The sequence below is a fragment of the Neopsephotus bourkii genome, unplaced genomic scaffold, assembly GCF_033783945.1.
Source record: "Neopsephotus bourkii isolate Nb327-2 ecotype Australia unplaced genomic scaffold, CSIRO-AGI_Nbou_v1 NB_821, whole genome shotgun sequence".
Classification (NCBI taxonomy): domain Eukaryota; kingdom Metazoa; phylum Chordata; class Aves; order Psittaciformes; family Psittacidae; genus Neopsephotus; species Neopsephotus bourkii.
In genome coordinates, this window is record NW_026901317.1 from 2295900 (window position 1) to 2440078 (window position 144179).

The 144179-nt window shown below is 37.5% G+C and overlaps 1 protein-coding gene and 1 long non-coding RNA gene across 2 annotated transcripts; one reads left to right on the forward strand and one right to left on the reverse strand.

The window, feature by feature from the left end:
* Positions 1–29221: 29221 nt before the first annotated feature.
* On the reverse strand, positions 29222–89910 carry LOC133213450 (uncharacterized). Its single transcript, XR_009725820.1, has 3 exons — positions 89805–89910; positions 64359–64424; positions 29222–29713 (listed from the first exon to the last, which is right to left on the reverse strand). It is a non-coding gene; the product is annotated as an uncharacterized LOC133213450 (long non-coding RNA).
* Positions 89911–90529: 619 nt separating this feature from the next.
* SLITRK1 (SLIT and NTRK like family member 1) lies at positions 90530–94158 on the forward strand. The gene has a single exon (XM_061355659.1). It carries the CDS (start codon positions 91615–91617, stop codon positions 94000–94002), a length of 2388 nt encoding a protein of 795 aa, XP_061211643.1. The 5' UTR covers positions 90530–91614; the 3' UTR covers positions 94003–94158.
* The last annotated feature ends 50021 nt before the right edge of the window (positions 94159–144179 follow it).

A 144179-nucleotide genomic window follows, 5' to 3' on the forward strand; every position in this document is an offset into this window, starting at 1 on the left:
AAAAGAAAAAAATTACTTTCTTACTGCTTCTTCAGTTTAAAAATCCATGAGAAAAAATGAATTAATTATTCAGAAGACTATGTTTAACAGTTCCCTCCTTCTCCCTCATTAGGTCTTAAAACCACAATAGCTAACACATGTCACATTGCCATTGCATTCTGTCTTACAGTTCCTATTTCTGTAAATCCTTGTTGTGACATATTATTGTGCTGGTCAGTAAATCTAGCCCATTGTTCTGCTTTTTACTTTAAGGTTAAAGGGCACAGAAATGAATTCTGAACCAGCAAATTTATCAAAACTGTTGAAGCATATTCCTAACTTTCTAGTCAATGTCTATCAGGTTTTGCTTTGGTTCCTTACTCTGTCTCCTTTTCTACATCATCTTGAGCTCACTTCTAATAGTTTTAAATTATAATTTTATCATTATAGGGAAACCTGCAGTATACTAACACACACATTTTCACTTATAATTCATTCAGAAGACTTAGACATCTCAAAATTATAAACCCAGTTAAACTTAGGTAGTATCTCTGGAGAGTATAATAGGCAAACATCTGCCCAAACCTGGGCCAACTTTAAAACTGCAATTAGCTTAAGAATGAGTTAGATCTGTTCAGTAAAGGCTTCTCCCATCAAGTTCTGGATAACTCCAAGGATGCAGGTTACACAACCTCTCCAAGCAGCTTGCTCTAATGCTTGGTTACACTCACTGTGATGAGTGTTTTCCTTATATCTAATTAGATATTTTTCATAATGCAAAGTGTCTACATTACCTCTTGAGCTTCAACTGTGCATTTGCAGAGAAAAGATCTCAGCAAAACTGCTTATTGTACATCGTGCTTCTGTTGTCAAAACATTTTAGCAATTCTTTTCCAGACAAACTTGTACCAGTTTGCCAGCAACTTCCTTGTAAAAGTAATTCCAAAACTGGATACAGTACTTCAGCTGCAATTTCGCAATACCCAGCAGAAAGGAACATCATTTTTTTGACTGTCTGCCTACATGCTTGCTAATGCAGAATAGTATATTGTTGGCCTTCTTTGCCATGGGGATTACTTTGTAGCTTGTATTTAACTTCTTGCCCACCAGGATCTGGGGTCATATTCTGGAAACCTGCTCTCTACCCAATTGTCAATGCAGAGACTATACTGAATCATGGGATTATTCCATCCCAAGTACAAAACTTTTCAAGTTTTCTTAAATTTCAGGAGGTTTTGGCTGCAAATGTATTACAGCTGACTGTAAGAATATTGCTAAAATCAAAGTAATTTACATACATGGCTCTCCCCTCACCCACACAGCCAGACATCTCACCAGTGAAGGCCATCAGACTGATAAAACAGCTTTGGTAAATATTTGGCTGTTCCAAATCTTATTCTTTATGTAGGCGTAAATGACTTACAGCAGGATTGGCCTCAAAATCTTCTAGGGTAATGAGGTGAAGATGATTATCATTTCACTTCCCAGATCTTCCTCCCTTTTCTGTTCTTGAAAATAGATACAAAATTTCCATTTTCCCATGTTGAGAGCAGACTCAAAAGGTTGTTATCTGTTGTGGTTAGTCTCAGTAGGCAACTAAGCCCCACACAGCTGTTCATTCGTTCCCACGCAGTGGGATGAGGGAAAGAAGAGCGAAAGTGCAAAAACACACGGATTGAAATAAAGACAATTTAATATGTAAACCAAAGGTTGCACACTTAAGCAAAACAAAATAAGGAATTCTTTCACTACTTCCCATTGGCAGGCAGGTGTTCAGCGATTTCCAGAACAGCACGGTTTCATCACACATAACTTAGAGTTACTTGGGAAGATAAGCCCCATAACTCCTAAGGTCTAAATTCTCTCCGTCGTTTCTGGGAGATTGGTACTATCAAACACAGGTTACACAGGTGCTCTGAACACATAGTATCCTTATAGCAAAGAGGGGTAGGTATTAAAAACTTTATGTGGAACGATTTTGACTTTGCTGTTGATGAGGGTTTTTCTCCTGAAATAACTATATAATTTGGACTAATGCTAGTATCATTTTAACTGGACTGATAATAACTTCTGTTGTATTTTTATTAGATGGTTAAAACATTAAGCAGTTCAATCATAAATTACTAGGTACAGTGTGTTCACTTTTTGCCAGTAAGATCTTTAATTCATTGGCCCAAAAGAGCATATGCCTCATTGACTACCCAGCTACTCAATCAAAAAATTGTGCCCAGTGCAATTCAGAGAACTCTTGAACTGATCATGTTATGCCATGTTGCCATTCTAGTAGGTAACAGGGTGGTTATTCTCAAACTAAAGCCAAAACATGGCACTTTACTAGCTACTAGGAAGAAAAATGACTCTGCCCCAGCACAAACCAGGACAGTAACCCATCAGAATAAGATCTTATAAGATCCAGATATTATAAGAGCCAAAGTTTATGACTGTATATCTTCTTGTTATTATTTAAAAAAAGGTTTTGCCTCTTATCCTCAATCTGGCTGCTTGTAGCAGATGTGCACCATATTATCTTTGCTGCCCTCCCTTCTGATCCTGGCCCATAAATTCTCAGTCATCACCAGTTCAATAGAAAAGTTATGCATTTGTGCTGTTCCTTTGCATACAGCACCATCTTCCTACTTTTGGTTTCCTTGCCAGTTCTTCCCAAAAGCCTACATTCATCTAGAACTCCCACTGTGTTTCTCAGGTTACATGCACTCATTTACTGGCACTTGAGATGGACCCCACCTGTGTCACATGCTGAGAGGAAGTGTGAGAATCTCCCATACAAAGAAATTCGGAGAGGGACTTTTTACAAGGTCATGTAGTGATAGGACAAGGGGGAATGGCTTTAAACTGAAAAAGGGCAGAATTAGATTAGGTATCAGGAAAAAATTCTTCACTGTGAGGGCAGTGAGACACTGAAACAGGTTGCCCAAAGAAGTTGTGTATGCCTCATCCCTGGAAGTGTTCAAGGCCAGGGGTTGGGATTTTGAGCAACCTGGTGTAGTGGAAGGTGCCCCTTTGCATGGCAGGGGGTTTGGAACTAGATGATCTTAAGTTTCCTTCCAACCCAAACCATTCTATGGTTCTATGGTTCTCCCTAGGTTTTTCCACCCTGCCCTCTATTCCTCCACTTTTCTGAAGTTTGATCTTCATCCATCAATCAGCCTACTACAAATTCTTCCTTTAAATGCTTTTCTTAGTGAAACTGAATGTATTTGATATTTACTGTTCCCTTATAAAAGATTTTTAATTTTATATCTCTATAAACTGGCATTGATGTCTACAGAGCCATGACAATTTGCACCATCCACATGTTGGTACCCAGGTATATTTAAGCTTTTAAATATAATTTCAATTTAGCCAAGAAAATACAGATCTTCTTGGTTGTAACAGGAGCTGGAGGTTCAAGACTCTTAAAAATATGTTTTTAAATGGTTTTAGAAGCCTTATTTTGTGTAAAATTTAAAAGACTTGGCTATAAATAACTTCTTATCCTTGTCTTTTTGCATTTACATATATATGTATTAACAGATCTTCCCTGAAAATCTGTCCTCTTTAGGTTAAACCCTTCAAACTATGTTGCAAATTATTAACTATACAGAGAAAAATCTTATCCTATGTATGCAAAATATCTAACTACACAGACTATTTCTTCTTTGATTTTGTGAATATCACTTTTGCTGTCATCATTGGCTGCAGATGAAACTTACAAATGTCTTTCACCAGTCCTAAGCATTTAGTAATCCTTTTTTAAAAAGAATTTTTCGAAAACATAAGAAAAAGCTTCAGTTTTTAAATTCTACTGAGTAGATCAAACAGTACTTGTTTTTCAGAATCTTAAGGTCCTTTTATATAACCTTCTTCACCATAAAAACCTGTCTATGCAGTGATACCAAAATGGTAAGGTCAAAATTTGAAACGACACATTTCTTGTACTATGACAAATTGATTATAATGGGATAAATGGGTTAAAACTTAAACAGGGGAAGTTTAGATTGGATATAAGGAGGAAATTCTTTCCTGTTATGATGGTGAGGCACTGGAATACGTTGCCCAAGGAGGTTGTGAATGCTCCATCCCTGGCAGTGTTCAAGGCCAGGTTGGACGAGGCCTTGGGTGATATGGTTTAGAGCAAGGTGTCCCTGCCCATGACAGGGGGGTTGGAGCTTGATGATCTTAAGGTCCTTTCCAACCCTAACTATTCTATGATTCTATGAAATATAAGATCAAGAAGGGTGTTCATCTCAACCAGCTTTACAATTCTATGTTATAGAAATAATCTTCATTTGAGCTATTTTTCTGGATGGTCTTTATCATTAACAGAGACATAAAGAATTCCCTTGAACAATTCATGTGCCCTATATTAGGTATCTATTTTAGGAAGAAACAAACAATTCCTTGAAAGTACTATAGACTATAAAGGGAATTGAAAGATGAAAAAATGTTGACTAGATGCGGATATTTATACTGCAGATGACTAGTCTGACCAAGTCACTTTGCTCTTTCTTTCTGGTTAATGAAGATAAAGAGGAAGTGGTACACAAAAAGAACTTTAAAGACAGTAAAGCCAGCCCTCTGGGTCAAGTAGATATATCATCACTATTATCAATTCCGGAGCCAGGGCAGACAATGTCTGAAACAATCAGCTTGGTTCCTAGCCTCCAGGGCACTTCTATATCAGGTACTTGCTATGTGTAGGCTTTTATATGTTAGTATTAGAACTGACTGTCTACTAGAATAATTTCAGAAAAATAAAGATCTTTGCCTATGTGTGCCTGTGTTTAAATGTCTCATGCCTTACTTGCCTTAGTTCTGAGACATCACCTTGAGGCATCTCATATAGTTCTTTATGTTCAAGCAACTTAATTACATTGTGGGGGTGAGATTCAATTCAAGAGAAAATATCAGAAGTTAGGTGACTACATGCAGTCTATGTGATTAAGCAGTTATTTTATTTTTTTTAAAAGAAGAGTGATTTAAAGAGTATAGTCAATGGAGCTTCTAGAGGTGCAATTCAGTAGCCTCAGCATAGGCATCAGGAACCATTTAAGATGCACAAAGCCAACTACCTTGACTTCCAGCTGCTTCTCAGAGGTGATAGAAGTCTACCATGCATCTTCATCATAACTTTTAGCTTCATGCGTATTTATCATACAACAGAATGCATCTCAAAGGACCTTAGAAGCCCAGATTTGATGAACCAAGTTCCCTACTATCACATTCTAAACTACTGTGAAATCTGAATACTTCTAAACTATGCCAGTGTCCACTTCCATACTGACACAGTCTTCATGTTCCTTGCTTCATAGATTTGAAAACTATTCTGAAAAATGTGGCAGAAGTCAATAACATGTTCAATCTCCATTCTACATAGTACCTCTGAATGGACTACAGCCATAAGTTACAGCAGAGTGAAGCAAAAGAATGCAAGAAGCATTCCAAAAGGCATGATCACATATCAGAGACAAAAAAAACCAAAACAACAAATATTTCCCACTTAGTGAGAAATACATAATAACTAGTACATTAACTAGTCTTTTTCCACAACACATGCCTAAGTGCTTTTCATGACTCTTCTTACTAAATCCTGTGACAACTTAAAGCGATCTTTTTGGCCTGCTTAAACATGCTAGGGGAGATGTCACAGAAATGGAAGTGTATGTTTTTCCAATTTCCTCTATTGCATCAAAGAAGAAATTGAACCTTTGTCTATGTCAGACCTGAAAATAGGCAAGAACATTATTTCTATATCTGTTTCAGTTTATGAGGACCAAATCCCAAATGCAGTGAAATAACATAAGGTAGTGAAAACCTAGACTGTAAGTTTCATGTCACAGCAGAAGCACTTCCATTTTGTTTCTAGGAAGACCACATAATATATTACATACTTACAGTATGTCTAGTCATGACTGGGATATACTATTAGACTCTGTATGGCACAGAAATTATTCACCAAGGTCATCAACCTTTTGCATTTCAGAAAACAAGTATTTCTTTTTATTCACAGGTAATTTATAACCAGAAGCAGAATGTAGACAAAAAAGTCATGCGCCTGTTCTCACAAGGCTCTTGACAACATATTTTAAAAGTGTATCTTTATATGATCTGCAGCTTCACCTGGAAGTCTTTAAGCAAAGAGCAGAGATTCTTTTGCTGTTGTTTTTCTAACATTTATCCAGTAAGACAAGTGTAATAAGCTTTGTCTAGTAAGGCAAGTAAGCTTAGTAAGGCAAATATGGATAGGCTTTTTGTTAACATACCCAACATATTAGTAAGTATATTTAACATAACAGTATATGCAGTAAAGGAAAATATTTTTGATGAAAAGATATTAGTTTATTTTGAAGAAACTCAAAATCTAGGAACAGTGCTCCAATATGTAGAATTCTAAATGTTTTCCCAACTTCTTGTGAGGTCAACAGGTTTCTGTGCAGAAACACAGAGGCATGTGCCTTCAGGACCTCCAAAGTAATTCTGTAAGCAGTAGTCCATATGCTTATTACAACTAAATTTGTTTCCACCCTCACTTTCCCCCCCAAAAAAAATCCCATGCCAGAAATCCCCAAACTGAAAAAAAACCCTACCAAACACATTATTATAATTATAATTTTTACTTACATTTCAAGGAAAGGCCAAGGAAACAAAAAGAACATCCTAGTCCTGATGCCAGTAGCCAGTAGTGCCTAATACAATATTGCAAATGAGGCAGCTACTTGAATTATGTAATAATTATTCTGGATGTTCACGAAGAAACTTGTTTCACAATAATGAAATATTAGATTCTTTCTAGTCAAAGACTGATAAGAACTTCCAGAGGGGAGTACTTAAACTGAGAATGCAAACTTCTTTGTAAAGCTAGAAATCTTGGAAATCTTTTTTTTATTCAGGAAAGGGAAAGATTAGAAAATTTGAGATCTTTTGTTTTCTATTAGAGGCCTATTTAAGTCAGAGGAAAAATTGCATTTGGAAGGATCTCTCCTACCATTCAGAGAGCCTAAATACTAAGGCCTTAGGACTTGATGCCTTGTTTTTTAACGGACAGCTAATAGACAACTACTGTACTGTCTGGAAAGGTAACACTTATCCTAGAGATTAACATAGTAGTTATAATAGAGAGAAAAAAAAAAAAAAAGGAAAATTCACTTGTTACTTCAGAATTGAGACATATGTAAAGTAATAATTGCCCACTATGTTTTAAAAAAAATGTTAATGGAGAAAATGTGTTTGTAAGCAAATTCTTCACATGCAGAAACCTCAATTACTCTGTTTCTAATCATTTGCTCTGAAACACCTGGCTCTGGAGAGTTTTTAACATACCCTGTTAAGAGGGAAAAAAACAAAATGGAAGCTGACATGCATGCTTATTATCACAAATCATTAGTAAAACTTTCAAATATGCTTCATGACACTCAGTTTGGACTGTTTTCTCTCTAGCATGGCTATGAAATAAATTCATTAACAAGAGCTCTGTTGTACTTTGTTAATTTTATTTGCCTCCTCTCAAGGGTACTTAAAACTAAACCACAGAAAAGTAGATCATTCATAATAGTGGTTATATATGCCAGGACTTGGATTGTCTTCAATATTGAAGAATATTTGATAACATATTATTATGTATCATATGAACAGGTAAAATTATTGAATCATGTTGGGGTAAAAACTGTGTGCTATCACTTTTCTGTTAATAGTGGCACATATGAATTAGTGCTGGCTGTCTTGTTCAGGATTTTGTTCGACTATCAGGGTCAGCAAATTTTTATTTGAACAAAAAAATGAGCCAGATCTTACTTTCTGTTCTAGCCCTACAATTCTGAAATGAATAAATTCCTCTACAATAGCCTAAGGCAAAATTTATTCCTGTCATTTAAGCTAGACTAATGGGGGGAAAAAATACGAACATGTCTGAAAAACCAGATAGTGCAAAATACTAACAGTGTAGAGCAACTGTATCATTGAATGAATACATTCATATATTACAAATTATATATATATATATATTGTTATATCCTATTTATGAAAAAATTCAACTGGGATTTTTTTCAGTTGGAAGAATGATCATTTGAGATTTTCCCCAAGGGATCAATTACCCACCAAGTTTCATAACTAAGAAATAGTTACAGGTGAGTTGTTTGTACATGCATATGCATCAAGACTCATCTTCTTATGCAGAATTTCCTTGTGGCAGACAAAATGCATTTTTACAGACAAATGTAAATTAACAGCTCTTTAAATTGAAAATTATCAATTTAAAATTTATGAAAACCTTTGGAAAGTAAACCAAAATATAACTTGCTGGGCTAGAATTACATCATTTCTGTGGAAAAAAAATAAAAAAAGTTTTGTTGTCTCATTTACAATTCAGTCTTACTTGTCTTATTCCTCATTAATATTTTAACACTGATTCATGGATTGTCATCATATTTATATAGGTACTTATATGATCTAGTTGTCCTGTATTTTGACGCCGGGACCACTGTAAGGCCTATTGGATTTCATGTAAGTGGCTAGCTCTTTCCACTAGCTATAGATGAGACCCTGGATATTATTTAACACCTGTTAGGTGCCTTTAATTTGGTATTTAGACCAAAAAGAATCTTAAATTGTTTAACAATCTTAAAACAGGACTTGAAATTCTGTCCCTGATTTTCACTTATGTGGTGCTTAGACCAATGAAGATATATATACCTGTGGCTCATCTAACAATAAATGTATTCAATTTAATATGAAAAAAAAATGAAACAAATTAGTGGAAAAGTTTTTATAAATACTGTTATTTATAGATGCCTATATTTTGTTTATTTTTTTACCACAAAATGAAGTACTGAAAAGAGATAAGAGCTCAAATTTGCTGGTAGTTTTGCATGAGTTAGTACAGAACTATTTAAAGATACTAACTCATGGCATGTAAACAGTAAAGTCAGGTCAACAGGGCAGTGTTTAGCCCAGAGCTGATACAGTTCCAATTTCATAACCAGCTCCTTCATAACTAGTTGGGACATTTCTGCACAAGACACCACACTGTGGACTGGACATAATTGTAGGCTGTTAAACTCGTGGTAGATCACATTTATCACCTGGCCTGATATTCAGAGTGACAGAACCTCTTCAAATAACTATAAATTTCAAAGAAAAGTATAGAATTTTCAGGCATAAACATAGTTAATTATGAATGTAGAATTCCCTTTATTATTCCTCAGATAATTCTGAAGTAAATTTGGGGATGGAGGAGAAGTAATGTTTGTTGGTTTAATTCCAAATGGTGGGGTTTTTTTGCATAGTTTTTACAGCATAAACCAGTGAGTTCTATTCAATAAGCCACATAAAAATGTTAAAATACAGGTGACATTATTTAGGCAATTAAATTGTTCCTAAACTTCCAATGTTTAAATGGATATTTAGGTCATGGTTTTTTTTGTGTTGTTTTGGTTTGGTTTATTGTCGGGTTTGGTCTGGGGGGTTTTGTTGGTTTTTTGTTTGTTTGTTTTAAATCAAAAATAATATATAGGTGCAAAAATTTTTTTTCAAGAGACTTCAATTCAAGATGCAAGACTGACTTTGATGGAATTGGCCCTTATTTAGTTATTCATCAGACAATGGTTTGACTCTCCCAACAAGATGTAATATATCAGAGTATTACCCTGAAAAGGGAAATGAAAAATAAAAACAATTAATTGAAGTTACTTTCTTTCATTACTAAAAACAGTCCTACCAAAACCTGTTAACCACAAAAGCCTCCTAAAGTATCATCTGCTCTTCCAGAGTTTACTGAGATCTTGCTCCACTGCAGATCAATTTGTATAGGCAACAATGTTTATTGGTGCTTTTAATTTTCTTTTGCATACTAGAGCTTCTTAATTCTTAATTTATACTGTAATTTCAAGCACATTTTGTATTTTCACCATGCTTTCTTTGAAAGAGAGCACACATGTATCTACAACTGATTTCCAATGATCTTTCAGTTCTATATGCTTCATTGAGAACATTTGTTCGCATTATTTAAGACCATGACTTTGTCAAACAACTCAGAAGAACAGAACATAACAGAAGTTAGGTATAGAAGATGAGGCTGTAGGCAAATAGATGTCTATTGAGTGGATGCATAAATAAGCACATGCACACACAAAAAAATTAATAGAAATGCTTTTCATACTAATGATTTCTGGAAAGACTAGAGTTAGGTTGATTGTCCTTATTTTTATGACAAATCTATTTTTATGGCAGAAATCCTTCTCCTACTTATACCTCCAGGTATGAGTTGTTAAGGATGCAAGAAGCTACTTAAATGTATTTAGTTACAAAGAAGAAATGGTTCCTTCTATCTATTGCTTCCTCCGAAATGGCTGTCCTGAGGAAAATACGAGAAAGTAGGGAGTGCATTATGTATTTTTTATCACTTTATTTCATTAATGTGTCACTTGTTCTCATAAATTGCTAGTTTCTGGATTAGATCAAATATGCCTATGTGCATTCAGAGGGCAGGTGGTAATGCTCTACTGAAAACAGGAAAACTGCTTATTATTTACAGTTCTGTCACAGTTGTCAGGGTGTCTCATCTAAATACAATTCCTAACACGTTAACATAATAAGATAGCAGTATTTCTTATTCTGTACTGTAGATATTTCTATTAATACCTGTAAATAGTTGTAATAATCAAAATATGCAATAAGATATTTTTACAAAATTATTAAATAAAATGTTGCACGGTTTTGGTGCTACTGGCAGAGAAAGAAATCTAACTGTTCTGAAGGCATGCAGAAAATATAAATTTATTAAAAAATAGAAATGAGCATTTCAGTTTGAGACTACTTGTAACATTATTTTCTAGTTTTGCTTTGCATGTAAATCCAAATGTTCTTATTTTTAATATAGAAGCATCTGTTTTTTCCATGAGACAGTTATGTACTCTTGTTTCCTACTCAAACATGAAAAATACTGCCTTACTAAGGAATATTTAGTTCATGTGATTGTGCTCCTGCTCTTTAATCTCAATTTTCACTACAGTGTCCACATGTACAAATACTTTGTCAAGAATGAAAAGAACATTCAGCTGAATTCCACATAGTTTCAATTGCAGATTTGAAAGATGTCAAGGGAAACAGTAAGACACTGATATGATCTTCTTTCACTGCACCTGAATACTTCTTGCTGTTCCCAGGACAGCTGCTTCAATACTACACAGTTGTTCTCCCACTCAGCAGATGTCACTCCGCATACTGTCATCTCACAGATTTCTCTTTATCCCAGCAACCCACCACTGAGGAATAAACATCATCCGGCACTGGTTGAAACCCATACACCTGGAAAAGCTTTATTAGTTTAGACTTAGTATGCAATTATCTTCCTATTTTGGAGAGCAGGGCAGCAGACATACAAACATGCACACACATACACACATACCCTTGCATGTGGACCATTGCTTTGACTGAAACAGGTTATTCTGAAATCCAAGATAATCTTCTAAAAAAAAAAAAAAATCTAAATAAAACCTTAGAACAAATTACAAGAAAGCCCAACTGTAAAAAGCATAGACAGTCCAGTCCTACTAATAATTATTAAAGTCAGGTACCATTTACAGTTGTTAGATGGCATAAATAACTTTTGCAAATTATTTCTGAAGTGAGTCTCAAATACATTTTTTTCAGACTCAGAGAAATCTAACTGAATGAACTTGTGAGCATAAACCTAGTCATTACTTTGGGGTGCTATGGAGCTAGGCAAGCAATTAATTTTCTCATTTCCTGTTCAGTTTCAGCACATCAAAATATATTACTCCACATTAAATAATGGTTCTAACTCAATATAAGAACCAGACACAGCAAATGTGTTTCTTAAAATCTTGTTTTCTCTCCAAGTTGGTTATTCATGATAGAGTCAAGAAACATTTTTTGTATGTGACATACAAATACACTGTTACATGCTTTTTATGCAGCCACTATATCAGTCTTTCTCTTAATTTATAGGTTTTTTCTTACATATTTTGAAACAATAAATCAGAAAAAACTTTCTCAGCATAAAGCAAGCACAGTTTACTTACTCCTTCTCTTACAAGAAAAAAAAATTAACAAAGCAGCATAAATTATAATCTTTTTGATATATATGCAAGAACTTGTAGATGGAAAGACTCAAAGTGTCATTATTTCTGGAGTAGCTTCACAAAATGCAGAATCTTCTCATCCCAGTTGGTGATGAGATCAGGTCAAATAAGATTTGATTCCTTTCATGCTGAGAAAAATAGAAGTTACCTGCAAATCAGCTGAGTGCCTTAATCACGAAATAATTATTTGGAAAAAGTATGAAGGAGAGAGAGCTGCAATCACTATCACCTTCTCTTGTGTGTATTTCTTACAAGAAAGCAGGGTCAACAGCAGCTTTTCATACAAACCTCAATCATGAATTATGCTCAAACAATAACAATGGGAATGAAGCCCTCAATCAGAGTGTATCTAGTTTCTGTATATACCGCCTGCTTACATGTGATATAGAAGTACAGATTCATAGAATAAAATCATGGAATATCTCAAAGTTGGAAGGGACCATAAGGATCATCAAATACAGTCCCTGCTTCTTGCAGAACAACTTAAAACTAAATCATATGACTAAGAGTTCCATCCAGACACTCCTTGAACTCTGACAAGCTCGGTGCTCTAACCACTTCCCCAGGGAGCCTGTTCTAGTGACCAACCATCCTCCCCGGTGAAGAACCTTTTCTTACTGTCCAACCCAAACTTCCCCTGACCCAGCTTAATACCATTCCCCTGTGTCTTATCTCTGCTCACCAGAGACAGGATAACATCTCCTCTCTGCTGGCCCCATTGAGGAATTTGTAGACTGCAATCAGGTCTCCCCTTAGCCTTATGTCCTCCAAGCTGCACAAACGGAGTGATCTCAGCTGCTTCTCATAAATCTTACCCTTAAGACCTTTCACCATCTTAGTCACCCTCCTCACAGTCTAATAATTTTACACCCTTCTGATACTGAGGTACCCAAAATTCCACAGAGTACTTGAGGTAGGGCTGCACCAGTGCAGTGTGGAGTGAGAACAATTGTCTCCCTTGACCAGTTAGTTACACTGAGCTTGATGCACCGCAGGCCACAGTTGGCCCTTTTGGCTGCACATTGTTGACTCATATTCAACCTGCCATCAACCCAGCCCCCAGATCTCTTTCTGTGAGGCTGCTCTTCAACATCTTATCCCCCAATTTGTACTTATAACCAGGACTGCCGAAACCCCAGGTGGAGAATCCAGTACTCTCTCTTGTTAACTTTCATATGGTTAGTGAATGCCCAGCTCTCTAGTCTATCCGTATCTCTCTCTAAGACCTCTCTACCCTTCAGAGTGTCCAAAACTCCTCATAATTTAGGATTGCTATCAAAGGTACACTTAACCTCTATGTTCAGACCATTTATATAAACATTGCAGAGCACCGGCCCTAAAATTGATCCCTGGGGAACCCCACAGTGTGAGGGAACAGTGTGATGCTGTGGCAAAGAAAACCAACAGGATGTTGGGTTTCATCAACAAGAACATCATCAGCAGAGATAAGGAAGACATCATCCCACTCTATTCAGCACTTGTGAGGCCATTACTGGAATACTATGTTCAGTTTGGGTCCCTGCTCTACAAAACGGATGTGGACAGGCTGGAAAGTGTCCAGAGAAGGGCTACAGAGACGATCAAAAGGTCTGGGAAGGCTGCCATATGAGTGAAAGGCTGAGAGAGCTGGGTTTCTTCAGCCTAGAGAAAAGGAGGCTCAGGGGAGACCTTATCACCATGTTCCAGTACTTAAAGGGTGGCTACAAAGAAGATGGAGACTCCCTTTTAACAAGGAGTCACATGGAAAGGATAAGGGGTAATAAGTACAAGTCATTCCTCGGAACATTCTGGTTGGAGACAAAAGGAAAAGTTTTCACAGTGACAACAGTCACCCATTGGAATATCCTCCCCAGAGAAGTGGTAAATCCCCCAATATGGACACTTCTAAGATTCAGCTGGACAGGGTGCTGAGCCATCTTGTCTAGAGTGTTTTTGCTAAGAAAATTTGGTCCAAGTGATCCTAGAGGTTCCTTCCAATCTGTTATTCTGTAACTCTATGATGATTATATGATTATTTTTTTTTTAAGTTTACTGAGCATGGATAATTTTTGATGGTTCATAAGTAAATTTAGATACTCCACAGAATGTTCTGAACTGGGGTTGCCAAACATGAGAAAAAAAAGACTTGATCCAGAATTGCTTCATTCTAGTCATATCTGTAGTCTACACCTTGCACTATTTCTTTCTGAAGTTCTTTTTATGGACTCTATCCATTTGCTGTAGAAAGCTTTTCCCCCCACTGTTCACAAAACAGTTGTTCAAACTATGCTTAAGATTTGTAAAAATGACAACTGGGAAACAAAAGAAAAAAAAAAAAAGCATTACTCAAACTCTTGTCTTGACAGAACTTTCTCAAAGATATCAATCTTCCACGCTTTCTGAATGAAATGAACTTTAGCTGCAAAAGTTCTGGTACAACTTGTTTAGTTTTTGACATTTGCTGGGCAGGAAGTAAATATTTTTAAGATTACATGTCCACAAGGTAAGTGTGAATGGGGGAGTGACATTCTGTGGATTTCTTGAGGTAGATTTCAAGTCTCCAAAACTAGGCTTTCTAATTTGAGAGTTCTTATAGCCTATACTGATATTTAATTTAATATGAATAACTGAATCTAAGAATCAGTGAGTCTTTCAGTTTAAAGATGGCTATTTTCTATGAGGCTTTTCTTTACTTGCATCTTTCAAATCAAGAAAATTTGTGGCATAGATTAAAAAAAAATAATAATCAAATATCCTGGCATCTAATCAATATTTTTGATAGATTCATTTGGTTATCATATATTTGTAGCATGTATTGTAAGGTACACAATTTTGCAAACAATTAAGATAGTCTTTTGAGACCAAGTAAGAATATATCATAAAATTAACTTTGTTTCTTTCATTTATTCATACCATCATCAGTTCTTTAATATATGATATATTTATCCCTGTCCAAAGATTTTTCCTAGCAGTAAATGGTGGTCATCCTTGAGCAAAGATATAAATGAAGTTTCTGTTATCTGTATAGCAAGGTTACACACCTACGTAGGTGTTCTCTTTGTTATGATCACCATAGAAAACTCCGTGGTCCTTGGGCCAGATTGCATGTTCTGTCTCATGTCAATATAGTATGCAGCACCCAGACATCCACACAGATTACTCTTGATTTTTAGTGTGATTTCAGTTTTTTACCCAAAAAACTATTGATTCTCTCCTGAATAGAACAAGCATTTAAATTAAGCTATATGAAGGTATCATCAGAGGTATATAAACTAAATAGAAAATAGGAACTAATATAAAGTAGTTGAAAATAACATAATTGATCACTTTACATCATAGTTTGGTTTTCTCTTATACCACTTTAATTGTATTTGTAAAAACAAGATATGTGAGTAGTACTGCTTACCTCCAAAATAAAATTCTTTGAAGTCTGATTAAAAACTCAAGCAAGCCCAAGAAGATAGATTTTACTTACACACAGTAACAATAAAAGGATAGAATTATATTTTTTTTAAATGGAGTCTTACCATTTCTTCTCCTTTCTGGTACATCTGTGAATAGTAGGGAGGGAAATGGACTGCAAGCCTGAATGATCCAGAGTTAGTCATAGGATGGAGCAAGACTGTGTTGAGGACATCAGATTAAGCTATGAACAACCCTGGTGTTTACGAAATTTAATGCCACACAAGAATACCTACTTGGCAGAGTACTAGACTACTCACCCTTCTAACCCTTCAGGTAGTTCAGTCAACTACATGAAGCATATTTCAGTATGGACGTACTAGTGCTTCTCTGGTAAGATCAAATTCCTCTAGTGAGTTCAGAAAATCCCAGGGTCTGTACAGTGACCTCCTAGTGGTCCTTCAACTCCTAGGAATTAAGATGTGTGCGAACGAAGGGTGTTCAGACAAACTTAATTGTCCTGATATCCAAAAAAAAAGAAGTTAATTAGATTACAAGTGTATATTCTAGATACTTTTCAGGCCTGGTTCTGAGGGAACAGTAGTGGATAATGAACTAAGTCCTGTCTGCAGTGGCCAAGAGACCCTTTTTGTGTTTGTCTCAAAGCAACTCAAAAGACAGAAGGCACTGACAGAATGATACTGCTTGTGCAAAAGGCTGGAACAGAGAAGAGATCGCGCTCCAGGAAAGGCGGGGGATGGTTTCCTGTGTGTCTGCCGTGAAGCCGCGAAGATCAGCTGCTCGGAGACAGCGGCGCAGACGCTGCAGCGCCCTTCAGTGCACAGCGTTAACTGGGTCTAGAGCTCACCGGATCCCCTGCAAATGAGTCTCACCTGTGGGAGGAGCCAAGAGACCCTGACCTTATAAAAAAGCAGCTGTCGTTCAATTGTGTTGAGTATCTTTCCATTTTGGGTTCTAGTAGGTGTGCTGATGGCAAGGACTGCAGCTAGAAAAATTTACTCTAGATGGCTGAGAAGATGTTGCTGGATCCAAGGGGCGGTGAGCCTATTTCTCTATTTACTTTCTCTCTTTCATTCTTTTCTTCTACTTTTTGTCTTTTATAAGAACCTGCCAAGACTTTTGTTCCTCCTGATACAGTTTTAGGGAATTTTGCAATAAAATTAATGGTTTCAGTTTTTAACTTCTGGAGAGCCTGTGGTTTCTGCCAAGAACTGTGTAGAGTATTGTAGATCACCTTCCTCCATACCCACTGAGTGGAATAAGGCACTGTCCTATGGCTTATACATTTTGTTTGATAGTTTTCTCATCATTTTGAGCAGTTTGACAAGGCTAATAGAGGCAAATTTTACAGGAGTTTCTGGGCTGATGACAAAAACAATGAAGAATGAATACCTTTTCTACAAAATAGGTGGGCATTGTAGAAAAGCAGGGAGAGTGTAGGCAGTAAAGGTAACATTATGGAACACCAGAAGAGTATTTTAGATTGGACAGGAATGTGCAGCTGTGCCTTGTTTGATTTCAGAAGGAAGTGACGTTGTTGACATAATGTGTGATGCATGCTTGATATTTAAATATAACACAAATTTTAACAAAACCTAAAAAAATTTGCTTTTGCCATATCCTTTCATAATGATTTGAAAACCCAGTATCTGTGAGGAAAAAGAATAATTGATACAGTTCATACATAATTGTTCAGTATCGTTTATACAAAAGCTTATTTTTTTTTGAACATTCGGGCCTTCTTTAGGCATGATTTAGCTCTTTCATAAACTTAAAAAAAATTACTTACACTATTGTAATGAACTCATATTATTAAAGATTCTTTGGTTTCCTTTGGGGTTTTATTTAATGAAAAAAAAAAAAAGAAGTCCAGAGAGGATTTCTGTAAAAGCTCACTCACACCTCCTATCTCTCCATTGGATTACTGTTTTGGCTTCATAGTAACTATTCTAAACAGATGGAGGGAAGATTTCAGTGGATAGGTAGTCAAAACATAAGATAAATGGCTAGTCTGGAGTATGGGGGCCTAGAATTTTTATGTTTGAATAAGCAGCCTTGAAAAGTTATTGTCCTCCTCACTGTGGAATGTGCCTGCTGAGTCATCATATATATATATATGTGTCAGCATTATGTGTCAGAAGCTGGTTTTATCTGTCACAGTACCACAGTACTATGGAATAATGCTGAAGTATCTGTTTTTTCAGAAGAATCCTGTCTAAAGACTTAGGTAAGAATTTTTAGATGACGACATTAAGAAATGTAGACTTCAGTGTAAGGTACTGGGGAAAATTCATTCTGATTTATCCGTATCTTTCCTGTTCTTGTCTGTCTTATTCCCACAGTTTTGGGTAATTCCTTGTTTAAATAGCTTCCTGTTAGGCTTCCTAACCGCTCCTAAATGTTTCCATGTTCCATGGCTAACAACTCAAAATGTGGTGGAATAAAACAAGATTTAATGTTAGGTGAAGCAAGATTTGCAAAGTGGTAGCTAGTAAGTTTATGGGAAGAGTGGTATGTGAAGGTTTGAACGCTACTGATCAAAGTGGAATGCAGTTCCTTACAAATTATGGGTTTGAGATCTTTTTTTCCTTTTTTTATTAATGCAGTTTGTTTTCTGCCATTTAAGATAGAACCAAAATCCTTTAAATATGGTTATATAAAACCAAATTCTTTGATTACTTTAACATGATGGATCTTATAGAAGATAACAGATGGTAAGGTGCAGGACTGGAGACAAAGGAAATTTCCAATTACTTACCAAGAAGTGAAAAATGAAAGAATCTCCATGATTTTTTAATATCATAAAAAAAAATAGAAAGCAATTTCTAGACTGGATAGAATAGGATGCAATTAAAATTGCTTCTTAGGGGAATATATTAACTACTTATTTTTCAGAATGAAATGCCAATAATTTATGGGCACAGATAATAGCTGTATTGGTCTCTGCATGTCAGTGCAGTTATATTTCCATACTTCCATGTGTTACATGGTTTATGTAAGACTTTATGGTTACTGAGAAGCATCAGAAATGCAATTTAATATGTTACTACTTATAAGACTTGCCAAAGCATTAACAACAGATTTATTTTTGCTAATTTTGTTGTCATTATATATTGTACCTCTTCGATATCATGTCCCTGGTCTACAATAATTTCATTGTAAAGTGAGAGGGTAAAATCTGTCTGTAGAAACAATTGTAAAATTAGCTAAAATGTATATTCTTGTATAAACTTTTCTGTATTTGGAATTTTATTCACAGGGAAAAATTAGAGCCCTAACTGTCAAAAAAACAGAAAGGGTTTTCCCCCACTTTAACCTGAATCTTTCAGGTTGGGTCTTTCACAGATCTTGCCACAATGTAAAGCATTCTGGCACCACACTTCAAATCATGTTGTTAATCTGGATACCCACTGTATATTACACAGTACTGCAAATTTAACTAATTAGTAGAAAAGATTTTTTTCCTTTCTCATAAAATGAAGTTTAGACAAACCTTTTTGAGTATCCCTTATTGCTCAGTTCATTGAAATTGAAACTAATCTAATATGTCCTTGAAATATTTCAGTCAAATTTAATATGCACATGGTTTTATGAATGATTGCCATAAATAATCAAAGTGGTAAGGCAAAGCTGTCTTTGCAAATGCAGTCTTCTCAAACTCTGCAATTTTTAATAGGCTATTGCTCTAGCATGCTATATTTAGTTTTAGCATCTTCTATGTTGAAAGCATCAGGCTTTTCAGAGTAAACATTCTTTAACAGTCTTCTCTGTCGACCTTATAGAACAGTTTACTGCTAGCACTGAAGAAGTGTAAAGAAGTGTTGAGTGCAAAATATTAAGTAATCTAATACGTTTCTAACATTTATAACTATATAGAAAAGCTTACTTATAAAAATACTGTATGACATTCCTACTAAAAAAGCAGTCAGTGAAAGATAAGTCCAAAAAAAAAAACACAAAAATTAAAAAATCCTTAAGCAATTCTTTTCTTATTTTTGGAAAAAAATAATTGGCTAAATAACAAGCTAAAAAAAAAAAAAAAGGAAACCAGACAAAAAACACAAGCCTTCCCTTATCTTTCACCTTGGCTTTTCTACTCAAAACCTATATAAACTTGTAAACAAATAGATTAATGTCATTCAGACTCAACCATCCATGATAGGAGTTATTTACAAAATACAATATGTAGAAATTATTTTGAAATGTGGTGTTTTCTCCTAATGTTGAAGTTAAATATCTTTGTTATTAGTTTGTGTTAAGTTCATGAAAACTGAAACTAGAGTTCCCTGGGACATCTTGTAAGAAAAGAAATAGGATATTCTTTGCCTTTGCTTAGTGACTCAGTCTTTACGTGACTAATTTCTGCCAAGAAATGAAGAGAAATATAATGTCTGATTTTCAAAAGATGCTGCCTTAGTAACAGTAGGAATAAGTTCTTTGTATTTTGAACAGACATAAACATAAAAGATAGTTTGGTATTTGAAAACAGATGTAAGAGCTGTGCATCAAGTATGTCACCTGTTCATCAACTCCCATAGATTTCATCAGAATCTTTCAACCTTTTCCTGTCAAGCTACTTCTTCCAGAACCAGACTGGTCTTTTCACTCAAAACTTGTAAATGTTTTTCAAAGCATCTATTCTAATATCAGTCTTAGAATCACAGAATGGAATGTTTTGGGTTGGAAAGGATCTTGAAGATCACATGGTTCCAACCTCCCTTCGATGGAAAGGGGCACATTCCACAAGGCCAGGTTGCTCAGAACCCCATCCAGCCTGACCTTGATCACCTATGGACTAAGGGAACACTTCTAGAACAAAGGGACATACTTTTAGAAACATTGCATTTTCCCTTATTTTCCATCAACTGCTTAATTTAAGCTACTTTGCTCTGATAAGGGCCTATGAAATAGTTATCACAGTACCCATTGAAAGAATCATCTTAAAACACCAAAAGCATTTTAGGCTTAAAGGGAATATGTAGGGTTTGTTTTTTTTTTTTTGCACATCCTTAATTTAATGTGCCTTATTGGGAGCTTTATGAACAATACCTTAAAGGAAAGTGATAAGGGCAGCTCTCAGGCATTTCAAATTCTGAAACGGAAGTAACTGTGTATAGAGTCTGCCTGTTCTGTGATAACTCTGTTGTACTTAGAACAAACTCAGAAATTGTAAGCAGAAACCATTGCTTATTTTTCTGAGCACCATAAGTTACTTGGGAATGCTGATACTTTAGCTGTTTATGTCTGCCTATAACCATTCTAATAAATAATGAACAATGAATTCTAATAAGGAACAAAATAATGAAGTTCAGGGTCTATTAGAAATTAATTTCAGGATAACAACTTAATTAATGCCAGTCAGCCTTATTTTCTTAACAGTGAGTCTTATAAAAAGTCTTGTCATTGGACAAGAAATGTAAAGGGAACATTTAATTCATGTATTTGGATAGTTTTCAAAGGGGTGATTATATGCTGTCCAGCTAAAATCAACAAACTATTAGTTTCTGTTATAGGGGTGACAAACATTTCATGTATTATATATACCGAAGAAAAAGTAGCTGTCCTACTGCAGGCATATGGATCTGAACATCCCAGTACATGAAGTCTAGGACTTGAATTTCAATGCAAGAGAAACTGAAAAATCCGAAAATCTTTTCAAAGAATATTAAGGGAGTTTCTGATTACTAGATCACACATATATATGTATATCACATAGATGATACGTGCTTGATCTATTGGAGGAATGAAAAACAAAACATCTGTCTGTCTGGACTTGATATGGGACTGTATGGAAAAACACAGGTCAGATTAGAAAAGATAAAACCTAAGATAAAACTACAAAATGATCAAGGTTCTGATTAAAGGGGACAGAGAAGGCAGCAGAAATTATTGATACCAAATGTGATGAAAAAAAGTGAATTATTATAGGTGAATTATTATATGAATTATTTTAGGTGAATGTAAAGTGAGTTAAAAGTGAAATAATAGTCTTTCTCAAGGGTTGGATTGGTAATAGTCTTATCTGAAATTAACTATCTTGCATACAAATCAGGAATATCTTTGAATGTTGATATGTTTTTGATTAATTTTGCCAATGTAAAAGCAGAAATCATTGCAATCCTAGAGATAACGAAGATTGTTTCCAGTCATGGCCTGTTCAAATAATTAAAATCATATTAGTTGCTAGGAAAAAAAAAAAAAATGCAAGCAAAGCAGGAAGCAACTTCCACTGACCATGTTTGCCCTTATGTTCTACAAATAAAATTGGTTACTTTAAATGTCGGTGCCAATTTCAGCTAACATATTCTTCTTTGTGCTTCAGAAATGTACTTGTACAGATGCATACACTGCCCTAACCGATAAATCGGTTGTAGCTGACAGACTGGTAACTTCAGCAACTTTAATCTGATTTTTTAAAAAATGTCCATACTCGCAGGAGAGAAACGGGGTGAATTATGGGACCAAAGAGACATAATAATACACCATTTGACAGTACAAAATCCTGTGTTGTGAATCTAGTAAGAAAAATTACTGACAAAACCTGAGGGCAGAAATTCAGACTCATCAAAGGAGCTGTGTTGTATTCAGTCTTATGAGGTACCAATATGTTATAGCTATGAAAAATGTAATTCTTTTTCCTGGGATTTGTCAGTTGAGTTGGGACAATATGAGTTCCATTGTACAAAATTCTGGTGAGGTTGCCTCTGAAATGTGATATGGTCATTCCTATTGAGAGAATATGAATTCATACTGACAGATGGAGAGAAGAACTGTGATAATGAGGGAAATTGAAAGTTGATTATATGAGAAGAGGCTAGAAGCACTAGGCTTGGTTAGCCTAGTGACAAAAAGGCATAAAAGGGATAAGGTTGCTATCCATAAATTCAGCAAAAGGTACAGACAATATAATATAAAGATTAATATTGATACAGAAAAAAATGAATTAGTACATTTTGCCTGAAACTGAAGAATAGCTAGTAAGTCTCTCCAGTGAATATGGGTATTTGGTTTTATAGTAATGGAGGAAAAAACAAAGCATTACCAAAACAAAGATGATGTTAAAATAGGTCTTGATCATTTTTGCTAAGGATTAACGGGTGTGATTCCTGCAATAAAAAAACTATTATATCTATGTATTGCATTGACAATAAATAGGTTGTATATATGCTAGACATAAGTAGGTTGGAAATATATATTGATAATTCTGCATAATTTTAATTATCTGGTCAAATAGCTGCAATTATGAATCTGAATAAAATCTACCAAGTGATTTGCTATGGAGTCAGCTGAAGGCCTGGGTATAACAGGTCCTACTATCTCTACTGGATGGAAAGAACTTGCTTTTTTTAGGACTTCTTTAAGAAGTGATCTTCAGCTTGCCTCTAGGTCAGCATGAACTTGCACACTAATGCTGTGGCTAAAAGAATTCATCTAGTGTTCAGATGTCTTCATTTGATAAGATGAATGTCACCCATAAACTATAATAGGTCTTAGTGAATGTTGTGGTTTAAGCCCAGCAGGTAACTCAGAACCAAGCAACCGCTCTCTCACTCCTCCCCTTCTTCCTGCCCCCCACTCTTGGAGGGATGGGGAGGAGAATTAAAAAACTGTAACTCCCATGGGTTGAGATAAGAACAGTTCAGTAACTAAGGTATAACACAAACCACTACTGCTACCACCAATAATAATGATAAGGGAAATAACAAGGGAAGAGAACACAACCGTTCACCATCCACCTACCAATACGCAGCCTGACCAAGTAGTGATCTAGCCCTTCCAGGTAACTGACCCCAGTTTATACAGTGGGCATGACGTGCTGTGGTATGGAACACCCCTTTGGCTAGTTTGGGTCAGGTGTCCTGTGTCTGCTTCCTCCTCCCTGGCAGAGCATGAGACTCAGAAAGTCCTTGATTGGAGTAGACATTGCTTAGCACCAACTAAAAACATCGGTGTTATCAGCATTGCTCCCAGGCTGAAAGTAAAAAATGCAGCACTGTTCCAGCTACTAAGAAGGAGGAAAATGACTGCTGCAGCTGAACCCAGGGCAGATAATTGTTGCTATCAGAGTCTTTCAGGTTACCTAGAGAAGACTGAGCTAATACAAGGAAATAGAATGAGAGACTACAGCTGCCTAGAAGTGACTTTATGTGGAGAGAAATGCAAATTTGTTAGGGAGAAAATCAAGGATTGTGCTAAGAAGATAATAAAAGTTGTTTGATCTATCATGGTGTGAACATAAAATGCTGCAAATATTAGGAAAGTTAAGGTAAGATAACTCGATGACACGTCTTGGTTGGGTGCAGGGGGGAGAGACCCTAAACCCACAACCCACATCACGTAAAGGGACTAGCTGCACAGCATGCAATGTGTTAGACTGTTAAGTTATGGCGAGAGTATATCAATGTCCAGAATCTGATTTTTCCTAAACTGTATAATATTCTACTTGTCCCTAGCTGTTTTCTGTGACCACTCTTCTGAATTCACATGAAATTAGTACTGCCTCGTCTTTATTTCAGCTCTTACCATTGCTGCTGAAGACACTATTTAGAGATTCTTCGGGTTATGCTGGGTGCTCATCAAATGCACTTATGGTTCTGAAATAAATAGAAGCTAGTGAAAACAAAGATGGTAAAATAAAATATGAATATTTACAAGAGGAGAGGCCTCAGACAGTAAAGTGTAAATGCTGCTTGTGTAAGTCAGACATCTCAAGAAATGTGATTCAGATGCTTTAACACAGGCATTTAGTTTTGTTTGAATAACATACTTTGACATTGTTGTGGTTTAAACCCAGCCAGTAACTTGGCACCATGCAGTCATTTGTTTACCTGCTTCTTTTCCCCCTTTGGTTGGGATGGGGAGAAGAACTGAAAGAAAGTAAGCCCTGCAGGTTGAAATAAAAACAGTCCAATAGCTAAAGTATAATGTAAAACTACCAATAATAATAATAATGGAAATAACAAAGGGAGAAAATATAAAACTAAAAAGGAAAAGGAGGAGGGGGAAACAACCCAGCTGTGATGCACAATACAATTGCTCACCACCCGCTGACAGATACCCAGCCTGGCCCAAGCAGCAGTTTGGGCATTCCAGGTAACTCCCCCCAGTTTCTGTACTGGGCATGATGTGCTGTGGTATGGAATACCCCTTTGGCTAGCTTGGGTCAGGTGTCCTGTCTCTGTTTCCTCCTGGCTTTCCATGCCCCTTCTCACTAGTAGAGCATGAGAGACTGGGAAGTCCTGATCAGGTAATTTCTGAGAAAGTGCAATAATATCTGGGGAAAAAAAAATAGTTAAACCAAGAAATTTAGTCATTAAATTTCCAGGGTTTTTTAAGTATTTTTGAACAGCAATAGGATTTTATAGAATAAAAGTCTCTTCTCATATTTCTCTAAAGAAATCATCATCGCTGTATAAATTTGATTTGCTTACAATATAGCTTCAAAATCTTGCTGTCAGCTTGCTATAAAACCAGACCTGATTCTTTAAGCTGAATGATCTGATACAAAAGTCTAAATGCAGACAACAGCATTAAACCATGCTCATCTAACGCTAGTTAGGTCTCTGAGACCTGGAAAGTGGTGTGAGGTCGCAGAGGACCTACAGAAGACCTGCACTGGTTGCTGGCAGGCAAAATATGTTTTGCAGTATCTCGGAAAGTATTAGATGCCTATGTCTAGGCAACAGAATCAAGCCCCTGGTATCTAACTTAGGATGAGCTAAATTGTTCTCAAGGCAACACTGATGATGCTGATTAGATTTCCATTGACTATAGTCTAAACTCGGACACCTGGCTGACATGAAGACACATAGATATGGACAGATAAATGTAGTTACTGCTGAGCTGAATCCCACCCCTTAGGCTCATTTCATTTATGTTCGGGCAGTTGAAAGAAGACCCCTGTTTCCTTTGCTATAATTTTCCTCTATTATCTTATACTGTGTTTAGAAATACTTTAGAGAATTTAATCTGTGAAATACCTGGCATAGAATAGCAAGGAACTTTTAGAGCCATAAACACTCCTTTATTATCTAAATAAATCACTGAGAAAGAGGTTTTTAAGGATACAAATGAAGAGTAGATGGATTTAAATCAGCAGCTTTAATCATGATTTGAACAATCAGTTGGAATCTTCGGTTCTGGTTATTTTCCTACAGAGAAAATTAGCTCATTAATTAGTAATTGTTAAAGCATTCAAATAAGCAAAGCTTTTTGCAGCAAATTTGCTGCTACTTTTTTGCTAGATTTTGTAGGTATTCCTTGTACTTGTTGAGTACTAAAGATTTAATAAAAATACCATTATATTTGCCTTTTTACAAACTTTTTATTAAAAAGAAGTAACTATAATAGGCTGTTTATTTACTTTTGGAAGGCTTGCTGAGAGTTTAAATTGGAATTCAAATAGAAAAGGATAAAAAGAGCTTTTTAAATGGTTAAATGCTTTGGTTTTTTTTAATTCAAGTTTTAAATCCCCATTGCAGGCATGTTTTATTTTTATGCTCTTTTATTTGAATACAACAACTTCAGAATTATGGACAGTATCATTTTAATTGTCATGGTTTAAACCCAGCCAGACAGTTCGTGCACTCACTCCCAGTGAGTGGTGCCGGGCTGGAAGCAGTCAAGGCCCACGTCCCCCCCTGGGGACTCCCCCCCCTTCCCCGTTCCCGGAGGGACGGGGAGGAAAATCAAAAGAATGCAGCTCCCACGGGTTGAGATAAGAACAGTTCAGCAACCAATGTACAACACAAATCGCCACCGCTACTACCACCAACAATGATAAGAGATAATAACAAGGGAAAAGAATACAATACCACCCGCCAAACAATGAGTCCAACCCCACAGACCACCTAGCCCTTCCAGGTAATTCCCAGTTACCTCCTGGGCATGACGTGCTGTGATATGGAATATCAGTTGGTCAGTTTGGGTGAGGTGTCCTGTCTCTGCCTCCTTCTGGCTTCCCCTGCTCCCTGGCAGAGCATGAGGCTTGCAAAGTCCTTTGCCAAACCAAAACATCATTATTATCAGCTCTGTTCCTGGCCCGAAAGTCAAAACAGAGCACTGCACTCTGACTCCAGGCTGAGCTCTTTGACTCTTTGACTCCAGGCTGAGCTTACACCACAACAGTTAGCTGTCAGCATTGAAGACATGGACATGTTAATAACTGTGAACCCCACAGTAGGACATAATGAATAGCAATGTTCACCACTTCTGTAGCTTGTTCAAATTGTATGGGTTAATATGCCAGAAACTTTTAAATTTAATCACAAATGAGGGCTTATTCATAAGTAGTGTATTTGTCGTATAATTTGCCTTTTGCCCCAGTATGGCAGCTTCTTTTACTCAAGAAAGAGCTAACATGGAATTTAATGCAGTTAATCTAGTTTGATGCTATAGAAATGGGAGAATTTATATGTATAAAATGTTTCTGAACTATGACTGCTTTCATTGTTCAGAAATATATTAATTGAAGTCAGTAATATAATGGTAGTAGAAGTCAATATTTACTCACTGACAAATCAAACTGGTCCTTTTGGTGTGCATATAATGTAGACTATAGTCATTCTCACAGTCCTAAAGGTTTAAATAAAGCAGCTTTTCCTCATTCTTTTGTGAAAGAATGTCAGAAGAGTGAATTCATAGTAAATCAATCAGTGTTCCCAGTCTGCCCTACGGCAGAGTGAAACCTAAGGATTTAGCAGAATATTGAAGTAAAACGGTTTGAACAGCAAACACAGAGGGGGACTTTGCTTTTAATGGTACTTCTCACATTCAGATACAGAGATTTAAAACATTTAGCATCCTGAGAATTCCTCAGTCGTTTCTGGCTTTCTTCTGCTTGTCTCTCTTTTTGGAGTTCTATTGGAAATGTGAGGACATCTTGATGTGAGGGGCAAATACAGGTGTTTAGTGCAATTTTTTGTGACTTCACGGAAAAGACAACACTTCCCAAGAAATAACCCTTCTTTCTTCCACTTAGAGAGGGAATCAAAAACCCTCTTAGTGGTAAAGTTTAATCTTATTGAAAAGCCAGCATAATAAAGCAGAGATTTTACACTTACATTCTCTAAATTGGAAGAAATACCAGTGATAAGAAAAATTCAAGTGCTTATGCAAAGATGCTGAGTACCATTCTGAACTTTTTGAGGTACCTGGAACTTGGTGACAGAACCTTAAATTTTTTATTACATTTTTAAGCCATGTGCATATATCTTGTGTATGAGGTCCCTTCCAACCCTTGGGATTCTGTGATATGACAGGGCTCACCCAACCACTCTCCATCTATCAGCCGTCCTGGTCAGGTTGGGCAGGTCCCAGAGGATTGGAGGTTAGCCAATGTGACACCTTTCTATGAAAAGCTCAGGAAAGAGGCCTGGAGACCTGCCAGCCTGACCACAGTGCCAGGGAAGGTCATGGAGCAGGTCATCCTAAATGAGATCATAAAGCATGTGTGGGAAGAAGCATGACTGGTGGAAGAGTGGCTGGAAAGCTGACCAGTGGGAAAAGACTTGGGGTGCTGATTGACAGTTGCATCTTGGCCTGTATCAGAAGTAGTGTGGCCAGCAGGGCCAGGGCAGTGATCATATCCCTGTACTCAGCACTGGTGAAGCTTCACCTCAAAATACAGTGTTCTGTTCTGGGTCCCTCATTACAAGAGAGACATTCAAATGCTGGAGTGGGTCCAGAGAAGAGCAATGAAGCTGGTGAAGGGTCTGGAGCAAAAGTCTTACAAGGAGCAGCTGAAGGAACTGGGGTTGTTTAGTCTGGAGAAGAGAAGGCTCAGTCAGGACCTTATCGCTTTCAACTACCTGAAAGGAGGTTTGAGCAAGGAGCTGGCTGGTCTCTTCTCTCAAGTAGCAAGTGATAGGACAGGAGGTAATAGCCTCAAGCTGCACCAGGGGAGGTTTAGATTGAATACTGGGGAAACTTTTTTCATCAAAAGGGTATTCAGGCATTGGAGCAGGCTGCCCAGGGAAATGGTGGAATCACTGCCCCTGAAGTATTCAGAAAATATGTAGATGAAGCCCTCAGTGACGTGGTTTAGTGGTGGACTTGGCAGTCCTGGAGTAATGGTTGGACTTGATGATCTTAAAGGTCTTTCCCAATCTAGTTGATTCTATGATTTTAAATGGGACTTGATACCTATGCTTAAGTAAATTCTTCGTCAAGCATTAGCAAGTAGAGCTTTTATCCTGGTTTCAAGTGTGTGCACTATATATGAACGTCCAAGTTTTCCTTATTTGTACATAAATTGAAGGCCTATATATCATTATGTGTTTTTGTAAAATAATTGCTCTGTCATTAGAGTAGATCTTCTGTAGGCAAATGCATCATAATTTTATTCTGATGAATATTTAAATCACAGATGAGGATGTATTGATGGCATTCACATATAACACCAAAAAAAAATACAGTCAAATAACAGAAGAACGAGGCTACAGTAACGCGTGTTTGAGTGTGTTTGTACCTATATGAAGGAGACAATGGTAATTATCTTCAACTGCAAATACAAAAATGAATGATAAGTAGTTGTAATGTGTAGTGAAAGGCATTAGTAAATCATTTGAGCAATAATGCATTCTTTGGAAATAAGCCAGTCATTGATGATAATTCATTGCAAATGTTTTGCATTCAGCTGTTTCCAGAACTGGGATTATATGTCTAAGCCAGAATCAACATAATGGAAAAAGTAAGACTTAGTGTTCTTAGGAATTCTGACCCATATACATAGATGTTTTTGCTGTTGTTTTGAATAGTTCTTATTTGAATGATATCTGATTCTGCAGAAGTTTAAGCCTGTCTAGTAAGATTATTTCAGCAGAATACTTTTATTATTTTGGTGGGTTAGCATTGGCTAACATTCAAACACCAACCCAGCCATTCACTCTGATTCTTTAGTAAGACAGGCAGAAAACAAGATGAAAAACCTTATGCATTGAGGTAAAGGCAAGGAGATTTTTTTACCAAGTACCAGGGAAAATTAATTTCATTTGTTGTCTTTTCAAATAGATTCAGGTATTGTGAAAGACAGACAAACATCAAACCAACGCATTTCTTCCCTGCTCTCCCAAGCTTAATTTCACACCTTCACTTCAGGCTCTTCTACTACTTCCCCTGAGCAGCATGCTAGGGTAGGGGTAGAAATAGGTATAGGTAAATCCTTTCTCCAACTCCTTCCTTCTCACGGTTTCCCCTTGCCCTGGTATGTGCTCTCCCATGGGCTGTAATCAGTCCTGGGAAAAAAAAAAGTAGTTCCTACAGCAAATATTTCCTCCTCCTTCTTTCTTCTTCTTTCTTCTTTTTTTTTTTTTTCTTCTCCTTTCTTCTCCATTCTTTCTTCTTATTCTTTTCCCTTTAGATGAACCATACAGCTGAGATCTTTTTATGTATATGGATAGTCATTAATAATTACTGTCTTTAGTTTCATGTAGTAAGATGCACATTGGATTAGATTTATATTAGTGAACTCAGTGTTGAATTTCTAGACCATTTATGGAAATCATTTAGGTAATACATCATTTCATTTCTTGTGACATATTGCATTTCTTTGAAAATGAAACAAATGTTAATAAATATTAATAAAATTCTGGTGTAATGATGGCAGCACACATATAATTTGCCATCATACAATTTTATCTTTTAAAGTCATTTGCCAGTCACCCTATTTCACTCTTCAAGTGTTTGGAAGCAGGGAGAGGGGGAAGTTATTCTGCTCTGGTTTTTGTTTGTTTCATTTTTATCTTTTTCTAACAAAAAGACTGGTTTATTGCTAAAATTCCTAGAAGCAGCAACAGTATTTCCTTAGTGTCATCTACTAATGGGAATTTCTGGGTTTTAATTCGGTCAGTGATCGTATAGTTGTTCCAGTGGTATGTGAGCTACCAATCCATTAGTTAAAAAGAATTATTTCTATGAAAATTATTCTCCATTTCACTGACATATTCTGCACTAGTATGGAAACAGCAGGTCATAAAAGCATAGAATAGTTAGGGTTGGAAAGGACCTTAAGATCATCTAGTTCCAAACCCACTGCTGTGGTAAGGGACACTTCACACTAAACCATGTCAATCCAAGGCTCTGTCCAACCTGGCCTTGAACACCACCAGGGATGGAGCATTCACAGCTTCTGTGGGCAACTCACTCCAGTGCCTCACCACCCTCACAGTAAAGAACTTCTTCCTTATGTCTAACCTGAACTCCCCTGTTTAAGTTTGAATCCATTATTCCTTGCCTTGTCACTACAGTCTCAGATGAAGAGTCCCTCTCCAGCATCTTTGTAGGCTCCTTTCAGATACTGAAAGGCTGCTATGTAGTCTCCACATGGCCTTCTCTTCTCCAGGTGGAGACAGCTTTTTAAGTATTTGGAGCTAAATACATCCACTTGTGCATCATGTTCGAGTGACCATTGTGGACTATATTTATGAGATGTGTAGGCAGTAGGTTACCTACGCTATAATAAGCAACATAAACCGCTTTTATATGTTAGTTTCACATTGTTCAGACTATTAATGCATTTTATATCAACCAATAACTGGATTTAAAACAAAAAAAAATCCTAGTAAATGTGATGGAGAAGTCAGCATCTTCCCTTTACTACTGTAGTGGAGCACCATAACCACTAAATTATGCCTTTTATCTATTCCTTATGAGTCTCTGTATTTTGTTATGTAGTAATTCATTTTCTGTAGAAAGCATGTAGGAAATCCAATGAGATCCCATTTTCCCTAAAACTAAAGATAATGTGTCTATTTATTGAGGTATTTTGTTTTGCAAGATAAGAAATAAACTGAACCAGGAAATTCTATATTTTATCCAACTTATTTCTTTAGTAAATTGTTACTAACACAATTTCAGTAAGGCTCTGCAGTGATTACCTTTTTCTGTAGTTGTGTTTAAAAGAGTGTACCTACAAATATAATGAGAAAGTTTTCAGGTTCTGGATACCAGCTACTGGAGTCTTCTACTTAGCCTATTATCTGCCTTGAGTAAAAGAAGATCCTTAGAAATTAGAAATTTAAACTGATCCTTAGAAATTTAGGTTGGATATGAGGAGGAAGCTCTTTACTGTAAGGGTGATGGGACACTGGAATGGATTGCCCAGGGAAGCTGTAGAATGCTCCATCCCTGGCGGTGTTCAAGGCCAGGTTGGACAGAGCCTTGGGTGACATGGTTTAGTATGAGGTTTCTCTGCTGTCCTGGGTTTAGCAGTGGCAGTCGTTTTTCTCTTTCTTGGTAGCTGGTGCAGTGCTGTGTTTTGACTTTCAGCTGGGAACAGAACTGAAAAACAATGATGTTTTGTTTTGGCCAAGGACTTTGTGAGCCTCATGCTCTGACAGGGAGGAGGGAAGCTGGGAGGAAGCAGGGACAGGACACCTGACCCAAACTGACCAAAGAGGTATTCCATACCACAGCATGTCATGCCCAGGAGGTAACTGGGAGTTACCCGGAAGGGGCTAGAGGGCCTGGAGGGTTGGAGGAGGTATCGTTCAGTGCTTGATAGGGCTGAGGGGGCAAGTTATCGGTCGCCTGGTGATGGGGTGTTGTATTCTTTTCCCTTGTTATTTCCTTTATCATTACTATTATTGGTGGTAGCAGCAGTGATTTGTGTTATACCTTAGTTACTAAACTGTTCTTATCTCAACCCATGGGAGTTACTTTTTTTTTTTTTTTTGATTCTCCTCTCCGTCCCTCCAAGAGTAGGGGGAGGGCAAGAAGTAGGGAGTGAATGGACAAGCTGTCTGGCTGGGTTCAAACCACGACACCTGCCCATGGCAGGAGGGTTGGAAATAGATGATCTTAAGGTCCTTTACAACCCTAACTGTTCTATGATTCTATGATTCTCTGGAATGAAAAACAGTCCAATAATAAATAGAAAAAGTTTTGATTGCCTTTTGCTTATCTTAAAATATTCTTTCACTTTGACATAACACAGAAGTATAAAAATGTATATGCTGAAATTGTCTTTAACTTAAGAACTCTGCCACAGAGTGAATCTATTTTGAAATATTTATCCATATAAAGAAAATATAAGGAAGCAAAAATAAGCATGTACACTGAATAGTTCAGTATACACAAACAAAGCATACAAGAAACACTGGACTAAGGTCTACTTTACTCTCAAAAATACTTAATGTTCTGTTGGTGGCTTTCTACCTGCACTAGAGCTATTAATATTAATGCAAATTACAGCTCTGTATCCTCAGATGTTATGTTCAAAGCCCATTTTGTGATGTCATTATAACATGTTTTTTTGGCAAAGTGATTTATTTTCTAAAATACTGTTCACAAGAATGTTCTGGCATAATTAAGTTAATAACATTACTTGTAATTTCTGTATTACAAGTAATTATCATAAAATGTTATGCTGATTAATGTAGACTAACAATGTTATTTTCTGAAAATCGTTTCAGCCTGTAACCCCATAGGCCTGTGATTTCTTAAAGGCAGACCTAATGGAAAATAACTCCACAGTTTGGTCAGAAACTGACAGACTGTGTACTCACCCCATCTTGAGAAACCCAGGATGGGAATTTCAAAAATTAAAGCACTATCTTTCTTGTGGCTCAAAATGCTTTCCCTTCCTTTGCTCCAGCAAACTAAGCAGAAAGTAATCCATGAGGCTTTGTACTGTTCTACATGCTGAAATAAAACTGTATGCTTTAACTGTAGTGATACATCCTACTGTGGTGGCCTCAGTACTATGCCTAGAAAATGTACACAAGGAAGATATTATACCTGAAATTTATTAATAGAAAAAGTTACAAGCTTTTGGCAGGTCTAAAGTGGGATTACAACATGCTGTATATAATGCTCTCCAAAATAACAGTATTACTGTCTTTCTGCTAAAGGTGCTTAAAAATCTTAAAACTGACAAGTCCTAGAGCTGATCCCAACCTCAGCTACTCACTCTTTGAGTAGCTACTTGTTAAGTCACTACAGCATTAGCTTTGCCTATATTCTTTCTTCTTCTACCTTGGAGCACGCTGCATGCGTATGAATATGGATGTACTTATTTTACACTGCCCCTTGCCTCTGGTCATCCTCAGCACCAGAACAGACCCAGAAGGGGCAAGACAGTTCTCAGTCAGAGGAATGGGGTGGCCTTGGCAGGTTGAGGCTGGTTCCACCAACCCTCATGTGATTGCTGCCCACCTGGAGGGAGCTGCTGCTTACTTGGAGATGAACAGCCTGACAGACCCCATGGAAGGGGGGAACAACTGCCCTTTGTATCATGGAGCAGGGGAGTACCTTCCACCTCTGCCACAGGGCCCCCAGAGACAGCCAGCCAGTGGTGGGCTAAGTGGAGGAGGGATGCACTGCTGGGGTGGGTTAGCACCAGGCAGGGTCTTGTGATATCAGAGAAGGGCCTGTGCTAGTGATGACTTCTGTCTGGAAGAAGCAGGGGCAGAAGAGTTAATGAAGATGGAAAGCCAGTTAAAGCCTTGCATAATGATTCATACAACGATGTAAAAAGTCACTGCTTCCTTTATACCTGTTAGAGTATGATTTTATAGTGTATTAGATGGTCCGAGGCTGAGGTATAAATACAAGCAAACTTGTTCCATCTGAGCTAACTGCAGAGCCAGAAACCAGCCAAGCAGGCAGAGACTTTCCCAGTTACTACTTATAGATCATTTCAGGCAAGGTGGCAATACAGCTACATCCAGATCCCTGTCATGAAAATAAGAGAACAGAAGGGTTTTTTCAAGAATTACATTGACTTGCTATTTGCCTTCTGAAATGTGGTTGTCAGAGAAGAAGTTGGAAAGCCTGTAATGTTTCTGCTGCTTATCTGTTACCTGGTATCTCCCGCTGAGAGATTAGATGATGTTCCAGTTAAACTAAAAGGAAAACTAAAATGCCAGACAGTTTCCAGCAAAAGATTTGTAAGCCCCAGACTTCTATTTCACATATTGCCATAATTCCTAGTTTGGAAGACACTTCTGTTAAAGCTTTGGATCTAAGAAAGTAGAATTTGAAGAATCATACAGTCCACATAGTTTTTTGGGTTGGCCTTAATTCCCCTTTTTCCCCAAGGAATTTTTTGCTCTAGTCCAACCCCCCTGCAAAGACAGGGTCACCTAGAGCAAGTAATACAGAAGTGCATCCAGGTGGGGTTGGAATGTCTCCTGAGAGGGAAATTCAGTCTATGGCTATTTAAACAGAGAGTAAGAAGTGATTTGGTCATAGTCCAAAGTATGCTCATAAAGAATGGATTCCTTACACCTTCTATAATACAGCAACAGAAGTTGTCATGAGGAAAGGATCTGGTATTTCATAATGATAATTTACCAAAGAATCAAGATTCTGCTACTACTTAATTAGGATGCAAATGCGTGGCTCAATGAATGCTTTACTTTGCCCATATGTGTGATGTAATACCACATTTAAAGCTCCTTGTACAACACAGTTTATATTTTGTGATGGTGGTGTGTATTTGAGTGGACAAATTCTGTCAAATCTTACTGGAGATGTAAATCTGGTAGAAAAAATGGGTATTCAGTATGCAGTCTGTACAGTGAAAGTTTAGGGAATCCTTGGAGTTCATTCTTAAAATTCCCGTCCTTGTCTCTGCTTTCTGAAATTTTCTTTGATCTCAACCTATTATTTGTACGTGTAGAAAATGTTCTCAAATTACAAAGAAAAATGTTAACTACTATGAAGCTCTGTAACAAAACCATAAAAGACCAAAGACTCTGAGCCTCATCCTGAAGTATACTAAGGACATGATCAAATCTATTATTTACAATGAAAAGAGTGACTGTATAGAATTATGTGGGAAGTGAGTACATTTTGTTGCGTAATATGTAATGTGTCTGATTCAGCCTTTCATATTAAGTTATATTACGTATGTTAGAAGAAGTGCTTCAGAAATTTAGAAGGCACATTGGTATTTTCATTTTAACAGGATGCTTGTAATTCTTATGTAGAAAAGAATATATGAAAAAAGTCAAATATGTTAATTTTTAAATATATATAAATGATCCATCAAAAGGCAGATGAAGTCTTAAATAACATTCTTAAGTATCCTGCAGATGAAGTACAAGAGTCATTGTCCAGAGGAATTAATAAGGGCTCTGTAAATGTGTACGCATTCTGTCACAATGTTGAAGCACCAAGCATTTTAAAAAAAATAATTTGAATGGAAGTAAAAATGACAAACTTGAGGAATGATCTCTTGTTTTAAAAGTTTGCTTAAAAATCCTAGGGAGCAGAAATTGGAAAGTATTCCTGTGGAAGTTACTGTTGTTGCCAATTTATATAGTTGCTGAATTAAACAAAAAGCTTGCAAGATATTATACTGGTTAGCATTTTCATTCTTGGGGAAAATGTAGTACTTCATCTAAAATGACATAAGATGAAAGTAATACAGTTTTAAGCGTACTACCTCTTCACTGTCTGCTCAAACATAAGCTTGGTTTTATAATTGATGATATTAATTGAGCTGTAAATCATTAATTCAACCTGCTGTCTTGGTTGCACTAATGGTTCTATAGTGATCACAGAGGGAGAAAAAATCCTACATTTGCCATGCAAAATATAGTTAGAATACCTCGAAGAAAGCTGAAATTTTACTTATGTTTAAAAATACTTATATAGAAAAGCAGTAATTTCAAAGGGAGAAATGGCAAAAAAGTGACTTTCTGTCATGTGAATAATATAGTATTCCTCAAACATGCAAGAAGACTGTAAAGAAGAATATAACAATGTAAGTGGCACCCACTTTAAGTATCTTTAGGATAATAATTAATTCATTAAAAGATATACTACCATTGTTATAGCATGATGAACTCAAAAGAATTTTTGACATTTCCTTGTCCTGAATTAGAAGTAGTAGACATCAGTCTTGACAAAACGGATTTAAATAGAAAAAGTACACTGATATAAAAAATTAAAGGAAACAAACTAAAAGTATGATTTATGAATGGAAATTTTTCAATGTATTATACATTTTTATCTGGAGAGGATGGAAAGAATTACTGTCTTCAACTACAGTCATGAGAATTGGTTGCTTGCAGGAAAGTTACAGCAAATGTCCTAAATAAAAAAAAAGATTTGGGTCACATGAACGAAAACATAAAAATCACTACAAAGAGTCTATTAATCTAGATGAAAATTGCTTTGCCATTTCAGTAGGATAAAAGTTTGGGCAGATATGTAGGGGGATGGGTTTCCTAAAGTAAAGGTAAGGTAAAGGTTTCATAAAACAAGGTAAAGGCACGCAATGCAAGCTACATAGTGTTGCTGAACCAGACCTGTATGCAGCCAACAACTTATTTAAGTTAAGAATTTATTAACTCATATTAATCCTTGCACTAGCTGGAAAACAAGTGCATATTCCCAGGTGGTTGGATCTGGGCCTAAATCCTTAGAGGTGAAGGAAGCAGGCTTTTGTCAGATTCCTTTGCTCTGAGCAACTACTGAACACCAAGGAAGTATCAAGTGTGATAGAAAGAAGAAGCTTTATGTCTGATGAAATCTGGAAATCTAAATAAAGAAGATTTCAAAAGCAGTTACTCCCAAATTCGGAAGCATCAGCAAAAAAGCAGCCACTCACTCACTCCTTCCCCCTTCCTTCCACCAGCTCCTGCAGGGATGGGGAGGAGAATTGAAAGAATGTAACTCCCACGGGTTGAGATAAGAACAGTCCAGTAACTAAGGTATAACACAAATCACTTCTGCTACCACCAATAATAATAATGATGAGGGAAATAACAAGGGAAGAGAATACAACTGCTCACCACCTGCTGACCAATACCCAGCCCAACCCGAGCAGTGATCTAGCCCTTCCAGGTAACTCCCCACAGTTTATATACTGGGCATAACATGCTGTAGTATGGAATACCCCTTTCACCAGTTTGGGTCAGGTGTCCTGTCTCTGCTTCCTCCTGGCTTCCCCTCCTCCCTGGCAGAGCATGAGACTCAGAGAGTCCTTGGTCAGAGTAAACATTACTGAGCACCAGCAATAACAATTTAGAAATCATGTCATGGTGTAGTTGGACCATAAGTGTCTTGTGCCTCAGAGGCACACATCTGTGCATGGAAGTTGTGGTCTACCGCACTTGTGTGATTACCCATGGTGAAGATTTATATTCATCCTAGGAAGCACCCATTAAGGGTAGACACCTAAACAATATGCCTACACTTAAAAACCACTCACGCAGTATGTGGGCTGTGCTTTAGGAAGAGGTTTCTGTACTCCTGAAAGAGGAAAAAGGGAAAGAGATGGGAAGATGTCTGTGATTATACCTTTCTGCAGTTGTCCTGATCTATGTTTGCGGCATACTTTGTGATTGTTACCAGTTTGGGATTGATAAGAGAGCTAGAAAAATTCTTTTTGGTCTTTGGGGAGTTTGGGGGGGAATTGCAATGGTATAATTGAGATATGCCTTATTGTATGACGGAATTATTCTGTACAGAAACTAATTGTATGTGACTACGAATAAGCAGGTAGAAATTCTCATTGTCAATAGACTTGCTAATACAATTATAATACCCATACAGCCCTATTCCATTCAGTTGGAAATCTTGATTAAAATTATTTTTTACTATAACATAATGCCAAGAACTGACAAAGGAACAGAAGAAGCTGCAAACAAAATGCAACGTAGCACACAAAGGAAAGGTTTGAAGAGAATGAACATCATTACTACCATAGCAACAATCTGTCATGTATACGGTTTCTTATGTTTAAATGCAGTTTTATTTTTTTAGTGGGTGAGGGAGGTGCCAAGCTGTAGTATTTTTATGTCTAAATCTTAAACTTGGGCTTTCAACACTGAAGATATATTTTCTTGGTATTAAATCTGTTCCACTGAAAGGATGTTGAATTGGTTCACTGTATTCCAATAAAACAGGTGGATTTAGGCAGTGAAAAATTATAATGTAATGTAATAGAGAGCAATTACTGCTGAAAAGAAAAGAATGGATGTGTTGCCATAATAGTAATTAAACAAAGTGAGCATCTAGTGTATGGAGAATGAAGAAATTAAACTTGAATCTAATCTTGTAAGAGGTTTAATGAAGGGCAGAAACAACCACAGAACATAAGGGGGGAAAAGGTTATAGGTGATTGCACCTGAGTCACATGAACAAGACATGAAGCTTTGATATTTCTGTCTAGAAACCTCTATGAAAAATGTATGTCCATGTTATTCATGCATCTGCTGCTGTACAACTCTGAGCAGTGAGCCTGAATAGAGGATATGCTGTAATTGTAAAACATTCTGGAGGGCTGCAAGTCAGTTCTGCAGGTCATGCAATACATCAAAAGGGCACCAGTTACTATGCCTGAGCAAACGAAATTCACTGAGAATTTATAGTACACTAAATGCATCCCCAATGCATCAACACATTGAATTCATTGACCTTATGCTGTGCTATGAAGCTGCATATACACAATAGCTATTTTTTTCAGGATTCCAGCACAGTCAGAACAATTATTTCTATGTAGAATACTACAGATTAGGCTCAGAAATCCCAGATGCATGTTTCATAGTGAGGCTACTGTTGTGGGTCAAGCTCAGCTGGTGACTAAGTACCACACAGCTGCTTGCTCACTCTTCCACCTTCCCCAGTGGGATGGGGAGGAGACTTGAAAAAAGGTAAAAATCCTGCAGGTTAAGATAAGAGCAGTTTAATAATTGAAATAAAAGTAAATTAATAGTAATAGGAAATAGAGAGGAGGGAATAAACCCCACACACCTCAAAAAAAACAAGTGATGCACAGTACAATTGCTCACCACCCACTAACGAATGAATGATCAGCCCATCCCCAAGCACATTCTGTGGTAAGGAATTTCCCTTTCAACAGTCAGCTGTCCAGGCTGTGCCCCCTCTCAGTTTCTTGTGCCCCTCCTCACTGGCAGAGCATGAGAGACTGAAAAGTCCTGGATCAGGGTAAGAGCTACTTAGCAACAACTAAATCATCAGTGTGTTATCAACATTAATCTCAGACTAAAGCCAAAACACAGCAATGTAACAGCTCCTAAGAAAAAAATTAATTCTACCTCAGCTGAAACCGGGGCAGATATCAAAGCCACAGTGGCTCCCCTTTTCAAAATGACACCTGAGTAAAACAAACAAACAAAAGAGATAAATTATCTTAAGTACAAGGGAATTAAAAAAGCCAGGGATGTGAAAAGAAAATGAAAAATTGAATTAAGGGCAGAAGAGGACAGGAATAGAAAACTATATGGAAGTTAAGGTTATTGCCTTAATTTTTACTAGTTCAGGATATGTTACTGTCCTGGGTTTAGCAGCAGCAGTCATTTTTCTCTTTCTTGGTAGCTGGTGCAGTGCTGTGTTTTGACTTTCAGGCTGGGAACAGAGCTGATAAAAATTATGTTTTGGTTTGGCCAAGGACTTTGTGAGCCTCATGCTCTGACAGGGAGGAGGGGAAGCTGGGAGGAAGCAGAGACAGGACACCTGACCCAAACTGACCAAAGAGGTATTCCATACCACAGCATGTCATGCCCAGGAGGTAACTGGGAGTTACCCGGAAGGGCTAGGTGGACTGCAGGGTTGGAGGAGGTATCGGTCGGTGCTTGGTCGGGCTGGGGGGAGCGAGTTATCGGTCGGCTGGTGGTGAGGTGTTGTATTCTCTTCCCTTGTTATTTTCTTTATCATTACTATTATTGGTGGTAGCAGTAGTGATTTGTGTTATACCTTAGTTACTAAACTGTTCTTATCCCAACCCGTGGGAGTTGCATTCTTTTTGATTCTCCTCTCCGTCCCTCCGAGAGTAGGGGGAGGGCAAGAAGGGGGGGGAGTGAGTGAAAGCTGGCTGGCTGGGGTTAAACCACGACAGTTACCATGCATTAAAGGGCTTCCATAATGGTGTGGGAGCTTCAGTGCAAATGGGAATATATTATTTTACTTTTGGAGCCTGGCCAGCTGGCAGTATGAAAGTGTGTGCATCTGTTCCTGGTGATGTATCTTCCAAAGTTATGTACACGGTGTCATCATAATTGAAGGCCTCATACCCTCTTCAGGGTTTATCCTCCAAGCACATTGTCTCCTGCCTCTGTACCTTGAATTTATACAAGGACATTTTCAAGGTTCAACCTTCCTCTTAGAGGTAATACAGATATAACTAGCTATATTTCCCCATAGTGTCTGAAACCTATTGCTCCTCACAACCAGACCAGTCTTCACTGTGGGCTAGGAAGGTCAACACCTGTTCCAAAAATAAGAGACATATTCAGCTGGAATGAAGATTCATCTAGAACATTATCCCATCTCTGAAACTAGCCAATATAGAAGCCTAAACAAGAATAAATACATAAATGTTTATTTCCTTGCTATCCGCCAACTACTTCTAGAGATTAATGACTTAGGCTTCTTAGTATCCTACTGCAATACATATTGCCTGATTTAGGCATCTGCAGTCTATACATGCAGCTCTCCATCTGAGCTAGTGTCCTTATTCATGGAATCATGGAATCATAGAACCATTGAACTGTAGAATCATAGAATCACAGAATGGTTTGGGTTGGAAGGGACCTTAAAGATCATCTAGTTCCAAACCCCAATTCAATCTAGCAGTCCATGGAGAGGGATAGGAACTGTGGGCAGGTTAAAGAAACCACAGAGACTGAGTTGACTATCTCCAATTTAGATTATTTCTTCAATTTCCACAGTTGCATTTTGAGCCAGTGTAAATATGTGGTGTCACAAACATTTGTCACTCAGTTCCACTTCTTAGCTGTGTTCTATGAAATTCATTGTTTTGTCTGGTTTTGATGCGAAGGGTTAACTAACGTACAGGGAGGGTAGGTAAAACTGCTTGCTTAAGTGTTGCTGCTTGCTCATGCTTATCATACTTGCAATGTACAAGGGGGTAGATCAAACCGCTTGCTTAGCAATGTTACTACTCATTCATGCTTATCGTACTCGCCGTATATGCTAGAACAAGATGTAAGGATGTGACTTGTTAAGAGGTGGGGACCGTGACTTGATTCCCATCCTTTGGACGCCTAAGCCAGCTGAAATTGGCTCTGCACTCTGGATGATAACCAAGCCTCCGGGGAGCATGCATAACGGCTAAGGGTGAAAAGTTCAGGCTCAAGGAAGACTCATTTACTTCATCTTGAGACCTTAGCCCACGACCACTAGGAGGCACTGCTCAGGCACAAAGGACTTCTTAGCTCATCGTAATACAAAGCGGGAATAGGACATGAATATGTATAGGTGTGTTGTGCAACCTCATACATATGCATAACTTTAGAGGATAAATATAAAGGGGAAAACGACACTGAAGTGCGCATGCCTTTGGAGGAGCTATCCCCCATGCGCCTCAGTGCTGAATAAAGGCATACCTACTTTACAACTTTAACAAGTTGTAGAGTCTATCTGCACATCAGTTCTAACTTATGTTTTAAATTTTATATTTCTTCTATTTTAGCTTACATTACAAGACAGGATCTTGCATTATGGTATTTTGTATTATAACAGTTAATAATCTTTTATACTTGAAAGAAATGGCCTTCATTTTATGCTCTCCTTCAGCCCAAAAAGGTTCCCTTCAGTGAAGGCTACTGAACAATTAACATTTCATTTTCTTATAGTGATACTGTGTCATCTTGCTGAAAGTATCCTTTGGCACTAAAAAGATATTGTTAATCTGTTGTTAAACTGCTGTACACATGACACCCAGGAGTTCCACATCCTGCATGACAGCTGTGTAAGAAGACTGTTTTGTAATGTGATTGGAATGAAACCTGCTTGGGTGGCAAAACCGTTTCAGTACTTAACCCCATGACAAGGAGAGTGCTCTGGACATATGATGTTAATGTTCCTAAATTAGCTGTCTAATTTGATGCTTAAAGATATGAACTGCATTCCAGGAACACCAAAAATGGAACACGTTTCAGTATTCCATCTGCCAGATAATCTTTGGATATACTCATACAACACTTCCTGCGCTTACACTTGATTAATGTAAACCAGTAAAGGTAGGCAGACCCAGCTGCCTGACATGCATAAAAGCCTGACATGAGCAGGCTATACACAAAATGTTTAACCTGTGGATGCAGGAAAGGCAGACTCTTTTCAGTGTTGCAGCCTATCAGTTAAACCAGATATCTGCCTGAGTTGCAACCCAAGTTTATTAGGAATGTAATAAATCTACACTAAATTGGAATTTATTCTAATAAAGGTGAAAAAGTTGTGCCATGTATTGTGCCTTACTAATCCCCATATCCTCATTTTTCTGGTTCCTCCTGTTTCCTACCCAAACATGAACTTGAAAAACAGTGGGTGAAACTACTTTTTATAGTAATGTGATTGACAAACTGTGCATTGACTGAAGCAGATTGGGTTTTTGCCTCTTTTTCTAACAGATATTCTTGCAAATTGAGCTAGGGATCTGACACACAAGTTTGATGTTTGGTTGGTTTACATTTTGTAAATCAAAGTCATCATTAAAAGTTTTTCAAACCAAAGTGTACCCTCTATACACTTTCGGAACTGATTTGTCTTACAGTTGTTTCCCAAATTACATGTGCAAACATACAGTCGTATGCATAATTTATTAAAAAATAATTTTGGTTGTCTTATTCTAATCCATTGGATAAAAATAACTAATTTTACACTTCATCCCACTGTAGTGAAAAACATATTTTACTGGTAAATAATAGAAAATAAAGAAAACCTGATATTACAATTAGTAGGACTCATGATGTCAATGATAATTGCTCACATTTCATATTTGCAACACCATTCTAAAATATTCAGTATTTGTGATTTTCTATAAAACCTGGAAAAACTTTTACATTTTATGTGCTTGAGAGATTTTTATTTTCTCATTATTAAAGTTTCAGTAAAAATAGTTCAGCTTCAAGACACAAGGGAAAATATCACCTTTTAGAACATTATCTGTAATTTTCCCCTAACGTGGTGATTGCTGAATACTGAATGAAAAGTTAATGTCTTGGTCGTGAAAGACCAAAAGAACATGCAAAATCACATACGTGCCAACATCTGGGCCTACACTCTAAGATAGCTAATTGCCAAAATTAATCCTTGTTTCTGTCCTGTAGGTGTGATAAAGTGTATAAAATGCGTGCATTTTTGTGTGTGTGTGCGCACACTTGCATGTGCGTGCAAAAATTAACTGACATAGAGGACTGCTTTGTGTGAATATTTTGTGATAAAATTACAAGACAACAATTTAATTTGAAGTGATAACATATTATTTTAGAAGACAGCAAATCAAAACCACAGATGGAACTTCTACCATTTTTTAAGGCATTAAATTGAGCTAAAAGACAGCTTTGACTTGTTGTAAGAAACAAGCCAATTTGCCTTGCAAGGCCAAGTAAGTATTTTTAATCATGAAATCTGCTAAGAGAAAGAAATAGTTTCCTCTAGTTCTCTCCTTCTATGTTATAAATAAAAGTGAAGGAAATAGACCTTGATTTTGATCCTCTATCTGCTATAAAAATGGTTTTTATAAAATTTCAGTGAAAAAAAAAAATTCTGATATTGTTCCAAAAGTTGCTTTTTTCAGACTAACAAGTTAACACATCATGCACACTGAACATCTTCATTTTGATTATTGAACACTTTTACAAAACCATGAATTTTGTATGGTTTTTTTCATATAGAGAAATAAGACACATAGATTCATTGGTATACAGAGCATAATGATGATACTGTAAAGTTATATTGACTTTTTTTTCCATAGCAAGATGCAATACTTGTACAAAGTTGGTTCCTTGTGCAAAATAATATGATCTTTATGCTTACATGTGTAATTTGGCTGTATGCTGTATATAGCAAATTACAATCCTAATACATTCTTAAATTGATGCCTCTTTGAAGTTTGTCTTATTACAAAATCACTAGTATTCTTTTTTAAATGACTTAATAATTTTTTTGCTAATTTTTTTAGACGTTATTGTTTTCCTTCCTGCAGAACTGTGATTTTGATTATCAATGAATAAATACACTGTATACTGAATACCTTTAGTAGAGGGTTTGTGGTTTTGGTTTTGCTATTAGATTTACTAATATCCTAAACTATGATGGATAAAAAGTATTATATTTCACATCCTAAAAAGATGATAGACAACAGTGTACAGGAGGCTCTGTACAATTCATCGCTGAATGAAAAACCTGTTATATTGGGTTGTGTAAGACCTTAGGACTCCACTATTTTGCCAGGTTGTGTGTTAAACTGATGTCCACAGTTTTTGCTTATGATTATACTTTCACCATTAGCTTTTTATCATTGCAGCATAATTCATTAAGGTCAGTTTCTGAAATAATCTTTGAGAAGTACATATTTCTCTGAGCAGTCAAATAATTTCTGTAAGGTAACCAGATTTATATAGGTGAGTTCTTTTAAATTGACCTGAATTTTCCTAAAACAAGGCAAGAATGATGCAAAATAAAACAAAGCATAAAATAGTGTAATAAATTGTGCTGGGTTCAGTAGTGGCAGGCATTTTTCTCCTTCTTAGTAGCTGGTGCAGTGCTGTGTTTTTGATTTTCAGCCTTTAAACACCACTGATAACACCAATGTTTTCAATTGCTGCCCAGTAATGTTTACTCTGACCAAGGACTTTCTGAGTCTCATGCTCTGCTAGGGAGGACGGGGAGCCGGGAAGAAGCAGAGACAGAGCACCTGACACAAACTAGCCAAAGAGGTGGTCCATACCACAGCACGTCATGCCCACTGTATAAACTGGGGGCAGTTACCTGAAAGGGAGAGATCACTGCTCAGGTCGGGCTGGGTATCAGTCAGTGTGTGGTGAGCAGTTGTATTCTCTTCCCTTGTTATTTCGCTCATCATTATTATTCTTGGTGGTAGCAGTAGTGGGTTTGTGTTATACTTAGTTACTGGACTGTTCTTATCTCAACCCGTGGGAGTTGCATTCTTTCAATTCTCCTCCCCATCCCTGTGGGAGCTGGTGGGAGGAAGGGGGAAGGAGCGAGCGAGTGGCTGCATCGTTCTGGGTCGCCGGCTGGGGGTAAACCACGACATAAATTTAAGTCAAATAACAAAATAATATAAATGTAAAAATAATGACGTAGAAGTACTGTATCAAACCTGATTTTATGTCACTTGTTTTCTGATTCAATTGTCTTAGCTTACATGTGTTGAGTCAGAGCACTACACCATATCACGTAAAATAAATCAAAATTGTAAAATTGCTGCTGAAGCTGAGTTCTTATATCACTGGCAGACACACATTTCCTTATATTATCTGTCTTATGTTCCGTTGGATTTTGTCTTGTATGGTTCTATGTTATGGGCAGTCTGGCCCTTAGGTTACTCTATAAAATACCTTTATGTATGTATGTATGTCTCTATCTATTTATCTATCTATCTATATATCTATCTAGATTTTTTTCTAGGTATGATTTTTTTCTAGACTTATTCTCAAATATCCATTCTGAAACTCTTGTTGCAGGTTTGATGTGTCTGTCTGGTGTCCTACCCTGCTGGGATATTTTGGGATGCAAACCCTAGTGGTTCAGTGTATTTGTCTGTGATCTGTTTGAGCAAAGTATACATCTCATTCAGGTACCATTTGTTTTCTGTGACAGGAAGAGAGAGAGGACTGCGTAGGTACATTGCATTCCAATTACAGAAAAAATGTGAATGAAGAGAAATAAATGGGAATCACAGATAGAGCTGTAGAATCTAGGTAGATTGCAAAAGTCTTAGAACAACATCACTGGTACATTTCATAAATAGGCTTTTTGCCATTTCTACTGACTGTCAATTTCCTTTTTATGTTTGTTGTTCATTAGCACTTCACACAGCACTAGTCATCTTTCTGTCCAGCTATTCCTGAAGATACATATTCTCAGTCTGTTGAAAACCTATAGAAAAGATGCAGCTTTTATGAAGCAGAATTTCACTTCTCTCTAAAATGTTTAATATGAATAAAAGGTGTTGATGGTTAGAATTGTGAATTACTGGAGGTTTAATTAAAACAAACAAACAAACAAAAAAAAGAAACAGGAAATTCAGTCAAGCCATCAATACAGAGTTAGGTAATTTCTACCAGCTTAAATTATTTCTGTTCTTGGATTCTTGGTTTAATAAAATATAAAATGGAGAAGCAAATTAAGGTTACTAAGGTTAATCCTCATGCAGCCTGTGACAGTGATGTATGTCAGAAGTACTCCCAGATAGAAAGGCATAGAAAAAAAAACAAAACAAAAGAAAATAGGAATGCAGGATAAAAGTGACAAAACACAAGCTGCAAAGCATCATAAATTACCCTTGTGTGTGTTAAAAGCGGAGGAAATGAAATATCTTTTCCAGATTCTATCAGAACACTAGCAAGATGGAGCATAACTTCTGGACACTCATTTGAGACTGCTAAAATATTTTTACTTTTACTAGCCATGTATTATCTCTGATTACTGGAGTATGGACAGGTACTTACTAGAATATAATTTCTTTCACTCCCCCAAATCCATTCCAAATAACGATATATTTGTCTTACGCACATCTTTGTTGTGACACCCAGAAAGAAAAAAAAAAATAGAAACAGAATGGAATCTTCTTCGTTGTGTGTTCCTGTGTCGTGGCATAGATGTGTTTACTCAGAGAAGGAGGTATTCCATAATGTATTTTGGATGTCCAGTGCCAACCACAACAGTGGCTCTAGAGAAGCAGAAAGAAAAAATAAGCAAGATGTTAAACTGGGGGATCTGGAACTGGTTTTCACCTGCTGAGACTAGAGGCATCCTGATCTCCTTTTAGTGTGAGACTCCAGTGTGCCACCTTACACCCTCCTTGGGTTCAGCTAGAAGGGAAATCAAAAGTACAAGCTGGTGCGGACTGTGGTTTGTACTAACAGGTCTCCCCATCCAGAGAATCAGGGACCAGGGCTGCAGTAGAGTATGCATGATCCACAGTTAAGCAGCCAAAGAGTTTAAAAAGCTGAGATCTCTGAAGAACGAATAAAGGCCATGAAATCCTCCACCTTATGAATGATACTGCTAAGGAATCTTGCACCAGAAGAAATAATGTATTCCATCAAGCAAGTATTCCTATGAGAAAGAAAAAGCTACATTTATGTTATTATTTTATTTGACTTCTACAAGTTTCTATATATGTTAAAGATAATAATTTCCTATTGCTCGATAATCATCCTAATTAAAGTGTGTAGAAACATAAATGGGAGAAAATGCACCATAGAATCTTTTTAAGAATACAGACATGAAAAACATCAGCTTGTTCTTAATGTGAACTATCCAGTGTTATGACTCACTTTATGATTCATGCAGAGCTTCTTATGTAAGGCTGTTTATATTCTCTTTCAAACCCTTGTTACTTTTTCATGGTCTTTTTTTTGGCCTCCACCCTTAAAAAACCCTCCTATATTCTATTTTGTAAAGCATCTATTTGGGTGGACCAATTAAAGGTAACACACGAAATCTTCCTTTCTATGTTTTTTCTTATGTAGTGATTCATTGGTTCAAAAGATGCCAGAGATGTTGTATTGACCCTACTGCTCTCTGTTCCCAAGCAAATCACCTCATCATCTGTCAGTGATGCAATCCATTCATTCTGTATGACCCTTACATTCCTGACTGTATAGTGACCCAGTTTCAAATAGAAGAAATGGTAGCACCTTTTCCCAGAATGCCTTATAGTCTCATGGTTAAGACGTTTCCCAGAGTTAATGGAAGTTGAACTTTCCTCAGGTTTTGGAGAAAAACAGATCCCAGGTTTCACATTTCTGAGCATAGGACCCTAGTAGCTTTCTGTTATGTAACTGATGGATACTAGTGCTGGCTACCTTTGATAAATGCACATATTCAGTTCAGGGCCTACTAAAGGACACTCATCAATATCAAGCATTTTTTTTTTTGTTGTTGTTAGCTCTAGGCAGTGCTTTATTGAGCACACAATCTTTTTAGCTTATGATTTGGATTAGTCTAACTTAATGCACTTTTAAGGGAACCCAGGTGCATGAAACTTACAGGGCACCTCACATATTCAAATGCTAAGTCTAGCTATCCTTGTAAGCAAAAGATAAAATCAGCATTTCCAAAGAAAAGTAATTCCATTCCAAAATCAGTATCCAAAGTAATTCTGATAAATCAGTCCTTGTAAAAGCTCTTCCCTTTACAGCTATCTATACTTAACTGAAATTGTTTAGTTTTTATTTTTTATTAGAAATTACATTGTCTAACTTATATGATGAAAATCTTGAGTCAAAGTATAAAAACTGTAATCAAACTCAAATGTTAAACCAAAAATAATAAGGTAATAATGAAGGTAATAATGATTAGCAAGATCCAGTATCGTTTTAGTTATATGAGCTATGCTGATTTATTTCCAGATTAAATGAAACAGAGTAACAATGTAACATGAAAGAGGTAGGATTTAAGTAGTTGCATGTTCATGATCTCAGGCCTGTCTGCTGAGAATTTTAAGACACAAACTTCCAGTCTTTAGAATTCTTGCAGTTTGCAGAGTGTTCAGTACCCATTTGGCTGTGCTCAGATTTTTCTTATTGTTAGTTTTGGCTTATAAATTGCAATATTATTAGTGTCCTACTGATAATATTTAAATACCTTTCTTATGGATAAATTCAGGTAAAACTGGCTTTATGTTTGCTAAGTTCCTACTTTCCTGGCTGAATTCTCAATATATGGTGTCTTGTTTCTTGTTTTATTTACCATATCAGTCATGTCATTATTTTGCATTGTCTCAATACTGTTTACAGTACTCATCAACAGTAATCAAGGGTCTGATCAAATCTGCATTTTTTTGTTCCAAAATTATTGTGATTATTCTTTAAAAGAGAGGGCTAAGGAAGAGAAAGAATACAGTATGTGATTTTCTCATTTAAGCAAAATGGAGTCTCAATGGATAAAATGGGTTTCTTGCAAACAAAAAATACAGGGGTTTTATGCATTATATATATATTTTATTTAGACTGATAAGTCTAAAAAAAATTTCATTGCAGATTTAAACACATGAAATAGTAGGCAGCTTTCATTTCAGCTATTAACATTGTTTGTTATTACCTTTCACCAAAAAAGAAAATACCTCTTTTCTTACAGTCTTGACTCTATTTTAAACTAATATATTATATTTGTCACTACTCACTGACAAATAAAGCACATAGGTACAGAAAATGAAAGGCTGATTGTTGTTGTATTGCATGACTTTTACCTTTAGGCTGCTTACATTAGATTGCACAACACAGGTTATTTATCTCTTCATTGTTGTTGTTCTTGTTGTGTAAAAAAACTACCAAATTGTTTTTGCAAATAAACTTCAGAACAGGAAAAAAAAAAGAGTTGATTTGGGGTTTATCCTTATAGGTAAAGAGGTTATTTTATAAATGTGAGTGTATTTTTATACGCACAAAGTATATTTTGATTTAGACTTTTGATTTTTTTAATTTTTTCTTTTCAAAACAATGCACTTGTTACAGATATTCTTGCAATCTTTTAATGAATAAGTCATTATAATACCTTCAAGCACACAGAATAGTAGTTTCCCCACAACAAATGTCCTACAGTTTTCATTTTCTTATCATTATTAGATGAAAGGTGTGTGATTTGTTGTGGTATGATGTTGGAGTGTCTTTGGTACAAGGACTAAAAGATTGCAGCTCTTTAGGTCTATTCCAATTAACACAGAGAATTTTTGTCTTATATTTTGGTGGTGCTGTTCATTCTTTTCATCTGTCCTGAAGAATGACATTTTTGTTTTATTTCTAATGATGGCAACTTTTTTATTAAAAGAAAAAAAATAATCCTATAAAGCAGATATCTGAGCCAATTACAGTTTTGCAACTAAATCCCAAAGGGAAATCACCTGTTTTACTATTATGTATGCTGTTGCTATTGCTCACATTCAACAAGCTTTTGTCTATTGCAGGGCTGGGGGGGGGGGAATAAATTTAGAAAACTACTATATACTTACTTGATTTTCTGCTTATGATAAGGCAGGGTCCAGGAAAATGCATTTGTAACAGAGACTGTAGATGATTTTTCATCAAGTTCTGAAGTAATCATTCTTCTTGCTCTTCCTATTGCATGTTTCATTCTTCTTGTTTCATGGCTGATCTGTGTATGGAGTGACGTAAACTCAGAATTATCTCATATGATTCTTCTTGTGTCCATCACTGTCTTCTCTCCAGTCTTTTTGTGGGCTTTTTATTCCCTCATGTCCTACTGGAGGTGCTTCATTTGCATAAATTATTCTAAATTTGCTCTAACATTAACTTATTTTATTTGAACATGAACAAGCAACTGTCTCTTGCTGAAATTAATTTGGTTCATAGGATTTTAAAACCTCTGTGACATTAGATTACTTCTGCCTGCAGCAGAAGAGTTTATCTCTTTTTACTATAACTGCATCAATATATCTGATGCATCAAACAAATAGAAGAGATAAACAGATTACCACTGTAGTTATTCATGAAGAAAAATAATTCGTTAATTGAAAAACAGTGTAAATTTTAATAAGATTTTTTACATTAATTTTATAGTTTTACTAATTTCTGCATAGAAGAGGTACATACTTTACACTTTATTAAAAATAGAGTAGGACTGAATATAAAATAAGCAAAAGGAGAATTCTGTAGTGTTGATTCAGAAGCAAGCCTGATATTTCATTATTATGGAGATTTAAGAAGCAATTGAAAGCTTCTTAATCTGATCTTGGTATATTTATTAAAATCACAACTTTTTTTTCTTTTTTTTTTTTTTCCACTGCAGAAACAATATAAAAAAAAAAATCTTGAAAGTTCTGGATAGTCTAAACCATACCTCAGTATCTTTTACTCCTTTGGAGCCAACAGTTCCTATCAATCAGTGAAGACAGCTTAGGTAACATTAATAGTTCTGCATCCATACAGTGGAGACTTTTCTTTGGGAAAAGAAGAAAGTAAGAAAGAAAAAAAATGTCATATATGTAGAAGTATAAAATTATCTGTTTAATCCTGAGCTAGTTATCTTAAGCTCTCTGTGTAATCAATAGAAATATGCACCTTCAGAACACAGCTCATCTTACTCTCTCTACTTACATTAGTTTAAAAGAGTCACTTCCAAGAGATGCCTGCTTTCTTTGCTACCTGTAAGGAGTCATGAAGTGCCTACCTATGATTCAGACATATAATTTCTAGGTGCATAAATTGATAAAAGGAAATAAAGAATAGGATTTTCTGTTCTGCTGCCTGAAGAAACGAGCAAACTTTAGAGAAGGTATGGATATCTGCACACCTCATTCCTTTTCTTTTTGATTGATATCATCTTTACTAAAGAATTTAAGACTTCAGGGATGGGATTCAATTTAAAAATTACCCACATCCTAAACTGCTTGAGATAGTATTGAGCTGCCAAAATACCTGTTTACAATTGGTAGACATGACACAGGAACCAAAGGAGATCCATACCCTTCTGAAATGCAAACTAGATAAAGGTGGAACAACTTTGAGTATCACCTTAGACATCTATGATTACATATCTGTGTAGGACTCAGCTTACTCCATCTTCATGTGCCTATAATGAGGGTATCTTTATGTGAGCTGGTTCTTGAGCTCCCATTATGCTCAACAAACACTAAGGGAAGAAATCACCCTTAAGCTCTTAGCAAACTTTTAGATGTTCTAGTATGTGGAAGATGCCTGTTTACTTGTGTGACTTATTACTGACATAGGCTTTAAGAGAAAGTCATAGCCTTTATAGTGGCAAGATAATCTAGGATACTTGAAACAGCACTGAAATTGTATGTATTTTGATTAATCTATTAGCATATACGTACATGTATACATATACATGTATATATATTTCATGTACATTCATCTTTCTGAAAGAACTCTCAGAATATTCTAGTAATATTGTGTGGGTAAGCAGAAATATTTTAGAGTTAAAAAGACAGGAAGAAAGAATTTTAAAGAATGTTCATGTGAGTATATATTCCTATATGTGTGCAGAAAAATAAAAAGAAAAAAGCACAAAAGAATCATAGAATCATAGAATAGTTAGGGCTGGAAAGGACCTTAAGATCATCAAGTTCCAACCCCCCTGCCATGGGCACGGACACCTCACACTAAAGCATCTCACCCAAGGCTTTGTCCAACCTGGCCTTGAACACTGCCAGGGATGGAGCATTCACAACTTCCCGGGGCAACCCATTCCAGTGCCTCACCACCCTAACAGGAAAGAATTTCCTTATATCTAATCTAAACTTCCCCTGTTTAAGTTTTAACCCGTTACCCTTTGTCCTACAGTCTCTAATGAAGAGTCCCTCCCCAGCATCCCTATAGGCCCCCTTCAGGTACTGGAAGGCTGCTATGAGGTCTCTGTGCAGCCTTCTCTTCTCCAGGCTGAACAGCCCCAACTTCCTCAGCCTATCTTCATACAGGAGGTGCTCCAGTCCCCTGATCATCCCTGTGGCCCTCCTCTGGATTGTTCCAACAGTTCCATATCCTTTTTATGTTGAGGACACCAGAACTGCACACAACACTCCAAGTGAGGTCTCACAAGAGCAGAGTAGAGGGGCTGGTCATGCTCCTTTTGATGCAGCCCAGGATACGGTTGGCTTTCTGGGCTGCAAACGCACACTGCCGGCTCATGTTCATTTTCTCATCTACCAACACCCCCAAGTCCTTCATATATGAAAAGAGGAAAAAAATAACACTGTAGCTCAAATTTTCATGAGGTATGCTGCTTGCATTTACTCCTTTTTTTTTTTTCTGCTATATTTGAACTCATTTAATAAATTATTTCTTTGATATAGTATCCATCTTTGTGCAAAGTATCAATCACACCCATGGGTAATATGAAATAAACAACTGCCTTCATGGACTTGAACAGAAAAGCCATGCAGCTGAGCATGAAATTGTCAAAGGAATATGAATACAAGAAAGTTCTTGCTATAGAAATACTGGAATACTTTGTAGCATTTATGAAGGACATTAGGGCCTAAGCTTGCATAAAAGCAAAATATCATAAATCCTTCTGGAGACTTGTGGACTACTGATAGAATTTGAAATGGTCAGGGTGTCAAACATTGATCAAAACATCTTAAACAACTATTACATCATTTACAAATAACACAAAAGCCTTGATAAAATGTATTGACTGACCTCTTTTACTCTGAAGTAGCATACTGTTTCTTCATGGTGCATGGGGTTGCTATTTATTTTTGTATGACATACTGACAAGAAATATTAACTCATCAGGAACACGCCAGAGATATTGAAGAAGGAACTAAACAAATTTGTTTCCACCAGCCTGTGAAGTCTGTGTGTTTTTATGTGTATACATGTATCTGTCTGTAACTATGTAATTTCACATTTGAAATGCAGTTTAGAGAGATTAGGCATGTCAGATTCACTTTATTTGTGCTTCATGTTATGTGTTCTACTCTCAGGTTCTGGCAGGTACTACCTGCCACAACTGAGAGTCAGCATATCTCTTGGCTTTAGTGGAGACCTTTGTGATGACAACAGCTCACCCTCATTTCTATACCACTGATCCACCTAAGATGTAATAGTGGTCCTCGAGGTTTCCCTTATAGTAGCTAAAAATAGGTAGAGTCCTTTAAGAGAGCATTTATCCAATCAAATTATACTCCAGAGGTCAATCTCTATTGTGTCTCCTTCCAGGGGCTTTATTAATATTTACCTCTAGAAATTTATCAATAAAAATGACAGCAATATCTATAACTTTTATAGAATCATAGAATCATAGAATAGTTAGGGTTGGAAATTACCTTAAGATCATCAAGTTCCAACCCCCCTGCCATGAGCAGAGACACCTCGCTCTAAACCATATCACCCAAGGCCTCGTCCAACCTGGCCTTGAACACTGCCAGGGATGGAGCACTCACAACCTCCTTGGGCAACCTATTCCAGTGCCTCACCACCCTAACAGGAAAGAATTTCTTCCTTATATCCAATCTAAACTTCCCCTGTTTAAGTTTTAACCCATTACCCCTTGCCTACCACTACAGTCCCTAATGAAGAGACAATCCCCAGCATCCCTATATGCCCCCTTCAGATACTAGGAGGCTGCTATGAGGTCTCCACGCAGCCTTCTCTTCTCCAGGCTGAACAGCCCCAACTTTCTCAGCCGATCTTCATATGGGAGGTGCTCCAGTCCCCTGATCATTCTCATGGCCCTCCTCTGGACTTGTTCCAACAGTTCCATGTACCTTTTATGTTGAAGACACCAGAACTGTGCACAATATTCCAAGTGAGGTCTCACGAGAGCAGAATAAAGGGGCAGGATCACCTCCCTCGACCTGCTGGTCACAGTCCTTTTGATGCAGCCCAGGATACAGTTGGCTTTCTGGGCTGCAAGCGCACACTGCCAGCTCATGTTCATTTTCTCATCAACCAACAACTCCAAGCCCTTCTCTGCAGGGCTGCTCTGAATCTCTTCTCTGCCCAAACTGTAGCTGTGTCTGGGATTGCTCCGACCCAGGTGTAGGACCTTGCACTTGGCATGGTTAAACTTCATGAGGTTGGCATCAGCCCACCACACAAGCATGTCAAGGTCCCTCTGGATGGCATTCCTTCCCTCCAGCGTATCAACTGAACCACACAGCTTGGTGTCATGGGCAAACTTGCTGAAAGTGCACTCAATCCCACTGTCCATGTCAGCAACAAAGATGTTGAACAAGACCGGTCCCAACACTGATCCCTGAGGGACACCACTTGTTACTGGTCTCCAGCTGGACATTGAGCCATTGACCACAACTCTTTGTGTGCGGCCATCCAGACATTTTTTTATCCACCAAGTGGTCCATTCATCAAATTGATGTCTCTCCAATTTAGTGACAAGAATGTCGTGTGGGACAGTGTCGAATGCTTTACACAAATCCAGGTAGATGACATCAACTGCTGTACCGCTGTCCATCAGTTCTGTATCCCCATCATAGAAGGCCACCAAATTGGTCAGGCAGGATTTCCCCTTGGTGAAGCCATGCTGGCTGTCACCAAGCACCTTGTCGTTTTTCATGTGCCTTAGCATGCCTTCCAGGAGAATCTGCTCCAAGATTTTGCCAGGCACAGAGGTGAGACTAACAGGTCTGTATTTCCCCGAGTCATCCATTTTCCCCTTCTTGAAAATGGGGATTATATTTCCATTTTTCCAGTTGTCGGGAGCTTCACCTGACTTCCATGATTTTTCAAATGTGATTGACAGCGGCTTAGCAACTTCATTTGCCAGCTCCTTCAGGACCCGCGGATGGATTTCATCAGGTCCCATGGACTTGTGCACGTTCAGGTTTTTAAGATGGTCTCGAACCAATTCCTCTCCTACAGTGGGCCCAAGGTCTTCATTCTCACAGTCCCTGCATCTGCCTTCCAAGACTTGGGTGGTGCAGTCAGAGCCTTTGCCAGAGAAGACCGAGGCAAAGAAGTCATTCAGAACCTCAGCCTTCTCCAAATCCTGTGTAGCTAGTTCACCAGAGAGACTCCTGAGGGGGCCTACATTCTCCCTAGTCTGTTTTTTATTTCCTATGTAACTGTAGAATCCCTTCCTGTTATCCTTAATATCCCTAGCCAAGTTTAATTCTAACTGGGCCTTAGCTTTCCTAACCTGGTCTCTAGCTTCCCGGACAATATCCCTGTACTCTTCCCAGGCCTCCTGTCCTTGCTTCCACTTTCTATGAAACTCTTTTTTCATTTGAATTTTCCTCAGGAGCTCCTTATCCATCCAAGGAGGTATCCTGGCCCTCCTGCTGCACTTCCTTCTAGTTGGGATGCAACACTCCTGAGCTTGTAGCAGGTGATCCTTGAATATCTACCAAGAGTCTTGAGCCCCCCTGCCCTCTAGGGCTATATCCCATGGAACCTTACTAAGCAGGTTCCTGAAGAGGCCAAAGTCTGCTCTTTTGAAGTCTAGGGCAGTGAGCTTGCTGCACGCTCTTCTCACTGTCCTAAGGATCTGAAATTCAACCATCTCGTGGTCGCTGCATCCAAGGCTGCCCTGCAGTGCCACATTTCCAACGAGCCCTTCCCTGTTGGTGAGCACAAGGTCAAGCATGGCACCTCTCCTTGTTGGTTCCTCTATTACTTGCAGAAGGAAGTTGTCTTCCACACAATCGAGGAACCTCCTGGATTGTACCGTCATTCCAACAGATGTCAGGGTGGTTGAAGTCACCCATGAGAATGAGGGCCTGTGAGCGTGAGGCTTTTCCTATCTGCCTATAGCGTACTTCATGCGCAGATTCCTCTTGATCAGGTGGTCTATATCATATCCCCACAGTAATGTCTCCCATCGCTGTTTTCCCTTTAACCCTGACCCACAAGCTCTCTGTTATCTGCTCACCTCTCCCCAGACAGAGTAATTATTGTGATGTCTTCATAAGAAGTACTTTAAAGGCATTAGGTGTTAAAAGGTAGAGCATGGTATCTGCTGACCTGTTATTTTGTAGGGATCTAGACAAAATGGAGCCATGTCTAGCTTTGCATTTGAACTGTGTGGTCCTGGTACCACCATTAAATGCTCATCTTAGACCTCTTCCTATGCCATAGGTGCTTACACATATTAAATTGCTGCTTGATCAAATAATTTTTTTTTTAATATAAATATAGAGGCATAAATTCTGCAAGATGTTTAGCTAAGTGCTTTGCTTCTTACTCATGTTAAAAATAAAATGCAAAGACTTAAATTCCTTTCTGTACTGGCACAATGATAAAGGATATTTTTAAAAAAACAGTAATGAAATACCATGAACAGTAAAATACCATTAGTAGCAATCTCTTTCCCCTGTGTTAACATTCAGTTTATTTCTGAAATTCTGAAATCCTTGTACCAGATAGTGTATCAGTCGTAACCACAACAAAGCTGCAGAGGTTTTCTTTTCTCTTTTTCTCTCCCTCAGTCACCACCTCTTTCCTGTGACAGAACATATTTTTATAAGTAGGACTTTTAAAAAGACTTACTTTTAATTTTTAATAGCTGCTTGCATTGTTTAATGTTACACCAACAGCATTAAGAGAACCTCATATTTTCAGTGCATAGAACAAGTGAGAAATTACTTCAGAATGACAGGCACATGCAGCAATAAAGTGAATACTTTCTTTTTGTCATCTTATGCTGTAAAAGAGATGTTTCTATTTGAAAAATAAATCTCTACATGTTAAGGCTACAAAGATGTTCTGCTGTTTTGTGACAGGAGGCTGCAGCCAAAGCATTACTGTCTGCAATTCACAACATGTAAGAACCTGATTATTCTTTTGCATTTTACATTACCAGAAAGATTAGGAAAAATTATGAAAAGGGCTCCTTTAAGGAAGGATATAGATACATGTTTTTGAGAGGGCTGTGTTTGATTTTCTGTTATGTAATGGGTTCAGCAGTAGCAGTCATTTTTCTCCTTCTTAGTAGCTGGTGCAGTGCTGTGTTTTTGACTTTCAGGCTGGGAACAGCTCTGATAACACCAATGTGTTTTGTTGCTGCTCAGTAATGTTATCTCTGACCAAGGACTTTCTGAGTCTCATGCTCTGCTAGGGAGGACGGGGAGCCGGGAGGAAGCAGAGACAGAGCACCTGACACAAACTAGCCAAAGAGGTGGTCCATACCAGAGCACGTCATGCCCACTGTATAAACTGGGGGCAGTTCCCTGGAAGGGAGAGATCACTACTTGGTCGGGCTGGGTATCAGTCAGTGGGTGGTGCGCAGTTGTATTCTCTTCCCTTGTTATTTCCCTCATCATTATTATTATTGGTGGTAGCAGTAGTGATTTTTGTTATACCTTAGTTACTGGACTGTTCTTATCTCAACCTGTGGGAGTTACGTTCTTTTGATTCTCCTCCCCAGCCCTCTAGGAGCTGGGCTGGGGGAGGAAAAGGGGGGAGAGAGCAGCTGTGTGGTTCTGAGTTACGGGTGGGCTTAAACCACAATATGTTATTAGTTATTTACGTTGCCACACAAGCAATAACTACAGAGTAGAGAATCAAAACAAAAGTCACTAGTATACAAGTCACATAGCAGGAGCCATACAGACCCTAAAGGAAAAGCAAGAGCAACGGAAGCATATGTGAAATTCCCCTAATATTCTTCCATTTTCCTGTTGTTTTCAGCTGAGAGATGAATTTTGTTTTGCATATTTTGTCTCCTTCAGTGATGGGGTTTTTTTCGTCCAAGATGGGCTTTTCAAGCCTATGTCATGGTTTTTGTATCCACAAGGAATTCTTTTCAAGGAATTCACAGGATTACTGTCTACTGGCTGAAGTATCAGTACTTTTTCTGCATTTAAATGATGCTATGCCATCCTAAAGATCTGTAAATACTTCTTTCTGATATGTTTCTTTGGTATACCAGTATATGCCATTTTGCCTCCTGACATTGTAGAGCCATTTCTAAGAAAACTTGCTGCAGCTCAGAATGAATAGTGTATTAACTGGTACATCCCAATGACAGCCTTTGTTGCTACTGCTCCAGTATCTGTGTTAGTTTCAGAATGTAGTTTAAATGTATATTTTGGATTCTTTTTTTCACTGTGTGGGGAATATTTCTATTTTAGTATTTAGTTATTCATTGGCTGTGCATTTTTGGTCACTTTTGCAGAAAATATTTAAAATCTTCAGTATGAACATCAACTGCTACCAGAGTGGTTACACTTCTCCTTCTGGGATACTTTCACAGCTTTGGCTGGCAGAGGTACTCAGAATATATCCTCCTATGCATTCTGAGTCACAGCATTTTTTCTCACATGTGGCTCAGTAGAGCCTGAATTTAAAAGGGGGTAAGCTGCCCGTAGAGTGTACTCAGTAAGAAAACCTTGGTTCTGAAACACTGGAAAAATTATCTTTAGTGATCTTCAGAAGAAGTTGTTAAAAAATCCTCTTATTGAAGGCTTCCATTCAGGCTGAGATTTTATAAGAATTGATCTTTAGAGCCAGCACTAAATAATTCTGTTGTTCTAGGTTAACATCCATTAAGTGCTTTTTGTGGTTCTACTTCATTGAAATAGTACGTATCTGTGGAGCTTCAAAAGCTACAGCACAGATGCACAATGGATTTTAAACATGTAAATCTCATCGATTTCAATAGGATGGAAATTTCTCAGTGTTCCGAGCTTTTGTCTATGTTTTGCTAAAGCAGTTGGTAAAAATCACTGATGTCTTGCTTTTGAAGGATTAAGCTTTCCTTTTGATGGAGAAAAAGATTTATCAACACTATCTGTGATTTCAGTTCTTTAAGTGCAGGTTGTTGTGATTTCAGTTTAATGGACATCATCAGCTATGGTAAAAAGCATTTCATGTTAGTCATAAAGATGCTTTAAGAAGTTGTAAAGGTGGAAATGAACTGTAAAAAGTGGGTATATGTTAGCATTGGATTATACTGCTTGATGAAGCTGTTAATAACTGTTGGTCATTTTGAGGTAAAAGAAGTATCATCACTTCAAGTGCATGAAAAGTCAAAAAATGTTCCTTAGCTCCTATAGCATACAAAAGGTATAATAGAAACTACTAATTGATGACAATGACTTTTGACTATAAAAACTGTTATAATATCGACATTGATTAAAAATATTTCTGTTTCTTCTCTTACTTTTGTGTCCATTTCTGCTGATGTTAACAATTGCAACATCTGTGTTCCTCCTGCAACAGTGGCTTTCAGCCTCCTTGAGTCCCGTAGAATTTTGACATCATCATCATCATCATCATCATGGCTTGACTTCGCGAACGAAGATTTGGGAAGGGCATTTACCCATGCTTACTACAAGCGCACTGATGACTAAGAAGGCCAATGTGGGATAGGCAAATCCGGCTACAAAAAGCACAGCAGAAGGTCTCCTTGGGTGGAACAGGTGGGACACGATTCTTCCTGCGTTGTCTTTTCTCCTCGAGACTAGTTCTTCGTGAACTCTCAAAGGAGTCAGCGGCATTATGTATGGTGTGCCTCCAGGTCTCCCGATTGGAGGCCAAGGTGGACCACTGATGGTAGTCAATATGGCCAAGGCTAAGGCATTGTTTCAGGGAGTCCTTGTATCTCTTCTTTGGGGCACCTCTCTTGCGGCTACCGGTGGCAAGTTCACCGTAAAACACGATCTTGGGGAGGCGGTGATCCTTCATCCTAGAGACGTGCCCTGCCCAGCGCAGTTGCAGTTTCAGCAATGTGGCCTCGATGCTGGTGACCCCTGCCTGTTCGAGGACAGTGACATTAGACACATAGTCAGTCCAATGGATGTTTAGAATTGTACGGAGGCAGCGGTGATGAAAGCGTTCCAGGAGTCGCAGGTGATGACGGTAGATGACCCATGATTCAGACCCATATAAAAGAGTAGACAATACAATGGCTCTGTAGACACTGATCTTTGTACTTTTCTTCAGGTGTTTATTACACCAGACTCTTTTATGGAGTTTTCCAAAGGCTCTATATGCCTTTGCTATTCTGTTGTCTATCTCTTTGTCGATCGTGGCATCCGAGGAAATGATGCTTCCCAGATAGCTGAACTGCTGAACTGTCTTAAGCTCTGACTCGCCGATGGTAATATGGGGATGGCGATAATCTTCTTGCGGTGCAGGTTGGTAGAGGACTACTGTCTTCTTCAAGCTGACTTCCAGCCCAAAAACCTCAGCCGCCTCCACAAAGCAAGATGTTAAACACTGCAGAGCTGCTTCTGTGTAGAATTTTGACATGACCCTTCATAAAAAAGTTAACCCAATTGCCAGTTGAACTACTGTATTGTTTTTCTTATTAGTCTTTCATAGATACCTTTTTTACACTTCATAAGCCTTTACAGGTCCATGTATCACTATTTTTAAAAGCACTGTTCATATTGCTTGTAATCAGAAGAACAAAATAATTGAGTCCAATTCATTATCAAAATTTCAGTTGGTCTTTACATATCTAGTGACATAGGATGCAATCTAACCCATTTTATCTGAGTCACAGTTTGGGATATGGCCCTGAATTCATTATCTGCACCTCTTATTTATTAGGTGTTTATAAATGCACCTCCCATCACTATTAAGACTTTGGGCATAGCAGCATTCTGTTTTGATTTCTCACAGCGTAATAAGGTAATAAAGCAAAAGTAGTCTTGGCAAAGAACTGCCTTATTCACAGAATGTCTCTATATTAAGGAAGAGCTAAAGGTATCTGAAAATAGCTGAAGACCTCAAGATAGTCTTTTCCAGTACTTGTCATCTTGGATGATTTATATTCTGTGTGAGTGGGCTAGGGCCAAGTGTGGCCCATACACAAGTAACACAAAATCTTGCACTGCTTCCTGCTTTCTGTTGCTTAATGTTTTCAGGCCTCTGTGAAGATTGTGTCAAAACTGCCAACCTCCTACAGATGTAGGGCGTCTGAAGTGGCACACAACCAGACAATTAAATCCTGACACTTGTTGAAGCACAAAAGGTTAGGCACAAAAGATTAGCATCAGATAATAGGGACACTGACTAATGTGCTTGAGTGGGAGGATCATCAGAACCATTTTGGTGTCTAGAGGGCTGGAAACAAGCTGATGAGAAAATGTGATGTTCCCTAGAACACTTGTGCAGTTTCTACACAAGCAAAAGCTTTTCTTTGTAGTTTACTACATTGTATTGTCTTCTATTATATTTTCTGTCATTTCACCTTATTCTCTACTTTGACTTTCCTCTCATTCTTAAATTCACTCACAAACAATAATTTACCTTCAGAGAAAATAGAAAGAAAATGTTTCCTATACAACTAATGAAGCGGTGAACTGTTTAACAAGATTTGTGTTTTATTACTAAATTTGGCCTTTATTATTAAAAAGAAGAGAAAAAGAAAAATATACATTTTAAATCAATGCACAGAAAATATCTTTACCAAGAACTCATGTTTCAGAAACATCATGGTGGTATATATAAACTGCAGTCTGAAAACCCCATATTCATGTGCCATATAATTTTATGGTTTCCTAACTTCTGCATGTAGTCCTTGTCATGAGCCGAAAACAGACATCTGAGCATGTTTCAGTAGTCTGGAAGTAGAAGTCCTGGCATTCAGTCACTGTGTCAAAAGAAGCTTTCATGTTTTTAATCCCATCTCCATTTCACAAAAGAGTACCTAAACCATTCTTGGGAGCAGAGAAAAGAGCTTACATTTGGCATTGTGCAGTATATAATATGTGCTCATTGTAGCCCTGTGAACTTTTCAGATGACAGATGCATGCTGGTTGATATTCTTTTCTACAGAGTACAGAACACACTACTGGGTCACTAACTGCCTGTGTCGTTGCCCTAAGTTGTATCTAAAAAGAGCAAACCTGTATTATTTTTTTTTTCTACTCCCTACTAAGAGATCCTTCAAATAACTAAGTGAATAAATGAGTTAATTAATAAGTGGAATAAATCTATCCTAAAGGGATAAGCTAATCTTTGAAGGACAAATGAAGGAAATTTTTCAACATCTCCTAGCAAGTTCTTCAGCAGCTTTACACCAAGTGTCCTAATTTCAGGAATATTTCCAGTTACAGTATTTATTTTAAAACACTGACAATATTACACAGTCTAAAATCTCTTTCTTAAGGGCACCACTCAGAGTAACTATCTGTATGTATCATAAAGCATGTATAATATATATACCATGAGTACACCATATATATGGCTCTGGTTTCAACTTTGGTGGCCATGTATCTAACACTTAGAAGTTACAGCAGCTAAATTTTGATACCTAAATCTTACCAGGCTCTTTCTATCCAATGAGTAGGAAATGGAACCCATTTAGAAGCATTAACTTGTCTTTGGATTGCTGGTAGAATTTCCAGATGTACTATCACATATTCAAAGACAACACTAGTGCAGCAAAAATCTATAGAGTACAGTTAATATAACTTTTTTATGGGCAAGATGTTTTTAAGCTCAGCTAACATGGTAAACGTTTTTTTTAATTTTTTTATATTTTTTTTAAGTAATAAATGGCAAGGCAAAAAGAAGCACAAACATATTATGGAGAAATTACCAAATTGCTACTCCTAGCTAATGTTACGATAACATATAATAATATCATAATATATAGGGAGGAAAAATTGTCCTGGGATGTGTATTTTTTACTTTTATAGTCAAATACACTTCTTATGCTGTTATGTGCTCAGAAATCCCCTCATTATGTTACTTAACAGGAGCATGAGAGCTCAATAGTTTAATCATGAACCATAAGAAGCATTTCAGGAATGTTAATCAACGGTAAATAAAATAGAACTTTTTTTTTTTTTCATGTCTACATGATCAACAAGAGAAAATTCCAGGTCACTGGTTACAAGCACATTTGCCTTCTGATCATTGCAGGATCATCTGATGTGTTTCTATCCAATTTGAAATGTCAGGTGTCAATTTTTGCTGCACAGCTTTCAATTTTACTGGACATTAACACTGACTGTCACTCTTGTTTCACTGCCAGCGAGAAAGTCATAGCCATGTAAGTGTTTGAATTAGTATTACTGCATTTCTTGTCACTTTTTAAAGTAGGTCCCTGAGGCTGAAGGAAAAACACAGTGCAAGGAAGTCCCTGTTCTTAAACATTATGTTGATCCAGGCTGGCCAGTAGAAGATACCAGTGTACAGTATTCTACACCTTTTTAGAAGTGATATAGCGACACAATGTTGCAGATATTAGGTAACAGGAGAAAAAGAAAAACTAAACAAACAAAAAACAAACCAACAAAGAACACCCCCCCCAACAACCCACAAAAAAGCCACAAACAATAACAACAGGAACAAACAAAATTAAAATATATAAAACTGAAATGAAAATACCAAACCAGAAAAATAGTTACAAAACAATGTATGCAATGTATTTGGCTAGAAAGTACACTTCTCATTGTATTCATCTTAAAACTTGGAAGAAAATATCTGAAGACAGGAAACAAAAAGCAGATTAGACAGTGGATGGCAGAGCCAGAGGCAAGTAAAGAAAGTCTGTGCAAATGGCTGTGGAACTCACCATAAAGCCCAGATGCTATTGCTAGAAGAATATCCTCCAGAGGCAGACTTGCAAATCCTATGATGGCTAAGTAAAAAGAAGTAGACAAGGTGAAATAAACTAAGAAAAGAAACAAACAAAGGAAACAAGCAAAGCAGGATGTTTTTGGACTTCATTTCATGTGTATATATATGCATATATATATGTATGTAGGGCAATGAAATTCCCAGCCTGAATCCTGGCTTCTGCTTATGGCCCTTGAAGTCAATCCGGTTAAACTGAAAAAAAACCCAAAGTAAATGTGCCTAATTTGACCACATTTCCTGAGAACTATAGTTTGTTTTGCAATCTTTAAGCAAAATATTTTATTCTATCCAGCTATTCAAATGAGCTGGGAAAGGTGGGGAGGGACTTGGGCTTCTCCAAATGTTTTTCAACAGTTCTGCTGGATTTCCAGAAGTACCCATGCTGTAACAGGTTCTCCCTTACTACAGCACTGCTGATAAATTACACTGAGGGGTAGGGAGGGGAGAAAGAAAGAAAAAAAAAAATCATTCTGGTTATTCTAGTATTTTTTATAAGTCAGCTTGTGGAAACTCCATTGAAACCACAGCTCAGCTGGGGAAGACTAATAAAAGTTTGTTCTCCACAGAATAACTGAAGGCAGACAAGGAGAAAGAAAGAAAGCCACAAGTTATCCCTCATATTTTTTTGTCCCAGTCCTAATGCAAATTTGAAGGATGAATTAGGAAAGAATTCTAACCTTTCCTTTCAAGGATTAGACAGTGTTCATGCATCAGATGTTCATTCTCTCTTCTAGATGACCCTCTACTCTAGGTAGACAGGTGAAAGTAAGGGAACTATTTTTGCTGATTTAGAGCTTCTGTATGATGACTTTTACTGCCCTTAATCTGTTCAGGCAGCTTATTCAAAGTTACTGTGTACAACCCTTGTGATTCTTTAAAAGTCAGAACTAGACCCAGAGACTGACAAAATCTGGGGTTCTCCATTCTGGAGGCTGTTTGTAACACGTCCAAAGACAAAGAGTCTTTTTGTTGTCCTAGATTGGAAACAGATTTCTTAGATGGTGAAATATTAGTGTAGTGTGAAGTCTGGAAGGAGCAATGCCAAAGATAGCTTTTCCACTACATAAGCTTCTTGGAGACACACTTGGATGGAAAAGATGTTCTATCTTTAACCAGTTAGCTGTTCAGAGATATCTGAGGATTTAATCTTCACCTTTTTATTCTTTTTTTTTTTTTTTTTTTGCATGCTATACAGTTATAGCAAAATTATTATAAAGTCTTTTCCTATTTCTTCTAGTTTACTTATATCTAGACCAAATGCAATGAAAAATTTTGGAGGCTGATCCATCTGATATTAGAACATTTATTTCAGTTTGTATCTACTGTGGGTCAAATATGATGCCTGGTGCACCTTGAAGTCTTCTTCCCACTTTCTCAGACTAGGGAGCTAGTTTGTTAGATAATCTGTCAATTCACATGCAAGGGAAAAAGTCAAGGAAAGAATATTTCTCACTCACTTCTGAACTTCATGTTATCTGTTAATAATCAATGGTCTACCTAGAGAAATGTATTTGCTTTTATCTCGTTTGTATTTCAAACTGCGGCTAAAATATTTATTCCTAAACCACTGTCATTTTAAGATTGTTGTTTTGTAAACTGTGTAAACAAACCCAAAATTTCTTATAGAGAGAATCTGGATTTCAGTGAACAATTTTTTAAAATTAGTTTGTAACTAATAATAATTTGTTTGCCTAAATTTTTCTATCACATTAAATATGAGGTAATTCAGTGGTCAAGAAATACCAAAAAGATTCACTAGCCATCTTAAAACAGAAACAATGGTTTGTCAGTCAGTGAAATTTGTAAAATACATGAACTTGAAGAAAATATTACAGGTAAAAATTAACTGCAAATAGTATTTTATGCCAATGTCTATATAATTCATTGTCACAAGCAATATTATAGTAATGTATTTTAAATTCTCTAAAGTGTTGTCTTAACAGCAATGAACTTTTTCCTCTGCTTTGATTAGAGATATGCTTCTGCCACCAGCTGAACATTTTTTTGCTAACAAGCTGATGTTTTCTTCTCCTATTTAGAGAATGATGACAGATGTAAACATTGAGGTTAAAAAGTGAGTTTTGCATCCGGATCTTTTGCAGATAGTAGTATTTGTGCAAGGAAAGCTTGTTAATACATTTACTGTTTTAGTCAATGAATGATCACTTCTTTCTGATTCTGCATCAATAGATTTAAAATACCTGCTTTACACATTTTCACAAAGTTTGGTTTATTTTTCTAGGTCTTCAATCAACTAGACCTCTCCTATTTTCTGCTAAAAGAATTTGAGCTGATAGCAGTTGTATGTATATCCTGTGACATTAATTACTGAGCTGTTCATTATAGCTGATCGAGTGCAAGGAATGTGACTCAGTCCATTTAACTAGGAGTTTGCCAAATACAATGCAAAATTATATGATGTCCTGGTGAGGGCAGCAAAACATTCAACATACATGCTTTTAATAAGCTAGTTGCTGTTCTATGCAGACTAATTCTGAAATTGCAAATGACAGGAAAGTAAGCTTTTTGATTTAGGAATAGATGGTAGGAAGCTGTATTTTCCCATTTTATCAATCACTGATAGTTTTCATACATTAATAATAAACTGTATAGTTAGATTTTTTTCCTTCAGACTTACATTCCAAATTAGAGTGGTTTGCAGATGAAAACAGATGCTTCAATTGGAAGCCATTTACAGTATTAATCTCAAAGGAGTGTGAAAAAAGTTGGCAACAACCTCAATTTTTTTCTTCTTATGACTTGATATACACTAGTAAAAAATACTGGAACTAGAGTTGGCTATCTCTTACAAAAAACACATTACACAGTTTTTGATGATTTAGAGTAAGTGCTAAAGTAATTTTTTGAAAAATAATTCTGATTGCCTGATATTGATGGAAAAGTATTAAATGAGAAGTACAAAACTTAAATCTCAATATCTCCCCTCCAAAGTAAAGATTTTCCTTTTTAGGAAAATCTTTTGATTCTTTCAAAAATCTCAACTCATGCTTTTTGTTTGCAGTAGAAACAGCTATCAAAAATAGCAGACAGTTGCAGAATTGACAAACATTCAGTCCTATGCAGGACTAAAATGAATGGTTGTTCTTTTTCTTCTTGATATGGGAAAAAAAAATGGGCCATGTGCCCAGACTTTGTAAATATCTAATCGTTTTGCCCATGTGCTCCTGACTTTGGCTTCCTTTTTCCTTATGTTAGAATCTGAAACACGTATGATGGAAAAATGTTTTACATGATATTTTTCTGTCAAATGGAAAAGTAATGTCATGTTTCATGCTGCTCAACAAGCAGAGAGCATTTTTTAGAGGTAACATGGACTGCAATTATTGTTAAGCATATTTGTTAGGTTTATGAAATTATTTCCAATAGTCAATCTAAAACTAACCTTGAATATGAATTCCAGTTTATATTTCAAATCTGTCTGTTGCTCGTATGATGGAAGTATTTTATTTTTCTATGATATGTATCTTGTTTAGAAGGAAACAAAAGCAGTTCAGATTTTAAAAAGTTGTTTTAAAGACACTACTGTGAAGCTTTGGTTTCATAAATTATACAAACTAGTAATTAATTTAAAATGATACCTGGTTATTCAGTTATTAAGATTTCACTGTGTAAGGGGTTATTTGCAAGGTTACTTCTCTTTTTTGTTTGTTTGCTTATCTAACACTATAAAAGTTAAGTGTTATTATATAACTCTCCTGGGACTATTTTATGAAAATGTGGAGATGAATAACCAAAATGTATAAGTGTACAGGTGTGAAACTAATAACAATAGGCCCTGTGTTCTTTCAAATTTACTTCTGAAGTGCTACATTGCATATGTCCTAAAGAAGGACATTCATATTATTAGAAGAATTTAGACATTAACATTGTACATATGTAAATTAATAAATAGTTTGATGCAAAAATGATCAAGGTTTTTTTTTATTATTATCTGGGCCAATCTGCTGGTTTTCAAAATAAATGTCAGATTATATACATATGTAGATTAGTTGCTCTTCAACATTTTAGAAAAGTCATACTTTTCTGACTGCTTTTCTGATCACTTAATGAATTTATATTAAATTTTTAATAGCGGGAGATTTCAGAAAAATATTAAAAAAAAGAGACATTATGAAATCTAACCAACCGAAAATATGGGGGAGGAGGGTGTTTAATTTTGAGTTTGGCTTTTCTTTGGTTTTGTTTGGGGGTTTCTTGTTCTTGTTTCTTTTGGTATTTTTTCAAGATACGAATAAAAAAGATAAGTGATATTATGAGCACAGTTGTGTAGCTGCACAAAGAGGTGATGTTCTTTGAAGGAGTCTCATTCATCCTCCTGTTCTTACTATGGCTATTGTTGAGTATCCTCTCACTCCAGTAAGTGAAGAGCAGATGGGTAGATGGAATTCAGGATAACCTATGCATTAGAATTTCTCTGTGGAAAAGAAGATGGACACTCAACGGAGGAATTTTTGAGGTGGTGCTGCTATATGATCTTCAGTCGAGGCTTTCAGAGAGGTGAGAATGCTAAAGGGTGTGTTAAGAGAAGACAGAAACTTTCTTGGAGAGGGTTTATTTGTTCTTTAATTTTTTGCAGTTGTAGTCTTCAGGCTAAGGAGAACAGTGTGAAGGAATATGGAAAGAAAAAGAGAAACAAAAAGGGAAATTTTACTAATGAAAGCAATATTTCTATTTGTGAGAAGTAATAAATCTCCTTTTGCCTTCTGGTGCTTTCTTTTCTTCTTTTCCTCATGAAGGTCAGTGGTCAAGAATGCAAGCTAAATTTCTGGGGTTTGAGGGAGATTAAACAAAACAGAAAACAATAAATAAAACTAGACATCATGGAACCTAAGACAAAAATCAATTTGATTATTCCTAACCAACCAAAAGGAAGGAGCAAAAAATGCAAATAACAAAAAAAAAAAGTTTCTAAAATCATGAAAGGAAACAAAATTCATTCCTTCCATGCCTACATAATCTATCTCTTATCTTTAGGAATTCCATAGGGAATTTAGGCAGACCAAACTGATGTCATGTTGATACATATATCTTAATTGATAAGCATAAGAAATAAACTTACAGCCATGAGAATTGTGTGCATTATTATCCTATTTCTTCTCCCAAAATGCAAATTTTTTTCAAGAATTCTGAAACTGCCTCAGGATGAGGTTTATGGATAATATGTACAGTGATAGTAGCCAGAAGTCCTAACCCTATAATTCATGCTGGGATTTTACTTTTTCTCTATGTCCCTCCTGCCGAGGTTAAGCTGAGTATCCTCTGCTGGACAAAACTGGAGCTAAAATCTAGAGCATAGCAATTACTGTTCTATGGCTTGTATTATGCTAGCTAGTTTTTCTTAATGACAAGGTTACATGCTCTTCTGGAAATCTACCCAACAGGATAGTGGTCATGACAAGAAAATGAAAACATAAGGATACAGCAGACAGATAAATACTTTAATTAAAACAGCCTGCACATTTCTTTACTTCAGCTTCACCAGGTAGTATGATATCTATATTTAGGTTCTCATTAGCATTCTCAGGGAAGTAAATATTCCTCCAACTCATTTGATTAATCTCTGCTTGCTTTCTACCTACATACTCTTCTTTTTAATAAAAAATACCCAGTTACTTTTGATCAGATTGCATACTTTACTCTTCAGTAACTTGCTAATAATAAGAAACATCATTTTTGATCCCAACCCTCCTATGCTTGAGTAGATAAGTGGGTATTTTATAGGTCTGCTTGCTAGCGCTTGCACAGAAATATAAAGTCTTTTAACTTCAGATTCTTTTTTTTTTGTAATAAATACTTTGCATTTTCTTAATTTTTTAAAGTTATGTTGCTGTACAACTATATATTGCTATGCATATGAGATAGAACAAGCATATCCACACACTCTAGCCTGTAAAAAAATATACAGAATAAAATGTAATTAAACCCATAGAGTTGAGTTATATACAGAATAGCTTTGCATTTACCGATGTAAATAAGCCCTCCGAAAAATCACCTACGAAGTGTCCAAATTATATTGCGTGAATGTTTTTACAAGATGAGAAGGAAGAAGAGGGTTAGATCGTCATCCTACAGGAAACAGTTATATGCATAGTTACCTAGCAACGTAGGGCCCAATCTATTATTTACTCCATTTCTCCAATCTTGCTACAGTACATGGGGGAAAAAAATGACACACACTAGGTGTACTGAGTCCTTAATCTCTGGTTCAGCTGGTCCAGAAGGAAATGGAAAATGTGTATTTGTATATATGGTTCTGGATAAACATTGTGAAAGGCTTATCTCCCTGCACATAGCAAGGACTAGTCCCAATTGTTAGCTAGTATTTCACAAGAGCTAGAAATGTGTTAAAATCTCTACAGATAGCAAGAAAAAGAAGAAAGCAAAAGCCCAAAGAAAAAATAATTTTAAGCCTTACAACCCCAACTGTTGTAATTAAAGCAAGTAATTTACTTCAGGTTCTACTGATGTGATAGCATGGGACAAGTCTCCTTTATTCAGTCTTACATACAATGAGTATCATAGGCAATACACATATAAGAAAAGCTGTTCATGTGCCTAAATGTTTACCAGCTCAGAGGCTGGGGTTTTGTACATAAGAAGGTTAGGAAACTTGCAGGAGAGTCATAAAAATTGCAGTTAGCCAAAAATGGCAAAATACCTATATTCTCTTTCATAGAGATATCTATATTTTTTCATCCCTGTCTCTGACACCACAGTTTTCTTTCTAGCAGAAGATCAATCACTAACGAGTAAGGAAGAGAGTACAAAAAGGTAATGATCCAAAACTTTTCAAAATAAAAACTTTCCTGTTAGTTGACTAGCGTAAGCTTGGTGTGCATTTTCAGGGAATTCCTGATTTATGCCCATGTACTGTGCCTGTGGGTACCTTCTGGATAGCACTGTTTTTTGTTTGTTTTTGCATGCTGAAAAATAGGATCGGTCCCGCTGTTATATTGGGTCTTCAACGGATACTAATGTGGTTTTGCAGGCATTCAGAGTCTTGAAAGCCTTCTAGTCTTTTACAAACTGGAAAAGTCTCCACAGACAGACTTCTGACTAACTGTAGAATCTGCCGTTACTGGAGCAATCCAAATGCCTTTGTGTGCATATGTGTTTGTATGTGTGTTTAGGACCTGATTTACCACCCAAGAGTTCTGTTGAGAACTCTTGATTTTATTTGTACTGCTGAACAGAATATGGTCATCTAGAGAGTCATCCAGCTGTTCCTCAGTTATAATGTAGCACAGCATCCCAATTAGTCTTTTTTGGGGTCCTGACAGGCATTTTTAACCAGCACAAGGGTTAAATTTTAACAGCTGCATTGGGCTATTACAGGGTCTTTTAATCCTCCAACAGGCACTACAGTAATCACTGGTGTTCTGTGTGGCCTTGTGTACAAGTACAGCGCTGAAGTCCAAGACACATGATAGGTGCATGTGCTCCAGGAAACACTGGGCTTGCTGAATGTGAGGACTACTTCAGGATTAATTCACTACTTAAGCCTGAGGAAGAATAGCAATTTACCGTCAAAACATTTTCAGAAAGTTAGAGTAGCTTTGACACATTGGTAGATGATGCTGAACTCTAAGAGAAAACAGGACCAGCAAAAACATTGAACCAGCCCAAGTAACAGCCAAAACTGCCAGCCAACCTCATGAAATCAAAGTACATATTTATTTAAATAATCTGAATTCAGGCTAAAATCCTAAAATTGGATATTTATTTTCCAAAATAAGTTAGAATGGTTTTCTGCATTTGCAGTCTTTTGTATTCTTTTAATTCATGTGTGTGTTTCTATCCAAAATTCAAAGCAAAATAATTTTGGAATGAAAATTTAACCTGTACATTGTGAAGTGTCCAACTAGGTTTTTTAACTTTATAAGTCTCCTCCTCAAACACCTTTCTATTTCCTCTGAATTAAATACTGCTGGAATCAAAATAATTAGTTAATTGGTTTTGTTCTCAAACTGGCATTTTTCTTATGGAAACCTATTAGTCATTGGATTTCCTAAGTGGATCCAGTCATGAGACACTGAGCTTCTGGCTGTAGCATACCATTTCTAGGGAACTTCTGGAAGCAATGTTATCTGACTTTTATCACTGCTGCTTGCTTATGAGTGCAAAATCTAAGTACTCACAAAAGCAAACCCAAGAGAAACTACTAAAAAGTGGCAATTACATTCATTGTGACCTTCACTGTCTTACCTTTTAACAGTACCTTCTCTACTCCTTTTTTCCTTTCTTGTAATAACATTTTAGCTCCCTCATCATTTGAAAAGTACAAGGAAGCTAATCCTGCCAGGTACTGAGTGACTTTGATTCCTATTAAGTTGAGGAGATGAAATCACACAGCAAATCTCCTGAACAGCTACTGAAGTGACACAGAGGTCCTGTGTATTTTGGCAAGTCAGGCATTGATGTAGCTGTGGTTGCACAGCTCTGTTTCTGACAGGCAAGTTTTCAGTTCAGGCAGGTTTGAGAAATGGTGGCAATAAGATCTTGCTTCACTACACCTCTTCAGCTCCAACGATGCCTGCAATCAGGACAATTTAAAAGTGAAAAGATAAGGCCAAGAGAAGTGCTTTGGTTCTTCTTTCCTGCAGTGGAGTTTAGCAACCTTGGGGCTTGAGCCTGCTGGCAATATTTGTGTATTCATAAAACAAAAGCAAAGCACCTCCACAGTATGTAAGATATGACACATTATTTTCTAGTATTACAAAGCTTTTCTTTGCTACTTTTGATCCTTTAATTATTTCTTTTTAAATTAATAACAGTGTTTCGAGAATTCTGTTTCCTTTTCTTAGTCGCTGCAGATTACAGCTGCAAAAATGCCTTCTGTAGAGGTCTACTAATCAGCAGTCCATGAGGAACTGTAAGAAGCAGCTTAGCAAAAGCAATCAAAATTCCTATAATCCAGGAAGTAGAAGGGAGAAGAACCCAAAACAAATACACTTAAAAGAAGGCACAGAGGCAATTAGAGAAGATGGCAATAAAATGAAACAATGATGAGTATTTGTATCACTGTCACTGTAGTAGGCCTAAATTTTCATCAGCTGTTCTGCTTTATTTTTAATTTTTTCAGCTAAACACATTTGTAAATTCTCACTACATTAGAAAGCTAGGACCTTTTGGAAGGTCATTTTCTTCTCAATTATTTTGCAAATAGACTGTTATGTAAAGTGGAATGTTAGTTAAAAATAATTAAAAATTATGTTTAATTCTCATGAATTATGAAACTAAAAGAGAAAATAGGCTCTGGTTATTTTGGAAACTGAAGAGCTAAGCATTTACCTCAGTTGCAGTAATGCAGTCAATTCTGATAATATAATAATGAATTATCATTTCAGTGTTTCAGGCAAAGATCAAATGCCAATTATATGTATTTTTTAATTGCACAATTTTACTGAGAATCATTTACCGCAGTCCTGAAAAAAAAAAATCAATACTGTCTATGCAGGTAGCTGGTAGAAGCTAGGAGTAGATGAGTCTATGTTCATCCCTAGCTAGTGAGGAAAATCTTTTGTGGATATTGCCTTCTTACAACTACTGTTACCAATATTGATCTCAGCTAACCACTGCAGTACACTGAAATCAATAGAGCTACATTCCTTGGAGTCACCTAAAACTAGAGCTCTCCATTGTTAAATCAAGTCCATTGACTTGAAATAGCTTTATTTGCACTGGAATGTTAACACAGCACAGAGATAGCAATTGAATGCTAACACAACACAAACAGGGGCATTCCCCCCACATCACTCAGAACCCTGCACAAAACAATCTGGTGAGTTTGTGCTGACAATAATAGAATCTAAAAGGAAAGAAATAATTTCCTCTATCTAGTTTCTTTTAGGAATGTATAGCCTAATATACGTTCTGATTAAAGTGCAGAAGTATCGTCATTAACCTGAACTAGCCCTGACTGTTTCTGGTTTTGGTGTAACTTGCTTGGCAAAGATATGCTCTTTTAATTAAGATGGCTTATACCAAGAGATTATTCTGTAGACAAAGATCTAAAACATCCAGTGAGCAAGCATCCAATCATTATGTGTTGCCATGAAGATAGAAAATCAAGCATGACCACCATATGTCCTGTCTGTCTGTTCATTAGTGCAGATTAAATATTGCTGCTGTTTGTTGGATTTGCCAGTAGTAAGGGCAGTTAAGGAATCATTGAAAAAGAGGCTTACTTTGGACTGATTTAGCTGTTAGACAATCATGCATATGATTGTCTATTCTGTCTTATGTATTTTTGCAGCTGAATCAAATTATCAGATTAACAAAAAGAGATAGACCTAAGTGCCTAATCATGTGTTACAAATTAACCTCGTGTATTTGCTTCCAATAAAGAAAGGGAGACTTGATTCCACTAAAATGTAATGTTGATAAGGTTTATGTCCATTTTTATCTCCCTGTAGAAAATACAGTTTTTTGAACAGTTACGGCTTAGCCTACGGTAGCACTGAGGGACTACTGTTTATGCTATTTTATTTTATTAGCCCACACATATCTGCATCCCATTTTTTATTCTTAAGGATTTGCATGTATAAGATGATTGAACATATGTATGCATATAATAAATACATACATGAAAACATATGCATAGATGCATATAGCTGTATGTATGCATTCATATAAAGAAGAACCTGGTGAGTTGCTGTGTGGCTCACCAGAAAATATGTTTTGATTGCTGTCCTCCTCAAATTGCAGAGTTTGATTTGTTCTGCTGTGCCAAGATCCTTCCCTCATTCATTAATCCACCTTTATATATTGAATCTAACTGGATGTACAGAATATTGTACTGGAAATAATGCAGATTAGAGATTTAGACCACCAAAACCCAACAACAACAAAAAAAAAAACCAACTAAAAAAAAAAAAACCCAAAAAAACCCAAAACAAACATCTTGAATCTCTTGGATAAAGCCAGACTTCACAGATGAATGTCCTTTTTTTAATTGTCCCACTTGAGTGGCTCTTACATTGGGTGGCACATCCTATATTGGGTGTATCAATATTAGTTAATACCTTTGAAATGGGTTGTTTAATCTTTCAAAGCATAAAAACACAACTGCATTCTTCTTGTACAATGTACATAAAAAAAGATGCCAAAGTACCTCTGATTTCTTAGGATGGATTTCATTACAGTTTAAAGCAAGGCCCCTTAGTATTGCTAAATTTATTTAGTATTGCTAAACAGGTCTGCTGGTTTGGAACAGTTTAACAGGACAAAAGAACACAAAAAAAAAAAAAAGCAACCAAAGAGCAACCAACTAAAAATTTATTCTTTGCTTTATCACCATGTTCTTTCAGGCTGAATCCATTCCTTTACTATTCTGTTCTAGTTCAGTAATTTTCTCTTTTTAGGCCCTTTAGGTTAGATCATGGCTATCAGGTCACATCCATCCCCTGAACCTTAAAGCCGTTTTCCATCTTCCTATTCTGGACCATTTTATGCCTCTTATTTGTGCAAAGACACTCGCTACCATTAAAGGAAGTGGGATCTCCTGACATCAATGTTTTCCTCAGCATAAGGAACAAGTCTCCAAGATGTCACTTAGCTGCAAAATGTTAAATAAAATTCAAACTAATTTTAAATTCTAGCTTGATAATGTTTCTATGTAGTATACTGATTGCTCCTTGCAAGTGATAAAACTTTGTTAGCTTGTTTATTGAAAATTACCAAGTAGTTTGGATTACATCTGATGGGATAATGCTGTTTAGCTTTCTTATTTGTGTATTTATTTTAACCACAGACATCAAAGTTGTTCCACATCTGTTATCAAACTAAGACAAAGACAGACCTTCTGCTATGCGGATAAACAGACAGGATTATATACTGCTATCAAATATGTGTTGCTGTTGCAACAAAATAACTCCTGCCCACCCTTCCAAAGTGTCTCCCCACTGATTGAATTTTTAGTTCATTTTGCATACTATCAGTATTGGTTTAGCATTTAGTTATGCTAAATGCATAAGAAGAAAGTGAAGGAGTTGATTTGCAATAATTTGCATCTTTGAATCCACTTGTTTATCTTTGGAATATAGGAGAAGGTGCATGTCTGAAAGATATTACAATGTATTACCTTTACATCTGAAATCCAAAAAGAAAACAGTGTACCAACAGCAGGTTGTTAAATATAGTACCAGATGTTCAGAAAACAAATATCAAATTAACAATTTATGAAACAAACACAAATGTCAAAACACATTGTGAATTTCTGGCAGAAAAATGCTGCTTTAGCAATTACGCTGGCTTTAATTTTCAAACTTCTGACTGAACTGAAGATGGTATTACCAAGCCAAAAGACTCCTACAGGATTTTCTTCATATTGTGCAGAAATATTAAAAAAAAAAAAAAGCCCCAAACAGCACATATAGTTCTGCATTGGTTTGACCCTGCAAGGTACTGAGCATTTCCATTTTACTAAGAATTCACTAAAACTATGGACCCTCCATGTCTTTTGGATTCAGCTTTCATTTAAAAATTCTACAAAAACACCACCACCACAACCATCCTCCCCACCCCCCAAAAAAAACCCACAAACAACCCAAAACCAAAACACCACCTTAAGAAAAACAAACAAACAAAAACAACAGCAATAAAACCATGTTTAAAGACTTGGAAACAGTTATAAGAAATCACAACGTTGGTTTGGAGTTATTTTTTTCACTTACCTGCATTTGTAAAAGGATGTATGCCATATAAAATACGTGATCATGTATGTTTATAGAAGCACAATGAATGGATAAGATTGCCATACTGAATTTTTTAGCAGCAATGCATCTATACTGGTTTTGATATCAAGAGAGCTTGTTCAGAGAGTCCTAAGCCTACCTAAGTGCAAATAAAATACATATTATAGCTCTAAACTACATACGACCCTAACCCCCATTTTCAAGAAGGGGAAAATGAATGACCTGGGGAATTATAGACCAGTCAGTCTCACCTCTGTGCCTGGCAAAATTTTCAAGCATATTCTCCTGGAAGGCATGCTAAGGCACATGGAAAACAACAAGGTGCTTGGTGACAGCCAGCATGGCTTTACTAAGGGGAAATCCTGCCTGACCAATTTGGTGGCCTTCTATGATGGGGATACAGAACTGATGGACAGGGTTAGAGCAGTTGATGTCATCTACCTGGAACTGTGCAAAGCGTTCGACACTGTCCCACACGACATCCTTGTCTCTAAATTGGAGAGACATCAATTTGATGAATGGAGCACTCGGTGAATAAAGAACTGTCTGGATGGCTACAAGCAAAGAGTTGTGGTCAATGGCTCAATGTCCAGCTGGAGACCAGTAACGAGTGGTGTCCCTCAGGGATCAGTGTTGGGACCGGTCTTGTTTAACATCTTCGTTGCTGACATGGACAGTGGGATTGAGTGAGCCCTCAGCAAATTTGCCGATGACACCAAGCTGTGTGGTTCGATTGATACACTGGAGGGAATGAATACCATCCAGATGGATCTTGACATGCTTGTGAGGTGGGCAGATGCCAACCTCATGAAGTTTAACCATGCCAAGTGCAAGGTCCTACACCTGGGTCGGAGCAATCCCAGACACAGCTACAGTTTGGGCAGAGAAGAGATTCAGAGCAGCCCAAGGAGAAGGACTTGGGGGTGTTGGTCAATGAGAAAATGAACATGAGCCAGCCGTGTGCACTTGCAGCCCAGAAAGCCAACCGTATGCTGGGCTGCATCAAAAGGAGTGTGACCAGCAGGTCGAAGGAGGTGATCCTGCCCCTTTATTCTGCTCTCGTGAGACCTCACTTGGAGTATTGTGTGCAGTTCTGGTGTCCTCAACATAAAAAGGACATGGATCTGTTGGAACAAGCCCTGAGGAGGGCCATAAGGATGGTCAGGGGACTGGAGCACCTCCCATATGAAGATCGGCTGAGAAAGTTAGGGCTGTTCAGCCTGGAGAGAAGAGAAGGCTGTGTGGAGACCTCATAGCAGCCTTCCAGTATCTAAAGGGGGCCTATAGGGATGCTGGGGAGGGACTCATCTTTAGGGACTGTAGTGACAGGGCAAGGGGTAATGGATTAAAACTTAAACAGGGGAAGTTTAGATTGGATATAAGGAAGAAATTCTTTCCTGTTAGGGTGGTGAGGCACTGGAATGGGTTACCCAGGGAGGTTGTGAATGCTCCATCTCTGGCAGCTCTCAGGGCCAGGTTTGGCGAAGCCTTGGGTGAGATGGTTTAGTGGGAGGTGTCCCTGCCCATGGCAGGGGCGTTGGAACTAGATGATCTTGAGGTCCTTTCCAGCCCTAGCTATTCTATGATTCTATGAAAATCTCAAAGCGCTTTAAAAATATAAGTAAAATAAACACTGCATATCTTCTCCTGTTTTAACAGCTAAGGCTGTGACCATGTATGAGTAAATGATAGAAATTCACAGTTCTGTCTCAAGTGATTTATAACCTTCAGTAGCATTCAAGCTTGTGTGTTTGTTCTTTCTTTTTCATCTTGACATACGTAAGCGGTAAAGCACCTAACAACAGCAATTTCTGTATTTTTTCAATTTTTAAGATTCTCCAAGTTCTAAAACATTCACATTAATGGGGGAAGTGACTCTAGCTATGATCATATGATCATCTAATATGGTTTTATAATAGATCCTCATTTTCAATTTTTTTACCCCTTTATGAAACTGAAATTATTTGATATTTTTTTATCACTAAATTTGCCTGGATTTTTGGAAAATGAAAGTGTAAGTTAAAAGGAGTTTAGATATCTCTCTGACCGTGATGTCATCTTAAATATATTTAACCATACATTAAAAAAAAAAAAAAAGTCAAGAATTTCTGGTCTGTTACAGAAAAACTTGAAACTTGCCAAGAAGGAGCTTATGAGCAATATTTTGCCTTTTAGCTTTTGTGAAAACTTAACAGCTTCTGAGCTATAACAAAATCCTATTATATCTAGTGAGCTAGGTGGTGATAGCTAAATTAATTATAGTTTTGAATTACACACAGGCTGAACAGAAGACCATAATAAACGTTGTACTACATTGGACAAATTGTCCATCTAACCCTACATCCCATTTCTCACAGTGACTACTATTAATTAAATTGGTTGTTTGCAGCACCAGGAAGGTATGGTTTGGTAGGTTAAAGGAACAAATGAAAGTGTGGCCTAGTTTTTGTTTCCTGTCCTTTGTGTGATCAATTTCCTTTCAAGATTTTTGTTGTTGTTGCTGCTTAATCAGATTATACATTGAGAACTTCTACACAAATTTACTAAAAGGTTGGCATTTTAGTTGTTTATCTACTCATTAATCAATTTTTTAATTAAATAAAGGGCAGAGACATTTCATAAACAGCGGCTGGAATCTCCTAGCAACAACGCTATTAAGATGAAATTTCTTTTCTTTGTTTTCTTTTCTCCTTTTCTTCTTTTCTTTTCTTCTTTTCTTTTTTTTCTCTTCTCTTTCTTTTTTCTTTCTCTTTTCTTTTCTCACTACTATTTTAAATACCCTTGGCTGTTTAGAATGTCTGAATTTAAATATTATTTTGTCATAAAACTGAGATCTTTAAAGAGGTTGATTTTGTTGATCTCAACAAGATAATGCTAACTTATAAAATAGATGATATTCAAAATGTTTGTAAAATAGTGTGTGGAAGGAAATATTCTTAAGTATTCACAGAAAAAGCACAAATTCAAGGAGTTTTTGTAATAATTAGGAAAATTGCTTCCCAAGCATAATATTTTTATGAGTGAAGATTCAGAACAATAAAGCTACTGATACACATAATATAATCAATAAAATCCAGTTTTATGACAGTCATCAACATAGCACTCTTTCGTTTCACCCCTCATTTCTCTCTGATGTGTTGGTAGATATGTAAAAGGAAAAATAAGTGAACATCCCTCTGCAATACTGAAAGGTAAGAAATAACAATGTAACATTCCTCTTGTATATTTATACTTTCAAATGAAATTTTGAAACCACAACTTGATGACTTTTCTTCTGTTTATTCTGCTTGCAAAAATAATTTCCTATTTTTTTTATTGCATATCTGACTACACGAAGATGGCAACTTTATGTTCAGCTGTTCTTGAATTACACTAACAAACATTTCAACTGTTCATTCTGCTCAAAAAATAAGTGAAAAAGCAGACTTAAAAAAAAAGTCTATATTTTATCAATGGAATATTATTCTTTACAAACATTGGCTTGATGTCAGAGTTAATTCCTAGACTGGAATTAGCCACATCTAAAATTAGTCATCTAAAAGTTAGTTAGTTTTAGTACAAAGTAATGTAAACAGTTTAAGGGTCTTTGTGATAAAGTGTCACAAGTAATGCTTTCCCAGCAAAATGTATTCTACTTGTTTTGTAGTTATAGTAGGTATAGTAGAATATTTAGTAGTTATGTAGGTATAGTCGAATATTTAGTACAAGCTGAATGGTAAATTTCTTTTCACTGGCTGTAAGGATGCCTAGGTGGGTATCTGAGACTCGATACTAAAAGCTAAAGCTATCACCAGACTGCTGAAGTGTTCCATCATAGATTTGCTTCAGCTTCTTTTTTAAAAGCTGGTCTTAAAAGCACCAAAATATTTTATTTAAATGATTTAAATATTTAATTAAAACAAGAATATTCTGTAATCACTTCCTACTTTAAAAAAGAAAAAGCCAGAAACCATATTAATTCAGAAAAAAAAAATGTTATATATATGTATTCCAGCAGTGACCTAAAAATAATAAAATCAGTTGTTCAGAGAAATGTACCTCTAGCCTTTAATGTCTTTAGATTCTGGGAAATCCACTATACAAGGGAGTACTCTGGGTCCTCAGACAAAGTTACATTTCCAAATTATCTCTTTTTCACTTTGGTTTCATTTTACTTTCCCTGTAGTTGACCTTCCACGGTTAGAGTGAAAGTATGCAAGTTATTGAGTCAGTCATCTAACTTGAACTTTCATGGTAAGTGTTAGGAGGAAGGAAAATGAAGAACAGTGTCAGAGAGAAGTGGTCCTTCAGCACCAACCCTATGTGACTTCCTACAGGTATTTAATATTCTGTGACCTTGGAGTCCTTTATCAATCTGTTACACACCCATTGAGAGGACAATGCCACTACATTTTTGTGGTGTTACTCACAAACAAGTGCAATAAGAATAAAAAAACTATAGAGTTCCTACTTATGGAGGAGTATATCTGGACTAGGGCATGGTCTGTGCTGCCTTCACAGGAGGACTAGGCCACTTTATTTCTCTGGGTCCAGGAATGGGAGGAATATACTTTTAAACAGATTCATCAGATCTCTGATATCATGGACCTCTCCTCATGATGTGCAGATTAGCAGGTTTATAACGTCTGTCAACCCGCTGAGGCTCAGTTATGTGGTTCTGCAGTGTACCAGACAAATTACCTTTTCAATGGCCAATCACATGAATCCCAGATAACATACATCCTAAAGGACCATATAAAGCAGACCTGGTCTACAGCTAATCAATTGGTTTTTTTTCCTAGTTATAAATGCTAAAACATGTTAGATAAGCCCTTGTACATGATGTAAATAGGGAACTTCTATCCAAAGGAGAAAATACAAGCCTATTTAATAAATGATGACCCAATTCTTATGCCAAGTATTAAAAGCAAATTTGAAATAAACTATTTTCCAGTAACTTCTGCAAAAGTTATGACACATTTATAAACATTAAATATCTATGTAGCTTATGGAGTAAATATTTATGTTGCTTAAATAAAAGTCTTGCTGACAAAACACAGGACTGTTGCACCCATAAAATCGAAACAGATTGAGAAGGGCATATTTGGTACTTGTCTGCCCTGAATCTAAGCATAAGCATGCTAAAATGACTAAACAGCAACATTTTAACTATTTGTGAGATTGCACATTTTGTGATGTTACCAATGGCATAATCAGCAACAATGTCTGAGCACCCAGACACAGCTAACTGTAAAGGTAATACATAACTGCAAGACACAAAAGGAGACTTCTGTGATGTAATTTCACAAACAAGGTACAATGAAAATCATGTACAAGGCATAAATTCTGCAAGACACGAATACTGGATGTAGAACAGGGAGGAAACTTGCCTGGAAAATGAACAAGTCCTGTTCCTGGAAATAACATAATCTGAGTTGGGAGCAGATGATATAAACCTTTGTTTTGTAGTTTCTTTTTCTTTTTTTTTTTTTTTTTTTTTGTGTGTGGAGGTTATGAGGATTGTAAAAATACCATGGATACATAAGAAAAAAGAGGAAGAAAGATGACTCATAACTTTGGCCTCAGCTTAGCACATCAAAGAGATCTCGGAACTGATCCTCAAACCTAACTGCAGCCATTCCTGCAGACTACATGGCATCAGCTCTCTCATGTTGAATACACACAGCTAATGGAGAAGATGGTTATTAAGAACAATTGGAATCTGCAGTAATTAAAACTAATAATGTGTCAGAAGTTGCTGCCAAAAAATGTGTGTTGCTAATGAATTCCAATCCAGGAAAACACTGCTTTGATGCTGGCCTGATTTCTGACTTTTAAATACTCCCATCAGGGTTGCATCCAACTCCTGATATATACATACGTCTGTACACACACACATATACTCAGTTGCAAGATTGTAATTTTGAGATAATAAGGTCCAGAATCATCTAAGCCAGGGTTTTGTGGGAGCTGAATCCTGGACTTCAGTGTATATATATATATATATATATCTCCCATCTAAGTATAGAGATCATTCCTTAACCACCTCAGCAGCAATCCTGATTTTATCCTTTCATCAGCTGGGGAAGGACAGAATTGTTTGTGGACTGCAGTATTACCTGGATCAATAAAATTATCTTGTTTAAATAAAAAGCCTCAAGAAGTTAAAATTAGTGGCTGGAGGCTAGTGAAGGCAGTAAGAGATTTCTTATATCAGCTTTGCCAGTGGAGGAAAAATGGCAAACTACATCCTAAGTCACCACTGCAGTACTCTAGCTTTACATCAGAACAATATATCTGAAATCATTTGGGATGCTCAGATGTAAAATCCAATAGTACAAAGATTAATTGGGTCACCAACCTCTTCTCCTTTATGTGTCTAAAATGTTATTTAATTAAAACTAAAATGCTAGAGTATAGTTTCTAGGCACTACATAAATAGGAAGAAGGTATTATTTTATTATTAATAATGTTTCATCTCTTCAGCTTTCCTACAGTGCTGATACCCAGGAATTCTCCTTTTAATGTGCAGACATCATCGGATTTCCTAATGGTAAATTATTTGTTTTATATTAGAAAACAAAAGTAGCAAAACCAGAGCAAAACACTTCACATTTTAATCAAATCAAATTCTTTGTTTCTGGCTTATATTTTGTACTACACTGAAAATCATTAATTTGGTTTGCATCGTTATCCAGTTGGTTGTTGGTTTTGTTTTTATTTTGTTTTGTAGCAGAAAAAAAGGATTTGGTAGACTTCCTGAAAACAAAAAACAATTCTTCACAGTTCTCATGCTTAAACTAGAGGTTTTGTTCGGTTTGGGTTTTTGCTTTTTTCTGAAATGTTTCTTGAGTGAGAGACTTTGTATTTCAAATGGTTTAGTATTTTTCTCAGAAATCCCAATGTTTTTGAAGTTTGAAGTCTGAAGTCTGTGTCAGGAAAGACTGAGAAAAGAAGACATTCTTTTTCCCCAGTTAAAATAAGTCAATTACAGTGGATTAAGATGTGAATTAATAAGAAAACCAAAACTTAGTATTACTGTCACACTGCATAACTACATTAGGCCTCCAGAAAGAAAATGACTGGCATATGAAACCTTTGATGCATAAAATCAAGTCTGAGAGAGGAGGAGAAGGAGGCAGGAAGCCTTTAGCTTTTCTTTTGGAGCAGGCTTATTTCTATAAATCAGTAGTTCTGCATCTCTGAAATGCTAGCTAGAAGGCAGGGCTGGGCCTTCTGAGACTTGGGTCTATTTCTAGCACTGTCAACGGCTTGACATGTGACCTTCCCAAGGTCAGTGCTCCTGTTTTCCAATCTGTTGAGCAAATAAAATTATATTGCATTCCATTGTAAAAGTCTTCGAGGTGTGTTGATAAGAAGAAGAACTAGGTATTCCTCTTACATAAGATTTGACTTTTTGCCTTTTACCCCTGAGTAATGATGATAATCACCTCAGTCACCATGTTTGTTCATCACATTTCAAAGCACCTTTGGGCTGCATAATTCCTTCTGTTTCCTCAGACTAGGCAACAGAGGCATGGGAAAGAGAAATGAGTTTCCCAGAGTCACATCAGCAAACTATCGGTGGAGGCAGCCTCGGTGGTGTGTTCTACACTCTGGAAAGCATTTCACTCTCCATTATTCAACAGTTAGAGAGAGCAGAGACATAAACTTACCTACTTTTGTTCATTTAAATGATCCTTATGTCGGTCAGAGACTGTGGCATGAAAAGGGGTAAGAAAGTAATTATTGAAAACTATCTTTTTTATTTTATTTTTTTCTTGGTCGAGAAAGATGCTTTTTAATGCCTTATTTCTAAATGATATTGCAAGTTTTGTTCCACGAGTTAACTCATGTTCTTCCTGTCTCAATATGTGATTTTTCACAAGATGATAGAAGCAATTTTTAACTGATTTTGAAATGCATGACTGCACTTTACTAAACTACCCCTGTCAGTTAAATAAGTTGCAGAGTGACCAGCTATTTCAACCTTTTGCTTGTTTGCAGTTAGAAAATGGGCATGTTTCAGGAAAGAATGAAATAAGCAATCAAGCAACAAAAAGCTCACATTAGTAAAAGTGCACTATTATGTCATGTATTGATCACACTACATGAGAGTCAAGCCTTGCAAGATGCTGAGAATTACGCTAATAAGTACTTAAAATGATAATGCTGGAATCTGTTACAAAAAAGTGCTGAGGTTAGAATATAGTGCAGAGGTTATAACTTCTTAAGGGCTATAACATTATACTAGTACTTTTCCTGCTACCACTGATGAAAAGAACAAATATTTCTCACAGCTCCAGATAATATTTTTTCCCCAACCTAAATGTATATCTTTTACCACAAAGAAAAAAAGTAAATAAATAAATAAAATCTGTGTACTTCAGTGCTGCAGTGCTGAGCGCTGCAATGCCAAACTTGGGAGGAAGAAGACTGGAGTGAAATCCCAGTCCACCATGCAGGCAACCAACCATCTCACATACTGCACTGAGGAAGGCAGAAATCAGGCCCTCACATCAGGATAGAGAGCAGTGAAGATGTTGCTTGGAGGACATTTCAGTGAAATGCTGCAGTGGAATCTCAGTTCACATTCTGGGGTCAGGGCTGTAGCAAAACCATCTCCCTCCCTCCATCTGGGCTCCAAAACTTCAAATTTTTCCCTGAAAACAGATAACCCACATCTGTTGCATCAAACTTTTAAAGCAAGCATGTATACGTATGTGTGTGCTTTGGAATGAAAGGAGTAAAAGGAGGTGGGTGACTCAGCTCCCTATATCTCTCCTTCTCACCAACAGCACAGTGGGCAGAATATTCTTTCCTGGTGGAGACATGGGGTCAATTCATTGCTAAGTTAGAAGGAGCTTTAGTCTGTCCCTATAGTACCCTTTTCATTTGAAAAAAGGTCACTTACAGGCCACTCCAGAAGACTATGCTGGAAACTATATGCTGTAGGGGAGAGGACAGGAGGGAGTGAACGTGGGGAATAAAAGAGAAGAAAAAGATTAATTAAAATAACAAAGAAAGATAAAATACATATGTCTCTGTGAATTCAGTCCTTCACCAAACAGCTATTCTGAATACTCTTTCCAGTAAGGACAGCAGTTCTGGGGCTCAGACCTGTCCTAAGAACTGCTCAGGTTTTCTAATGATTTTGATGCAAGCAATCACAGTGGAAACTGGGTCAGAAACTCTGATCAATATATATAGTTTAAATAAGAAATTCTGGTCAAGACCTTGGCCTGGCCAACTCACTAAATACACCTTCTGCTTCCGCTTCGTCAGAATTACAAAGTGAAATGACTACATGGCTTTTATGGCAAACTACACCCAAGATGGATGCAAAATCTGTCTACCTTTGTGTCTCCTATTCACTTTTCTGTCTCTTATTGTTTGAAGCTTGTAAGACTCACACTGTGACCTATGCAGGCCAGTGTTTCCAACACTGGTTGGAATTATCACAAGGTCTGATAAATATTCATACTGAAGAAGAATGTGTATAGGTTTTGCTACTGTCTCCATAGTTTTGACATCTAATGTGCGAAGTCCATTAGGTCAAGCTCAGTCTCACACGAAAGCACAATGCAAGCAAGTCCTCCAAGGGCTCTGCGCACCCTGGTGGGTGCTGTAACTCATGCTCCCCCACTGCCTTTCTCTGGTTCAATGGATCTCAGAATTATTTTTCTTGTAAAGTAGAACAGCTGCAGCAAGAAGGCTGGTACCCTGGTAGTTGAGGGTATGAGCCAAGAAAGAGGAACATGTGGGCTGGCTCTTACATTGCAAAAGATAGAGATTTTTTATTTTCTCATCCTGAGCCAGTCTCCTACTCACTAGATAGAAGTAGGCAAACCACTTCTCTAACTTTCTTTTCTTTTTTTTTTTTTTTTAATCAATCATCATCATCTGCCACTGCATCATTTTGCGAAGTTCCATCTGGTGAATGTATCACGAGAAGAATTGGAACATGCTCACACGTCACTGCCCTCAGGAAAATGAGGGAAATAAATACCTAGTTTTGAAAATCTTGTTAGGCCTAAATGCAATTTAGGTACACATCTAGTAGTTCTGTAAAGACTGGCCTGTGAAACATATTGAGATAGAAAATTCTGGGAGGAGATCCTTGTATTAGTTTAACCCATCCTACCCTTACATAAAAGGGTTTAAACTGACTGGTTTGAAGTTACATTGGGAAGCTTAGTTTCTGCAGGAGCTGCACCAACATATGGAGACACATATGCATAGACAAAGCCTGAATAAAGCTATAATTTCAAATTAAACAATGATCATATAACTTTCTGTTTGCTGAGTCCATCATAATTTGCAGTGCACACATGTACAGAGATGTTTATATACATATTTATATATATGTGTGTGTATCCACACACAGAATAATGTCTGCAATGTAGGATGTCTTGATTGTGATTATACCTCCCACAGAAATAATGAAGCCAATTTTACAGAACATGGCACAAGTATTGAAAGCAGGGTATCTACAGTAACAAATTTGTGTTCTGCAGAAACTTTGCAGATGCTCTGAGTTCTGCTTTGCAAGTTCTACAATGTTAGATGAGGTAATGAGCTTTTTAACATGTTCTGATATAGCACAAATAAAACCTTAACCAGTGTGACTTACATAGTCATGGCAACAGGAGGATGAGAGGTTACCAACTGGGAAAATGTAAAAGTACTCAGTACCTTTTCCTATTTTATTTTCCATATCAGGATCAAAAATGTTCCTGTTCAAAAGGCAATTGTGATGCCCAAGACATTTGGCTTGTGCTTGGTCAAATACGGGACTCTCCACCCAGAAGAAAGATATAATTAAGAAGCTCATTGTCTTAGGCTTCTAGAAGTTGCAAAGGCAAACACAAGGAAAAGACATCAGATAAGGAAAGGAGTCAAGGAAAATATACTTGGGTGCTCTTTCCCCAATATGATCTTCTGGACAACTGGGAGGAGACATTGTGAGCTCCGGTTATTCAACCTGTGTATAGATTGAGAACTGGAATGCATATGCTGGATTTTAAAAACCCATATTCATTGGCCTTTCAGTGCTGCATGATCTCTCACTTTACCACATTCTATAGGTAAAAGAGCAAATTATTTCAGCCAGACATCCTCATCAACCTGATCCAGAGTAGGTATCTCCTTAAAGCACTTGGAGGCAGGCCTCTTCTTCTAAGGTATTCATTTCCAAACTTAATTCAAGATGAGGAAATCTGGCAATTTAGGATTATGGCACTGAATAATGATAGATTAATTCCCTGTTCCTGACACATTTTTCCTGTGTAATTTGACTTACAGAACCGAAACATCTGATACCAGATCTAAAATGTATCATGCCTCTTTTCTTCCTCTCTGACTTGCCTTCTGGATGCAAACCTTGGCATGCAAACACTCTCGTAATACATATATCATATATATGACATGAATCTCCCTATATAGTTCCAAAGTATACAGCTGAAGACACAATGGGTTCCTTATCTAAATAGTCTTTTGGAATTTACAAAGTAGTCATGAACACTCTTACATCTTCTGGCAGACTTTTTAGCTCTTTCCCCTCCCCCCCCCCCTTTTGAAAATCTAGGACCGCAGGTGGCTTACACTAGGTTCCCACCTCACAGCAGATGCTTTGGAAGAAGCAAACAATTTGTCCTTCATGCTTTGACAACAGGTCATTGTCTCCTTCCTCTTACTTGATTTGTATTTATTTATTTAATACCTTGCTAATGTTCAGGTCTCTGGCTGCATTTTGATTCTTTTTACAGTGCTTGAACAATTTTAATAACATGAAGGTGAAGATGCTCAGAAGCTTTATTCTATAGTGGGAGAACAAGTTTCTTAGTCCTACTGCCTCACATCCAACTTAGTGTTCATCAGACTGCAGCTTTTCAGCCTTTCCTCCCCCGGGATTTTCCTAACGGTGATCTTATCGCTGCTGCTGACACGGAGTAAGTCACCTACCCTAACTCAGACCTCAACCCTGTCCCCTTCCCCTGATTCTCCTGCCTCCTTCCACAGAGTTTCCTGGGGACTTCCCTACCTCCCCGTGCACTTCGAGGCTGCTATTTTTGATCCATGGAAGGTTTCCAGCCCGCCTGGCACCGCCCCCCCTCACCCCCCACCGCCCCGACATCACCGAGAGACAAAGTCAAAGAAACCATCAGGAGAAATGAATTAATGCGCCTCAACGTGGCGCCAAGTTTCCTTCTTTTTTTTTTTTTTTTTTTTCTCCTGAAGAAACCACTAATACATTTATTGTGGTGCTTTCTGTCTCAGTGGCATTTTACCTCTTCTGGTGCGTTTCTAATTTATTGGGCAGGCTTTTTCGGGGCCAGGATTTTTCTCTTTTTGTTTCCTCCTCCCGCCCCGTTTCCTCCCTCCCCTCTCCCTCGTCCCTCCGTAGTCCCTGTGCACCGTGACCAACTGAGAAGCCAAATCTTCATCCTGGGGACCCGAAATGGCCACGGTAACTGTTGCAACTTGTCTGTGGTCTAATTACATTAATTTGATAAGATCATCATCGGCAGGATGTCTAATTTACTTGCAAGCAGCAGCCAGGGAAAAGCGTTGACCAAATTAGCATGCCGCCGGGACCAGGGGATGCGGGCTCCATGTGGCTTTCTGGCTTTTCGTATAAATAACCCTCCTCCAGCCCACTCCCGCGGTTAACCCCCCCTCCCCACCAGTATGCCGCAAAGTTCACCAGCGGCGCCGGACGGGAGAGGTGCAGCCCTGGGATGCAGGAGGCACCCGGCGGCCAGGCTGCCTCTCCCGACCCCTCCTCCTCTTCCTCCTCCTCCTACTTCTCCTCCTCTCTGTCCTCCTCTTCCCTCTCCTCCTCCTCAGCACGATTTGACAAGGCAGGGGGAAACGTGGGTTTTCTCTTGCACCACCAGAGATGCAACTGGTTCTTCACATCTGAACCCCGTCCAAATGATGCAGAAACTTTCGTATGCTTGGCTCCTTTCTTTAAGGCCAGGCACCGATTTTCCCGCTGTGTAATCTCTTTTGTCAAAAGGGTGGGAGCTGGAAAGGGCGGTGGGAGAAGGGGGAGGGGGGCGAGGGAAGCAAGCGTTGTATTTCCCCAGAGAGGATATTAGGAGCATCCATAGAGAAAGATCGATGCGTGTACGTAAGTGTATCTGTAGATTATATATATATATATATATATAAGAATGTCAAGATACACAACCGTCAGTTTCAGCCCTCTCCTCCTATCCTTAAGGGAGACACTATACTCTATGGAAACAGGTAGCGTGAATTGCTAATAGTGAAGCAAATCCCCTCCTCCCTACTCCCTTCTTCTCTGTGATCATCTAAATTATAAATATATAGAAAGAAGATGCAATAATCCATGGTTCAGCATTGCACAGAGAACGCCAGCAAGACACCAAATCCAGCGTGAAACAGTTAGGCTGAGGGGAGGGCGAAATGCATTTAAAGCAACGACAAAAATGGCGTGCAGAATAATTACCTCAAATTGTTATTCGCTTGACACCCTGACACTAATTCTGTTGCAGCCATTAGGAAATACAGTGAGGCAAACGTACCTTCCTCGGCTGCTGGTGCAGGTGTGAGTGTGTGTGAATGGGGGCAATAAGGCAGGCCTGGAGGGGGGGAATGCTAAACTTTCCATCTTAAAAGAAAAGAAATAAATCAAATGATCCATTTAGGACAAAACATCTAAATAGATCGACAGCTTTTAATGCCAGCGTTTTTAACGCTTGCCCTCTACGTGGATTGATTTTTTTTTTTCTCCAGCATTCCCTCAGCAGATGGATTTTTGCCACTGCAGCTCAGCAGAGGGTGTCAGATCTTTCAGTGTGCACCAGGTTGAAACGAGCAGAGCCTCTTAGCAACTCTCCCTCTGCGTGCATGTGAGTGTGTGCGAGCGTGCCACTCGGCAGCAGCGGAAGAAAGAGGAAAGAAGAGCGAGAGAGCGGGCGAGCGAGCGAGGAGGGGAGGCAGCCCGGCAGGCAGGGAGAGGCGAGGCGCGGCGCGGTGCGGCGGGCGAAGGGGCGGTCGGTGGGGCGGTAGGGCTGTGGGGAGGCCCCGGCCCCGCGGCAGGCTCCGGCCGCCGGCACGGGCATGGGCGGCCGCGCAGCGCAGCGGGGGCCGGCGCGGCGTGGCGCCGGCGGCTCGGCGGGTAGAGCCTAGGCTGGGGCGCGCTTTCAGCACCGGGGCGCTGGACAGCGCCCGGCGGGCGGCGGGATAGAAGCGCGGCTCCGCGGGCGCGCGGCAAGGTCAGCCCTGCGCGGAGCCGCGCGCAGCGGCATCCTCCGCGGCCAGCGCCGCGCTCTCCGCCTGCGCCGCTCGGACATGCCGCGGGCCAGCAGCAGCGATCCCTCGGCGGTGAGACAGCCCGACCGGCCGCAGACCTCCGCTTAGGTTCCCGGGAGCCGTCAGGGAGGGGGACCGAGTAGGGGCACTCTTTTATTTCTTTTTTTTTTTTTCTTTCCCTTCTACTTTTTTTTTTTTTTTTTTTTTTTTTTAATGCGTGCTTGCAGTACGTGCCTGGATAGTTTGTGGATACAATTATTGACTGGAATCTGGGCTGTTGCAGTTGTACTTGGGGGGGGGAGAGAGGGAGAGAGGAGACAAGAAAGCATCCCCCCTCTGCCGACCCTCCTTGCTCCCCCTCCCCACGTTTTATTTTTCTTTCTTTTTTTTTTTTTTTTTCCTCCCCCCTTGTTGACGATTCGGACATTTAATGTATTGAATGAACTGGAATTGCTTTCCGTGAGAGGAGGATGGTTGCTGTTACTTTGTGACGAGATCGGGAATGAATTGCTCGGTTTAAAAATGCTGCTTTGGATTCTGTTGCTGGAGACGTCTCTTTGTTTTGCTGCTGGAAACGTTACAGGGGACGTTTGCAAAGAGAAGATCTGTGCCTGCAACGAGATAGAAGGGGATTTGCACGTAGACTGTGAGAAAAAGGGATTTACCAGCCTGCAACATTTCACTGCCCCGACTTCCCAGTTTTACCATTTATTCCTGCATGGCAATTCCTTGACTCGACTTTTCCCTAATGAGTTTGCTAACTTTTACAATGCAGTTAGTTTGCACATGGAAAACAACGGTTTGCATGAGATTGTTCCTGGGGCTTTCCTTGGGCTGCAGCTGGTGAAACGCTTGCACATAAACAACAACAAGATCAAATCATTCAGGAAGCAGACTTTCCTGGGGCTGGACGATCTGGAATACCTCCAGGCAGATTTCAATCTATTGCGGGATATTGACCCGGGAGCATTTAGGGACTTAAACAAACTAGAGGTGCTGATTTTAAATGACAATCTAATCAGCACCTTGCCCCCCAACGTGTTTCAGTATGTGCCCATCACCCACCTCGACCTCCGGGGAAATCGTCTTAAAACCTTGCCTTACGAGGAGGTCCTGGAGCAGATCCCAGGAATTGCTGAAATCCTGCTAGAGGATAACCCTTGGGACTGCACTTGCGATCTGCTGTCGCTGAAGGAATGGCTGGAGAACATACCCAAAAACGCTTTGATCGGCAGAGTGATTTGTGAGGCTCCCACTAGGTTGCAGGGCAAAGATTTAAATGAGACCACAGAGCAAGAGCTGTGCAAAAAGAACAGAGTGGATTCTAGCCTAGCTGCTCCCCCTGCCGAAGAAGAAACCTGCGATCCTGGTCCCATTCCAACTCCCTTTAAAATACATGGCAAAGAAGACCCTGCCACACCAGGATCTGGTCCAAGCGGAGGTACAAAGATTCCTGTCAACTGGCAAATTAAGACCAGACCCACTGCTGCTGTGTCAACAGTCAGCGTGAAGAACAAGCTACCAGCTACAGTGTCCTGCCCACAGATCTGCAGCTGTGATCAGATCCCTGGCTCGGGTTTAAAGGTTAATTGCAATGACAGGAACGTGAGCAGCTTGGTGGATTTGAAGCCCAAGCCATCCAATGTGCAGGAGCTGTTCCTGAGAGACAACAAAATACACACCATCAGGAAATCCCACTTTCTGGATTACCGGAAACTTAATCTACTCGATCTGGGCAACAACAACATTGCCACTGTTGAGAACAACACCTTTAAGAATCTCTTTGAGCTCCGATGGCTCTACATGGATAGCAACTACTTAGACACCCTGTCCCGGGAGAAATTTGCTGGGCTGCAAAACCTGGAGTACCTGAACGTGGAGTTTAATGGCATCCAGCTGATCATGCCTGGCACCTTCAATGCAATGCCGAAACTGAGAGTCCTCATCCTCAACAACAACCTGCTGAGGTCTCTCCCAGTAGATGTGTTTGCTGGGGTCTCGCTTTCCAAGCTGAGTATACACAACAATTATTTCATGTACCTCCCCGTGGCAGGGGTGCTGGACCAGCTCACCTCCATCACCCAGATAGATCTACATGGCAACCCATGGGACTGTACTTGCCCTATCGTGCCTTTCAAACAGTGGGCAGAGATGCTGCGCCCCAAGGTGATTATGAGTGACCTGAGGTGTGAGTCCCCCGAAGATTTCTTCAAGGAGGATTTCGAGTCTCTCTCCAATGACGTTATTTGCCCTCAGTTAAAAATCTTGCCCACATTAACTTCGACTAATAAAAACAGCACCGGCTTGACAGAGACAGGTACTCACTCCAACTCCTACTTGGAGACCAGCCGTGTCTCTATTTCAGTGCTAGTGCCAGGGCTCCTGCTGGTTTTTGTGACCTCTGCCTTCACGGTGGTTGGCATGCTGGTGTTCATCCTGAGGAACAGAAAGCGGTCCAAGAGGAGGGATGCCAACTCCTCTGCATCCGAAATCAACTCTTTGCAGACCGTCTGTGACTCGTCCTACTGGCACAACGGGCCCTACAGTGCTGACGGGGCCCACAGGGTTTACGACTGCGGCTCACACTCGCTATCGGACTGAGGCGGCGGGCGGGATGGGAGCGGCCTCCAGCGGGGACCGGGACCGGCCCTTCGCTCTCTGCGGGTGGGGAGGCAGCGCCGTCCGGGGACTTCTCTGCATCTCGGCGACCTTCGGTGAGAAACAGCAGAACACAAGCACGCCCCCCCCCCCCCCCCCCCCCAAAAAAAAAAAAAAACAACCCCGAGGCCCCGTGAGCGGCGGGGACAGCCCGACGCTGGGGCGCAGCCGCGCAGCTCCGTGCATCCCTGCGCGGTGGGCGCATCCCCCGCCCCTGAGCTGCCAGGGCAGCAACGGACAAGAGAGGATCCTTTCCCTGCGGCTCCGGCTGGGCGAAACACGGCTCCTGGTTATGCTGGGCTTTTGTTCTGTTGTGTTGGGGTTTGTTTTGCTTCTTTGTGCCCTCTTCTCGTGTGGACCGAGCCCTCTCCGAGAGGCCGGGAAGAGGAGGGGGGCGGAGGAAAGGCTGGCGTTGGCCTCCTCCTGACAGCAAAGCAAGAGTGGAAAGTTGCACGAAGGCATGAATGTAATGTAAATAAATGACTCCGAAACAAACAGACAAATGGACACCCACACACACACACAAAAAAAAAAAAAAAAAAAAAAAAAGAAGTGCTGCATGGCTCGCATGGATACAACGCACCCCAGGGACGCTCCAGCCCCCGACTGGAAGCAGCGTCTAGTTCACACCATCATCCCTCTTACCTGATAAGTCCCTTCGTATCAAACCTTCTATATAAGAAATACAGTATAATAATAAAAAGTGCCATTTCGCCATTTTTGTGTGATCAATAGGCAGTAGAGATCGTACTTTTACTGTGGAAGACAATGTAAAAGGTTTTATTTAAGACATAGTTGCATGGATATTCTCATTGGATTTTTTTATTATTATTTTTTTATTTTTTTGAGGCAGGAATTACTTTGCTGGGATAGATTTGCTTTGTTGACGCTGGGTTGTGTTTTGGTTTTCGGGAGGGGGGAAGGGAGGCTTCGGTTTTGTTTTCTCTCTCTTTCAATATACATATTCAGTATTGCCTTTCCATCTGAATGTAAAAATTAGTACCCTTGATTTCTATTATGGTAACAGTGTAAACATACAAAGAAAAAAATCCAAGGCAGTTAAGCATGACCAATTAATGTCACTCTAGTGCTTAGGCTGCAAAGTTTAATGGTAGAAAATTCTGTGCTGTTGTAAATCTTACTTATAACTTGAGGAAACCAGAACTGAGGAAGCAAGTGAAACTTACTAATTCTATTCGAGGATTTTATAATGGCATATTTTTTCAGTATTAAAGTGAAAATGTTTTCAACTCCGGGTCCTTACCATTTTTCCAGCATCAGTTCTTTGCAAGCGGGTTATTTGGGTTTAGGGGACAGAGCCTCCTTTCAGTGATCTGTGTGTGTGTTTCTCTCCCTCTCTCTCTCTTTCCCTCTCTTTCCCTCTCATTCATTCACTCGCAGAGGCGCAAACATCCTTCCCTCACCCCTTCCCCACTGTAAATAACACACATAAGTTTCCTTCCTCTGCCCCTCTTCCTCGCCTTCCTCTTTTTTCTTTTTTCCCCCTTTTTCTTAATATATAATGAGGCAGTGAATCCCTTTATTAACACCGCTGTCGCCGCCTGTTCTGTACACACTGCAGATGTATTAGGGATGTTAGTGGGAATTTGATTTAATTGACTCTGCCTAGCTCGGTCTCATTAAGCGGGAGCCGGATTTCAGCTCTCAGCAGCAGCACTTGGGGCCCGCAGGCAGCTTGTGTTGCTGCCGGCAAGGCGGGGCTGCTGCGGGCGGCAGGGCTGCAGTAGCTGCTCCAAGTGGGAAAACTAATTAGCAAAGGGACTTTCCCATCCCTGCTCTGGGTAGCTGCACCCTTTGATATTAAATGCTGGGAAACTAAAAAATCCAACGCGGAGCAGTGCTGCAGCTGGATTTCAGGCAGATCGCATTTGATCCCGTTCCTGTGTGGGAAAGTGCCCCTAAATTCAGTAAAACCTATAAAGGCGAAAGTCCCTGCAAAGCACTTGTAACTCACAGCTCAAATCCCAGTGGAGACATGGAGAATTTCAGTCACGTTGCTTCTGGCTTCCTCCAGGCAGAGAACCCTTTTAAAGACTAAAACACCGTAAGGGACTTGCTAAACTTCAAATATTCATACGGTTTGCTTTATAGAAAATGCCCACCTTTGGGATATGCGGGGAGAAAACAGACCCATACATACACATTGCAATAGATACATTCTTGAAAACGAGGCAGAAGCCTGGTGCAGAGAGTGTTCATGAAGGAGCATGGGGAACAGGTCATTCAGAATTCTTCATCACTGCCTGCAGCCTCCTGGAAAATACCTTGATGTTTGGTTGTGTAGCTCTGAAAACGGGATGTCCTGCTTGGTTATACAAACCGCCTGTATTTTGAATGCCCTTCTTTATCTCCTCTTGCTTCTTTGTTAGGATGATTGTTCTGCCAGGACATTCTGTGTAACGCAAAGTGATGGCAGTAGAGGCACTAGTTTGCCACTGTGCAAGCTACCAGATTGAGAAGAAAAAGAAAATACATTTACATGTAAGTCAGTATTTCTGTCCTCAATAGGCCATCAACGTCATCTAAGGCACAGTCAAAAAAAAAAATTGAAGAATAATCCAGTGCACCCCTACATGGCTACCTTTTTTTTCTGCCTTCTCCACAATGCTGTGGTGGTACAAGAACTGAGAACATCAAAGATACATCCCATGCTAAAAAAATATAGTTATGCAAAAGATACAGTAAATTAAACATGTCAAATCAATGTCTGAGATCAGATAGGTATGCATTCCAGATAATGTAATGATAATTATATGTAATTTTGATTTGTCATCATGGAGAAGTAGGATAAACTTGTAACTTTGCTCATTTACTTTCCTTAAAGTTCTAGTTCCTTGGCACAATTAAACAGAAATGTTAGTTCAATTGAAGTGTTGAAGATGTGCATTTTTCACCCAGTTTCTAGGTTGGGGCAAATAACAAAACAACCCTTTCTCCTTCTGTGTCATTTTCTGATTTTAGCATTCACATGATTCTTTCTTCCATCCTGTAGACAGTCACCGTTAAAACACATAGATCTCCTAACTCTCTGAGATGATAGAATAATTGCCAGGCTTTGAATGATGATGCTTATCTTATTTGCATGTTTAGCACTTCCAAGGTTATTTTCATCAAAACAAAACACTCAAACCAAAAAGAAAAACAAGATGAAGAAAGGGTATGATTGAGGATGCATTCAAGGAGAGTGGAGTGCAAATATGTTAAATATGTTTAACTGTACTGCATTAACAACAATAAGAATTAAATGTTTTATTCATTTTGATAATGCCTAACTGTCGTGGTATAATTCTAACATTGGAAGCCTATATAACAGACATGTTGTGTCAAAACGTGCATTTTTTTCCTGTTAACTTCAAGGCATAATATATATCACAATAATTTACTTCTTATTTTTTAATCACCACAGTAAAGTGATTTTTGTTGTTTTAGAAAGAACAGACAGGAAAGGAACAGATATCTTGTTTAGTTAATTAAGGAAGTATTTTTTTCTCCAAACACTTCAACTAATAATAGCGTAGAGTTTAAACTGTTGCCATAGAAATAGATGCCTGTATGCCTGGTAGCCTCTTGCATGCCACTGCAGAAGACTGAATGGAACTGTAGGAGCAACCCGATAAAATTTTAAATTAATACTCATAGGTGATATGCATCATTTTGAGCAGAAGTGTACTGTTGGAACTGCACAAGAATGCATTATTATACCACTTTACTGAATTTATTGGCTTTGCCAGATTATTTTATGACTTCACTGCAGTTGCATTCATTGAAGTTGCATTGAAAACTATTTCGGATCTGCTTGCAAACTAAAGTTATGGAAACTTTTTTTTTTTTTTTTTTAACAAGAGTGGTGTCAGATTGTATCTGATGGAGAAGAAAAGACTGTGTACTAGTCTTCACGTGGGTGGAACAGACATTAACTACAAAAGGTGAACTTTTCACGCCTTCTTAAACTATTGGCAAAACTTACTAGGTGAAACAGCGGTATGAACATGCAAATTGTCCCTACTTCCCAGCAGAATAATCGTCTTATCTTCCATTATCCATGAGAGGTTTTGTAGGTTTCCCAGAAATGAAAGTCTCCTAAAACAAATAGTTCTTAGTAAAGAGGCAACCTCTTTCTCTTTGTATTTTTGTCAGTGGGTTGTTCAGTTGCAAAACAGAGCAGGATTTTGATAAGAGAGTTTGGTGTAGCTGTTTATACTATTTGAGTCATTCGTAACTGATTTGGCTACATTTTTATACACGTGTGATTGAAAATAAGAATACTTGGATGAGTATGGACTTTAGTAAGTAGATCCTTTTGTATTTAAAAAAGTTTCCATAGGTATATACATGAAGTAGGACAATGTCTGTGGCTGCATGTTATGCCATGTGATTTTGCAGTTGAAATTTGTTGGAAATATTTGTGATTTATGGTACAGAAATTTCCAGGCAATGAGCTTGCTGCTACATAAGTTTGGTTTTCTGTTTTTGTTTTTGGTTTGTTTGGTTTTTTTTGTTTTGTTTGTGTTTGTTTTTTTGTGGGTTTGGTTTTCTTTTTTTTTTTTATTTGGGAACAAGTTAGAATGTGAAGAATTAATGGTTTGTGTTGGTAAGCTACAGTTGTCCTAAAATCACCCATATATTTGTGTAATTTGATTAAAATATATAATGCATAATCTATTTAAATGGTATTACAAGTATGGACATGGCCAATCAAAATCGCAAGAATCTCTTTGACTGATTTCAGCTTTTTTTCCAGACAAAGGGATATTAGCACTAGAAAAAAATGTGGACTAGAAAACGTTGCAAGTATTGTGTTATATTACATGATATTCATTATGATTATGCTTAACAATTACACCTTAATGGGTTAACTTGTAACAAAAGATGATATTCAACATAATTGTCCAAGAGTTTCAGAAACTTTTGGGATATTATCTCATAGGTGGAGAAATATAAATGAGATCCATCAGTCTTAATTCTCAAAAATTAATTACCAGGTCAATAGACATATTTTCATGCATGGTGAAATTTACCAGCTAAAGTTTCTGAAAAATTTCTGTGTGTATTTCTTAAATACATTCTTCAGTTCTGTGGGAGACAAAAAAGCTGGCAGAAATTAGGAAATAGCAGTCTCCTGCATCAGGCACTTGAAGGCTAAGACTGGAAATCCATAGCAGAAGAAAGAATGGAGAGAAACCGCACATTATAGAAGATGCTAAGTTGACTTTAAGTGAATGACCACCAGTTGAGTACCATTGGTTTAGTGGTATCTGTGGTACAAAGTGTTCTAGCATGTGCCCCATAGAAATATCAGTGTCATCAGAACTCCTCCATCCTTCTCCCTTTCTGTTAGTTTGCAAGATTGCCCTTTCTCATTCCTGTCAGATAGTTTCCGACCACTCTAGTGGAATAAATTCTCTTAGCTATTAATATGTTTTATTGATGTCATGACTGTTCAGACAGACCCCTTAAGCTTTGGTGTCAAAGCATGTCTAAGCTTGGGTTGTCATGGTTGGTTTGTTTTCTTTATCATTCCTGAAACAACCACAACTCCCTTGCAAGTGGGAAGCTTTGCAAAGAAGGTGCAATGAAATGGGACTTAAGGAAAATAAAGAAATGGGAAGATAATGATTCTTCCTTTAAGTGAGAGTTCAAACAGTACAGATGGGCTGGGAAGCCACAATGAAAACTTTGTAGATTGTTAGAAAATGTAATATAGAACAGCTACGAAGAAATTAAGAAGCAGCATAGCCTGTTAAAAAAAAAAAAAGGGGGGGGTGGGAAGGGGGGAATGTGACTCTTTTTTTCTGGATCACTATGTAACGTAGAGTGTAGGTGGTATTTGTGTCACCTAGCTTGATGACCTTGAATGAGCTGCCCTAGCACAAGCCAGTAGTGCCCTAAGAGGTGTACTGGAGTATCTGAGATAGAGTATCTGAGGTAGAGTGTCTGTGTATGAGGCTGGTCAGTACACAGTAAGGACTAGGACACATTCATATATTACTGTACCGGCAGCTGGAGCCTAGCTTGGTTACATTAGGGTAGCTGAAATAGGAGTAGACAGCCATGCAGGAATAACTAAATTGAATTCTGAACCTACACTAAGAGGTTGTTGGTTTGGTCTACACTTGGTCCACAGAAGTAGTTTGAATTACTTGGTATCTTGGTACTTGATCTGTCTGAATGGTGCTGACAGAAAAAACTCAAGGACTGTGGGACATATGGGCAACTGGTGCCTGGGCAAGGTACTTAAACATACCACAAATGACACTGCATGTCTCTGAATGGGCAGAGGGATTGAATCCTAAATGTAACTCAGTTACATACACCTGCATTGCAGATAATTAAATGCAAGTCAGAGCTAAATTAAATCCTTGAAATTATACATACATGTATATATAAAGATATCAGAGATGGTTAACAGAGACATGACAACTGGTTTTCAAAGAATTGTTCTTAAGTTTTAGAGGGGATCAATTAGGTCAGATGTACCCCACATACTTTTTCCATCTGTTTTCCTGACTTGGATTTTATTTTTATCTTCTCAAATTGCTAGGGTTTTGATTTGGGAATTGAATCCTAATGGTTGCTTTTGGATGGGAATCCTATTTCAGACAATGCCTTTAGAAAATGCTGTAGTACATAATAACTATAATAGAAACATCATAAAGTAATAGAAGGATCAGGAAACAAAAACGTAATAACAACAAAAAAATCCTGACAGTTATTGCTGCTACCATAATAGTAAATAACTGGTTCTTGGGTCAATCTTGAAATATAAATGAGGAATACAGTACTCTAGGGTTGTAGTCATTACTGAAGTCATTAAGATGATCACAATGAGACATGAATACTAGCAAGGGATGAGAAAATACACTGGAAAGTGTTTCAGAAAAAAAATCTGGTTTATGAAAAGAAAGTGCCCAACTGTAAGTGATTTTTCACAGGAGGATTGAAAAGGAAAAAATATAATTTAATTATGGATGAACAGTAACAACCTATTCATACAAGATGTCTTACAGGGAAGACAGACGGTAGCAAAGATTTAAGTGCAGGATGTAGAATATGCGGCTAGACCCCAGAGACTGTTAGTCATATAGTAAGTGGATGTATCAAGTTGCTCAGGATAAATACAGCACAACAAAGTTGGTGTTACTGTGTACTGGGCACTCCACAAGTAATATGGACTTTAAAAAAAAAACATTAGACTGGATAAAAATGGAGAGAACGAAAGCGTAAAAGCAGTGTAAGATTTTTTCCATTGTTGCAGTTCGGGAAGCAAATGTTTCAAAATTACTTATTGTCATTTTAAAGTTTATTTATCAGGTGTCTTTATTGTGGAATTTATTCTAGTTAACATGGTAAGAAAATATTGATAAACAGGATCTATGTTTTCAAAATGTAAACTTAGTACTAACTCTCTGGTATGTGGTGAAGATCATCGTAGTTGGAAAAAAAAAGTGTGTGAATGAAAAGATGATCCTTTCCTGGAAATATTCTTCTAAAAGCTAGGTCCATGGGTACTTCTAAACCACTGAAATAGAAACAATTTTCTAAATTTTGGGATGCATTTTCACTATTGCAATAATCTTAGATCCCTATCAGAAATTTTGTTCTTCCTTATGGCATTATGTGTGGCAGAGAATAATATTATTAATAGTAAAATAATAATGTTACTTTTCATGATAAAGGGTTATATATTTCCTTCCTATAGTAAATTAAGATGCATATATCATACAGGGAGAAAGCACCCAAACCTATTATTTCTTGGTCCTCATTTTTTTTTTTCTCCCCTTTGTTTTTTTCGTATTTTCATTTAGGTATACATACTTTTGAATGTAAGAGCATGATGCACAGACAAAATATGACAGTGTAAGAGTGAACAAGAATGCACTAAATACAGTGCTAGCCCCTGCAGATTTGCTGAAATTAGTTAGGAAGAAGAGCCACAGGTCTGAACAGTGGAGTGAAAGATGTTACTGGCGTTGGCCAAAGGTACCCATGGGAACTGGAAGCTCTTGGGTTTTTGAAGGGTCTTTCTATGACTGTGCTACTATTAATGAAAGATGATATTAACTAACCAAAATTTTAATATAAGACAATAGTCCTCTGGAACTAAACACAAGAAAAGGTATATTTAGCATAATGGTTAGAGTGTTGATCTGGGCCTTATAATAAGGCAATATTGAAATTAAGCTGAGAAGGAATTGGTTCTTACTACAGATTCATAAATTGCTGTCTGCCCAAAATTATTAGCTCAGTTGCAGACATATATATTAAATTAGGACCATTTGTGCTTTGAAAAATTCATGGTATTCATAAATTACAATGTGAATAATAAATGTAAGGTTTCTTCACCTCATTTTGTATTGTACCTGAGCATCTCCATTATGTTATATGGACAAAACTAGGAATGAAATAAAAGTGAAGTAAAAAATGTTGTTAAAAATATTTAAAATAGGTTGTGCATTTTAAACAATGAGTTCTGTCTACTAGTGTTACATCATGAACAACATACTGGTCAGATAATGTTGCAATATGGTTCATTTACATAGATTTTATCAGTTCAGTTTGTTATTTGAAAGAAATACTTTTCTGATTATGAAGCAACCAGGTTACAATAAAGACATTTAATAAAGAAGGTTCAATTTAGGAAAATTGCTATGGAAGGGTTGATAGTACTGGTATTAATGGAGCCTTAATCATGCCTAGAATGATACAGAGAGCAAATGGAGATTATCAACATATATGTTTCATCAGAACATATGTTTTTTTAGACTAAATCCCTTTCACAGAGAAGTTTGTCATTTTTCACTAAATTAACACTTTTTTTCCCAAATGTCAGGGTATACTAAATTCAAAACCAGTTATTCCTGTAAGAAGAAGAAAGTCAGTTGCAAATCCATGCTCTGTCTGGATTGGTGAGGATTCAATCTTAATCTCTCATGTAGGACCAAATTGTGAAACAGTAGTGGAAGAAAAATAAAATTTAGAAAATATTGTGTTACATAGATCCTTTTTCATTGGACTGAGTGGCCCATAACTCTTTGGCTGTGACAGGAGCCTCTATCCTGTTAAATTAATGAAACCAGAACCTGAGTCAACTTGAGCATTGGAGCTATAATCCATAATAGATAATCCATAATGTAGAATCCTTACTGAATAATAGCTGTCTCATAACCTAGCTCTTTTTTTGGAGTTCTCTGCTAGCTCTTTCCAAGACCAAATTGCTGCAGAGGGGAGTAGCTCTTGGCAATGTGAACATGAGCCGATTTGTACTTGGACTTTGAGCCTAGGATTTAATTCTACTTCTTGCCCATTTAGAAGCGTAAATATGTCCACTGTATCTCCTCTGGGCTCAGCAATTGGCCCAGAGATTCATTAATGGGCTTAAAACTTGTGGGCTTTTTGTTGTGTTTCCCACTCCCACTGCTTGCCTGGGTTTGATTATGCAGTTCCTTCTCAGAAATCCTGTAACCACCTTTGATGTGCCTGCCTTTGGCTTTGACTGGCATAGAATCACAGAATCAGAATAGTTAGGGTGGGAAAGGACCTAAAGATCATCTAATTCCAACCCCCCTGCCATGAGCAGGGACACCTCCCACTAAACCATGCCACCCAAGGCTCTGTCCAACCTGGCCTTGAACACCGCCAGAGATGGAGCATTCACAACTTCCCTGGGCAACCCATTCCAGTGCTTCACCACCCTCACAGTAAAGAACCTCCTCTTTATAGCCAACCTAAACTTCCCCTGTTTAAGTTTTAACTCGTTATCCCTTGTTCTATCACTACAGTCCCTAATGAACATTGCCTGACTGGACAAGCAGACAACAATATATCAGTGAGAATCTTTGTTTAATTAAACCAATAAAAAATAGGCATGATTTTTGTTTGTCATGTAAGCTAATATTTTACGTTAAAACTGCTAGAATATGTTGGCAGGGTTAACTTAAATTACTGTAGTTATGACTAATGGCATTCAGATATAATCCCCTCCTCTTTGAACTGAGGGTGGACATTTGGGACTGGATTTTAAAGAAAGTTTAAATATAATTTGAGTTGTGCATTCTTAAACAGTCTTTAAGGCAAACTAGGATACCTGAGATGCCTTAACTTATTTTCTTTTATGGACTGGCAGCTGGAGTCCAAGCAAGATACTTTAGCATACCTTAAGTGTTATGAGTGATTATGTTAAGGCATCTAAAATGTTCCCTGGCTGAAATGTAACAGCTGTATTGTGAGCACATGGATTTCAACATCTCTGTCTGTAACTGAAATGCAGCTTCTAAGGTTAGGTGAGCTAAATCACAGCTAACCTATTTAACTTCCATATTGCTGAAGTTAAATGTGATGAATCTCATGGTTCTGAATGACACCCTCAGGGTGGGATTTTTACTTAAAAATAAGACTACACACATATAAGAAGGCAGCCAGAGAGTATTCTTCAAGAATTTCTTTAACTTGCCAAATCACAATTTGGTAACAGAAAACCAACATATTACAGGTGTTATGTATAATTGATTATCTTTGACGATGTTTGTTGTAACATTAGGACACAGACAGGTGTATATTTGCTTATAGAGTTTTTACACTGTATTAATATTTAAAGTTACAGTGCTTCCTATTGGAAAGTAAGATAACAGCACCAGTAACAATAAAAAATGAGGCTTTTAATGAATCTTTTCTTCTTTTTTTTTTTTCTTTCCCCGCAAGTGTCCCTCTCGTGGCTTCAGGAGAACAACCTCCATTTAGTACAATGCAAATGGGATCAGAATAAAACAAACAATATCAGCTAACTTATTTTCATAATATCATAGTATGTTTATTTATAAAATAATTAATAATATTTCATTAAATTTTGCACAATTTGCCAACATCAGTCCAATAAAAAAATAATTAGTAAATACAGGAGAAAGATGAAAATAAGTAATCCCAACTACTTGTTAGAAAATTAACCCTAATATTTAATTCAGTAGTGACTGAAAGTTAGAAGCCATGGACTTTGCTGCAGTATCTGAGTTTGTAGAATGAGTCTGAGTCTATGTAGAAACCGTAAAGCACACAGATCAATATAACCACAACTGACACTAATTGACAAGCCAAATCGACAGTATTAGGGCAGAGGCCAAGAAATCAGATACTAAGGCTTTTCTTTTTTCTTTTTTCCTTTTTTTTTCCTTCTTTCTATGATGCACTGATTCTGACAAAAGATCTAAAATTTATGAAAATGTATATTACAGATTATATACATCAGATCAGTGGATGTGGCTAATAAGATTTTTTTCATTAACTCCCAAAGCTGAGTTTCAGTATACTCATTCTACTGAATTTCTTGCACCTGCAGCTTAGAGGTCTCCTGCTGAGCAAGTCATCTTTGGCTTTCTGCAGTCAGTAAGGAGAAAGGGAAACTTTTAAGGTTTATATAACATTTTGGAATGCCAGGAACATTTAATTGTAGACTAAAACACCACATTTAGTTAACTAGATACTGTCTTATGAGTGTGAACTGGGTGTGTAAATGCTCTTACAGTCATCAAAGGTCTAGTCAGTACAGTCAACAGAGAGTAGAAATGTTAGCTCAGTTTAAACAGATACTTAACATAGAACTCAGCTTTTAAATGCAGTATTAATTTGTTTTCTGCGGTATCCTGCCTGGCCTCTTGCTGTCACTCTAGAAGACTAGTTCTTTCACAGGTCCTGGGTCATACCTGTGAGCCCCGTGAGTGTCCTGGATGTCTGAGATATCCTAGGGCACCTCAGATGGTACCGGTTATTTATGGTTTTGCCAATAACAAGATTTTCATTGACTGCATGTGAAACTTAGATACTTAATTTATGCTTGTCTTAATCTCTAAATAAGTCTTAGCAATATTTAGAAGGAGATAAATCATGTTTTAAAGTTTTATTTCTCCCCAATGACTCTAATAGGAAACTAGAACACCTAGTCTAAATGTATATTTACAACCATAAACAGCTGGATTTCTCAAATTAATTCCATGCTTTGAGTCTTACACTTGGACCATATATTTCTTTGCTGCAAAATAGAACACTTTCATTTACCTTCCTGATTGAAGAGGATAGGATTCAGGTGTCTGGCCTCTCCATTTTTCCTCTTCCCCTTTCCTGCAGCAGCCAGCCCATCCTGAAAACATTGGCCCTGCAATACATCTAAGCTCTCAGATCCCAAAGGAATCCTCCCTTACTTCAAAGAGCCAGACTCTGAGAGGAAAGAGTCATATTGAGCACTGACATCTTTACTCCATATTATATTTTGGGGGAAAAGGGAAAGGGAAAAGGGGAAGAAAAAATAGTTTTATCTCTGAATACCTCAGGGATATTAAAAACATAAATTAAAATATGAAAATACATGAAAGTAGTTTCCTGTCTCAGGAAGAGCCCATATATACAGAAATATCCTGTCAATTCCAAAGAAATCATGCTGATGGCTGATAATGAAAGTATGCTTTTCCTCCTTTCATATATCCATGTGGTATTCATTGCACAAAATTGCTTGCTATTACACAAAAGTCCATGGTGAAGAGAAGTTTGAACATTCCTCCTGGAAATAATGTTGAAGATATATGACTTAGTGGAGATTTTGGCAGACTTAAGCACAAATTATTAAAAGGAGTCAAAGCTAATAAAAAGGTTCCCTAGCACCATTTAGAAACAGATTGTAAAATCTAAGTTAAAAATAACTATAAATATCTGATTTTATAGCAATTAACTATATGACCTGTTATCTTCAGTCAGATGATAAGAACCAAAGTTAAAATGAGAATGAATTTGCCTAAGTTACTTAGACTCAAAAGCATCAATGATGGTTTTAAATAAAGTAAATGCTGTCATCTGCCTTCTGTTTCTCATGAGCAAGGCTGTATAACATAGCCAGCATACATAATTTATAGGAAAAGATTTTGGAAAAAAAAAATCAACTTCCCAAAAGTCTTCATTGAAACAGAATGTTCATTTGATGATAAGTCTGGCGAGGGTGAAACAGAATAAGGAATTTCATGCTGGATTTTTCACTACATTAGGCAGCCTGTGTGTGACAAACAAAACCAGCTCAGGTTTCCATCCTTAATTGACTCTGATTCCTTGAAAATTATGCATATAAACATAGTTCTGTAAGCAAGCTTTAATTATTTTTCATGTTTATATACTTCAAACCAGGTATTGTACATGATGACTATGTTCTTCAACACACTATCTTGCTCATCAGGTTCACTGTGTATTAAAATTTTCACTGAATTGCCCAACAGAATGGTAGAACAGTTTCAGGTCATTAACTTTTCTCTCATTTCTCCATCTATCAAAGTAAAGTTTCAAACTTGAATTCTATCATATAATTGTGTAACGAGCTATTTGTAAATGACTAGGTAGATCCTGGTACAGCTTTTTTAATCAAGTTCTATATTTTTAGCTGTTTCCCAGTGTTTTGAAACAGTCGCTTGGAAAATCAATTACAACACATAGATAAGTCTAAAAAAATACAAAGAAAGACTTTTGCCTTGCCAGTTCAACAGACACAATAATAATTCATTAGTGTAAAACCAGTGAGTTGCTTTATAAAATGGGAATATTTGTTTTGTACTCAAAGTTTGAGCTGTTTCTGAGCTTTCAGACCTTATGCATAGGCAAAGCTAATTCAAAAGCAGTCTAACTTCAGTACATCTGTATTTTGATACCATATAATAGAAAATCAACTCAAACAGACGAGGATTTTCAATTCAAAAGCAGTAATAAGGTTAATAATAGAATGGAGGAAAATAAATAAATGACATTGTATTTAAGTTTAAAAAACCTAAAATTAATACTTTGCAAATTTCCAGACACATAGGATAGGATTTAACTTCTTCCATAACCATTTTCTCTCTACTGATCTTTATATAAGAATGTTGTTAACATGCTTTTTTGTGTATCATGCTCACTCCCACATATAAAATATGATAATCTGATTTTACTTTGATGCATAGTTCTGTAAACTGACATTCAAGTCAAGGAGTGTGAGACTCTCTAATAGTGGAATTGACTTATGCCTATTTATGATATTTTACAATAAGGGAATTTATGATATTTTACAATAAGGGAAAAATCAGCATAAATGAGGCCTAATCAAAGTTAATATTTTGTTTTCTTGGCCTTGTTAATACTGTAGTCCTGTATTAGAATCATAGAATAGTTAGGGTTGGAAAGGACCTTAAGATCATCTAGTTCCAACCCCCCTGCCATGGGCAGGGACACTTCCCACTAAACCATGCCACCAGGGCTCTGTCCAACCTGGCCTTGAGCACTGCCAGGGATGGAGCATTGACAACTTCCCTGGGCAACCCATTCCAGTGCCTCAGCACCCTTACATTAAAGAACTTCATCGTTATATCCAATCTAAACTTCCCTATTGCACATACAAAAAATTCCATGTATTCAGGCCAGTAATGCAGTAATGATGGGCAAATCTTTGACCCGTAGATTGTCTTCTTAATTAAGTCTCAGTATTGAATTATTTTAATATAATATTTAGATCATATGTTTTGAGTTGGAGCCAGTACAATTATGAATATTCTGGTTATTGGAAAGAAAGGGTTTGTTTATCAGAAACCTAGTTGCTTCCTATTTTGGAAACTGAATAACTAACTATATACAAAGAAGAAATCTTGTCCATGTTGATGTCAAGTGTGTAATAAAACAATTAGGACTCTAATGTACATACCTTACATGCTTTAAGAGACTTCAGGGTATCTAAGCCATCTGTATACTGATGGCAGATGTGACACAGGGCTTATAGGAACTTCATATCCTTCTGGACAGAAGCTGGAGTCCAGATAGTATGTTCTAGGACACCTAAAATGCCACTGCTACCTATGTTAAAGTACTTGAATAAGAAGGACATGCTGATACTATCAGGTTTTTTCAAGATTCCTGTCTCAAGTCCCTGAACCTCAAGGCAGGAACTGGGGGAGAAAAGTACTTCTACCACAGGAGAAGGTCCAGTTTGAGAATACCTGAGGAATATGATTATATACAAGTCCATGGGCTCCAATGCATGCCAGAATTCTGAGAGAATTTGATGATAAAGTTGCCAAGCCTCTCTCCATCATATTTCAGCATTCATGGCATTCAAGCAAAATCCTCAGTGAATAGGAAAAGGGAAACATTTCACCCATTTTTAAAATGGGTAAAAATGAACATTCCTGAGAACTAGAGTTGATCAGCTTTCTGTGCTTGCTAAAATCATGAAGTGCATCTTCCTGCAAGCTAGGTTGAAACATACAGAAGACAGGGGGGTGATTAGAGACAGCCAAGGCGACTTTACCAAGGGCAAATAGTGCCTGAGCAGCGTTAATGGCCTTCAACAATGGAGTGACTGCATCAATGAACAAAGAGAAAACTACTGTCATCATCTGCCAGTATTTCTGTAAAGCCTTTGATGTGGTCCCCCATAACATCCTTGACACTAAATTAGAGAGGTTTGGGTTTGACAAATGGGCTGTGAGATGCATAAGGAATTGGCTGGGAGGTCATGTCCAAAGTGTTACAGTCAGTGATTCAGCATCAAAGTGGAAACCAATAATAAGTAGTGTCTCTTAAGGGTCTATACTGGGGCCAATATTATTTACAATCATCAGCAATGGCATCGTGTAATTGAGTGCACCCTCAGCAAGTCTGCAAGTGTTCATAGCCTTGCATCAATGTTCATACTCTTGAAGAAAGGGATGCCATCCAGAGAGACCTTCAGGAATGAATTTACACAGTCCTCATGAAAGACATCCCTCACCATGGCAGGGTAGTCAATAGAGAACAAGAGGGATATTGACAAAGGCTGATTTTACTAGAGGTGAAATATTAAGTAGAAGTGCCTAACATTAGCCTGGATGACTCTATGACTTGATATTTAAAAGCTTAGAATTTTTTGTTTAATCTTAACTTTTTTCTTTTTCTTTTGGAAATGCCAGCTTCTTTTACCCTCACTGAAACATATATGTGTAGGGATTAAATTCTTTTGACAATTAGGGTCCACTCAGAAATATACTTCGAAAGTGAAACAGTGAGGACTCATTTTTTGAAAGAGTTGGCTCTTGATTTTCCGTGTTGACTGCATAGAATTTGTAATGTGCTGAATTTTTCAATGACTGCAAGAACTCTTTTGCCTTTTATTAAAATCTTACTTGTCTTTGTAAATTTTTGGTTACAAAAGAGTTTTTCAAGCTGATACATTTTCTGTATTCAGTTGAAGTATTTCTATGCATTTATTTCCAGACTGTTTTCATTCATTAGCTAGATTTGGCATATTTCAGTGTAAAACAACTGACATCATGCATATTTATATACATGCTTACATATATACATACATACATGCATACATATATACATACATACATATACATATATTGGTTGATTGATGGCTTGGTTTTGCGATAGGACACACATATATATATATATCTATACACACACACACATACATATTCTAAGAGTGAAGACCCTAGGCCCACTGTAGGAGAGGATCTGGTTCGAGATCATCTTAAGAATCTGAATGCACACAAGTACATGGGACCTGATAAAATCCATCCATGGGTCCTGAAGAAGCTGGCAAATGAAGCTCCTAAGCCACTGGCCATCATATTTGAAAAATCATGGCAGTCAGGTGAAGTTTCTGATGACTGGAAAAAGGGAAATATAACCCCTATTTTCGAGAAGGGGAAAATGGATGACCCAGGGAATTACAGACCAGTCAGTCTCACCTCTGTGCCTGGCAAAATCTTGGAGCAGATTCTCCTGCAAGGCACGCTAAGGCACATGAAAAACAACAAGGTGCTTGGTGACAGCCAGCATGGCTTTACTAAGGGGAAATCCTGTCTGACCAATTTGGTGGCCTTCTATGATGGGGATACAGAACTGATGGACAGGGTTAGAGCAGTTGATGTCATCTACCTGGACTTGTTTAAAGCATTCGACACTGTCCCACATGACATTCTTGTCTCTAAATTGGAGAGACATCAATTTGATGAATGGACCACTCGGTGGATAAAGAACTGTCTGGATGGCCACACGCAACGGGTTGTGGTCAATGGCTCAATGTCCAGCTGGAGACCTGTAACGAGCGGTGTTCCTCAGTGATCGGTGCTGGGACTGGTCTCGTTCAATATCTTTGTTGGTGACATGGACAGTGGGATTGAGTGTGTCCTCAGCCAGTTTGCTGACTACACCAAGCTGTGTGGTTCGGTTGATACGCTGGAGGGAAGGAATGCCATCCAAAGGGACCTTGACATGCTTGTGAGGTGGGCTGACGTCAACTTGATGAATTTTAACCAGTACAAGGTCCTACACCTGGGTCGAAACAATCCCAGGCACAGTTACAGGCTGGACAGATGAGATTCAGAGCAGCCCTGCAGAGAAGGGCTTGGAGTCGTTGGTTGATGAGAAAATAAACATGAGCCGGCAGTGTGCACTTGTAGTCCAGAAAGCCAACCGTATCCTGGGCTGAATCAAAAGCAGGTCGAAGGAGGTGATCCTGCCCCTTTATTCTGCTCTCGTGGGACCTCACATGGAGTACTGTGTGCAGTTCTGGTGTCCTCAACATGAAAAGGACATGGAACTGTTGGAACAAGTCCAGAGGAGGGCCACAAGGACGATCAGGGCACTGGAGCACCTCCCATATGAAGACAGGCTGAGAAAGTTGGGGCTGTTCAACATGGAGAGGAGAAGGCTGCATAGATACCTCATAGCAGCCTTCCAGTATCTGAAGGGGGGCTATAAGAATGCTGGGGATGGACTCTTCATTAGGGACTGTAGTGACAGGACAAGGGGTAAAAGATTAAAACTTCAACAGGAGAAGTTTAGATTGGATATAAGGAGGAGGTTCTTTACTGTGAGGGTGGTGAGGCACTGGAATGGGTTACCCAGGGAAGTTGTCAATGCTCCATCCCTGGCAGTGTTCAAGGCCAGGTTGGACAGAGCCTTGGGTGGCATGGTTTGGTGTGAGGTGTCCCTGCCCATGGCAGGGGGCTTGGAACTAGATGATCTTAAGGTTCTTTCCAACCCTAACTATTCTGTATTTTTCTGTGTGTTTGTAATGTATATAACAGCTCTTAATATTTTTATACTCTGGTTTATCTGGTTGAGGATAGATTTAAAGGCACGTATAAGACAGTCAGCTATATTAATTCTCATAGTATTTGTTTTCAAAGTGTGCAGAAGCTATCTCAAACAAACAAAAAAATCTTTCTAAATTTCAGTGAAGTTCTTAAAACAGTTTATGCACAAATCTTGAAAGCCAAGTTCTGTGTTTATTCTGAAATCTTTTGAAGGCATTTCACTTGTATAGTGTGAGGCATTTCAGATTGTACAGTGTAGTCTTTTTCTAAAAAGGTGAATCAAATTCTCCTTTTAAGAAACTACTGAAATAGGAGTTGGCGTAAATATCTCTTCATTCATTCATTCATTCATGATCATTATGAAATATGACATATCCACCAGAGTGAAGGGGAATATGGGTATAATATAGCATGTTCTGCTGTGTGGGGGCTCATGAAACAAGAAGTTACCTTTTCCTTGTAAGAGTTCACGGAGAAGAGGGGAAAAGACAGGGCTAATTATGCATCCTACTTCAAAGGTTTTTGAAAGAAGTAAACTTATTTGTGAATGTTGCTCTGATACTTAAACACTTCTGTTTGTACATTTGAAAGCAGAAAAAAAAAGAAAAGAAATATTATTTAATTCTGTGTGATCAATATTAGTTCCTAAATTTAATCAGATAAAGAAAATAGTATTTCACATGATGGGAAAAAAAGAGAAGAAAAACATGCCTTATTAAACCACAGAAATCATAGATGAGAAGACAGGCAGCTACAGATTCCTGTACAGATAATCAGTATATTTGTACAGACTAGAGAAAAAAAATAAAACTGAAAAAAAAATTATTAAAGAGGAATGTTTAGCCTTCATAAAAAAAAAAAAAAAATCCCGTTAAGCTAGTGAGTTCTTGCTTGATTATATGTTTGGCTCTGGGAATGAAAGCCAAGCAATGGATTTTTGTAAAAACTTTTAAAAATAAGCTAGATTTGTAGCACAAAAAACCACAGGGTATTTGTACAGAAGGGAGAGAATGGTTCTCATTAATTCACCAGGGATACACATGGAGTAAAGTTTCTATAACATGTGGCAAATTTATTCCAGAGAACTGAGGATTTACAGAAGTTGTGTCTGTCTGTCTGCCTATCTTTACCTGTTGGTAATTACTTGGTGTACTGGGCTAGTCTACTCCCTCATTGGTGTTCACTAGACATTACTCAATGCAATGGGCTGGTGTATTCTAATATGTCATGTCATCTCTTGAAAGAGATGTTAGCATTTCCTTGTGGACACAAAAGGGATAGAATGGTAGTATACTAGGAAAAATATCCATGTTGATACTTCCAAATATTTAAACTAGTTCTCTCAAGGTACGAGTCTAGTGATGAATAAACAAAAGAAGGAAGTTAGAGCAAATGTAGGATTTTAGGATTTCACCTTCATTTGACACATTTTTTGTTTCGTAATTTGCATATTTGAAATAGTAAGATACTTTGAAAAAGATGATAATGCTAGAGCTTGGGTAAGTTCATCCATATAACTATTTTCAAAGTTTCCACAAAATAATGATATTTTACTGTCTCAAGTAAACAGCCATATTTTTCATTTTAATTCAAGGTGCTTGCCCCAGAAAGCTTTTTACCAGGCGGAAGCATGGCATATGTTTCACTGCTAAGCAAGAATTTTAACACAGAAAAGCATTAATTTTTATTTTACAGACTTGCAAACATAAGGGAAGATTACATTTTCAGATGGATTTCTGAATTCAACTAACCAAAGAGCTTCATTTTATAATACGGATTATAAAATGTGCTGGCAATTAATCTGTAATGTGACTAATCCTTTTTATTATCTTAATAAAAAATAAAATATGTTTCACATCCTAAGTAAAAAAGCATTTCAGGATTTTTTAGCACAGGAACTCAGCAGCTCATGTGCATTCTCCTACACTTATCTACAAGTTAATACCTTGATCTTGCAATAAATGTCATACAGGCAGAACATGGCTTTTAATCCCTCAGTATAACTGAAAACTTATGTCTATGAGGTCTTATTTTAAAAGCAAGTGCTTTATTTGACTGCCTTTAACAGTGAGGAAGTAAGAAGGAAAAAAATATAATACCCCAAACTGCACAGCTATGAAATCTTGATTGATACAGGCAATCTTCATTTTTTGTTAGGCAGAAACACTTGTCAAAAAGGGAAGTGAGCTTTCTCAGTATTTTTGCAAGAAGTTATAGAAGTAGGCAAAAAGTAGTCCTGTTCTTCTGTTACTTTTTTATGTCTCTGTTATCTGTAAAACTGAAAACTTATCTAAATGAATAAAAGCAAGATTTGGTCTAATATTTATTATTGAATTGGCTTATAATTACTTTTTACAAGTTACCTGTCTGTATTGGCACACTACATTTTTTTTTTCCACAGGTAGATTGCTGTATTGAAGCTAGCCAAATAATAATATAGGCCATGATGTTGATACAAATGTTGCTTAATAAAGTAAAAAGGAATCTGATTGTGACTGTAAGTGAAAATGAGCAGGTACTGGCTTTGCTAGCTACTCAATGTACCTCTTTAAAAAACTCTGTGGTAAAACTGTGGACACCATACAGCTGAATATGGATGGTATTTCTATAAACATGCAGAGCTTTTCTTAGAATAATCAAATATATTTCCAAAATTGCAACACAGTAAAATACTTTTTCATACTTTGGTTTATATTTACATTTGAATTCTTTAATAAGTAATTAAACAACTTTGTTTCTTTGGTTAAAGTGTATCCCTGCTGGTAGTACACTTAAATAATGGTTTACATGCTGCTTTCTCTACCACACAAGAATATCCTACAAGTAATTTTTGCCAAGAATTGAATAATTTGGGGGGGGGGGGGTGTCAAAAAAAAATTTTTTTTGTTGTTATTTTATTAGTAATGAGAAAAGGCAGATGCACATACTTCAACAAGCAGATCTACTTTTCAGAACATTTGGTGAACCAAGTTTTGTGAGAAAACTGTTATTTTATTTTCAGTCCATATTTTATTGGTATGTAACAAATAGTAAATATGTTGTGCTTTCTTTATTAGCCATAGAGCTTCAGATCATCAAAATACCAAAATGAAAAAGTTTACAGATATATTTTCCATTGTCAGGATGTTGTGCTGCTATATTTAAATACCCTATGTTATATGGTTAGGTTTATGTTAGGTTTAAATACCATCATAGAATCATAGAATAGTTAGTGTTGGAGAGGACCTTAAGATCATCAAGTTCCAGCCCCCCTGCCATGGGCAGGGACACCTCCCACTAAACCATATCACCCAAGGCTCTGTTTAACCTGTCCTTGAACACCGCCAGGGATGTAGCATTCACAGCTTCCCTGGGCAACCCATTCCAGTGCTTCACCACCCTAACTAAATCGTATCAAATGTTCCTTAGTAGATAAGTCAACAAGTCTATTTGTATTTTAATTCCATTTTGTAATCAGTATATTAGTCAAAAACACTTACCTTTAAACATTTGCACTAAAATTGCTGTCGCCTGAATCTTGCACCATGAAAAATTGTATGTTATTAATTTATCAGATAATTTACAGGTTATTTTTTATGCATTTGTCTAAGTTGAAACTTCTTTAATACTCTGCAACTACTATCTGCTAATGCTTCTGAATGAATAGGTTTAATTTGACACAGTTGAGTTGCAGAGTTTATATACTTACAGTAAATATGTCATCTGAAGCTTAAAATCTTTTCATATACCATCATTTGTTCTTCTACTGTCCATACTATTTGTAAATGGAATTAATTTACTTTGTTCACAAAAGAAACTTGAAATATGATGAATAAATACTGGTAGCTGCTGATAGCCCAATGTTTCTCCAGGTAGCTGAAGCTTGTACATTTTTTCCATTGAGCTTTATGCCAAATTACAGAAATAGAAATGGATTGAAAAAGGACTTTCTTTCCCCCCTATTAAAAATATATATTTCCTTCATTGGAAAATAACCCTTTTTACCTGTACCATATTCCCTTTCAGAATGATTTGTAGTTTTATGAGTCCTTGTTATGCTTAGCTGATATTTTCTAGGGCTTCGTTTCATTAATTTTTTAATCCACATTTTAGATATACTGTCAAAATGAAACTTCTAGGTTTTAGAATCTGATGCATCTTTCTAGACAGTGATGACACTGGTATCTCCAATATTTAATGTATTTGCAACACTTAATCATAAGTCTAATTTCTAGCATAAAAATTTGGAGAAACTTTGATTCAACATGGGAGACAGTCATATGTGACTGTTAGAAGGAAAGGGCTGTGAAATTTAATGGTTTATTTTTATTTTGTTTTGATTTTTTTCCAGCAAACTTGGAATATTCCATTCACACAGGTGAAGAAACAAATATGCAGTAAAAGGCAGGACAGGCCCAGTGAGGAGTTAAACCACAATTTGTCAAATAAAATAGTTATTATCTGTATAGTATTTAATTATTTTTACAACTTCTCTGCTTTTCTTCAGTCTCACTGTAACCTTGTATGGATTTTTACTGAGTCTCAATGTACTGATTTTTATGAATACAATAGTGTTGATACACAAACAAAATTTAAGTTTGGTGAGTAGATACATGTCAAATTGAGAAGGTGTAAAGTAAAAGACATACGCTGAAATGCTGCCCTCAAGGGAACCACTTCAGTGTTCCCCAGAGAAGTCAAATTTTGAAGAAAACACTGATAAAATTAACCATTATTAAGGGTTCAGAAATGAAAGGACTTACTTTCCATTTTTAAAAATCTTGGCAATTCAGATATGTGAAGAAGTGAGCAGCAATTGATACTCATTGACTGGGGACCTAGACAAAAATAATTCTCTTCAGAGGAAGTCTTGATCAGTCAACTTTAAGTAATTATGCAAATTTCACCTAAAACTTTACTTCCTTTCTTATTCCATCTTTAGGATCTTCTGTTCCTTATATTGTCTTAGTTTTTTTCTTATATTTTTTCCTTACTTCCTAATAGTTTATTTTAATTTCAAACCCTAATTAGCTAAGCAATATTAAAATGGACATATTGAATAATATGTTAGGCTAAGAGAAAGAAAAAACGTCCTTCATTTAAAACATTACTACCTTCATGATATGGAAAAGAACAGCCTCTCTTTCTTGATTAAGAGGCAGAATAATTCAGTTATCCGTTGCTCAGCACATCTGAAATGCCCTATCATAGTCTATGGGGGCCTCAGCAGGTCTTGTCTGTCAGCTCTGTAGGTGCCTCCAGTTTGCACTTCAAGTGGTGTGGGATGCCTGCTGGTGGGAAGCTAAAGCACACCTATGTGTTGGCTGTGGGATATTAGGCACCTAACATGTAAATTTGTGCAATGGGAATGAATCCCAGACTGAAAGACCTAATTCAACAGGTACAAGGGAAAAGCTGTTTTACCTCCTCCTTTATCTCAATTCTTAACATGAGGATCCACCCATGGGTTTTCAGCTGCTTGCAGAAAGTTAAGGGATACTCCAGCACACCTCTTTCTGTAGAATCTCTTCTTCTAAAGAAAGTAAGTGTACTTATACGGGTGTCAGAGTTTGGGTCATGAGTAAAGAAGGCAAATATATGTCTTGGTCAGTGTCTGGTTTAGGAAGTTACCTAGCTAAAATGACATCTTAAAGAGTCTATTCAGACATATACAGGTGATATTTGATGATAAAGTGAAAATATATGAACAATGTAGTACCTTTAAATATATTTTAAATACATTTTAAGTGCATTTTAAATACTTGATTTTGTGTGACTGCATTATTCAGAGGAAACAAATGTTGTCACTATTGCAAATTAGTGATACTAGAGATTTGAGGTCTATGTGATGAAATTTCACAGCTGAAGAAAAAGAGGAAAAGGCAGGATTTACCTAAAAATACATTTTTGTTTGTAAAAACAGAAAAAAAAAGCTTTCATGTGTTCAGTATAACTAGCTCAGTGAGACATATTTAGATAGGTGTGCATGCATGCTTGCTCTTATTTTTGTATTAAAATGAGAACAAAGAGTAGAGAGAAGCCATGAAGTGCCTGAGACTCCCACATTATTATGAATTTGAGGAGAACAAAGTGGTCTGTTGAGGACACCTGTATTCTTCTTCTGTGCAGAACCATAAATCTTAAACATGGAAGAGAGAGTAGATCTTAACAGATCTAAAAAGAATTTGGCTCAGTAGTGTGTAGGAGAAAAGAAGCACATGTTAAGTCATCTCCTTGCAATTTACCACTTCAGAAATTATTTTACTCTTAATTGGCATTCACATCAAATATCTTTACCTGCTACATTGGTCAACCTACTGCACAGCCAGGACTGAAGAACATCTTTGATAGCTGCAAATGACTGCAAATTACAGAATCTGGTGATAGGGGATTCCCCGATGCCCTGTCTCAACAGAAATATCATATATTTAGATAATGTTTTGTCCCTAATTTCTCAAGGAATGAGGTTCCATAGTGATGTCAAAGTTTGTTTAATTTTTGTTTGCTTGTTTGCATTTTTCTGCTTTTTCTTTTCAAAAGAACCAACACAATACACAAAATTTATAAAAATAAGAAAGGATGTTTCATGTAGAATCACTCTAAGTATTGATATGATGAACATGTTGATTTCTCAAGTATATTTGTGAAGGCTTTGCTAAAACATTTTCTTTAATGTCAGAAAAAAGAAAAGAATCTGTGCACCACTTTGAAAAAAATTTGTAAAACTTCCACCTGGTACTTCCAAGAATAAAAAAGAGGGCTAATAGACAAGCTGAAGCTTTGTTTCTTCATCTGGTTTTGCTTTGTATAGTATCTTCTTTCCAATATATGAGATAGGTGATATAAGTAGGAGAAAGTACATTTTTATTATTTCAGGTACAAACATCTTCAGATATTTGTTGACAGGTTAATGTTCACATAATTTACCCTGTATAATTAGATAGATGTGTTAGATGTGTGAAAGTGGGCTTTTGCTGTTGACAATGAGGGGTGTAGCTCTCTCTACTGTCAAAATAACTTTTCTCAAGACCATGGATTATATTTATTGCATGTATATGGTAGAAATAAAAGAGTAACATGAGCTTGTCCCACTGTGTATTAGGTATATGCGAAGAACTTTCATAGTTCTTATAGTATATGGGGGTATATACAAAGAACTTTTCAGGTATGAGAAATAGCAGAATTTGGAACATCTGAATTTAGTACGCTTTCTGATACCATATACTTAAAATGTTAGATTAAAAGTCATTGTAATTAATACCAGTCATTACAATATTTACAATTGGTATATTATCAGGTCTGCTATACATATGTACAGATTAGATGTATATTTTGTACAGAACATAACTGATTCCTGAACCAAACATGTATTTGTATTTATTAAGCCATCACAGAATACATTGCACTCAGTTTGAAGATTCCCATCATTTCAGTGAAAGTTGAATGAGATCCTTTGTGATACTTGCTAATTAAAAACAAAGCAAAGAAACACCACCACCTACATAGAAGTCATTAGATACTTAGAGAATTTTTGGAGCTATTTATGAAATTTTCAAAGGATAACAAAACTAAAATTTACAGCATCTATATTCTATTAGTTTTGTATAATAACATTCACTTCTTTAAGAATCTATATTATACAATACACTTATTGGAGATGATGATGTGCCGCATGTAAGCTGCCACTAAATGAGAATTGCAGATCTCTCTCAAAGGAAGGAAAAACAAGCACAAAAACATTATTCTTTTTGAAATTTAGAAGAAAAAAGAAGCTAATTTACAAATGAGGAACAATCATGTAGAAAAATAGCAATAGGGACCACAATTTAGAATTTGATTACACTTCATCATGAACTAAGACTTCACTAACATTGAGGAAAGGTGAGGCCTAAAATACAGTTTTTTAAATGTATTTTAACACCCAAATCAAAGCAGTTGTCATGACTGCTTTCAGAAAGAAAAAGTCAAACCACATCCAGTAACATGGCACATGGTATTGGTGAGGTGGTAGCTGGCTGATATGTATATGATTTAATTATATAAAGTCTGAATCTATTAGCCTGTAGTGGTCTACAAGAAAAAATATCTTTCAATAATCATGCTTTCATCTTTTTTTTTCTTTTTTTTTTTTTTCATTTATCCCAGGAAATAATTTTGCAAAAATAAACATGAAACAAATTTCAGACAGTATTTAATGTATTTGAAGTTAACAATGTTTTCAAAACATAAACCACTTGAAAACTGACAAAAAGGCAGCTTGCTTTTATAAGAGGCTTTCTTCTCATATTCTATTTCTTTTTAGTGGGATCTCTGACTATTAATGTTTGTCACTAGGTTTCAAAGCTATTTCTGAAATATTTTTTCTTTATGAACACTGTGGTTACGCAACTGTGTGGTTGCCTAACTTGTTATGGTTACTTAACAGTAAAATAATGGTTACTTTAACAGTCAGTATACAAAGATATTTCTAAATTTACTGCTGTTAGAAGTTTACATGTAATTCAATTTAATGTGCATTACCTGAGGGTATAAAATTTGGTGAGGGTTTTTGTTTTTTGTTTTTTTTTTTTTTTTAATGCAAATATACAAAATGCTTATTTGAATACTGATTTAGATATACAGAATGGCTGTATACAGAAATAGGAGACACTGATTGGCAATACTCTCTGTAATACAGGAAGCATGTCTTATCTTCACCACGTATTGGAGCTTTTTGATACCATGATAAAGCACCTAGCAGTGCACCTAGCAAAACATCTCTCTACCTGGAAGCTTGTTGTCTAGACTTCAAAGATGTTTAGAACAGGTGAAGTTAGCATCCTAACTAACATAAACCTAAGTCCTGTCCATGAAATCTGGTGTTTGACTTATAACAGCCCACTCAATACCTCTGTCTGTTCATGGTAGTCTTTTCTTTGTTTAGAAATTTGAGCATGATCCAGTCTTTCCAAAATATGGTACAAAATACATTTGAAGACACATACTGTACCTACATTTGTTTGTTTAGAGATTTTACCTCAGAAACAGGAAACCTGGACTTATTGCTGGTTTCAGATTATTGGAATTCAAGATCATATGCTATAGTCTGAATGGGAAAGTTGTTCATTTCTCTATACATGAATCACTGCATAAGAGAATGGAAAACTGATAAAGTCACATGCAGATTAATCAAGAAGAAGCATGACTCTGGAGCATGCAAAACTGTGGGAAAAACCCCCAGGTTTCTAATCACTACTCCCAGATTTGTCCTTACCCATGGTATATTAGTCACTAGATTACATAACAACGCAGAGAAGGGGAAATAACTATGAAGTCTGCTATTTGCTAGGCATCATCATTTATGCGTTTTGATGAAAATGATGCATGCCTTTTTCAGATTTTGATTTGCTTCATAGCTAAAAAATAAGACAGATCCTATGGACCAATACAGAATTCAATAGCTTAGGTGCAGAACTTTAACCTCTTGATTTACCACTCTAAATAAATAAGAGAAATCATGAAAAGCAAGCTCTTTTTAAACAAGATAGCTACTGAAATGAGAACTTTCTGGATCACTTATTTAGATATATGCACCTAAATTTATTAATTTACAATATAGGGATATAAAAATATTAATTTTGTTATCATTTGGCTCTGGCAGCAACCATAAGACCCAATTTGTAATACACTGTGCATAGTTTCTTGAGATTCATAGACATTCTATGGTTTTCTCTGAAAGATAATATGAACAGCGAAACTTTCAAAGACTCCTCCTATATTTGAGCACAACTTAAAAGTTCTAGAACTGTATTCATCCATACAAATGACTTCAGCAAAAAAGACGATTGGATCTATATCTCTTTTTTCACCATATAATGAGACATGTGTTATGAAATAGAACCATTCTACATTACTCAAAATGAAACTGATGAAAGATTTACCTCTTTCGGTATTTACATTTTTACTCTGGTGAAAAGTTAGCATTTTAGTTCTTCACTGATGTGATTTTTGTGGAAAGAGAAAGCACACATCTTTTAAAGATGCACAAGTTCCCTGTAGTCAGAGTGTTTTGTTAGTCTGATCCTACAGATATCGCAACTGTATTTCTTACTGATCTCCCTGGGAGAGCCACACTCAGAGCAAAGGGAGAACTGACCGTTATTATTTGCTAGGTCCTTCATTTGTTTTAAGATGTTTTATTAAGATGTTTTATTTATCCAGTTAGAAATAAACTTGGCTAGGGATGTTAATAAAAGGAAAGGATTCTATAGGTATGTAGTGAATAAAAGACTAGGGAAAATGTAGGCTCCCTCTGGAAGTTATCAGGCGAACTCTCTCCCTGGATTTGGAGAAAGCTCAGGCTTTTAATGACTTCTTTGCCTCGGTCTTCACTGGCAAAGGCTCTGACCACACCTCCAAAGTCTTGGAAGGCAGACGCAGGGACTGTGAGAATGAAGACCTTGGGCCCACTGTAGGAGAGGATCTGGTTCGAGACCATCTTAAAAGCCTGAATGTACACAAGTACATGGGACCTGATGAAATCCATCCATGGGTCCTGAAGAAGCTGGCAAATGAAGTTCCTAAGCCACTGGCCATCATATTTGAAAAATCATGGCAGTCAGGTGAAGTTTCCGATGACTGGAAAAAAGGCAATGCAACCCCCATTTTAAAGAAGGGGAAAATGAATGACCTGGGGAATTACCAACCAGTTAGTGGTAATGCCAGTGCCTGGCAAAATCTTGGAGCAGATTCTCCTGCAAGGCATGCTAAGGCACATGAAAAACAACAAGGTGCTTGGTGACAGCCAGCATGGCTTCACCAAGGGGAAATCCTGTCTGACCAATTTGGTGGCCTTCTATGATGGGGATACAGAACTGATGGTCAGGGGCAGATCAGTTGATGTCATCTACCTGGACTTGTACAAAGCATTCGACACTGTCCCACACGACATACTTGTCTCTAAATTGGAGAGACATCAATTTGATGAATGGACCACTCGGTGGATAAAGAACTGGCTGGATGGCCACATGCAAAGAGTTGTGGTCAATGGCTCAATGTCCAGCTGGAGACCTATAATGAGTGGTGTCCCTCAGTGATCAGTGTTGGGACTGGTCTCGTTCAATATCTTTGTTGGTGACATGGACAGTGGGATTGAGTGAGCCTTCAGCAAGTTTGCTGATGACACCAAGCTGTGTGGTTTGGTTGATATGTTGGAGGGAAGAAATGCCATCCAAAGGGACCTTGACATGCTTAATTGGGCTGATGCCAATCCTATGAAGTTTAACCATGCCAAGTGCAAGGTCCTACACCTGGGTTGGAGGAATCCCAGGCACAGTTACAGGTTGGGCAGAGAAGAGTTTCAGAGCAGCCCTGTGGAGAAGGACTTGGGGGTGTTGGTTGATGAGAAAATGAACATGAGCTAGTCCTTTCCAAGCCTAACTATTCTATGATTCTATTGAGATGTGGGCACTATGCTATATCTAGCTGTGTATAGCTGAATGTTATTTGCTTATATATCTTTGTATAGGTGGAGAAGTTTCTTTTGATTATTTTGTAAAATCATATCCAAATATTTTTTATCAATGAATTAGTATAGTATAATCTGCGTTACCACAAATAATTTTTTTCCTGATACAGTCAAGTGGTATCTCACACCTTCCTCTTAATTCATTCATTTTTTTTTTGGTTTTTTTTCTATTTGTCAATTTCACCATTTACTTTGCTTATTATTTCTTTTTGTTTGTTTGCTCCTTTTTTTTTTGTGTGATAAGGAAATACTGTTTTTTGTTGTCTGGACATATTGCAAAGTCCATTTTAACTATGTAACACTTTCCTATTTCTGAATTGCATGTGTGATTAATTTAATTTAATTTATTATTTTATTTTATACAGGGCACATTTAATTTACAGTCACTTATAAGCATACAAATATGAATTTCACATATGAATATATAAATGTGTTTACACACCTATGTACCTATATATATATATATATATATATATATATAAGCTTTGGACAGCACACCTGATAGATGTTGAAAGTTCATTAGCTATTTAACAGTTTTTCCTTACAGTTAACTCAGTAGGTTCTAGAAAAGTTTTATACCAGATTTTCTCAGTTCTACTCAATTTTCCCTGAGTGTTTATGTAACTTACAGCATGTTGCCATTGACAGCAAAAGACTTACCAAGGAGCTTTACTTTTGCCTTGCTGTTTGTACCTTGGAACAGCAATTGTGAGACTCACAGACATATTCCAGGATTTCTAACACCCAAGCATCCCACACAGATGAGTAAAGTATGCAGTGCATTTACCCTCAACTCTGTTTGGACTTCCCACACAGTAATACGGGATTCATGTTTGACTGTGATGGCTATACAAGTTAAAAATGTATCGCGTATATATTAATGCAGATGTATTCAATTTTATTTTCTTTAAAAATTACATTTATAATTTTAAAAATTATTTCTCTTCAGAATTATACTTTTTTTCACTTTTAAGCCTTCCAGAATGCAACACATCTCTTCTCACCATAAGCAAAGATATTAGATTTTTTTAATCTTAGTTGCCTAAGAGTAGGCACCATCAAACCATATTTAGGTATTCAAGGAAATGGCCTGAATTTCTGAGGTGGTAATATTAATGGACCTGTAAATGTATTTTGGACAGTAATTAGAGGGGGTTTTATGCATGTTTTTATTGCAATATAGCATTATTTCTATATTAAATTTATTTCTATGATTTTAAGATCAAATGAAACATTCTCAAAATAGTAAACGCCCTTCCTGTTAAGTGTAAAAATGGAGAGTTTAATTTTAGGAAGGCAAAATGTCTGTATGAAAGCTGAGGTTATCTGCAATTTTCCTTCTCTTTCAACCTCCTCTTTCCTTCTTTCACCATTTACAAGCTATTAAATTTTTCATTTTGAGACTTGCACATCTCCTGTCTGATCACTTGCCTTTTCTGGTGTCAGCTCAGCAGTTTCAAAAGCATGGCCAGCTAAATAGCTTATACATGTACTTGCTCTGTTTCACAACAGAACAAAGGTACTCAAACCCCATTTTTGCAGGTAACTTAGCAGAAGTGTTGATGGATCTTTAGGTAGCTCTTAAGGCCAAGAAGTGCCAGTAGCACCTTTATTCTTTTCGTGAAGTAGAAGTATGGTGGATCACAGTTATTTAAAATAATCCCCAAGAAGTATTTTTTAAATGCAGCAACCTATGATCTCTTAACATGCTCACAGCACATTGGTCTAGTCAATGCTTAGGAGAAATGGAAGAGTTTTTTAATGTTGTTGTTTTATATAGTTTCCCCAATAATATTGACTTAGCTGTTGAAAGCATTCAAAAACCCCCACAGCTAGCGTGTCAGACAGGCAGACTGCATACTTGTACACGTACACCCACCTACATGCTTACCTTGGATATATTTCATAATCTCTGCTCCAAGATGTTGAAATCATATATTACATAAACACCCCAACCCTGCATCTGTGACAGCATTTCAAACAAATTTTGATTTAATACTTACCACAAATGGCAGACAGCCCCGCAGGTCAGCTTCTGCTGTCTCTGCAGAGCTCCATACAAGGAGTACCATCAGTGTGAATGAACTTATTCTCACTGAAGTATATAAATCCGATAAAAACATTAAACCATCAAAATACATGACACAACACTAGTCCACTTACTCAGTCTTACTAATATACAAAATGGACATATAGAGGCATATAGACCTTTAAACCCAGAACCACTTTACAAATATGTGACTTATTTCATATCAACAGAGAACTTCACCTTTTTATTTTCACGTTGTATCTCTAATGAGGTGATTCTATTAGACCAGGAAGTTTAGTATAGCATCAGGAATTCATAGCACAAAGAACACTGTAATTTTACAGTGACATATGTTTTATTCCTATATGGTACAGTCATAGGGGATGGCTGAAGGTTTACATTACTGAAGAAAATGTTTTATTAGTTTTCCTTAATTAACAAAATTTAAGTATCACCAACATTTTGAAACAAAATATTTACTTTCAAAAATAGTCACAAATGGTAAAAACTTCAGTGGGCATGCATCATGATAAATCCAGTGTGGGCTTGTCTGTCCCTGCTGACTGTAGTAGATTTACAGAAGACATCTGCAGATAAGACAAAGTCTTCATTGTAATATCTCAATTAGAATCATAGAATTATAGAATGGTTAGGGTTGGAAGGGACCTTAAAGATCATCTAGTTCCACCTTGTTCTGGGTTCAGCTGTAACAGTTGTTTTTCTCCTTTCCAGTAGCTGGTGCAGTGCTGTGTTTTCAACTTTAGTCTGAGAACAGTGCTGATAAGATACTGATGTTTTTAGTTGTTGCTAAGTAATGCTTACCCTGATCAAGGATTTTTTAGTCTCTTGTGCTCTGACAGTGAGGAGGGGCAGAAGAAACCAGGAAGAAGTAGAGACAGGACATCTGACCCAAACTAGCCAAAGGAGTATTCCATACCACAGCACATCATGCCCAGTATATAAACTGGAAGGACTTACCTGGAAGGCTCAAATCCCTGCTTGGGTTGAGCTGGGTATCGGTCAGCAGGTGGTGAGCAATTGTATTGTGCATTGCTTGTGTTTATTGTGGTTCTTTTTTCCTTTTCCCCTTTTAGTTTTATGTTCTGTCCTTGTTTTTTCCCTTCTTCTTCTTATTATTGGTGGTAGCAGCAGTAGTTTTGTGTTATACCTGAGTTACTGGACTGCTCTCATCTCAGCCCATAGGAGTTGCTTTCTTTTGATTCTCCTCCCTATCCTTCCGGGAGCCAGGGGAGTTGAAGGGTGAAGTGACTGAGCAGCTACATGGTCCTGAGTTAACTGGGTGGGCTTAAACCATGACACCCCTGCCATGGGTAGGGACAACTTCCAACAGACCAGGTTGCTCAAAGCCCTGTCCTACCTGGCCTTGAACACTTCCAGGGATGAAGCATCCACAGCTTCTCTGGTCAACCTGTTCAAGTGTTTCATAGTAAAGTATTTTTTCCTAATATCTACCCCCTTGTCTTATCACTACATGCTCTTGTCCACATCCCTCTTGTGTTAGGGCACCCAGAGCTGCATGCAGTACTGCAGGTGGGGGTTTCATGAGAGCAAAAGGGTAAAATCGCCTCTGACCTGCTGGTCATGTGCCTTTTGATGCAGCCCAGTGCAAGGTGCCCTTTCTGGGCTGCAAGCACACACTGGTGGCTTATGTTGAGCCATGTTGTGTCACAGCTGTCAGGACAGTAGCTTCCAGCTGAGTAGTGGCATCTTCTTAAGCTGTTCCAGATAAATTGCTAAGACTATATTATTATTCTTTCCATCAGATGCCTCCTGCTGTATTTATTATGAATGCCAACCAAAAATCATGCAAACTACCTAAGTACACTAAGTTTCAGTGGTCACCACATTTCTACAGCTAAGTCTGTACTTGAAACAACTTGTATATTCACAGTAATTGTGGTGTTTTTTGTTTGTTTGTTTTTAATTTTCACTTTAAAGAATGATTATAGACAATTTATGAAAATGGAATTCTTACGAACATAACAGCAAAACTGTGGTGAATTGCTGTAAGTGACACAACAGACTTCTACCTGAACCTACCAGGTAGAAAATGGATGCATCACAACTCAAAGTGCCAGTTGCCAGAAATGTAGCATTTCTAGTGATAACCGGGATGTTGCTATATAGCAGAATACTATGTCTGGTGTTTTTAATGATGTGCAAAACAGGTGTGTTTTATCTTATTTACATGTGTAATGCTGTCCAGATGGTAGCTACTAGATGCAGTGAAAGATAATAAATATCTTTTCTGATGCTTTTTTTTCTTAAAAATCAGTTATTGTCCCCAAACTGGAAATAAAGGGAAGTTGGTTAAAAAGAGGCAAGAGCTGAACTCAGGAGTTCCTGAGAACATACATTATTCCCTGCTTGAATGATGTGAATGATGATTACTGTAAATGCATGAGGAGATTCAGAGAAGATTCAGAATTATTTTCTTTCCAGCCTTTTCTTTGTGGGTGCTGACTGAGTTGACTGGTTATGGAGGGAATTCACACATTCTGCTAAGGGACAACATGTGATTGACTTAATCAGTTGTAATTTAACATCTGAAAGTTAGACATCTAAAATCTGAGCCAGGCACTTTAGGATTCCTTTATAGTTAATCGAGAAAAATAAGCTTCTCCAGGGATATTCATCTGTTCTATCTTATGATGAGATTAATGACTCTCTAGAGGTGCCTGTTCCTTTCCACTAGCTGTAAAGGGAACAGCTACAGTAATAGTGCTCTCTAGGATATGGTGAGGATATTTTGCTTTAACCAGGCATTCTCCTTGGAGAGCAAAACTTGCCATCGTTTTTTCTCAAAGCTCGGTATACTCAAGCTCATGTTCCAATTTGTTGAGACAAGACACACTGAATCAGTTTGTGCAAGTGAAACTGAGAACAAAGTTTCATTGTTCCAAAGCACCTCTGCAGTGTAAGGACTATAGCTGTATTCTAGGACTGGTCATAACTGGAACATACACAGAAAAATATATTTTTGTTCTGAATTAAAGTTTAACCTCTACAAATATAAATGAGGGAATTTCAAGAGAGAGAAATTGGGCACCATGTCTTCTTTAAGGCATAATGGTCTGGCTGCTTGTGTTCTAAGACTTCACAAAGTTCAAATAGGCAGGATTTTTATCAGGGCCAGTGGTCATGCCCAGTGGTGGAACATAAATATATTTGCATGATTTGGCATTTGCAAATGTAAACATACCATGCCCATACTTTCAGTTACTCTGTACTCCAGCTTTGTTCCAGAAGCTGTGTGTCTGCTGTCATAGCTCTGTGTGCCAGCATGCCTAGCATGCCTTCCTGTTCAGAGGGCTCCTGCAAAACTGCAGCAGCTCAGGAAGGGTAATGCTGTGATCGACCTACCTGTCTCCAGGTGCCTCAGGCCAAGACACAGGCCAGGAAAACGTGCAGCTGCCTCTAGCAAGTCTAGCTATATCCTTCAGCTGCTCCTGTCAGCTACTGCTCTTAAATATAAAATTGCATTCCTGAATGAAGCTCACTGTCGCCTGAGACCAGAGTGAATAGCCATTCTTTAGAATTTACACTTGAGTTTCAGATTTTCCCCAGCAGCCTCAATTTGTGCCTTGATAATGCTGCAGAGGATCTTCTTGGCATGACTAAGCAACCCAAGCCTGCCCAAAAGCACTCAGCATCTGGTGTGACCTCCATTTTCTTCTAAAATAGAAGAGTAGCCTGCTGCTTAGAATTAAGAACTTAGGAAAAGAAAAGCTAAACAAACACAACAAACCCAAATATTCCCTTCACCAGTCTGAAGAATTCCAGCCCTTATGACTCACCTGCAGAGAGAGTTTTCTGGACACAACTCTACTAGCTTGTGAGTCTAATAGGCAAAGGGTCTGTGACGCACACACCAGGGACCAGAAGTGGCTTACAATGCAGTCTGCAACCTGCTTCCTGATGCCCTTCTTTCTGAGGACACCCACATCTCATAAAGGATTGGACTGTGATGGGTGAATTGCTTCTGCAGCTCACAGCCAGCTCCCTGGGGCATTTATCATCAGGGCTCCCTCCTTGTAACGCAGTAGGAAAATTCCAGGACTAAAGTAGAGGCACATTTTGTTACTCAACTGGCAACTTCCAGCTTTGTGATGGGAATGAGTGTGGGTCCCTAGGCCTCAAAGGCCTTTCTAGCTGAAATACTAGAAACAGCTAGGAAATATCTAGGTAGTCAATTTCAAATTGTCCTCACCCACTGAATAAAAATCTCAAACACTTTATGCAAGATATAGGTACAGCTGCAGTAAGTATCATCAAAATGCAGATACTTCTGCAGGTATCTCATAGTTGCCTTATTTTTTAATAGTTTTTATGTCGATGGATTTTTATAGCTTTCACATAAATATTCCTCCCACTGGATCATGAAATACACAGAATATGTAGCATATTGCAAAAGGAAAGAGTATTTCATAATTTTAAATCTGTTCTTCCATGAAAGGATGATAATTAATATGTATTCCAAAATCCTGATGAACAGTGCATGTTTCTTAAACACAGTGGTGTAATGAGGGTAACTCCTTTGCTTAAAAAAAATTAATAATCTAACTCTGTGCTTTGATTGGGTTAGGGTTAGGGTTACCTCATAGCAGCCTTCCAGTATCTGAAGGGGGCCTATAGGGATGCTGGGGAGGGACTCTTCATTAGGGACTGTAGTGATAGGACAAGGGGTAATGGGTTCAAACTTAAACAGGGGAAGTTTAGATTGGATATAAGGAAGAAATTCTTTCCTGTTAGGGTGATGAGGCACTGGAATAGGTTGTCCAGGGGGGTTGTGAATGCTCCATCCCTGGCAGTGTTGGACAAGGCCTTGGGTGATATGGTTTAGAGAGAGGTGTCCCTGCCCATGGCAGGGGGGTTGGAACTTGATGATATTAAGGTCCTTTCCAACCCTAACTATTCTATGATACTATGATTGTGGATCATTTTATATTAAGTTTTCTTAAATTCTATGTCATCGAGGTCCTGCTAATCTGTGTCTAGATTTAACAAAATCTATTAGGGTGAAATAAAATATGCATTCTAGAAATTAAATATACCCTATACGTATAGAAATTAAACACGTTATGCAAGATCAATGGTAAAATTATGTAAATTAAGAATTTTTATTCTTACCAGCAACGCAATTTTGTTTACAACAGTAGACTCCTAGATATGCTTGAATGATAAACTGTGGCCTTGTTATTTGGATTTGATAATGCTGAAAAATCCTTTACAATACTTTGCTTTACTCAGGTTCTGAAATAGAATTTCAATTGAATCAATTGTCTCTACATTACAGAAAGACAAAATTTTACTGATAAAAGGGCCAAAAGTGACCTGCAGAGAACAGATACACTGATCCAGACAATCCCTTTATCATGTCACTATTGGCAGCAGGATGTTGAGAGCATGCTTTTATTTTAGATTTATTTGAATTAGTGAGGGTCTGGATTGCTCCTATTCATTTAGAAGAAGCTTGGTTCCATTACTCTGCTTTATCACTCATGCAGCAGGGTCTGTAGATGTCTAATCTAGTAATTATCACGCTATCTTCTTTGGCGTCTATGAAGAAAACCAGAGCCAGTTTTCAAAAGGGGATGAAGTAAGAAACATTCTTTTTAATCTGCCTGATCTGAATTTTCCACTCTGTAGGGCAAAGGGGAGGGGTGAGGAAGGGGGATGGGAGAGAGAAAAAGAAATGCAGAAAAAAAGCTAAAAAAAAGGGGAAAAAATCTTGTTTTATTTTTTTTATGCAGTGATTGCTCGAGAGTTTTTGAACCTACTTTACAGTATTAAACAGTTTATTTTATAGCATATAATAGTTTTTTAAGGCTAATTCAGTATTTCTATTATTGTGGCAGTGAATAGCCACAAAACATTTTGCAGCTTTCTGGCACCTGCATGAAGCTGTGACTTATGAATATGCTAATGAGACTGCAACCAGAACTGGCTTGGGTTCAATCCTTGCACACAATTAGCACTCAGGCTACCAGCACTGCTGGGAGGCTGGCTACAGAAAGTAATATCTAGATTGATCAGTTCAACATAATGCACTTTCTCTGCGTCAGAGAATAAATATAACAGTTTAAAGTCATCTTGTGCTAACACAAGAAATCTTTTAAGTCCTTTTTGCCAAAATTCCAGAAAGTAATTATTTGGTTTAAATACTTGGAAGTAAACAAGTTGATCTTTGTAACACATTATGTATTGTAATATCAGAAAAAAAGGAAGCATGTATTACAGGCTACATTAATAAGCTCCACTTATTAATGTCTAGACTGCATCAACTCCATAATATCCATGTGCCTGTAGCTTTGCATGCTGAAAAGCACCTCCTTGAAGTGCATACAGAAATGCCTTTTATATAACATCTGGAATTTATGCCTTTAATATTAGGAGAAGCAGTACTATCTACAAGCCTGATATACGAAGTAGGCATCAAGATTATGAGGACCTGTTCCTACTTACTTTACATTTCTAGAGTTAAAACATTAAAAGCATGGCCTTAGATTTAGAAATATGAATATCAATTTCAAAAGTCCCAGTTGCCATAATTAAGTATACCAATACATATTTAGACAATAAATCCCAAAATTTTCAGAGATGAATACCATTAAGTTCTACTTACATTACTAAATATTCTGCACCTTTTATTTTTAGTAACTGACTGATATTAGATACAAACATTTGAAATTAACTCAGTTTACACATCTAGACAGACCCTAAGACTCAGGGTATTTAGAAACTAATTAATATATATTTATAAACTTGTGGGATAGCTTCAGATGAAAGGACATGCCTATTTTTAAGTGTGTCACAAACAATTATTTGTTTTATTTGTTTTTAATAATGCTGCTAAATTAATGTGGCTTTAACCAGACAATGAGAGCTGGTGTCAAAATATCCTCTAGGTGCTATTTGCTTCTGGCAGGAAACTCAGAAAATGCACAGATGCAAAGCATTTATATCGTTTTTTTATAGTCTTGAGGTCTGCATATTTTTTGCTCCCAACCAAACATTTTATCTGAACTGTATGATATGCCACATTCAAAGGGTGGCATATGAGCTTTCTGTTTCACTGGAAATGTATCAGAAAGCAGAACTGTTGTACAGAGCAGTGCATAACTAGACAGGGTGAGAAGCCATGTTAGTGCTTCCACTTTGGTATTTTTCTCCAAATTACACAGAACAGCAATTTTCAGGCTTACATTTCTTAGGCTCAAATCCCTTATGATACATGTTCTTTCTAAAACCTGGTTTGCTTTCTTCAGTTCTACTTGTAATACATGGCAGATGGTTTATTTCAGTGTGTACCAACAGAAAAAACAAAAGTCACCTCTAACAAATCCTTTGAGACAATTACTACATGGATTTGCTCATCATCACTGCAAACAACTAAAGTATTCATACTAGAGAAACACAGTTTTACACCTTTCCCATAACAATAACTGTTTATTCAGTAGCTTGGTCTCCCCAGTTTTAAACCTGAAAATATGTAACATGTCTAGAACGGTGCCATATTTGGTTTCTTTCTTTCAGGAGCGGAAAGTCAATGAACCATGCTAGAAACAACTCTCTAAAACCATTTTTAAGTTGATGGGTTCCCAGCTCAAATATGCACAACATGGCGATTACTTTGCGACAGGGGAAGTAAATCTTAGTACACTGGAAAAGAAAAAGCATTTCTATTCCTGGTCAGTCTGCCCTGAGAATATGTTGTTTCAATAGTTATTATTTTACTATGAAATGTAAGTATAACCCTGACATTTACAGGGATTCAAATGGCAAGGATCTGAAATGCTGTGCCCTAGCTAATTGTTTTTTAAGTGTGGCATGTAGCTTTAATAGCTTCTACTAATACATAATAACATGTGAAACATAAATTTTGGATTGTATATGAAAAAATGAGTAGTCAAAAGGAGTGATATCCTACTATTTCGCAAAGTTTGAATATTGTTTTTTCCAAAGGAAAAATCTCCTCATGGTTTCCATCAGAGTGATGACTGGGAAGCTCAAGACTATTCCTGCTTCTTTATCTCTCCCTGTGCAATAATAGGAATATATTTTTAGGAACTGTCTGTAAACGAAGCTCTGTTGTTGGGTTTTCTTCTTGAACAGGGAAATTGGGTTTGTCATTTCTTTCAGGTATCTGATGTCACCAGCAGAATAAGGTTGAAAAGGGTTTAACACCTCATTTATAGTTAGTAGTAGCACCCAAGCCAATATAACTTATCCCTATGAGAAAATGATGAATGCAAATACCCTCATACAAAGAGGTGGATATGACAGATGTGGCATGAAAATTATTGTCTCAGAGCCAACACCTCTACACAAGGAGAAAGATGATTTTCCTGGCAGTTCCATGGACTTTTTTTTAACTTTATTTTTTTCCAGTGTTTTAATATTCATTATTGCAATGGTGTGGAGCACTCAAAAGCAACTTACATATTGACAAATGTAAGAACAAAAGAGATGAATCAAAAACAACAGTAAGATGCCTTTTAGCCTCAAATACATTCCTTAGAACAAGTATAACCTTGAGCTCACCCAAAGATCTAAGCATTCACCCAGTTTAGATCTCTTCTAGCTATTTTTAGCTTTTGCTTTTTCACTCATAAATACAAGTGGGATTTTCCCTGCCATATTATACCACTAATGAACAGATGGAAATAAAAACGAGAATCCAGTTCTCAAGGTAGACCTATGTGTGAAATATACCTAGTAAGGCCCAGGAAAGACTGCCACAAAAACAAAAAAAAAAAGCTGGTGAAATCTTTTTTTCCCCAAGTTGTCTCACAAAGAAGCAAAAAGAAAAGCTTTTTTATATTTAGAGATGAGAAAAAACAAAACTGAGAAGCAATGGTACACCTGTTTTCGATAACTAAGTGAAGGGATACCTAAATATACCCTGGCTTCTAGGAAAAACGGTGAATATCAACATTTTATATATTTCTCAGTTTAATTTTACAGTCTAAAGACATGTCATTGAAGCTTCTCCAGTTATCTTTCAGATTCTAGCTTGTAAAGAATTCTAAAATCATCTTTCACTCCAGCATTATCATTTTCAAAACTGATAACAAATAAAGCTCAGAAGCTAAAGAATCCCCACCTCAGTAAATTTAAGTCTACTTAGAAGATATTAACTTTATTATATGTGAAAGTAGTCACTCTAATTTTTTTTTACTGTTAATATTCTGTCTTTGAGGCAGAAAAATGATCATGTAGTATATAACAAAAAAAATATCTTGGGGATCTAGCGCCTCTATTAAAAGAAAAAAAAAAAGCTACACTGCATAAGGTTGGTTAGTAAGGAATAAATTCTGCCTTACAATTAAGCTGATACAGTCACTGAGTTGTTAAACTTGTACTGGTTTTGTATACTTACATTTTTCACTCTTTTCTGTGATTCTATTATTTGTCACTGTGCCAGAAGACAGGAAGCTAGGCCTATTTTCATGTGTGAATCTATCCCTCAAAATGTGGCTGTCAAAAAGAGTCCCAAAGGTTGTGTAAAATCAAGGAAATAGCTCAGCTTTCATTAGGCTGAACAGGTTGTTATGAGAGAATAAAGTTCCCCCTCTGTCAGGCTTTCTGTTTACCATTTTGCTATAGGCAAACTCTGTGCTTATAACATCTTCTTACAAAACCTACAATAGTAACTTTGAAATCTACAGTTACATATAATTTAAAATCTAAGCATACTAGAAAATTAATTTGCTCTTTGAATTCAATACAGTGTTTTTTCAAAGGCATGAATGGGGTGGGAGGGAAGCTGTGATTCTTCAATCATTTTGATAAGTCCTAGAAAGTTCCCCTAGAAAGACTGAGGGCAAAATACATTCTCATGCACCTGGCTTTTAATATGTGTATTAAGAGAGGATTCCTGCAATGAAGAACTTCTATATATTTAAGTGATAAAGTGATAAAAATAGAAACATTGTTTAATATTTCTTACACTTTCGGTCAATGTTTTCTACAGTAATTGAATGTAGGGATTCTGACATCAGAAGTCTACACTGAAGAAGTGGTGGGGACTAGAGTGTATAGTAAAGACAAAAAGAAGAACCGTTCAAAATGCCTGAAGACAGGTCACCACATTACCCTGGAATGTGTGTACACCCTGGTAGAGGTATGAGTATTTGGAAAGAAAAGGTGGGGAAGTACAGTTCCTGTTCATTAGTACATTTCTTGATGGCAGCTTAATTTACTGAAGTAGGCTTATCAGTGGCAATATGCTTGCTCCCAACCTGAAAAATTGTCTAATGCTGTAGTGGTTTAAGCCCAGCTGGTAACTCAGAATCAAGCAGCAGCTCGCCCACTCCCCTCCTTCCTTCTTCACCGCCTCCACCTCCCCCCCCCCCATTTCTGGAGGGATAGGAAAGAAAATCAAAAGAATTTAACTCCCACAGGTTGAGATAGGAGCAGTCCAGTAACTAAGATATAACACAAATCACTACTGCTACCACCAATAATAATGGTAAGGGAAATAACAAGGGAAAAGGATACAACCTCTCACCACCTGCCGACTGATACCCAGGCCAACTCGAGCAGCGATTTAGCCCTTCTGGGTAACTCCCCCCAGTTTATATACTGGGTATGATGTGTTGTGGTATGGAATACCTCTTTGACTAGTATGGGTCAGGTGTCCTGTTTCTGCTTCCTCCCAGCTTCTTGTGTCCCTCCTCACTAGCAGAGCATGAGACTGAAAAGTCCTTTGCTCAGAGTAAGCATTACTTACCAACAACTAAAACATTGGTGTGTTATCAGCATTGTTCTCAGACTAAAGTCAAAAACACAGCACTGCTCCAGCTACTAAGAAGTAGAAAAATGACTACTACTGCTGAATCCAGGACACTTTCCCAGAAGTCTTTGTATCCTACTGCAATCGAGGTACAGCCCAAGGTATGCAATGTATACACCCATTTCCTGATGCAATTATATCACAGTCTTTATGCTATTATTCACACTGTGAAGTATATGTAAAAAAAAAAAAAAAAGAAAAACATTAAAGGCCTATTATGTCATGCAATCACAGGGCTCAGAGGAAACCCAGGGCAGAATAGTGTGGACAGACTAATTTCCTCTACTAGTCCTGAGGAACCAAACCCTAAGCAGTATGTGTGATCCATTCTTCATCTCTTGTGCTACAAGACTTAGTCCTTAATTCTGTGTTGAGCGCTACTGATGTAAGACAATGTGATTGCTGTTTCAGTCTTGCCTTTGTCACAAATTGCCCCTCTAGTGAACTGCTATGAAGGTTTCTTGGCTGTATAATGATTACCACTGCTAAAATAATCCAGTTTCCTTCTGCTGTCATAGCTTTTCTACATGCAGCCAATCTAAGAGATCATTAATTGAAAGTGATAATTCTTACATAGCAGTTTCCTTCTCTCAAGATCTAAAAGGGAAAACAAGCATCTCCAAATGGATGTACTTACTATGTAAGCATCTGTGTGAATGTGAAATGCTATGGAATAGGTGATGCAGTAAAAGGAAGGAGATAAACAGAAGCGGAGAAGGATCAGCATGTGGTAAGACCTGAAAAAACCCAGTGCATACTTGAATGTTAAATTCCTTGCATTAGTTTCCATGCAACTAAATTTACAACAGCAGATCTAATTTCAGATCTAATTCTGGCACTATACACTTGATTTTTTACCTATTTAGGGCAATGTTTTAGCATAATTACACATGCTACAATATTAAAAAAAAAAGAAAAAAAGGGAAAAAAATAACCCAAACCCAAACAAAATAACCAACCCAAAGTTAAAAAAGACAGTATTCAGTTAAAACCATTCATGTTTCATATGATAATAATGGAAATACTGATTTTGCAATCAAAATGTAGGGAATATTTATTGCAATAGTTCATGAGGCCATATGCTCCTTCGAGGCCCTTAATAATAGTTGTGCCATATTTTTTTCCTGCAAAGTAAGTAATTATAAGTTGAAAGCACATTGTTATGTCAGCTGACAAAATGTTTTTCCTGTGTAGTGATTTCCCAGACTTTGACCACACTTTAGACACACGATGTCCTGCTTAATAGGAAAAATGTTCAATTTTATTGGTAACTTGCCTTTTCTAACAGCAATACTCTTGTTTACTATCAAACAAAGGTATGGGTTTTATCAAGCATTTTTCTTTTTGCTCTCATGTTGATAGTCTCCACCTTTCAAAGCAGGCAAACCTATGATACTGTATTGGCTTAAAGTACATGATGTATTATCTTTATGTGGCCCACAGCATAAACTTTCCATTTCTTAATGCATTTTGCTATGGTTTAAGCTTTTGATCTAATACCCATTTAAAAGAAGGATCTCTTGGATTCATGTTTTTCAGTGTTTGGTTTTGGTTCAAATGTTTGGGTTTGGATACAGTTGTTTGAGGGTTTTTTAATCTCATTACCATATTGCTGCAGTAAATGCATGAGACCATTGACATGCCACAGGGACATTCAAAAATTCATGATCATTGTACTTCTAGCAGGAATAAACCTAATGTTTGTATGGTTCATGTCATGGTTTAACCCCAGTCAGCAACTAAGCACCACGCAGCAGTGGGTTTTCTGCCCCTCTGCAATGTGATGAGGGAAAGAATCAGAGCAGTAAAAGTGAGAAAACTCATGGGTGGAGATAATGACAGCTGTGTGGCATGGAGTTACGGGGCATCAAAGGCAGCTCAGGTCAGGTCACTGCTGTACTTGTACTGCTTCTTTTAAAACCTCCATGGTTTTGGTTGGTTCCTGCTATAGTAATTCCTGTAACACATAACTCAAATAATGGGTTACAACAATTTAAAGGTATACCCATTACAATCTCCACCCCCGGTCCCTTTGGGCCAGGTTGCATTTAATATTTCAATGAACTCCTCCCTTTACCTTTGGTCCACCTTCGACTTATCCACAGACTGTAGTCCCTTAGGGGTGTACCTGCTCCAAGTGGAGCCTAATTGTCTCTTCAGGGCTATACAGGTTGCAGCATAGACTTATCCACAGCTACAATCACTTTGAGGTGCACCCATTCCAGTATAGCTTTATCCCTGGGCCAGACCATCTAGGAGAGTACCTGCTCTGCTGTAGGCTTATCCATGTCTACACACTTTGTGGTACTCCCGCAGGACATCATGCACAGACACACATGCTTTGAGGTGTACCTTCTCTATTGTAGCCTATCCTTGGTCCACAGTCCCTTCAGAGGTGTACTTGCTGTGGCACAGACATAACCATGGCTACAGACACTTCAGGATACACCTCTGATGTGGACTCATCCACAGCCACAGACACTTTGGGGTGTCCGACTCCCACATGGACTCATCCACAGGTCACAGTGCCTTTGACTCTAACTGTCACTGGAGTTCCAGCCTGTCTAGTATAGTAGCACAGAAACAGCAGTGATGCCCTTCTCATCTTCCAATCCAGACACATCACCACTGCTGTTATCAAAATGTTCCCAAGCACAGCAGTATCAGATGATAAGCAGCAAAACACTACAGCAAGCCGGAAAAGCAAAAAGCTGCCACTAATGATCACTAGACTAATTTACAGTAAGGAAAGCAAGACCAAGGGCAAATACAGGAGACTGCCACTTACTAGCTAAAGAGCAGTATGAGCTATGAATTCGATCTACCAGATTCCAATCAAATCTGTTGTTATCTCAAACCGTTTGGGCCCCATGTTGGGCACCAAAAAATATTGTGTGTTTTAACCCCAGGTGGCAACTAAGCACAATATACCCAGTGGGACAGGGAAGAGAAATAGAGCTGTAAAAGTCAGAAAAGCTGTGGGTTGAGATAAAGACAGTTTAATAGGTAAGGCAAAAGACAAGCATGCAAGCAAAACAAAGCAAAGAATTCACTCATATCTTACCATCAACAGGTAGGTGTTCAGCTCTCTCCAGGAAAGCAGGGCTCCATCACACCTTACCACTTACTTGGGAAGACAAAACACCATCACTCTGTGTGTCATTCATCCTCCCCTCCCTTCCCTAGCTTTACCCATTGAGCAAAACGTCATATGGTATGGAGTATCCCTTTGGTCAGTTGTGGTCAGCTGTCCCACCTGTGTCCCTTCCCAGCTTCTCGTGCACTTGGCGGAGTGTTGTGACAGCAGAAAAGACCTTGACTCTGTAACCATTGTTCAGAAGTAACAAAAACATCCCTGTTATAAACAGTTTTCAGCATGAATCCAAAACATAGCCCCCTACTAGCTTCTAGGAAGGAAATTAAGTCTATCCCAGCCAAAACCAATACATTCTGCGTTCACACTCCCACTAACCCACCAAAGCAAGTGCCATAGGCTTACAATGTTGGAAGCAACAACTGGATGGCTCTAAACATAGCCTACACCCCATGCCATTGCTCAGAAGAATATTAAAAATTGGAAAGACAATAATTATACAAATAAGAAATAATGATTGTATGACCTATGATGTATGATCACACCATTTCATAACAAAATGAAAATAACTTTCCCTGAATTCGTAAATTGCAGAAGGTGTTAATGAAAGTTACATAAAAATAGCACACTACAGTATAATGCATATCTATTACTGATGGAAAAACAGAATACCAAGAGGGCCACTGATACCAGTCCTGTGCAGAGTCAGAATGAATTACTGAAAGAGCAGAACACAAGAACAGCCTTGCCAGAACCAGCACAGATCTGTCAGGTCAGAACTGCTGGAAGTTTAATGTGGAGCAGTGTTATCACTTGAAAGGTTAGAATAGTTAAAAGCATGTAGTAAAAATTTCAGAATAGTATTTTGCCACCAATCATGCTGTGCACGCTTTGCAGATTGGATTGTATCTGTATTTAAACTTCTCAAAGCAATTTTCTTCCATTAATTCTTTTATAATATTTTTTAAGAATCAGATAAACTTCTAGCATTTACGAAAGTCTTGAAGATGTTCCAGACCTTAGCTATTCATTACGCTGCCTGCTGAGATGTTCCATCATTTCTTCTGAATATGTAACCTGCTGGTTTTATTGGATGCCTGATAATTCTTGTACTAAAAGGAACTGTAAACAATTGCTTACAGCTTTTCCATTCTATACATGTTAAAGATCATTATCATAATTCCCCACCTTAGCCTCTTTACAGGCTGAGATGTCCCTACTCATTTCTTCCTTATGCTAAAGCTTTAGTGATCCTAATGATAGCGTAGACTGTAAGCATCAGCTTCAGGCTTTTTTGAGAGACCTTGACAACTGCTGTGCAGTCTGCATAGCTATTAGCTGCTTCACACTGTTAAGACACTCAGAGCATGGTTATGGTTACCACGTACAGTTACCATGGTATGATAAACCATACTTAGGTATCGTTTAGAGGCCTCCTATGTAGTAATTAATATTAGGCTCTAGAAAGCAGTGTCCTGAAAAATTTGACAACTTTGTGCGTACAAATAGCATACACATAGCTTTTAAATCCTGGGATCTTGATGCATGGAGCAGTACGATACAGATGAACAGCTGTTACGAGCAATTCTAATAAACATACTTGAGATGCAGGTAATGCATCGGGAAACTGGAAGGTGGAGGAACTTCTAGACAGAATCTTGAAAAGTGACTTGTCTAAGTCCAGTGGCAAATAATAGGCCACCAGTTTCTGGCAAGCAAATCATAGCAGCTGACACGGATATTCTAGGAGAGTCAGAATTGTGCTGGATGCTTCAGAGCCTCCATGTCAAGAAATGCATTTTCCTTCCTTACCTTCCTCAGTAGTGTCTGTTGGACTGCCTTCAGTCAAATCTCAGATGCATAATGTAGGGAAAGTGAGACTTCAGCCCACAGCTATAAACAATAAAAATGAGAGATCGAAGAACTTGATTTTTACTTAGTTTACAACATATTTAATACCAAGCAAAGTACAGTTTTTGCATCCCCAGGGAATATAGCAATACAGTGTGTTAGCAAAATAGCATAAACGGACAGTAAGATAGAAATTGATCCTGAATTTGGAAGATAACAGTAATTATCTTCCAAACAAGCAGATTTACAGGTCTTTGAAAGGGAATCTCTTTCAAATGCCTTGTCAGCTTCTACTGAAATCACTTTCAGTGTGCCTGAGCCTTAGACTTCCATTTTTGCAGTTCATATTCACTGAACATGTTGATTACTTGATGGAAATCTGTAAGGCTTCTACTCATACTAAGTGTGGTTCTGTGTGAGTAAAGTAGCCAAACACTATCTCTCAAGTAGGCAAGTATTATTACTACCACCAAGATTTCACGAGAGGCTTTGCTGGATTAAGTTATGCTACTAGAATACTGCACTAGGGACAAAGTTGTTCAGCTTTAAAATAAACTCAGCCTCTGGTAATGTCCAAAAACTGCTGCATCATTGTTTGTGCTGAGAGAAAATAGTGGGTCTCCTTTGGCAGGCATACAGTGTATTTTGCACTCAGTGCAGGGAGGGGGAATGGAGGAAGACTTGCAGATAGGAAAGGAAAAGTCTGTCTTCATAATTAAAAAAAAATACATATACATACATACATGTCCATATATATGTGCATACAATTATATGTAGGTATATATAGAAATATGAATGCGTTTATGAACAGGCTGGTTTACATAGATGTACATGCAGTATTCTTTACTATAAAAAAAAATATATATAAAACCACACACAAATATACATATCTTGTGTTTACATATCTGTTTATATACTGTTTCTGCATACAGGCACATTTAAATATGAAGAAGAAAAGAGCTGTCTGCAAACACAGGTTGCTTAAACTACGTATTTGTCAGTTTCAAATAGACCATCATGTTAAAAGCAGGCAATCTGCTCCAAGAAGCAGGGCACATTATTATTATTAACAATAATAGCAATAATTATAATTAATATTGTTAATAATAATAATGTTAATCATGTTAATGATTAAGATTACCATCATTATCAGATTAACTTCAGAGGTAGAAAGTATTTCGGATATAAGTCATACGGATATGTTTAGTAAGATTATCCCTGAATTGTAGCATTTGAAAAGCTTCTAGATGTAGCATCTGGCAGCATCTAACTTTCATGTCTGAGTAAGGCCAATGCAAGCAGCTTCTGCTACGCTCACATCCTGACTTCTCAGAAAAGAAACACAGGCATGTTAGCTGGAAAGCTGATGGCATATATCTTTCCTATATAGCATCTGATCTGAATGTCCGGATAACCAAAACATAGTCATATATTTTATATGTACGTCTGTCTGTATCCAGTACTGTCTGTAACTTCAGTTTAATTGCCTGATCTCTCAATTTATATCTTTAGTACTAAAGTAAACAAGATGAGAGCTACTACATAAAGAAAATGTCTATACAGTTCCTAAGCACTATCCCTAATATATCCCGGACCAACTACCAAGAAGTTGATCTAGATGGCCCTTTTTGAAGGCTAATGTGCACCAGGGACAATTTGTAATAGTCAGCTGGATGTAGCCTCTCTGATCTGGACAGTGAAAGAGTTCAGCTATATGCCAGTGGGCTCTGACATGCTTCTTGCCCTCACAGCCAAAAATTGAGGCCAGTCTTACTTAATTTACTAGTACACACTTTCCAGAGACCTAGCACGGCAAAGATACACTCAGAGAAAAAGCTAAGTTTTTTAAATTCAAGTTACCTTGAGAGATCATTCTAAAATCAAGGCAATATTCATTATGTGTTTCTAGCACTTTCTCTGTAATTTGTTATACTTCGATCCCTTTTGTTTGGCTTTTTGTTGTTTTTTTTTCTTCTGCTGGTTCCATTGCCAGCTACTCTCAGGAGCATGGAGTTTACCTTCACCAATTTTGTAAAAGCACCATGATTATGAATGGTGTTTTTAAACTAATAGTTATAATAAATAGTCATTGCTTCTCTTGGTGCTCAGTGTAATATGATAACATGACTCACTAATTATGAATAATTATTTTGCCATTCATGCAGATGTACAAGCTTTGGCTGGGATACCTACTTTCAGGGCATTTTTAGCACTATTTTAGTACTTTGTTGTTAATTTAATATTACTGAGCAAAACTGAAAGAACCTTTGGCAGCAGCTAGAGAGAAAAAAGAGGAGGGAATTCACTTAAATAAATATCTTTAGGCATATTTTGTCTTAATTTTCCTAGGGTTCCTCCTCCCACAAATGTAGCACAATATATGAGAGTCAGACTCAACAGATGAATTCACAGATAGTTCTGGATGCTAAGGGTAAGATATTATAAGTAGAAATTTCTTAAGGCCTTTTAAAGATATTTTAAAAGAAGCCTTAAGGTAAAGGTGTTTTCCATAGGTGAGCAACCCCAGTTCTTTTGAATGAGTGGAGAAAGAGATTCCCAAGACGATCTGGGCCTCTTTATTTATTTAAACGCATAGTTGCAGAGAAAATGGTAGGTGAAGAGCATCTAATTTTAAGCATAGGTTTGAAAAGAAGAAAAATGGTTAATTATTGTTGTAAATAAAGAAAACATCTGGGAATACAAACAGATGCTTTGACCCTAACTGTCTCATTTAACCATCATCA

Bases quoted from the DNA above. Each gene is read 5' to 3' on its own strand.
- SLITRK1 (XM_061355659.1), top strand. From the start codon at position 91,615: ATGCGTGCTTGCAGTACGTGCCTGGATAGTTTGTGGATACAATTATTG.